At 33.4% G+C, this 144,179-nt stretch overlaps 3 non-coding genes and 2 pseudogenes across 3 annotated transcripts; all 5 read right to left on the bottom strand.

Moving 5' to 3' along the window:
• Positions 1 to 42,361: 42,361 nt before the first annotated feature.
• On the bottom strand, positions 42,362 to 42,491 carry LOC126021203 (small nucleolar RNA SNORA51). Its single transcript, XR_007499805.1, has one exon. It is a non-coding gene; the product is annotated as a small nucleolar RNA SNORA51 (small nucleolar RNA).
• A 1,031-nt stretch (positions 42,492 to 43,522) lies between these two features.
• Positions 43,523 to 43,645, bottom strand: LOC126021219 (uncharacterized; annotated as a pseudogene).
• Positions 43,646 to 51,596: 7,951 nt separating this feature from the next.
• Positions 51,597 to 127,500, bottom strand: LOC126020845 (small ubiquitin-related modifier 2-like; annotated as a pseudogene).
• On the bottom strand, positions 73,705 to 73,833 carry LOC126021213 (small nucleolar RNA SNORA51). Its single transcript, XR_007499813.1, has one exon. It is a non-coding gene; the product is annotated as a small nucleolar RNA SNORA51 (small nucleolar RNA).
• Positions 77,193 to 77,324, bottom strand: LOC126021099 (small nucleolar RNA SNORA51). Its single transcript, XR_007499711.1, has one exon. It is a non-coding gene; the product is annotated as a small nucleolar RNA SNORA51 (small nucleolar RNA).
• Positions 127,501 to 144,179: the final 16,679 nt, after the last annotated feature.

Here is a 144,179-nt window from a genome sequence, read left to right as displayed (position 1 = left end):
CCAATCCTTGCCAACTCTCTAGCGTCTGTTTCAGCAATTTGGATAAATGAATATTAGACAATATTTAAATATTATTTGTGATTTTGTTGTATTATTTTTTCAATTTTTATAGTGGCCAAAGTTAATTCCAAATCTTTTAAAGTGATATTTAAGGTACATAATGACAATATAGGAGAGGCAAACCCACAACCAGTGTTGTCCTTCCTCCACCCCTGTTCCCATCATATATCCCATCTCTCCCTTTTTTACCTCCCAGAATGCTAGTGTAATTGGTCCCCACTTGTATAGCTTGTTGTGGATTGGGTATCAATTCTGTTGTTGTTGACTTTGGGTTTAGTGTTCAAGTCTGATCATTTATTTCCATTAAGTGTATTCTTAAAAGAATTATATATTTTGTTCAATGAAAGAGTATGATCTATTATTGTTTATTTTCTCACATATAAACAAAATGTATATAGGATATATATGTATGTAGTATAATCATTAGCTCTTTCTTTTTGTCTATTTTATTTTCAAACACACATAGTCATATTCAGGGATTACTCCTAGATCTGTGCTCAGGGGTTATTTCTATTGGATTTCAAGTTTCTTTGGAGGCGCTGTGGATTGAACCCCCGTAAACTGTATGCAAGACAAGAATCCTACCTATTGTGCTATCTTTTTGATCCCTATTGGGAAATTCCTAATTTTATTGCAGATATACATACCACTCTTTCCTTATACTAAAAATAATTTTTATGATTTTCAAATTTTAAAATCATTTTCTATTTAAGTGATTTACAGTGCTATTGCAATTTAAGCAAACATTATTCCAATATTACACTCATCATCTATGTGCCTGCTTACTTCCTTCAATCAGGGGCTTAAGGACCTCTCCAAGTCATCACACCAACCAAGAAATCTCAGTTTTATAGATAAAATCTGCAATTGATGACTTTGGCTCATTTTTTGTCCTTTTATTCTAATTCCTTATATTCTTATCTGATATAAATAGATTTAAATATTTATTATAGTGATGTTTATATCTATACACATATAAATGAATAAATCTAAGGTCCTGAAAGTTCACAGAATTATAAATCAATGCTAAGCTGATAGCTATTTAAAAACTATATATCATTGTTATAGGCACATAAATTTTTCAAATTCTAATATGAAGAATCCTAAGCTAATTTATCTTAAAATTTACATAAATATGTAAATTCTACAGCTATACAATTTAGTAACATTATGAAGAGAAATAATGCACTTTTAGGTGAAAATCTAAATAGGCCTATGAAACTATAAAGGTGCATTTTATTCAAAACAATATGGTTTTATGTTAGAAAAAAACATAGGTGATGCTTAAATAGCTGCATTAAGAATAAAAAGAGCTAATAAAAATTGTTATAATGAAATAAAATCACCTGACTAGAGAAAGGACATTTAATATAACATAAATATTCATTGATAATTGAAATATAAAAGGCTTTATCAAGTTAGGAATAAACGGACCTTTGTTAATCGAGTAGAGGACAACTTTAAGGGTTATGAATGAATGACAAATTCAAGGTCAAAGTGTTGAAGAATTTATCTTGTTCTTTGAGAAGCTTCATAAGGCTTTCTGCAAAATTTGTTTCAAAGCTATGAATTCTCTGAGCTTTGCTGTTCCATGAAGTACTGCATATAATTCTTTTAAATCTGAATGATAATCTTACTTGAAAAAATATTCTCAGATTAGGTATACATTTCAGTGGTTTTTGTTTTTTTTTTTTTTTTTTTTTTTTTTTAATTTTTTTTTTATTTAAACACCTTGATTACATACATGATTGTGTTTGGGTTTCAGTCATAAAAGGAACACCACCCATCACCAGTGCAACATTCCCATCACCCAAGTCCCAAATCACCCTCCTCCCCACCCAACCCCCGCCTGTACCCTAAACAGGCTCTACATTTCCCTCATACATTCTCAATATTAGGACAGTTCAAAATGTAGTTATTTCTCTAACTAAACTCATCACTCTTTGTGGTGAGCTTCCTGAGGTGAGCTGGAACTTCCAGCTCTTTTCTCTTATGTGTCTGAAAATTATTATTACAAGGGTGTCTTTCATTTTTCTTAAAACCCATAGATGAGTGAGACCATTCTGCGTTTTTCTCTCTCTCTCTGACTTATTTCACTCAGCATAATAGATTCCATGTACATCCATGTATAGGAAAATTTCATGACTTCATCTCTCCTGACAGCTGCATAATATTCCATTGTGTATATGTACCACAGTTTCTTTAGCCATTCATCTGTTGAAGGGCATCTTGGTTGTTTCCAGAGTCTTGCTATGGTAAATAGAGCTGCAATGAATATAGGTGTAAGGAAGGGGTTTTTGTATTGTATTTTTGTGTTCCTAGGGTATATTCCTAGGAGTGGTATAGGTGGATCGTATGGGAGCTCGATTTCCAGTTTTTGGAGGAATCTCCATATCGCTTTCCATAAAGGTTGAACTACACGGCATTCCCACCAGCAGTGGATAAGAGTTCCTTTCTCTCCACATCCCCGCCAACACTGTTTATTCTCATTCTTTGTGATGTGTGCCATTCTCTGGGGTGTGAGGTGGTATCTCATCGTTGTTTTGATTTGCATCTCCCTGATGATTAGTGATGTGGAACATTTTTTCATGTGTCTTTTGGCCATGCGTATTTCTTCTTTGTCAAAGTGTCTGTTCATTTCTTCTCCCCATTTTTTGATGGGGTTAGATGTTTTTTTCTTGTAAAGTTCTGTCAGTGCCTTGTATATTTTGGAGATTAGCCCCTTATCTGATGGGTATTGGGTGAATAGTTTCTCCCACTCAGTGGGTGGCTCTTGTATCCTGGGCACTATTTCCTTTGAGGTGCAGAAGCTTCTCAGCTTAATATATTCCCATCTGTTAATCTCTGCTTTCACTTGCTTGGAGAGTGCAGTTTCCTCCTTGAAGATGCCTGTAATGTCCTGTAGTGTTTTGCCTATGTGCTGTTCTATATATCTTATGGTTTTGGGGCTGATATCGAGGTCTTTAATCCATTTGGATTTTACCTTTGTACATGATGTTAGCTGGGGGTCTAAGTTTAATTTTTTGCAAGTGGCTATCCAATTGTGCCAACACCACTTGTTGAAGAGGCTTTCCCTGCTCCATTTAGGATTTCCTGCTCCTTTATCAAAAATTAGATGGTTGTATCTCTGGGGAACATTTTCTGAGTATTCAAGCCTATTCCACTGATCTGAGGACCTATCCTTATTCCAATACCATGCTGTTTTGATAACTGTTGCTTTGTAGTACAGTTTAAAGTTGGGAAAAGTAATTCCTCCCATATTCTTTTTCCCAATGATTGCTTTAGCTATTCGAGGGTGTTTATTGTTCCAAATGAATTTCAAAAGTGTCTGATCCACTTCTTTGAAGAATGTCATGGGTATCTTTAGAGGGATGGCATTAAATCTGTATAATGCCTTGGGGAGTATTGACATTTTGATGATGTTAATCCTGCCAATCCATGAGCAGGGTATGTGTTTCCATTTCCGTGTGTCCTCTCTTATTTCTTGGAGCAGAGTTTTATAGTTTTCTTTGTATAGGTCCTTCACATATTTAGTCAAGTTGATTCCAAGATATTTGAGTTTGTGTGGTACTATTGTGAATGGGGTTGTTTTCTTAATGTCCATTTCTTCTTTATTACTGTTGGTGTATAGAAAGGCCATTGATTTTTGTGTGTTAATTTTGTAGCCTGCCACCTTGCTATATGAGTCTATTGTTTCTAGAAGCTTTTTGATAGAGTCTTTAGGGTTTTCTAAGTAGAGTATCATGTCATCTGCAAACAGTGAGAGCTTGACTTCTTCCTTTCCTATCTGGATTCCCTTGATATCCTTTTCTTGCCTAATCGCTATAGCAAGTACTTCCAGTGCTATGTTGAATAGGAGTGGTGAGAGAGGACAGCCTTGTCTTGTGCCAGAATTTAGAGGGAAGGCTTTCAGTTTTTCTCCATTGAGGATAATATTTGCCACTGGCTTGTGGTAGATGGCCTTCACTATATTGAAAAAGGTTCCCTCCATTCCCATCTTGCTGAGAGTTTTGATCAAGAATGGGTGTTGGACCTTATCAAATGCTTTCTCTGCATCTATTGATATGATCATGTGGTTTTTATTTTTCTTGTTATTGATGTTGTGTATTATGTTGATAGATTTACGGATGTTAAACCAGCCTTGCATTCCTGGGATGAAACCTACTTGATCGTAGTGGATGATCTTCTTAATGAGGCATTGAATCCTATTTGCCAGGATTTTGTTGAGGATCTTTGCATCTGCATTCATCAGTGATATTGGTCTGTAATTTTCTTTTTTGGTAGCGTCTCTGTCTGGTTTAGGTATCAAGGTGATGTTGGCTTCATAAAAGCTATTTGGAAGTGTTTCTGTTTGTTCAATTTCATGAAAGAGTCTTGCCAAGATTGGCAGTAGTTCCTCTTGGAAAGTTTGATAGAATTCATTAGTGAATCCATCTGGACCTGGGCTTTTGTTTTTCGGCAGACATTTGATTACTGTTTTAATTTCATCAATGGTGATGGGGGTGTTTAGATATGCTACATCCTCTTCCTTCAACCGTGGAAGATTATAAGAGTCCAAGAATTTATCCATTTCTTCCAGGTTCTCATTTTTAGTGGCGTAGAGTTTTTCAAAGTAGTTTCTGATTACCCTTTGAATCTCTGTCATATCAGTAGTGATCTCTCCTTTTTCATTCCTGATACGAGTTATCAAGTTTCTCTCTCTCTCTTTCTTTGTTAGGTTTGCCAGTGGTCTATCAATCTTGTTTATTTTTTCAAAGAACCAACTTCTGCTTTCGTTGATCTTTCGGATTGTTTTTTGAGTTTCCACTTCGTTGATTTCTGCTCTCAGCTTTGTTATTTCCTTCTGTCTTCCTGTTCTTGGGTCCTTTTGTTGAGCATTTTCTAGTTCTATTAGCTGTGTCATTAAGCTACTCAGGTAAGCTCCTTCTTCCTTCCTGATGTGTGCTTGCAAAGCTATAAATTTTCCTCTCAGTACTGCTTTTGCTGTGTCCCATAAGTTCTGAGAGTTTGTGTCTTTATTGTCATTTGTTTCCAGGAACCTTTTTATTTCCTCCTTGATTTCATCTCGGACCCACTGGTTATTGAGCATGAGGCTGTTTAACTTCCAGGTGTTAAAGTGTTTCTTCTGAGTCCCTTTGGAGTTCACAAATAATTTCAGAGCCTTGTGGTCAGCGAAGGTAGTCTGCAAAATTTCTATCCTCTTGATCTTATGGAGGTATGTTTTATGTGCCAGCATGTAGTCTATCCTGGAGAATGTCCCATGTACATTGGAGAAGAATGTGTATCCAGGTTTCTGGGGATGGAGTGTCCTATATATATCCACTAGGCCTCTTTCTTCCATTTCTCTCCTCAGGTCTAGTATATTCTTGTTGGGTTTCAGTCTGGTTGACCTGTCCAGTGTTGACAAAGCCGTGTTTAGGTCCCCCACAATTATTGTGTTGTTGTTGATATTATTTTTCAGATTTGTCAGCAGTTGTATTAAATATTTTGCTGGCCCCTCATTCGGTGCATATATGTTTAGGAGAGTGAATTCTTCCTGCTCTACGTACCCCTTGATTAATATAAAATGTCCGTCTTTGTCCCTTACAACCTTCCTGAGTATAAAGTTTGCATTATCTGATATTAGTATGGCCACTCCAGCTTTTTTATGGGTGTTGTTTGCTTGGATAACTTTTCTCCAGCCTTTTATTTTGAGTCTATGTTTGTTCTGACTATTCAGGTGCGTTTCTTGTAGGCAGCAGAAGGTTGGATTGAGTTTTTTGATCCATTTAGCCACTCTGTGTCTCTTAACTGGTGCATTTAGTCCATTGACGTTGAGAGAAAGAATTGTCCTGGGATTTAACGCCATCTTTATTTCAAAATTTGGTGTGTCTTTTGGGTAGTCTTGTCTTAGATTAGGTCTTTCAGTTTTTCTCTTAAGACTGGTTTTGTGTCTGTGAAGTTTCTGAGCTGTTTTTTGTCTGTGAAACCATGTATTCTTCCATCAAACCGGAAAGTGAGTTTTGCTGGGTATAGTATTCTGGGTGAAGCATTCATTTCATTCAGTCTTGTCACAATATCCCACCACTGCTTTCTGGCATTGAGCGTTTCTGGTGACAGGTCTGCTGTAAATCTCAGGGAAGCTTGCTTGAACATGATTTCCCCTTTTGATCTTGCTGTTTTCAGAATTCTGTCTCTATCTGTGGGATTTGTCATTGTGACTAGGATGTGTCTTGGGGTGGTTTTTCTGGGGTCTCTTTTGGTTGGTACTCTTCGGGCATGCAGGATTTGATCACATATATTCTTTAGCTCTGGAAGTTTCTCTTTAATGATGTTCTTGACCATTGATTCTTCCTGGAAATTTTCTTCCTGGGTCTCTGGGACTCCAATGATTCTTAAGTTGTTTCTGTTGATCTTATCATAGACTTCTATTTTCGTCTGTTCCCATTCTTTGACTAATTTTTCCATTGTCTGCTCATTTGCTTTAAGTTTTTTGTCCAATCTCTCCTGCTGTATGGAATTGTTATGTATCTCATCTTCCACAGCACCAAGTCTATTCTCAGCTTCTGATACCCTGTCCCAGAGCTTATCCATTTTGTCATTCACTTCGTTTACTGAGTTTTTCAGGCCTGTTAGTTGACATGTTATTTCAGTTTGGAGTTTTGTCATTTCTGCCTTCATATTTTCTTGGTTCTTATTAGTGTTCTGTTCAACTCGATCCATGGTTTCTTGGAGTCTGTTGAGCACCTTCCATATTGCTAGTCTAAAGTCCTTATCTGAGAGGTTGATTAGTTGTTCAGTCATTATCTGGTCCTCAGAATTGTCATCTTCATTCTCTATGTCTGATGCTGGCCTGCGCTGTTTCCCCATTGTCACATTTGTATTGTGGGTTTTTCTACGTGTTGTAGTGGTATTCATTGTCTATATGATGTAGGCAGCACACTCCTCTGGCTCCTCCCTTTCTGGATGGGCTGACTTGCCTCTAAGGGAGGGGAGTCCTCCGTGGATGAAGCCTCACACTGGGTCAAATCTTAGGCCCGAGCATGTAACAGAGAAGACAGTCCAGAGAGAAATGTTTGCTTCTGTGATATAGCGCCGTTCTTAGTGTGATTTTTCCTTCTTGTTGCAATGGAGTTCTTTCCTTAGAAAGAGTGCACGGCCGCGTAGCGAAGCGGAGCGGCCGTGCTCCTCTGAGCCTCTTTTTGCCCCACTCGCAAGAGTTTCACGCAAGAGGACAGTAGACAGACATAGACAGGTCACACTCACAGTCTTTCACAGCTGAGCCCCACTGGGCCGGTGTACTTTCGCGGATCTTGTTTTTTTTTTTTTTATCTCACCATTCTCCTCTGCCTCATATGTAGAAAACATCACTTGCCAGCTCTGCTGTGAGGTATGGAATTTCCTTTGTATATAAGCTTCTTTTATTGATCTTGCTGCTTTCAATACTTTTATTTTCTGTCTTAAGTTATTGTCATTCCAATTACAGTGTGTCTTGGAGTTTTTCTGTTCCTCTTATTTTCACTGGGATGTTTCTGGCTGTCTGATTTAAGAGATACAGGGGTGAGACTGCTGAAATGTCAAAAGACTGTGTAGAGGTAGCTGTAACTTAGTTGGAAGGGAGGAAAATTTGCTTTTGATTCAAAAAAGATCACAGGAATATTTCTATATTGTCTTTTTGTTATATTTTATTTTATTACATTTTTTCCCTATAACTTGATCTTGCATTTTTATAGCCTACTTGGCCAAAAACGATACTACATCTAATTAAGATTTTATTCCCATGGAAAAAAGGAAACCATGATAAAACAAAAATACAGCCTGACAAAGGGAGAAATTTTTTTTACATAATTCATCACATAAAATGTTAACATAAAAATATATAAAAACTGGGGCCGGGCGTTGGCGCTAAAGGTAAGGTGCCTGCCTTGCCTGCGCTAGCCTTGGACGGACCACGGTTCGATCCCCCGGTGTCACATATGGTCCACCAAGCCAGGAGCAACTTCTGAGCACATAGCCAGGAGTAACCCCTGAGCGTTACCGGGTGTGGCCCAAAAACCAAAAAAAAAAAAAAAAAATATATATATATATATATATATATATATATATATATATATATATATATATATAAACTTACAAAATGCAACAACAAAAACCTAATATAGTTATAAAAAATGTCATCTTAAATGTACATCTTTTAACATATATACAGAAACCAATGAATGAGTGTAAAGTGTTTTATTTTTCCACTTATAAGTAGGGAAATCCAAATAAAGATGACATGGAGATACTGTTGAGAATGGCATATACCAAAAAAACTTGAAAGCAACCAGTGTTGGGGGTGGGGGAGTTGTTTGGTTTAGCCTCTCTGGAAAACAAAATGAGGAGTAGAACATCCGAATAAACCAAGGATCCCAAGTCTTGGTACCTCAAAACACAAATACAAAAGTATTAAGTAGAAAAGATATGTGTATACCTATGTTCACTGAAGCACTTAATATAATTAAACCATGTATGAAAAAACTCAAATCTTCAGTGACCCATGAATAGAAAGAAAGTTGTTTATATACACCGTGAGATGCTATGTAGTCATTAGAAAAAAGATGGTACCCCAGAAGAAATGTAATTTATTGGATTAAGCAAAATAAATCTAAGTGGATAATCTCATTCAGCTGTGGTATATAGACAAACGAGTAATAGAAAAACATGAAATCATCCAAACCATTACAAAACTGAAAATACCAATTAAAACAGTAAGGAGGGGTTAGAAGGTAGGAAGATCAGGCAGATTGGAGATGGTATAGGAACATTTTTCAAGGGTCTTTGAAACTGGAAGTAGAGAATATAGGTCATTCAAAATTAACACTTTTATAAATATATGACCCAAGCCATAATCAAAAATTTCCCTCTTCCTCTATAAACAAAAAATTGAAATAAGTATATCAAAGTGGTACAGTATGAGGGTGTGAGAGAAAGATGAAATAATTTGTAGGGAATTGACATTGATGTTGTATTGGAGCATTTTAATTCTGAAAATATGATAAATATGATAAATAAGTGTCTAAAACAGAGGCAAATAATTTAAAAATATGCAACAATATATATTTTTATGCAACAATATATTAAAATACACATTGTAAGGAACATGATAGAATACTGAAACTAGAAATAAATAAAATGATTATGAATCTCAAATTAAATTCACTCCATAAATGTTTGGCATTCAATAATATATTAATAAATTTCATCAATTTTTGGAGTAAGTGTGAAACTTCATATATTTTGTGGCTTTCAATCATTTATGCAATGAAGCCAGATACAGGAATACTCGGTAACTATGATTAAAAAAAGGAAAACCTAAGGTTTCAGAGATCTATGTAAGAACTGTAATAAAAATATGTCATGTCTTCTGGGAATTCTTTAGGAAAACCTGCTAACAGCGGGATCCTTTGAATCGTCTCCTGCAGATCAATCTGACATTACTTTTTAGCTGTTCCTCCTGAGATTTCTCTAAAGCTACAAAGAAATGAAACAATATTTCTTTTATAGCTATCATAATTACTAAAATGGAATCACCTGGTGTGGTACATCTTTGCAAAAGTATGGCTTGATAAAATACTTGAAAAGGACTGAAAAGTTTTATGTATGTCAAAGTCAACTACAATTCATATATCTTTTAACTTTGAATTCTATCTATGTCAGATCCTTGAGGAGATAGGAAGCAATCCCATTTCAAAATACATATGGCTATTCAATGACTATTCAATTCCATGTAATAATTTTTGATATTTGAATTCAATTTAAAAGTTTATACTGTTCTAATTACATCACATTTTCCCTGTTTTTAACATTTAGCTTCACAAATTTAACTTTTAGCTCCCTAATTTTAAATTTCAATAGAACTTAGATTTATATTCTTCATAAAATATTGTCTGAAGTTATAATTTCTTCAATGCAAAATCATATTGATGGTCATCTGTGTAAAAGATAAATTACCAAAAAAAATTCACAACTATTTTACAAACTCATGTTCCTGTTCATCTAATGTTCATAATTTAGAGTGGGGAGACAGTGCTAACTTTGTCTCTATCTAGTGACAAAAATAAATAGCAAAACTTTTGACTTTCACTGAGAAACTTAACCATTTTCTATATTTCTTTGACATCAACTTGTCTAAATTCATGGTAAAGCCTCTTGCTTAGTTTCCTAAGGCACATATTGCTTATTTGTAAAGCTGTTGAAGGCTATCTATATTGTAGTAATTTTATGAGATTCTTTTAAAATCATATAAATCATCTAGAATAAAACCTAGCATAAAGTTGTTATAGCCTATAAAATCAATAAATTTCTCTTAGTTCTTTATTTCTTAGGTGAATTCAGATCTCACTCACACTACCAAAGGGTACTGCTTCAAACTTTCTCCTCTTTTTTTTTTTTTTCAAACTTTCTCTTCTAACTGGACAAGAAATATACCATTTAGTCAAATCACATAAATATATTTGTTTGGCGATACAAATGATATTTTTCCAATAAATAATTATCACAAGTTTTCAAATTAAGATAATTTTCTGAATTTTAAGTTTATGTAAGTGTGGTTTTGAATTTTTAACATTAGATGTTTTATAAGCAGAGACCATAATAGTGAACAAATGTAGCTATCGACTGGGTCATATAGCTTCCAATGTACAGAGCTAAGATCTTTGATTTTGAATATTTTTGATAGCAGATTTAATTTTAATTATGACATTAGAGTATAGTATATTATTTTGCATATATTCTTTAAGTAAATATCTAGATTAGTTGTCGTGAAAAGTGCTGTAGCCCTTAAATAGGTTTGAGTTCTATTTTGCTGTTAATACATAGATCATCTTTTGTTACTTTCCAACACATTAAATGATATTGTCATTAAATTACATTATTATTTCTAATTACTGACATATAAGCAAATTAAAATATTGATTTTACATATACAGATGAAATTTTGAAACGGTCTTTTTGTTTTGTGGCCATACGTGGTGGTACTCAGATCCTAGTCTTGAATCTGAGCTCAGAGATCATACCTGGAAGTGTTTGGGGGACCATATGGACTAGAATTGACTGGATTGGGTAGAATACAAGGTGAACACCTTAACCCCAGCACTATTATCTCTAGCATGAAAATTATATTTGGTCTTAAAGTGTCAGTGATCTAATCACATGTTAAATAAATAGAAAGTATATATAATTATCTTCATAAGAAAAATTAAAAACTTGTTCAATAAGTAATTGATTAAACGTAAGATAAAATGGTCCTGAATACTATTATGTATTTTTATTTATGTACATATCACTCATACTCTTTTGACAGATGTGAATGAAAGCTACTTTACAGGAGAAATTTTTATTATGTAAGAATAAGAAATTTATTCAATGGTGTCAGCAAAGATTCTGACTCCCATCTTTTCACACAGCTTTCCCCCACATGTTGGCTGTAGTTGCTGTATTTTAATGCATCTAAGATGTTCCTGAAGTTTTTATAATCCAACACAAACTTTATACAAAACATAAAGGGCAACTTTCCATCAGAATTGCTTTAATATACTAAAATTTTGTCTAGCCCTAGTCTCTAACAAATTTACTCTTACATCTCATTGAGAAAGTATTTAGTGTATTTAGTTATCCATCAGATATATTTATATTTTACTTTTAGTCTAAAATATTACTAGAAAATAATTATAATTATTAGGACTGGTTACATATATGTCTCCAAAGAGCTTGGACTCATCAAAGTAAATTTGTGGGGCCGGAAGGAGAGCATGGAGGTAAGGCGTTTACCTTGCATGCAGAATGGCAGTTCGAATCCTGGCAACCCATATGGCTCCTGAGTCTGCCAGGAGCAATTTCTGAGCATAGAGCCAGGAGTAACCCCTGAGCGCTGCCGGGTGTGACCCTAAAACCAAAAAAAAAAAAAAAAGAGTAAATTTTCTTTTTAAAATTTTATCATAAAAATTAATTTTTAAAGGGGTAAAGCTGTTGGTTGTATGTAGTCCATCTAAGTGTTTGCTACATGTTAAGTAAAAAATAATTTTTAGTTTCTAATTGCAAAATTATACAAGTTAGATTTCATAAATAATGTTAAAATTCTCAGTAATATAATTTCTGGTTGCTTTACAATTGTAAATTTTATAAGTATAAATTTATTACTGAGGGGAATCTAATTTTGTTTTGTATACAAAAGTTTTGATAAAATTTGAGTAGCAATTATATAAGTTTTGATAGTTTTTGTTTAATTTTACTACTTTAGGTACTATTCTAAATATTTCACTTGATGTTTCCTTTAGCATTAGATACATTTACCCAGCAATACATGCTCCAAAACACCAAACCAACTTCTGGACATCTGACAGATGTAAGTAAGATTTATATAATAACTGAAAAGCATATTAACTTCATTATTCATAGTAATTAAATACAAACATCTATTCTTTTTTAATTTTTAATGACATTTTTATTAAAGTGCTTAATATAGCCCGCTCTCCAGAGAATAATGGAGTACTATATTTAAAAATTCTTAGTAATATATCCACCTACTTACATAAGTTAATGTTATAGATGGCATTATTTTTGGTAACATGGAGATTTATAACTGACTGCAAAACTCTCATAGTCTGTGTCAACTAAAGTATAGCACATTAACATTATAAGCCTAACATCAAATAGTTACACCTAAGTTCTTCACCTTATTCCCAATCAGTTTCCATATTAACTCTGATAAAATTTACATGCCTCATGTCATACTTTAATTTTTTTTTTTTGCACTCTTGGTTTTTGAGCCTCACCTGGTAGTGCTCAGAACCTATTCTTGCCTCGACACTAAGGGATCACTCCTCTTTGTTTTTGAGGAACTATATAGAGTACTAGAAAATGAACTCTGCGAGGAAAGTACCAGACTCCTCTCTCCTGTCTCTTGGTACTTTAATATTTTTAATAATTTGCTATATTATGTAGAAGTTGTTATTATCGTCATGATACTTATATAAACTATTACTTGTTTAAAATTCTGTAAGATTTCAAGGTTACAACTTCATAGAAGTATATGTGTATAAGTGTGACCATATTCTTTATTAAACTTCCTTTGCCATTCTTCCCCCAAAAGATCCTTATACCCAATTCTCCCACTCCACCACCTTTTTCCAGTAATCACCATAGTTTTCACTGTTTGTGAGGTAGTGTTATTGGTTTTTTCCATTTTATTTGCTTTAATTATATTTTGCATATAAGTTAAACTACGCTCAATTATGCATTACTTTCTTAATTCAATTAACATAAACATCTCATCTTATATCTAGTTGAACCAACGTATAAAAATTGCAATTGTATAAGGAGGAGGAGCAGAGGGAGGGGCCAGGCAGATAGCTGGCTTCTGGTGTCTTGATCCTGGAGGCCAGCTCTTCCCAGGTATGGGGTTAGGGGACACCTCATGCCGGATGGCATTCTCCCTAGCTTGGGGGGTGCTGGGATGCTTGGCAGGCCTCCAGCCATTCCCCTATTTACCCCTCTACTCCAGGCCTTCCCTGAGTGCCGGCCCAGGTGGACTCTATTGTGGTCTTCAGGCTTTCTCTCTTTCTCTCCTGACACTAAGGGGGGGACACATGGGGTGAATGGCAGGCCGATGCAGCACTGGTGTATGTCAGGACATTACGTCGTGACATTCACTGGTGTTTTTGTTTTTTTTCCTCATTGGTCTCTATTTAAAAAACTGCGCGGGGGCACTGTTTTTTATTTTAATATATATTTAAAATATAAATGGGAGGATTGACTCTCAGTTTGGAAAGAGACCAGTTCGGGTGGGGTACCATATATTCTCAAAATAAAAATGAGAGGATGGACTCTCAGGCTGGGAAGGGGCCAGTACTCTTTACCTACTTGTTTACTTTCAGCGGCCACTTGGCCTCTTCCTTCTTTCATTGTGTAACTGTGGTTGCTACCATACTAGGTTTCTGATTAGTTTCCATGAACGGTGACAATTGAGTCCACTGTCTTAAGTTAGATTGTTTATTTTCCCCACTTTTTACCTTTTCTCCTCTTTGTGAACTGTTCAGTAAGGTATTTTGGTGAAAGAATCCTTCTCTATCTTTCCTTCCCTTTGTTATTTGTTAAATAAGGAAGTTTGTAGAAGTGTCCTTCCATTTAACATTTACATAAGAACCAAGTCAATTGGATTGTTGGACTTGTTCTAGCATCCCCATAGGCACTAATCTCACTGTGAACTGTTCAATAAGAAATTTTGGTGAAAGAGTCCCTCAGTTTAATGCTTATGTTTGAACCAGGTCACGGGGATTGTTGGACTTGTTCTTTCCGCCCCCTTATGTGCTGATAACGTCAGGTGGTATAATTCCTTGTTTGCATGGGCACATTAAAATGGAAAATACTATACATATAAATAAGTTCTTATCTAATAGAGATAGGAATACACAAATCTTGTGGTGCAATGGAACCTTACAAACCGTGAACATTGACATGATGACCTGGCACAGTTCTTTGGAGTTTTCTTAGACTTGACTGAATACTTATTGCTTATTCCTTTAAGACATATAGTTAGTAGTTAACGGCTCCCAAAGGAGTAACCTGCTTTGTAGTTTGATGACAAATTTAGGAATTGTGTATTAGGTTGCAATTTTCGGTTGTATTTGAGGTGAAACTTTACAATTAGTTATTTCATTTAATGGCAGTTATCATATATTTTCATAGAAGAGATTATACAAAACTACCAATTATAAAAAATATCAAAATAATCTACATATATATTCGATGTGTTTGATGAAAAAATAAAGTGTCTTGAAATTTTAGACTAAGATATTAAAATCAAATTATAACATTAAGCCAATGATCAACTTATTTAATATTTCAAGTAATATAAATTGTCCTTAACAGATATTTTCCCCTTTGGGGGAGCATAAAATATAGAAAGAACAGAGAAAAGTGTTCTTTTGGTAATCAATCAAATATTAGAGTGAATCCAAAGTTAAAAGCTACAAAATATAGAAAAATAGAGAAATGTCTTTTGAGTATAAAGCCAGTAATATAAATTTAACTATTGTGGTTAAAAGAATTTCCTAAACTATTAGAGGTACTGAGTATAACTTAAAGAAAAGAAAAAAGGTTCCATACATATAGGAGACCAGTAGTAGAGCTTTATGTAAAAATACTATGGGCAGATATGTTATTTGGAGGCAGTATATTGCATAGTGCAATTTATTTTAAGTTAAAATGATGAATTTATGATAAGTGAAAATATCTTACCCAAATATTCATTTTACATATATATATTGAAACGGAAGATATTTTGTAATAAGTCAAATAGATTGTATGAAGAAAGTCTGGAACTATTGAGAGCCAGTAACTTCAAGAGAAATTTATGGCCTCTCAAGAAGAATCTTAAATTCATTATAAAATAAAGTTTTATCTATAATATGCATGTTTTAATCAATCTTATTCAAGGTAGAGAAGAATAGAGACAAGTTTACCATCAGTAAATGTATAGTTGATCTAAAGTCTTAAATATGAATGAACTAGAACAACTCTAGGACAACTGAAGTGTGGTTTCAGATAACTCAAAGTTGTAAGATTTTGTGTATTTGTGTATTGAAGAAAAGAAGAAATTTACTTTCTTTTTCTTTTTTTTTCTTTTCTTTTTTGGTCTTTGGGCCATACGTGGTGATGTTCAGGGGTTACTCCTGGCTATGTGCTCAGAAATCACTCCTAGCTTGGGGGACCATATGGGATGCCCGGGAATCAAATGGCAGTCCATCCTAGGTTAGCACATGCAAGGCAGACGCCCTATCGCTTGTGCCACTGCTCAAGCCCAAGAAGAAATTTGCTTCTAGAACTTGCCTTAGACACTGGACCTGTCCAATAATTTAACAATTTATTTTTGATATTACATACGCTGATATTCTTGCCTTGAGATATGAAGAATTGAATTGTTGAATGTAAAAAGGAAAGAATGTCCCAGGATCTTAAGAATTAGAATTCCCTAGAGAAATTTGCATCTAAGGAAATAATCGGTATATGAATGGAAAGTCAATATGCTGCTGTTGGAGATTAATGTGAAAGGATGATGTGAAAGGATGCTAGGTAGACTATAATTATGATGATAAAAATGGCATGTGGCTTTGGACTGTTCTTCAAATTTTACCTTAAATGTTGATTTTGTTCCATTTTAAGCTACAATAATGGCATAGGCTCTAAGATTAAGCTATATATAATGACTTTTTTTTACATATAATATGATCTTTTGAGAAGGTTAAGCCTAGAGACTAGGTTTACACCTAGGTTTTTTTTTGACAGCTGAAGTCAATCATAAGTGGAATATGAAGTGCTATTTTCTTTTTGAAGTGTAGTGAAAGTGTATGTGCTCTGGAACAAGATAAGATTCCTGCCACATCACTTCTATGCAATGTAATGTTAGAAATCCTAAAAAAACAAATAACAAGAAAAATAAATGGAAATATGCAAATTGGGAAAGGAGTAGAATTTCCATTTTTTAAACCACAGAAGAGAAATTAGGGAAAATTATTTTTAAAAAATTCCCACCCACACACACACTTAACTGTCCAAATCATTTTAAATCTTATTTACCATTTCTAGCATAAATATCTCCTAGCATAAATATTTTAATCATCTAAGCATCTAGAAAATCTAATTATTCTTGTGGCTCTCTATTATATCACAAATGGTTATTACAATGCCTCTTTATATTTTGTATTCGAATGATACAGACTTCAGATGATATTATTCCTAACATGATTCATCACTTTAGTTCTCAACAGATCGAAGATTAAGCATTAATAAAATCAGGGAAGTAAGGATGTAACAAAATTTTGATAAGGCTAGCTCACCACTTCTCCATCCTCAGGGTTTTCAATGAATTTGAAAACATCACATGGGCTCCTTCTCTAATAAATCCTGAACTCTATTTTGTTTCTCATCAAGAATACTGCTAGAAATAGGTTCTTGTCCAGAAATGCTTCAGGGATGGAGAGAGAAAAGGATCATTCATTTTGTGTGTAAGCCCATAAAATCTCCAGATTTGTCACTATAGACACAGGAAACTAAACAGAGCTCAGATAATTTCCTATTACTTAGAGATAATAACCTCTTGTCTAGGCGGAATCTGCAAGCAGACAGATAAATGATCCCCAAATAGTAAAATTAAAATTAGTTTCACATTGAGAGTTTAACCCTAATGATTTGATCTTTTAATGTCTTCATGATTAGCAGCTATCTGAAGCCTTTTAAAGATTTAATCTCCTAGCTTTGTCCTGTTTAATGAGCACAGTAGTCAGCCACAATGGCCATAGTATAATCCACAGAAATAATTTGGTGATTAAAAATTTCCAAAACAATATTCTGGCTAGCCCTTTACACATATGTGGAGATTTTCACATATAAAAATGGATTGCATCTAAAATAGTTTTTAGTTAAAAGTGCCATTTGACAATATTCTTCTTTCAATCCATAAACGGGGAATCTAATTTTTATTTCCTTGTGTAGACATAACCTATCTCTGGCTGGGTACCTAGGAGAACAATGAATCCTTAAAGATAAAAATAAAATGTAATTTAACTTTTTATTTATGTATTTCATCCCTATACATAATTATTCATGATCATGTGTGTGCAAGGAAGTTGCTAGATAAGACAAAATAAAAATTTGAACACTAAGATTACCTGTTGTCGTATATCTAATTGTAGCATCCATTGAAATTAAACCACTTTGGCTTTTGCTCAATTGTGTTCTGTATCAGAACCAGCCTAATTTGAGTATGCTGTTATCATAAATGTCAGAGTCATAATATAGGCACAATTGTAATTTCAAATATTCTTTTTATTAAGACACATGGAAATGTTTTTCTGGTTATAGTGTCAGGAATTGGTCTTTGCCTGAATGAGTAATTTGTTTTCAATTCAAGAATACTCTGACCCATTAAATGAATCATTGATCCTTCTTTGTGTTGACTACTAGAAATCTTTGGACTAAATCTTTATCCCTCTCTAGCAGACTTACAGGGACATTTGGTGTGTTTACAGTGTATTCACATCTGACATTTGTTTTGAGTATCCTCATTTTCCCTTTGTTATAACTTTCTGAGACTTGTTGCATTTTCTTTTATAGCTCTTATTTTTCTTTATAATAGGGAAAACAACTCTTAGCGTGACAATAAGATAAAGTAAAGTAACTGAGTTCAGGTTAATCAGGACCAATTCCCAGATTTTTGTACCTTTAAATAAATAATATACCATGATTCAATAGTAGGAAGACAAGAAATATTAATGTTATACAACTTCTAAGTATCAGCAACTGCCAAATTTATTGAAATCAACAATTTTACAATGATGATTTAAATCGAATAGAAAATTAATCAATGTATCATTCTATCAGCATAACTGAACTGCATAATTTATGGTATGTTATATCGTTGGCCATAATGACAGATTTCTGTACCTGTTATTGTTGATTTTGGCTTCTCTTATAAAGACAGTGCATTTATTCTCAGGAACAAAAACTTATGTTCTAAGAAAATTGTTTATTACTTGATAATTGAATTTTTATTACTATGAGCTTTTCATTATACTTTTTAAATATTGATATTCATAATACTTAGAATATTTAGCAAAATTCTGAAGATTATATAAATGGGAGACAAAATAGGAAGATGATAGCGACAACCACACTGAGAAAGATTGTAAGATGGAGTAATACAGAGAAAATTTGTTAAATTGTCTTCCTGTAAGAGAGAAAGAAAAATCATACAAATTAAGCATTGTAATTATAGTAATCCTAGAAGTTTGTCATATAACAATTGGAGTATAAAGTAATATAATCATAGTTTGCTACATTCTATTTTAATGTTATAGACACAGTATAATATGCATGCAGTTGAAATGCGCCATTTACAAGTATACAGGTCAATGGATTTACATGATGATAAAAGTCATGTAACACTCTAAGCTTCACAATATAAAACATTCCCAGTATCCACTCATTTCATTACATAAAATATTACAAATACCTACTCATTTCTGCTTTATTAATTGAATCTTCCTAAAAATAGTACATTTAGTCTAATTTTTAAATTAGTAGGTTTCATATACTATTTAATTCCACAAAATGGTATTTATAATATGCTTAATTTTGTCATTGACTTCCACCATTCCTAATGTTATATCGTAAAATTTACCAAAGCTATTTCTCTAACACTGTTGGTTCATTTTGATGAGTGAAATATAATTGGTATAAATATGTGATTCGTGGCATAAATGTAAATAATGGAAACAGTTAAACAAATTTTTGGTTATTCAAAAAAATTCTTTTGGTCCCATTTTTAAGTGTGTTGCAATAAATAGAATTGCTGTCTTCTTTATTGAATAAAACTAGAAGGCTCTAATATGAATGAGAAGTTTTGATTTTTCTGAATAATTGTTCATAAAAATTAAATTTTTACAAATTGTAGGAAAGACAAAAATTCAATGTAACATGAACTAACAGAGAGTTACCCAAATATTCATTTTACATAGCTTTGTAGATAAGTCCAGTCTCAGAAGCAAAAGGCTGAATGCATTAGCTAATGTTTCATGTTTTGACAGATATGAGAAAAGGGAATCACAAGTTACTGCTAAGCAAAGCTAGAAAAATAGAGGTCAAGCAGCTTATAGATGTAAATTTATAAATTTTCTTTTAAAGGTTCTAAAAGTTTTGAACTTTTAAGTTGAAGTTTTAAGACTTCCAGGACCTACCTAGCAAGTCCAAGGCTCCGAGTCTGATTCAGGGTTCCCGTGTTTCACAGAACCTCCTTCAGGAGAGGCCTAGTTGCGTCTCAGTTACTGTTATTGTTGGGCCTGAGCACACACTATTAGAGATATGCTACTGGGAAAAGATCTAAAGAAAACATTTTCAAGTTTTTTGTTAATAACTCACAATAGAACCATAGCACACAAAATGAGTTGAAATTTGTACCGAATTTCACATAGTTATATTGCCACTTTAACTAAGGGGAAGGACATTATTTTCAATAGAATTAAAACAAGAAAAAATATATATATATGTTTAGTAAAAAAAAAAATATATATATATATATATATATATATATATATATATATACACGTTTAGTACAATGCTTACAATTTGTGATAAAAACTGAGCAAAACAAGAATTGCATTTTCAGGAACTATCTTAAACATGACAAGAGTATTTACATATACAAATATATATGTATACATATCTATGTATTTAATGCTTAAATATATGTTTATAAAATAATAGATCTATATATTCGTATATGTAAATGTGAAATATACATAGCAAAATTAAAATTTTTCTTCATAAATGCATTAGATGTTATCTAGATATTCTAGTGCATATAATCACATATAAAACACAACACATACTATATCAGGGGTAGCGAACAAGTTCGACACATAGAGCCAAAATTTTAAACTGTGAGAGTCAGAGAGCCACACCACACAGTGACCTGCCAAAACAGACCAACACTCACACAAAAGCATCTAATTTTAACAATAATATAGTAAACACATATTGCATTTTTCCATTTTGAGTGGGCAAAAATCCTGTTAGCCACCCCTGTACTATATTATGAAGAGAAAATGTAAGCAAAGAAGGGGGCCAGAGAGACTATACTATATTTTGAGTATCTACATTACTTTGGCTAACACAATATTACCGTCTATGGATAAAAATACATTTGTTTTGGGTCACACCTGGCAGCGCTCAGGGGTTCCTCCAGGCTCTACATTCAAAAATTGCCCCTAGCAGGCACAGGGGACCATATGGGATGCCAGAATTGGAACCACTGTCCTACATGCAAGGCAAATGCCTTACCTCCATGCTATCTCTCCAGCCCCAATTTATTTTAATATTTTATTATTTATTTGTTACTTTTATAATTTGTTTTTAAGACTTCTTTTGATTATATGCACTAGAATATCTAGATAACATCTAATGCATTTATGAAGAAAAAATTTTAATTTTGCTATGTGTATTGTCATGTTTAAGATAGTTCCTGAAAATGCAATTCTTCTTTTGCTCAGTTTTTATCACAAATTGTAAGCATTTTACTGAATGTATATTCTGCAGCCGAATGAATAAAGAAACTTATTTTCAATTACAATGATATACCTATGCAGTATACATATACAAATTTGTCCTACTGTAAAAATAACAGTAATTTTTTATAACACCAAATTTTGCATAATGATTTCTGTTTAAGATATTGACATTTATACATCCTTCCCATAAAAAGAAATTGTGTGATATTATGAATACATTGAATTATTAGTTAAAGTAATCATTATAATTTTACTGAATCTAATACAAAAACATTAAGCAAAATTATAAAGCTATTTTTATGATTATACATCAATTATGCTTCCAGAAGTCAGAGAAAATACAATACATTAAAATGCCATCAACCACATGAAATACTTGAATGTATAAAAATCAAAAATGTTTATAAAAATAAGTCAAAAAATGTAAATGTTTGCCATTTTCACATCTGAAACTTAATATTTTTGTTGATTTGTTTTAGATATAGAGGCCACAGTTAGCAGTGTTCAGTATTCAGGGCATATTCTGGCTATGCTCATGGCTATCATAACTCTGAGTTCTCAGGGGACTTTATGTAGTTCTGGGTATCAAACTTTGGCTGATCACATACATGTAAGGCAAACTCTTAACCTGCCCTACTACCTTTATGACCCAGAAACTCAATATCATTAAAATAGCAATTATTCCCAATATGATCAATTGTGTTAAACATAATTTTCATAAAAATCCAGGCTTATTTTCTTCTAGAATTTTACATTTTATTATAAAATTTATTCAGAAGTGAAAATAGCACAGGATAGATAAAAGTGATAGATATATAATATTCATAATGAGAACTAATTAGAAATAGATTAATTTTAAATTATAGAGTAGAGCAATTGGTATTTACTGAGAAAGTAAATCAAATCAACAGAAAAGAAATATCAAAATATGATTAAATCATATATACATTCTCAATAAAGTTGTCAAGATATTTAATGAAGAAAAGTTTGTCTTTTTAAGTAGTTCGCCTACTTTTGGTGTTGTTACTTCGGTCACACAGCAGTGCTCAGGCACTGAACTCAGGAATCACACTTGGTGGTGTTTGCGGGACCATATGGGATGCCTCAGATCAAACCTAAGTCAGTTGTCTACAAGGCAACCAACTTCTCTTCCCACTGTTCAGTCTCTCCAGCCTCAGATATTAAAGTTCTTGCCTTGAACATAGTAATGTAGCCAGTTCTCAGGCTAGATCCCCTGAGTTCTATCTGTTTATCCAGGAACTCAGATTAAAGAGTGTGCCCTAAACACTGACCGTGGCCCAACCTCCAATCAAAGGATAGTAGTTTTAAAATATTGTGCTTGGGGCTGGAGCGGTGGCAGAAATGGTAAGATGTCTGCCTTGCCACGCTAGCCTAAGATAGACCATAGTTGGATCCCCAGGCATCCCATATGGTTCCCCCATGCCAGGAGCGATTTCTGAACCTATCGCCAGGAGTAATCCTTGAGCGTCACCAGGTGTGACCCCAAAACAAAAACAAACCAAAAATATTATTCTGGGATATTATATATATATAATAACATATGGATCTTGTATTCTACCTTACCTCATGTATTCTAACTAAATAATGCCCGAACTTTACATTTTCTGTAAAAACACTACGAATAGTTTGAAGATTAAAATAAAAACTTATGAGACATTAGAAAAAATCAACCACATTAAATAAACTGAATTAAAAATCAAAACTCCATTTTTAAAATTGGCTAGTATTGTAGCTTTACAACTGAATATATTGAAAATAATTGAAATTTATAGTATTCAAGTGTAAATTTCATGCCATGCAAATCTACTTCATTCGAACTTTTTTAAAAATGATTCATAAAAATAAAGTAACACATATTAGAACATATTTGCATATATTTGGTAAAGAGCACGTATCTAGAATGTAAGCATATTTCTTACAAAGAAAAATAAAAGGTAACATAATGTTAAAACTTGGTGAAAGTTTTAAAAACATTTCACAAAATAACATGGAAAAAGCGATAAGCACATAAAAATGTTCAAACTATTTTATCATTTTAAAAGGTAATCATTAATGAAACTATAAAATATGACAGTGTAAGTTATTGATTTTAACTCAGTGATACTATACCAAGAACGTTGTAGGATGTGAACTTACTAGAATACTAATAAAAGTACTAATTATGACACTATCTCTTAAAAATGGTTGGTAAATTATAGAGATTTTGAAAATCTGCTTGACCTGCAGATAGAAGGAAAAATAAATAAATATAAATGGAGACAACAAGTTCAATAACCACACCTAAACAAAGAAATTGACAAAAAAAGTAGATAAATAAATTTAAAAAAATGTTTTGTGCTTTTTGCCTTTTTTTTTTCCCCCTCCTGCACAAGCACAGTAATTTCAAGTTTCCTTTTTATGGGTTTATATGCCTCTGGTATTCAACCTGAAAGTTTGAGTTTCTAGAAAACACATTTTCTTTTTAGAACTAAAATATAATCAGAAATTATTCTAAGCATGAACTATATTAAGTTATGTTACTTTTGTTTTTCCTTTAAATTAGAAGCTAGACTATAGTTAACAGTGATACCTGTAAAATTAAAATAAAACGATTAGTTTCAGAGAAGCTAAGGAATTATTTTGGCACCATTTATATAAGTAGGCTTTCAGTCTTGTCCAGATTCATGTAATTTAAAAATATTTATTTTCCCAAACACTATTGCAGCTGGGGTAACCATGGGGCTCTCTTTAGAGGCTTAACTTCTAAAAAGACAAATTATTTTGCTAAGGAACTTTTTTCACTTTTCTCACTCCGTTAGCCTGTGAGAAAGACAGGCTGTGTGAAAGAAAATGGATACATTATCATGACACACACAAAAGCCATATGGTAGCAGAAGATAGCTAACATTTGTCTCCTTGACTACATCTCTACATTTGGCAGCCTGATCAGAAATGTCATTAATCCTAAATCAAATAAACAATACTAAGCATTATACTTAGGCTGGAATGCATTATTTTTGACACTATGATGTGCAGTATTGTTAATGCAGGGGTTTGTGCATACAGGGTTCCTGAACCACACCACACACCAAAATATCCAGTTCCCATCACTATTGTTTTAGTGTCCAAAACCCTTTCTATCTACCTCCTCCACCCTCTGTGGTATGCTCAGATCTAAGGCCAATCATCAAAATCCGTTGCTTTTGCCTATAAGCTAGTCCTTACTATTTTTCTTTATATAACACAAAATAAATCATTTTGTATCTGCAGGCTAATTTCACTCCACATGATACTCTTCAGCTTCATCCATGTAGAAAAAGTGTACTGTTTTTTGGTTTGTTTGTATTTTGTAGATGAGTAGTTTTACATGGATTCTTCAAAAAAAAAAAAAAAAAACCAAAAAACAGACCAGAGAAGGGGCAGTAAATTTTGCATGTTGAAATGGTAAATATATAGATCATAGGGGATGGTGACATATAATCTATGGCAATAACTCCAACTGAAGGATTAGTTTAGTAAGAAAAACACAAATCTGAAAAGAAGAAAATGTGATTTACATGTATGGACTGAAGTGACTTGGCATCATATTTTGAAGGGTATTGATATTTCAGTAGCCTGATCTCTTACCATTGAGAAGATTCTGTTGAGAGTTTTGTAGTAATGCTTATATTGACCGTGTTTCATAAAATGTTATTGATACAAAGAAATCAAATGAGGATAAGTATATGGGAAACCTTTATGGTAGTGATTTATCCCAGTTCAGTGATTTTTATGCACATACATGAGGATAATTTAACAATTTCTTTGATAAACACATTCAAATGTCATATGTAAATCTTCATGATATGTTTACCTTTAATATCTTTAGAGGGATATTATATTTGTTTAAAGTCACAGAGAGTAAAATCAACAAGAATTCTCTTATTAAGAGCCCCAAAGCCTTTCCTCTGTCACACAATTTGTTTTTTCTCTTGACCCAATTGTGCTTCAGTTCACTGATCTTCTGGGCACAAAGAAAAGACCATCTGTTCAGTTGAACTTTTTGTAATTGATACGTTAATTAAAAGTGACTTTTAGATTTTAGCATTTTTGTGAATTGTTGATGAGAACAATGCCCCATGGCATTACACAATGGGTGTTGTCTTAAAACACTCAAAAATAAATAAAGCCAACTATCCCTTATTGCTCTGGACTTCAAGCTGTACATGATGCAACTCTGAGTGCTTCCTTTCACCTTTCTCTGGCCAGAATATTCTGGGATTTCCTCCAGGACAAAGATGATCTCAGTGGGATTCAGACATCTGTCACATCTGGACTATCTCAATGTAGCCAACCAGAGTGCACAGCGGCTGTGCTAAAACTTTATTTTTTTTTAATATAAATTTAGCAAAATGTAAGTTGCAGCCAAAAGCAAAAGAATACTAATAAATTCTTTACTTTTAATGTTACATTCTGGTATGCTGTTCTTATAATTTATACTACTATCCACCACAAGATAATAGAATGAATTAACACTGAATTAGAAAACATTTAGCAACTCCGTAATTCCCAGAAAGAAAGAAGATTCCCATAATTTTTTTTTTAGGGAACAGGGCTTTTAAACATATATGATGCATAGCTTCAGAGAAGATAATACTTCTATAGGTTATAACAGTACAACTGCAGTACAACAATAACAAATCCTAAATTGAATCCGTGTGAAGACCCAAGAAATGAAAAAGCTTAGAGGGTCTTGACCTGCACATGCAACTTAGGGTCCATCTCCAAAACCCATAGGGTTCCCTAAAATCAGCCAGCAAATAATAGAACCAGGAGTAGAATCCTGTGTGTGGCCCACAAACCAACCCAAAGCAAACAAAATGAAAAGAACCTATCTAGTTTTTGGAGGAATCTCCATATCGCTTTCCATAAAGGTTGAACTACACGGCATTCCCACCAGCAGTGGATAAGAGTTCCTTTCTCTCCACATCCCCGCCAACACTGTTTATTCTCATTCTTTGTGATGTGTGCCATTCTCTGGGGTGTGAGGTGGTATCTCATCGTTGTTTTGATTTGCATCTCCCTGATGATTAGTGATGTGGAACATTTTTTCATGTGTCTTTTGGCCATGTGTATTTCTTCTTTGTCAAAGTGTCTGTTCATTTCTTCTCCCCATTTTTTGATGGGGTTAGATGTTTTTTTCTTGTAAAGTTCTGTCAGTGCCTTGCATATTTTGGAGATTAGCCCCTTATCTGATGGGTATTGGGTGAATAGTTTCTCCCACTCAGTGGGTGGCTCTTGTATCCTGGGCACTATTTCCTTTGAGGTGCAGAAGCTTCTCAGCTTAATATATTCCCATCTGTTAATCTCTGCTTTCACTTGCTTGGAGAGTGCAGTTTCCTCCTTGAAGATGCCTGTAATGTCCTGGAGTGTTTTGCCTATGTGCTGTTCTATATATCTTATGGTTTTGGGGCTGATATCGAGGTCTTTAATCCATTTGGTTTTTACCTTCGTACATGATGTTAGCTGGGGGTCTAAGTTCAATTTTTTGCAAGTGGCTATCCAATTGTGCCAACACCACTTGTTGAAGAGGCTTTCCCTGCTCCATTTAGGATTTCCTGCTCCTTTATCAAAAATTAGGTGGTTGTATGTCTGGGGAACATTTTCTGAGTATTCAAGCCTATGATCTGAGGACCTATCCTTATTCCAATACCATGCTGTTTTGATAACTGTTGCTTTGTAGAAAAACTGGAATTCGAGCTCCCATACGATCCAGCTATACCACTCCTAGGAATATACCCTAGGAACACAAAAATACAATACAAAAACCCCTTCCTTACACCTATATTCATTGCAGCACTATTTACCATAGCAAGACTCTGGAAACAACCAAGATGCCCTTCAACAGACGAATGGCTAAAGAAACTGTGGTACATATACACAATGGAATATTATGCAGCTGTCAGGAGAGATGAAGTCATGAAATTTTCCTATACATGGATGTACACAGAATCTATTATGCTGAGTGAAATAAGTCAGAGAGAGAGAAAAACGCAGAATGGTCTCACTCTTCTATGGGTTTTAAGAAAAATGTAAGACACCCTTGTAATAATAATTTTCAGACACAAAAGAGAAAAGAGCTGGAAGTTCCAGCTCACCTCAGGAAGCTCACCACAAAGAGTGATGAGTTTAGTTAGGGAAATAACTACATTTTGAACTGTCCTAATAATGAGAATGTATGAGGAAAATGGAGAGCCTGTCTAGAGTACAGGCGGGGGTCAGGTGGGGAGGAAGGAGACTTGGGACATTGGTGGTGGGAATGTTGCACTGGTGATGGGTGGTGTTCTTTACATGACTGAAACCCAAACACAATCATGTATGTAATTAAGGTGTTTAAATAAATTTAAAAAAATTGCAAAAAAAAGAAAAGAACCTATCTAAATATGTACATGCATTATTGAGTTTTGTTTGATTTCTAGTCAAACCTCTAACAGAGAAGTTAGATATTTCCTAAAAATTCTAAAGTTTAATGAAGAATATAAGCTTTTAATATATTACACATTATTAAATATCATATACTATATATTAGTTATATTAATAACTACAAGGATTGATATATGTGTGATAGTGTACACTTGATATATATTTAATATTGATTATATTGTACACTTGAAACACAATGTTTAACATTTGAAACACACACACACACATATATATATCAAGGCCTGTTTGTTAAAATGTATATTTTTGGTACTAATGTAAAAGCTTAAGCCTTAAGGTAATGATATAAATATTTTTGAAATTAATTTTCATCATGTAATTAAATTATAATTCTCTACATAAAAGTAAAACAAATATAAATTTACTAATTACTTTCATTCTTATTAAAATAGCAAAATTCTTTTACTGATTTCCAAAATTAACTTCTTATGAAAATAAAAAAATGATGACACTTAGATAATTGAATTTATTTAAATAATTCAAAAGAATTATAAAACATAATAGAGGATTTTTTTGTTACATTAAAAATGTTAGAAGCAATAAACTATTTAAGAATTTGAGTCCACCAGGAAGCATCTATAAAAGAACTTACATTAGATAAAGAAAAACTTTGTCTCAGGTTACATAAACTAGAATATTCATGTGTCTTTAAGGGTTTTATATTCTATTTTATAATAAAGTTACATAATAATCTGATGGAGGTGCCAAAAAGTTCTGAATTTAAGGCATTTTTTTTGCATCAATCTCCCCATTTTGATCTTGGACATTACAAATAAACCATTGAATACCACTTGGGTTGACTCCTGAGTACAGATCCAATTATCATTAATATCTGAATAAGCTCAGTGGGGCCTTAAAACTTCCTTCTCCCAATATTAACACAATAATTTAATATAAAAACTGGTGCCAAAATAATGTATGATTTTCTAGCTTTCCTGCCCCTGGAAGTGATCTTCTTTTACTTTGTGTGTGGTGGATACTAGCTATGTTTTATGGCTGACTCCTAGCTCTTTACTCAGAGATTACTCCAAATGGACTGGGAAATCATATGTGTCATGGATTGAACCTAAGTCAATTACATATAAAGTGTTTACCTTGCCCATGATACTATCTCTGACCCAGTATATTCTTTATTATCACCAGAAGTCTGTTAAATGATATGCATACATGATTTCACAAAACCTTAGACTACCCTAAAATATATGTAGCACTATTATGTCTAAAGAAGACTAAACTAAGACCATGTTTGCCTTTGTGACTTCTGTGGCAATGTTTTAACCTCTTTAGATCCATTCTTTGTACTGTATCTAGAAGGTTCTCTCTAAATAAATTAATAATGATTCAAATGCCTTTTGCATATGAAATTAAATCTAAATGTTTTTAATTAATAATATCTTTATTTAAGCTCCATGGTTACAAACATGCTCATAATTGGGTTTTAGACATAAAATGCACCCAACCTTTACCAGTGCAACTTTCCCACCAATAATGTCCCCCATCTCTCTCATCCCTGTCTGTCTTAAAGACAGGCATTCTACTTTCCTCACTCACTACCATTGTCATGATAGTTGTTAGTGTAGTTATTTCTCTAACTTACCACTCTTTGTGATAAGCTTGTTATCATGGACTGGTCCTTTCAGCCTTCATCTCTATTGTCTCTGGGTTTTATTACAATTCTGTCTTATATTTTTCTTAAATCCCACAGATGAGTGAGATTATTCTGTGACTATATCTCTCCCTCTGACTTATTTCACTCAACATTATAGTCTCTAAATCTGTCCATAAATAAGCAAATATCATGACTTCATTTCTTCTAACAGCTGCATAGTATCCTATTGTATATATGTACCATAGTTTCTTTAGCAGTTCATCTGTTTTTGTGTCTGGGTTGTTTCCAGATTCTGGCTATTGTTAAATAGTGCTGCTATGAACATAAGATTGCAGAGGGTATTATTATATTGTTTTTGTGTGGTAGTAGGACATATCCCTAGGAGTGGTATTGATGGATCATATGGAAGCTAATGCCCAGTTTTTTAAGGAATATCCATGTTGCTTTCTGAAAAAGCTGGACTAGACATCATTTCCACCAGCAGTCAATGAGTTTCTTTCTCCCCATAGCCAACAGTGGTTGTGTTTTGTTTGTTTTTTGAAAATGACATGATTCTATACTTAGAAAATCCTCAACACTCTACCAAAAAACTCCTAGAAATAATATAATCATATAGCAAAGTGGCAAGCTGCAAAATTAGTGCACAAAAAATCAATGGCATTCTTATACACAAATATTGATAGAGAGGAAATGAACATTAAAATATCGCATTCATAACAACATGACAGAAATCCAAATACCTTGGACTCAACTAAAGAAGTGAAAGACCTATACAATGAAAACTATAAAATATTGCTTCAAAGAATGGAAGAGGGAGTCAGAGCGGTGGTGCAGTGGTAGGTCATTTGCCTTGCACACAGCTGTCCTAGGACAGACTGTGATTTGATCCCAAGCATCCCATATGGTCCCCCAAGCCAGGAGCGATTTCTGAACACATAGCCAGGAGTAACCCCTGACCGTCACTGGGTATGGCCCCCAAACAAAAAAAAAAAAACAAAAAAGAAATAAAAGAGGACACTTGGAAATGGAGACATATACCCTGCTCATAGATTGGAAGGATTAACATCAACTTTGTTGTATATTATTGGTAACTCTTTATATTAAATATCAGTATAATCTGTAAGAATGGTGATCCTTGAAGTCATTACTTAACTGTATGCACATACATGAATTCTTGCGCAAGTTACTTTAACTTGTCTATTTAATACTGTGTACAATTTTGTTATCTATATGTACCACACAAGAGAGACCATATAGTAAATGTTCATAAATATATAAATGTATTATCCATAATTTTAGATGAAAGAAAGAAAACAGGGAGGTTTATTTAATATAAAAGTATTAGTTGGTATAGCTGAGATACTGATATCTTGGTATTTAATTTAGTTCTAACGGTTTTAGTCAACTAAAATTTTTCTTAGAAATAGAATTCAAAAAGGCATAAAATCATAAAGTTATCAGAAAATATTTTTCTAAAGAATAATTTCATACTGAGAAAAATTGTTTAAACCTAAAGATTCAACCTAGTTCTCAGATGCTTTAGATAGACTCAAAGCCCTGGTATATCTTTGGGGAAAAAAAAAAAAAACAGAAGGAGCACCAAGACTCATACCTCCTTAATAACACCCAATCAATGAATAAAGCCCCAAATTTGGCCAAATTAGAGATTTATAAAATCCTCTTTGCAAAAGCAATACCAGTTTATTCCATTCTGGGGTCACCCATAGCTCAAGTCACATTGTGTTATTTATTTCACTTACTTGATAGTGCTCTCTTCTATTTTATTATTTTTGTTTTGTTTTGTTTTGTTTGGGCCACACTCGGTGACACTCAGGGGTTACTCCTGGCTATGTGCTCAGAAATTGCTCCTGGCTTGGGGGACCATATGGGACTCTGGGATTCGAACCACTGTCCATCCTAGATGGGCTGTTGCGTGCAAGGCAAACACCCTACCACTGCACTATTGCTCCGGCACCAGCTTTTGTATTTTCTTTTTAATTTCTTTTTCTGTTTTTGGTGGATATTCCATGGACTTAACTTGGTATTCATGAATCATTCTTGGCAGTGCTGGGGGATTATATGTAATTCTGAGATTTCAATGAAGCTTGGCCTCAAGCTCCTTAAATCCTGTACTCTCTTTCCAGCCCATCCTCTCATATTTCTTAAATGAAACTACTTAGCAGCATTGTCATATTTATATAAAAAAAAGTCCTCTATGGGGAAGAGATGAGAAAAAACTTAGGTTGATTTTTGTTTTGTTTTTATTTTGGTACCACACCTGCTGTTTCTCAAGGGCTTTGACTTTGTACAGAATATTTATTCCTGGCAGTGCTCAAGGACCATACGAGATGCTAGGGATCAAACTTGTGTTTATCACTTGCGATGCAAGTGATAATTTAACTCTTTATGTTCAATTTTAATGTTCAATTTTTATGTTCAATTTAACTCTTTATGTTATAGCTACTTCATCTTACTCTGGTGCTCTTGTCGCTATCAATAATTCTCTTTTGCGGTGGTAAATTGATATTTAAGCCCAATATGGATTTTGTCTTTCTACATTATCTTGGATTCTATAGTGTCTATTTTTGTGCCTGCTAATTAAAAATTGAAAGGTTATCTAAGTTGAAATAACAAAATTACGATGCAGAACACAAAGATTAGAAGGGAGGAAAATTGCACCTTTAAAACAGGAGTAAAGCTTTCTTATGTGCAGATCTATAGCTCTTCTTATCATTAATTATCTGGTATGTCCCACACTTCCAATATTCTTATTAATAATTAAAGTCTTCTTTAGATTTTTTTTGATATGTCAGATACCTGAATGTCAAAACCAGCATACATCATAATAAATTCAGAGATCATTCTAGCTTTATTAAATAATTCATGGAATAGGTAGACTTTCTTCTAGCAAGTAGATATGCCCTATAAGGGTTTTCACAAAAATATGTTTTAATAGGGTATAGAAACAATCATAAAAGGATTTCAGGCAAAGCCATATCCCTAGGATAAAGACAATGAAACTTTGTGATCTAACTAGTTCTGGCTAGGAGACTCAAGTTTGATTAATTTAAAACTTCACTTTTAGAAAATGTTGAAATTACATAGGAGCACAAAATGAAAGACTACAATTTTTTTTGTTTCTTTCTTAGCTTTCTTTAGTAATGCTTTTACACAAGCTCTTTGTCTTTCAATGATAATGAAGATAAAACACAACCTACTATTTTTAATAAAAATGAGGGCTGCCTAGATAGTACCGATATTGCCTTACATGCAGAAGACCAAATTTTGATACCCAACACCTGAATAATATCCTGAATCTGATCAGGAATGATTCCTAAATGAAGAGCCAAGAGCAAGCCCTCAGCACCACTGTGTATTGCCTAGAAAAACAGAGAAAAATAGTTGTATGCACTTTCTGTGTCCTAACTAAAGCACTCTGTAATACAGTCAACAAAGACAAACCAAAGGTTAACATTTCCTGCACAAATTTTGTTATCAATTATCTTCCTAATGTGGGTAAATCTATGAAAAAGGTAAAAAGTTTTCAAGTTTCTTACAGGTTTATTTTTACATTTTTTTTTATTTGTGGAAGAGGACAGGCACTTAGCTGTGCTCACGAAGTCCCTAATCCGACCAGTGATTCTCAGTGAATCAGGCCATTGGCTCTGTGCAGGACCTCAGAGATGCTGTGCGGTTTTGTTTCTGAAGTTCCAGAAACACCAGGCCAGTCTGCTTGTGCTGGAAGCCCCCAGAACTGTACCAGGAAATGTTCAGAGGATCCTGTGATCACAGGGAAAAAACCTTGGTCTGGAAAATGTCAGCATGTTTCCTTATCATGGTACAACTTCCAGCCCCTTGAATAATTATTTTATTAAATTTTAATATTTTATGAAGATACTATGCATGATTTACAGTTCTTTGTAATTGAGATCTAGGCATTCTATGTTTTAGAGCAGTCATGCCACCAATGTTACTTTTCCTCTACCAGTGTCCCCAGGTACCCCCAGTCACACTCGTATCCTCATCTCCCAGGTTTTCATCTTTACATTCTATAAGCTTTCAAGTTTGGTGGTTTTCATTTGTATCTCAGGTTTTCAATTTTGCTTACTCTCTGGTTTCGATGTATACCATTCTCCTACACTACCATTGTACCTAAAGCCCCTGACCGTGATCATTGTGACTTTCCATCTACTTCTTTTGTTACCCTTGATTTATTTTCCTCTGTACTTCTTTTTTATTTTATAAGGTGAAAGTAATTCAATCATTTTATCTTTAATACCCTGTATTTCCACGTCCAGTTATTCTATATATCACAGATAAGAACGACCATTCTGTGTTTGTCGTTCTTCTGGCTTTTGCCAGTTAACGTAACAGCTTCCAATTCATTCCAAGTTGCAGCACATTGCATGATTTTCTTTTTAATTCTTGTAGCCACACAGTATTCCACTGGTAAAATATTATATATTTAAAATCTACTCATCTGCCCTTGAACAGCTAGGTTAATTCTCTATATTAGCTATTGTACTCAGCCTATACTGAGTAATGCTTTTGATATGTAATTCTGAAGAGTGTTTTTGTGGCCTGAGGCATAGAAGGAGAAATGAAATTGCTGAGTCCTAAGAAAGCTCAATCCTTACTTTACTTAGAAATGTGCGTACAGTTTTTTTTAAACGGGACTGTTATCTGTGAAACATTTTTTTCCATGTGAGAATTACAAAATATATTAAACTATCTAGTTTAACCAATGCAGACATTTTTTTAAATTACATTTTGTTAATAATACATGAGGTAAGCTTTACAGGTAGAGAACCAAGGCATGCAAGATGGAATGAAAAGACCCACAAAGAACATAGTTTAAAGGGGATAAGATGTTGAAGGAAGGGGCATATATTGTTCAAAATAGTCTGCCATTCTAAAACCAGACCAGACATCAAGCTTGGACAAAAGCAACTGTCCTTTCTTCCAAGTCCAAAACTAAGGACAAGGAATTCAATTCTCAATTCCTTGCCCATAAAGTCTAAAACTTACTTTGATTAGATTTGTAGTTAAAACGTAATGTAATATAAATGTAATTATCTCAGTCTTTCACCATCTTGTCACACCATTCTTCATTCTTCTTTCCCTGTCGTAACTCCTGGCCATCATATTGACAAGATGGTTACTATGAGAATGAGTCTCTCATCTTTTCTAATCTACTAACTTCTTGTCAATAAAACTCTTTCTGAACCCATTGCCATCTTTCTTTTGTGATTGGCCCTGTATCAGCTGTGCAGTCAAACTTCTTGTGTTTACAAGGATTACCTAGATTGTTTCAGTCAACAGCATCCCCAAGCTATATATCCTACTTTGAAAAACTGATTTAGAAGATGTATTAAATGGAATGTTTGATTTGTAGATTTCTTGTAGAAGTTAGTGTAGAAGATGAATCTTGGATTTATGCATTGATTTGTGGGCTAGAATTAAAGTTCAGTCTTTGTTAAATCTCTGACATTTTATCAGTTCAATACACTGATTGTACCATAGTATATTGTTCTATCTGTATTAGCATATAACATTTTTCTTAGATTTTAATCATAAGCAAAAATTAAAATATAAGACATATAGTTGTATTATTACTCTGTCTCTACTCTTCCTGTATCTTTAATAGATTATTTTCACTTTACTGTCTTCTCTAAAAATTATTCTTTTCGAGGAAAAACAAAATACAGAATTCAAGTGAAAACTAGTACTTGCTTGCTTTCTCCCTACCAAGAGAATCTAAATTCATCTTGAGAATTACAGTTCTTCAAATATTTGGGTGGGAGGGATCAACTTTCAGGCTGCATATATCCAGTGGGTCTCAGGTGCAGTTTGATTGTTGTATTAATGAGTCTAGGAAGATTTGAATATTTCCATGAGCAGGAATTTATGTAGAATTTAATGATCCTAAGAATTTACTGGCACTACTAAGAACCCGAGACATAGCACAGTGATAGGGTATTTGCCTTGCATTGCAGCCAACCGGGACGAACCTGGATTTGATTCCCAGCATCTCATATTGTCTGCCAGGCGTGATTTCTGAGTGCAGAGCCAGGAGTAACCCCTGAGTGCTTTTAGTGTAACCCCAAAACAAACAACATCATAACAATAACAATAACAGCAAAAACCAAATAAATTTAGTGGCTCTAACCTGTCAGGTACTCACTTCACGAGCAATAATAATGGAAGGTCCCAATATTAGGAGACTAATATTTTCTATTGTGGCTGCTTCTTTCTACTCTGTGACTTTCTTGCAATTTCCTTTGGTTTTGCAATAGAATAAAATAAGTGTTTAGTTTTTTCAATTTTTAATACTTTCAAAGCGGTTTTTAAGGAATCTCAACTCCACATTCATTTTTTTAAATTTTTGCTGATGAGATACTATTCATTGAAATGCTATGGATGATTTAATTAAATCTGAAAATAAATTCCTCTATCATTTACAATGAAGTAAAAAAAGCCAATACTTTTATCAGTTATTATTAATTATTTTATAGTGCACATGTTAATGCCTTAACATTTTTCTGCTGAGTATTAACTGTCACAACTGTTTTATCAGACAGATTTCGCCTGAGACTTTGAAAGCTTCTGCTTGAATTTCTCACTCTTTGAGAACTTTAAGGGCTCAGTTCTTTATCTTACTCAAACTCCCATCGTTTCACTGCCTGAATAAAATCCTAGATCTCTGTCAAACTTTTGCTCATTGGTCAGTCAGAAAGTGGGGTCCATTTGATGAGCTAGGGATTTCTCACTGAGCATACTGTGAAGGATTTCAGCCACCAATCTTCACAGCTTTTCAAGATTGTCTCCAGTGTTTGGAATCATTAGATCAACTCAAATTTAGCACAACTAATGTTAGGATTAGATTATAACAACTATTATACCCAGTCTGGTGGAACTCTGGGCAGTTTCTATATGGAAAAATGTCTGGCTCATAAACTGAAGTCACAGATGATCATTCTTCTTTCTCTTGTCTGTAACAAAAGCTACAAACCAACATCTTATTCATCTAGTCACTCACCAAATGTCTATAGTCAATTAAAGAGGTTCAACTATTTCTCTAGAAAAATAGCACATTTATTGACCATCCAGTGCTACAAATCCCATTATTTCTTCTGCCTGTGTCTGACCCAACTAAGGGAGTATTCTTTACTTGGCTGAGAATGCTGGATTTAGCTCTTTCTACTGACCATACAGCTCTGTTTATTCACTCACATTTTATAAAATTTATATAAAATGCCTGCACATTTTATGACCTGAGAACTCTTTAAGCTGCAGAAAACAAAGCAATGAACAAATATAAAGTAAAAAAAAAAGAGATATATTTGAAATGTAGAGGTCCCAATCATGCTGTTGACCCAGGTTGGATTCCCAAAATCATAGATGTTAACCGTAGCTAAAAATGATCTCTGAGTTCAGAGGCAGGAGTAATCTCTGAACAAAAGCAGAAATAAATGAAAGAAATTTAGTATCACTTGGAAGACCTTTTATAACAAATAATATTTTTTAGTAAGATGCATTTAAGATATAAATTCTATCAATAGTTCAGTAGTTTCATACATTAATAAAACTTCAGTACAATAAAGAATTTTCATAATACTAAATAATATTTGGTAATAATTCACTGTGTTATTTAAAAAAATCTGATGTTTTGCCCAAAATTTGTTATGTTATTTTCAAATTCACAATATTCTTCAATTATTTGGACATATTCTAGACCTATGATTTTTGTTCTTTGCTCACCTTAAGAAGTTAAAGATAAACACATATGAGAAGAAACTTTTAATGCTCCTTATATATTCATTCCTTAGGAGATTATAGAAAATTTACAAACTTTTGCATACATTTGGATAATATAACCTCAAACCTTACTTCCAATATCAATCTCTTCATTTGTTTTCAAAGGCTCATTGGAAAGTCCCAGTAACTTACTGAAATAAGCCCATATTGGATTCCATCACTGCTGATTTTTTGTAGAGTTCTCTGGTGTCATTTATTTTCCTGCTCTTCATGCTCTACTAACACCAAATTGCTAAAAATTTCCAAGTGTGCTGTCTTATTTCATACCTCTATGCCTTTATCTATGTTGTATTCATGTGGTTAATAAGTTTATTTTTCAGCCCTGTCCCTGAGAAACTTCCTCTATTTTTTTCAATGCTTCACATTGATTGGGAGGTTTTAGTCTTCCATTCCTCTTCTATACTACCTTTTAAAATCTTGTACATCTATTCTTTTCATTTATAAGTTATTTAAAACAATTTTTCCCTTGCAGAAAATCATAAAGCTTAAGTGTAGAAGCAGTGCCTCTCTTTCTAGCATTATATTTTTGCTATTTCAAGGTTAGCAATAAGAAGAGCTTTAGTGTCCAACCAGGAAATCTGCTAGATTATATAAATGGAGACTTTTTTTAAATTTAGAATTGCTATAAACATTTTGATTAAAAATGCTATTTGATTCTTTATTTTTTTTTGTTTATTCGGGCCAAGCCCATTTGATGCTCAGGGGTTACTCCTGGCTAAGCGCTCAGAAATTGCCCCAGGCTTGGGGAACCATATGGGATGCCAGGGGATCGAACCATGGTCACGATCTTTCCTTGGCTAGTGCTTGCAAGACAGACACCTTACCTCTAGCACCACCTTGCTGGCCCCATTGATTCTTTTAAAATGTAACATTATTTCATATAAAGTTTTAATGTTCAAGTGATGTTTATATATTATGAATAGTGCAAAAAATAAACCATTAACAATTGTGTTTACCTCATAAAATAGCATTGAAGTGGTTGATTTTATGTCTCTAAATATAAACTCGCATTTCTTTTTTTCGAAAGCCCCTTGGTACTCTTACTGAGTAATTTTTGACAGCATATCTTTTGAACTATGTTCTTGTTGTCAAATATTCTGAGAAATTTTCATTCTCTCTTTTTAAGTTTATGGTCCTCTTTCTCCCTTCCTTTGCTTTTTGTTGTTTAATGGATCATTGCATACATCTTCTGACATATGACCTCTTGTCAAATTGATGATATATAAAGGTCTTCCAGTGGTAAAATTTTTGTTTTGGGGTTATTTTCTTAATATAGAAAAGCTTTTGTTTTCTAAATAACGATTACTCCTTATGATGTTTGTTTCAGTTCCATGAGTAAAGGCTTTGGCACTTTGATAGGGAGTCTAAAGAATATATAAATCTCTTCAGGTAGGTTAACCATTTCATTACACTTATAATTCTATCTATGAACACAAGCTGATGTTCTCCTTTTTTTGGTATATTTTATTTTTGAGTGTTAAAATGAAATTACATTTATTCAAAGTTGTTTTATGATAATATATTTTGGGCTGAATTTTGATACTTCAAATAAAATAAGACTATTGTCTTACTTTTATATGTACACATAGCATATATGTTAAACAGATGTCTTATATTATAAAATATATAACTATTAAAATGTTTGTACCATGATAATTTTTTTTGGCTTTTGGGTCACACCTGGCAGTGCTCAGGGGTTACTCCTGGCTCCACGCTCAGAAATCGCTCCTAGCAGGCTCTGGGGACCATATGGGACGAACCATATGACCTGCATGAAATGCAAACACCTTACCTCCATGCTATCTCTCTGGCTCCTCCATGATAATTTTTGAAAGAAAAATCTTGTTCTAAGACCAAAATGTTTTATATTTATTTTTCTAGGATAAGAATATTTCTAAAATATATAGTTGAAAATCACACACACTCACATTATAGAGATAATTTTAGACGTCATCTAAATTATTCTAGTGACTCAAACAGTCTGAGTAAAAGCTATTTTTCACATAAAACCATTCACGAAGCTCTAACATGGATGCATTGGAGGGTGTTATGCTCAATAAAAAGTTTCCTTCATGTCTTTTATTTTTTGTGACTCACTTACTTTGTTAGATTTATTATGAGATATGTATCTTGTATGATTGGGGGATTTGGGCCATATTTGGTGGCACTCAGGGGGTAATTTCTGGCCTTGCATTCAAAAATCACTCCTGGTAGGCTCGGGGATCATATGGGATGGAAGGAAACAAACCCGGGGCTTTCATGGTTGGCCACATGCAAATCAAATGCTCTACTGCTTGCTATTTCTCAGGCCCGACAGGTATTTATCTTTTTCCTAGAATATTACATGACATTTATTTTTACTTTGTCTTTTCTTTAACTTGTTAGTATATAGAAAAGTAGTTGTGACATTAGTTGGTATATTCCAAATACACAAAATATACAAAAGTCATAGTCCAAAAATTGAAAGAGACAGAAAATTAAGCATAGGATTCTCTTTGTGACTCTTTGTGTAGAAGTACCATTTATACACCCAGGTTAATGCCCGCCAAAGAAATCACTACTTGACTCACTCTGATGCTGAGCATTTCATCCAAGACCTCAGCTACAACACAACACATAATAAATAGCTTCGTCCCATTAAGATCGCAATAGGGAAGCAACACAAAACCTCACTGTGCTTAGTGAACAAAGATGTTAGCCCCGAAGAACTAACGTGGGTCAGCGAGCTAGATATTTTATTTCTCCAATAAGATTTTAGAAAGTACTTATTGAGGACATTCAAGGAAATAAAAGAAACCATGGGACTGAGAGCCAATGATACTCAAGAGTATATGAGAACAAAAATGAGAAAATACAAATATCAATGACTGAACTGAAAACATTTTAGGTGAAATAAAAAACTGACTGGAAGGTCTTACCAGCAGAGTAACAGCTGTTGAGGACATAATTATTGGCATAAGCGAGGTCCAGGAGTACAAGATATGTGAAGAAGCAATAGTAAATATATCATCTTTGAAAAGTTCCCAGAACAATAGAGTTCATGTACCTACATGCTGTATTCCAAAAGGGTACCTGTTAAAAAAATACAAATACAAATACAAATACTTCAAAATAAATCCTAATCAGAAAGATGAAAACCACAGAAGAAATGGAATGCTGAAAGTGGCAAGATAAAAGAAGAAAATGACATACAAAGCAGTGTCCTTAAAATTTACAGCAGGCCAGATTGATAGCACAGCAGTAAGGCATTTGCCTTGTACACAGCATGTTGTAGAGTAGCTAACTAGATAGATGGATAGATAGGTAGATGATATATATACATATATATATATGATAGATAGATAGATGATGATGATGATAGATAGATAGATAGATAGATAGATAGATAGATAGATAGATAGATAGATATATTCGTAGATCTAGATAGAAAGGTATATAGGCAGATAGACAGAGAGACTGATAAGGTAGTTAGGTAGGTAGGTAGATAGATAGATAGATAGATAGATAGACAGACAGATAAATAGATGATAGATGGATAGATAAATAAATAGATAAAAGAATAGGTGGATAGATAAATGGAAGGATAGATGGATATATAGATGAATTGATGAAAGGATGGATGAACAGACAGACTGATGGATGAAAGAGAAAGTTAAAGATATAGAGAGAAGTAAAATGTCTTCCAAGAGGCAGGCAGTGGGCAGGGGAGGATAAAGAAAGGACCATTATGACGATAATATTTGGGACTGATCTTTCTGAACAAAAATGACATTCTTGGGGCTGGAGAGATAACAATGGTAGGGCATTGCCTTGTATGCTGCCAACCCAGGATGAACCCCAGGTCCCCCGAGCCTGCCAGGAGCAATTTTTGAGGGCAGAGCCGGGAGTAACTACTGAGTGCCATAGGTTTGACCCAAAAACAACAACAACAAAGACATGCTAAAATGTTATAAAGTGATATTCATGCTACATAACCTATCACTAATAGTAGTGCAAATCACTGTGTCATAAAGTGAAAATCGAGGAAGAGTAGCAAAATTGGTAGGTAGATAGGCAGGTAGGTAAAGAGATAAATGATAGGTACATATATATATATAGGTATATATATAGGTATATATATAGGTATATATATGGATCTACAGATGATAGATAGATAGATAGATAGATAGATAGATAGATAGATAGATAGATAGATAGATAGATAGATAGATAGATGATAGATAGATAGATAGATAGATGGATGGATGAAAAATCTGCCAAGAGTCAGGCAGGTAGAAGGGTAGAAGAGAACAAAAGAAAAACTTGAAACACAGGTGTTGGGAAACTTGCACTGGTGAAGAAGAGGTCTTGTATATTGTGTGACTGAAATTAAAACATGAACGTTTTATAACAATGGTGTTTAAATAATTATGTTAAAGACTATTTCACTATAAAAATTAAAATAACAAACTTTATTTTACCAAATCAATTTAATGTGACTGAAATATTAATAATTATGGAATTAGATAAAATAAATCTTAACTCTATACTATTTGTAAAATTCAAATATCATGGTATTAATTTTGATCCATAACACAGAACTTACCTTTCTGTTCCAAATATAAAGGAATAATGGGTGATACAAGGATGAGGAAAAGCGAATTGGATATGTTACTGTTCTCCTTTATTTAGTTAGTAAGCAATTACTTACCTCAAACCATCTTCTTTAGTTTAGGCTCTGAAAATAGAATGAAAATTAAGTCATGACTCAGTGATTCACTGACCACAATAAATTTGAAGTTGGGAATTCAACCAAGGAAGAAAAATACTAAAAAAATAGCATCTGAATAACATAAAGATGAATTCTAGTAAAGTTAAACTTAATCCTAATACATATTGAGGTCATTTTGGCTATAATTAAAATTAATAATTTCCAAAGAATTTATTCAGACAGTGCAGAAAAATTGCCTTTGTATTTTATAACTATGAAAATGGAATACTAACTATGGTTTAAAAATCAAGATGGGAATGCTGGGAACAGGGTTGAAGGAAGGACAACACTGGTATTGGGAATAACCTCTGGTTCAAAGACACTATGTACCTTAACTATTACTGTGAAAGATTTTTAATTCATGTTGATCACGAGAAAAATCAATAAAAAAAATCCTGAATGTAGTTCTTTAATATAATAGAACTTTTATTATTTGCTTTAAATAAAAATAAAATAATGACAAAAAATCAAAATGTGGTGCACTAGTTAATTGTGTGGTGATGGAATTATGTACAACTGAAACCATTATTAACAATATTGTAAATCATAGTAGCACGATTATTTTTTGTCCCCAATTCACAATACAGACCAGGCAAAGGGCCTGTGTTGAGGTGTATCTGGGGTACATTTACTGTACCTCCTCTTTCTATACAGTGTAAAGAACACAGCCTGAGGTAAGAATTGGGAGGCCTTATCTTTTCTTTTCTTTTCTTTTCTTTTTTTTATTTTTTTAATATATATCTATATATAAAAAATCCTTCACCAGTGCAACATTCCCACGACCAATATCCCAAGTGTCCTTCCTCCCCACCCCACACTGGCCTGTACTCTAGATAGGCTTTCTAGACATTCTTTCAGAAAGAATGAGAACAAGCAGTGCTGGCAGGGATGTGGAGAAAAAGGAACTCTTATTCACTGCTGGTGGGAATGCAGTCTGGTCGAACCTTTGTAGAAAGTGATATGGAGATTTCTCCAAAAGCTGGAAGTTGAGCTCCCTTATGATCCAGCTATACCACTCCTGGGAATATATCCTAAGAACACAAAAATACAATACAAAAATCCCTTTCTCACACCTATATTCATAGCAGCATTATTTACAATAGCCAAACTCTAGAAACAGCCTAGATGCCCCTCAATAGATTAATGGTTAAAGAAACAATGGTACATATACACATGGAATATTATGCAGCCATCAGAAGAGATGAAGTCATGAAATTTTTCTATACATGGATGTATATGGAATCTATTATACTGAGTGAAATAAGTCAGAGAGAGAGAAATAAACACAGAATGGTCTCCCTCATATGTGGGTTTTGAGAAAAATGAAAAACATTTGTGTAATGATTCTCAGAGACAAAATAGAGGAGGACTGGAAGGTCCAGCTCCTGACATGAAGCTCACCAGAGGGATCATTTAGTGCAGTCACAGAAATAATTACACTGAGAACTATCATAACAAAATGGGACTGAATGAAGGAAGTAGAAAGTAGCTCAATTATTGAAAAATACTTTTCAAACCACATATTGCCTAAAATGTTTTTCTTTAGGCCACTCCCAATGGTCCTCATGGGTCGCTACTGGCTCTGCAGTCAGGTTTCATTTTAACAGTGCTCGGGTGCCCTTATGGAATGCCAGGGATCATATCCTGGTCAGCCGAATGTAAATCAAATAACCTACCCTCTGTGATTTCGCTACAGCCCCTACAATATTTTTATTTATTTATTTTTGTCCCCCAATTCACAATACAGACCAGGCAAAGGGTCCGGAATGAGGGTGCATTTACTGTACCTCCTCTTTCTATACAGTCAGTTTAAAGAATACAACCTGTGGTAAGAATTGGGAGGTCTTATCATTTCTTTTCTTTTCTTTTTTTGATTTTTTAAATATATATATATTATATATAATATTATATATATATATATATATATATATAAATTCTTTACCAGTGCAACATTCTCATTTCCCAAGTTTCCTTCCTCCCCACCCTACACTGGCCTGTACTCTAGACAGGCTTTCTACTTCCCTCATTCAGTCACATTTTGTCATGATAGTACTCATTATTTCTGTAACTGCACTAAGTACTATATTTATTTTTGAAAATAATAAATAAATAAAAGCTCAGAGAGCAGTATAGATGTTAGAATACTAAAGAACAAGAACAAGAATATAATTCTATTACAAAATCAAAGATGTTGCTAGAAAATCTTGGAATGTTTGGCTGGTCAGCATTTCTCACTCGTATGCAGAGTTGGAGTTTCAAATCCTTGCATATGTTTAAAGTGTGTAACCCTCAACATCTGTGTGTACTGAACATCTGTTTTCTGTTTTTATTGAGAAATGTCTTATTGAGGATGCCAAAAAAAATGGAGTTATTGGCGATTTTACAATGTGAAGTTAACCAGCAGGTTATCCTTGTATGGAATAATAATGTCAGGAAAACTGTAATCATTATAATTAATCCTAATTCACACTGAGGTCATCACAGGCATACTTTCAAAAGAGATTGCCAAGTGATCACAGATTTCCAAATGTAAACAAGAACAGTGTCTTGGAGAATTTATTGCTTAGTAATCATTACAAACTTACCCTATGAATGTGAAAATAAAAATATAAGTAACCAAGTAAGATATTATGTGCATGCTAAATTAACATTTGAAGCATGTTTTGCAAAGTTTCAGTTCATACACATTTGTTGAAAATGAGTAATTCATTTGACTCACTCTATACTAATTTATCATGTTATTTTATCAACGCTGACATATGGTTTATCATTTTGAGCAAATTGAAACAATTCTAATTTTGTTATTCATTAATTCACTCATTTGGTCATTTAATTATTTGGGGTCTTTTGGATAATACCAGGAACTGCATGGGGCTTATTTCTGGTTCTGTGCTCACAGGTCACTCCTGTGATGTTTTTGGGACCAAGTAGGATGCTAACGATTAAAGCCACTGAGTTAGCAACTTGCAAGGCAAATGCCCTACATACCACCTTATTTATTTTATCCTTGAAAATTATATTTCATGTGAAAGATCTATTTTTCATTAAAATGACAATTTATTTCTCCATTCAATATTATTTGTACAAACAAATAATATTTGATTCATTATCACATACTATGCTGCTCATGTATGAGACACAATATATTATTATAGTTACTGATCAATTGGAATACAAACACACATCTTTTATACATAAAATATCCTTACTTTAAAGTGTTCGTGTAGTAAAATATATAATCATGGTCTCCTAAAATATAAAATGATCCTACTTTTGCTAAGGACACTATTTGTAATATGAGTGCTGATCTATAAGTTTATGAGCACATAGTCTAAATTGCAACATATTGAGTTATATTTATTCATTATGCACATACAGTGAGTTTATAAGAAATAAAACAAAAATAACATATAAACAAAACAAAACAAAGGATACATAGATTATTACATAGAATCCTAGAGGTCATAATGATTACATCTTTATTATAAATATTTAAGAATATGTTCCTTTCAATTCCTGGTTTATTGTTCTATTTATATTTTATATAAAAATAAGCCTTATTCAATCAAAAGAAAATTTTGAAAGAAAGAAAAGGAGGAGGAACAAGAGAGAAAGGAAGAGAGAAAGATGTGTAGTGTATGTAAATTTACATAAATAGTTGATATGTTCATTTGATAATTATTTGTTATAAGACACTATTTTTTTCTTATCTTTGTATATATTTTTTATTTATAAATTTTTAAAATATACATGCCAAACAATTTATAACATTAGCAAAGATTGCTTTATATAAAGGTAGTGCAGTCCTAATATCATCAGTTTTTTATTGTGAATAATTTGATAACATTTCTTTGTTTTAATACGATTTTTATTTTGATCATAGTGGCTTACATATTGTTGACAATAATATTTTAGGTACATAATTACTTAAAATCAGCAGGATTCCCATCACCGATTTGTCTCCCTCCACCTCCGTTCTGTCCTACCTCCCACATCCTCCTTCCTCACCCCGGGGCTGCTAGAAAATGTGGTCCCCTCTGTACCTAGCTTACTACTTAGTAGTCTTGAACCTGTTTGGTCTTGGTTCCTCCCTTAATTCCCCCTCTTACTGGGAGGCAGGACTAGATAGTTCAAGATATGTGGTTTTGTTTGAAGAAGAGAAAAGTAATAAACTGCGGAAAAAATTAAATATGCCGAAAATGGGCGGAATCCTTCTAGACAGGCTCTCATCATCGGTTTGAGAGACGAAGGGGAAAAAGGTGAAACACCCCAACAGTACAAAAAGACGTGTCAAATAAAATATCCAGTGAGCACTCCAACAATAAATATAAGCAAGACACTCTATTTTATATTTCAAGTATCTTATTGTCTTTGAAAAGATCTATCTCTACACATTCTATTGTTCAAATAAGTTAACCTTATACTACCTTTCTTAAATGTATGCTTACTCAACTTTTCTGATATTTTTATGCATACGATATTTTATCACATACTTAGATATATATTGAATATAAAATTTAGTGATTAAGTCACAGTAAGTGTAAAACATTTTAAAACTTTTTTAAAAACTATAAAATATTAAAAAGGTATAAGTTCATAAAATAAATCTGTTTCTCTGTTTCTTATAGGAGGATGTAAAAAATGAATATGTGCAAAAAGAGCATAAAAAAGAATGGGAAAAATTTAAGGTATATTGCAACACATATGTAAGAAAGCTAATGATATTTTTATTGTAAGCTATCATAAATAAGTGATGGAATTTTAATGAATGATAAATGTAATGTAAATCTCCTCACAAAACTATGAACATTTTACTAGAAACTTATTGTAACTTTTGAGTTTCAAAGTAATATTAATTTATCACATGTAAATATTTAATGGTACATATTACCACACTAAGTGCAGTTCCAAAATCTCAATATATCTCCATCACTGTTTATAGAACCCTTTCTATCTACTCCCTCACTCTTCCAAGTAATTTCAATTCTATCATCATGGTCTTATGGTTTGTTTTCATTGGATATTTTCTATTTCCTATTTTTGTTTCTTTGTATGCACATTTGATGAAATAATTTAGTATATATATGTTGGTTTTTGGGCCACACCCGGTGATGCTCAGGGGTTACTCCTGGCTATGTGCTCAGAAAATGATCTTGGCTTTAGGGGCCATATGGGATGTCAGGGGATCAAACTTCAGTCTGTCCTTAGGCTAGCAGGGGCAAGGCAGATGCCTTACTGCTTGTGCCACCGCTCTGGCCCCTATATTTTATCTTACTTAATTTGCTTAGTATGACTATTTCCTTCCATATAATATCAAAAGGTAACAATTTACTGTTTTTTTTTAAACCTGAGTAATAGTTCCTTGTGCATTTGTGACACAACTTATCCACTCCTCTCTAATAGGACATTTTATTGCTTCTAGATTTGGGCTATTATTGACAATGCAGAAATGAATATAAGTGAACGTATATTTTTAAATTTTTTTATTTTGCTCCTCAGAAAGCTATTTAGGGGTTAAATTTACTGTATAAATAGTTATATTTTTAATGTTATGGAAATTAACTGTATTTTTCAAATATTTACATGATATAATTTCATGAACAGTGAATAGGTAACTGTAAATCAATGCAAACTTATATATAAATAATCACATAATAGTTGATTTTCTTCATAAATTAGATAAAAATGTATTAATAATTTACTATAACCTAATCAATTTATATATATTCTATGATTTAATCTCTAGCTACAATTAGTTTGCTTGCGATTTGTCTTTATTATCTTTAACTTATATAGAATGCAAATGTAAGATGATGATAAATCAAAGGAAAAATTAGAGGTATTCTGATTTTCACACATCTATGAGATAATTAAAAACTTTTGCACTTCAAAATCATAACTATTGTCACCATCATTATCATTATGTTTAGAGTATATGAGAGAAATTAATCTGTTAAACCTGAAAAACGTTGGAGCCAGAGCAGTGGCACAAATGGTAAGGCATCTACCTTGCACATGTAGCTTAGGATGAACCGTGGTCTGATCCCCCTGGCCTCCCATGTGTCCCCAAGCCAGGAGCGATTTATGAGTGCATAGCCAAGAGTAACCCCTGAGCATCACCAGATTTGGCCCCAAAACCATAAAAGAAAAAAGAAAAAAGTTTGGGAGACTCCCTCATTAAAGCTCTACTTTCTAGCAACATTGTAATGATGCAAGTTTCTTCTTGCCTTGATGACTTCCTAATTCTGTGTGCTTGATAAGCTAGTTCTTGCCATTCTCTTATCAATAAGACCCAGTTTATCTCTACAAGTAATCTTCATTTATCCATACATTATAATTCACTAAAATATAAAGGATATCTATTGCTTAATACATAAAATACTTTTTATTTTCATTTTCTGAAATTAATGTTATCCTTTGCCCAATACTAGACATGCTTAATGTTTATTTTTTATTGTTTTTATTTTGTTTTGTTTTTGAGTCATACCCTGAAATGATCAGTCTTACCCCTGACTCTGGCCTCAGAGACCACACCTGGTGGGACTCTAGGGTGGCATATGTGGTTCGGGGGATAGAATTTGGTGGGCAGCAAGCAAGAAAAGCACCTTAACCACTGTACTACCTCTAGAGTCCCCAATTTTTAATTACTTTAAAATTTCCTTATAAAAATTCAAAGTGCTTTAAAATTTTACATGCAATTCTCTTTTTTTTAGTTGGAAAGGCTAAAACAGTGAGTAAAGCACTTGCCTTTCATGCAGGCAACCATAGTTTGGTACCTGGCACCACATGTGTGTATATGTGTAGTGTGTGTGTGTGTGTTTACCAAACTCACTAAAAGTGATTTCTGAGCAGAGCCAGAAGAAAGGAGAGTACTACTATAATGTGGTCCCTAACACAACAAACAAACTAACAAAAATAGAACATTTTTTACTTACCAACATCCCCTTCACTAGAAAATTATACTTTCAGTCATTTATCTGAAATAGATTTTTCTGAACTAATTTGTGTGACCTTATTCTCAGTGTCTGAACTTATTTGTCTAAACTTATTGTCTGAACTATTTCCCCTGAATTTATTGTCAGTTTTACTAGTAGAGTGTGGCCTCAAAATGAGAAATATCGACATGTTTTGCATTATGGCGCTTCATAATTATGCATGAATCATCCTCTAAACACAACTCTGAAAGAGATCAGAACAAAAGTGCTATGACTTGCTGATGTAACTTCAGACTATGATAGAGATAGCTAAGGTCAATTTGGGAAACAAGTCTCTATTGAAATGATCATTTTTTAATGATTCCCTGGCAGGCACCTTATCAACGCATGATGACATGAGATGGACATCGTTCTTTGGGCTGGGTATTTCATACTATCAGATTTAGTTAGGCGATTGTATGAGCAATTTACAAAATCCACTCACTGAGTTAGAAAAAAATTTAGTCTAGTTCCATGTTTTAACCTCTAGAAGATTTGTGAATTTTACAAGGTCATCTGTCACAAGGACTCTATTAAATATGTCATTTTACTGACAGTTTATGATTGGTCTGGTTATAATGTCTGCTTTAGAGTTCAGGGGTTTGTTGTGAAACTAAAATTCTATTCCCTTCCTATCTATCTCAAGGAAAATTGGAACATTTTGTGAAAATGAGCACATCAAATTTTATAGTTATAAAAATATATATTCACGAACAAAAGCGAAGAGTGTGATTTACTAAGCTTCATAAATTTTCTGTTAGGAACCTTATGTATTGTGTTACATGTACTTGATAGAACATTTTTTCTAATTATGACATTATATTTTAACTACATCATTTGAGAATGTATCTAGAAATAGAGTTGTACATGAGGATGTGTTGATCAGTTTTAAACAAACTTTCCCCACCCCAAGCCAAACACAACCAACCACTTGATATATGTTTTCTTTCTTTGTTGTTTTTAAAAATTATTATAGCCCAGTTCAAGCTTCCATTGCTCTGATATTAAATGGACATATACAAAGAGATGAGCTCAGTCTGCTGTGATGAGAGATGAGAGATGAGTCGACCTCAGTTTACTATTGCTTATAGATATTCTTAAAAGTATACACTTAGAAACCTAGTTTCACAAGTAAACCCAGGAAGCTTAAATTTGAATGAAAACAGACCCTGAGATTCTGCCAATAAAATCGAGTTTGCAAAATAAGTTGGTGTGGGGTAATAGGGAAGGAAGAACCATTAAGTAATCTAGGCACAGGCACTCTGGTAGTAGGGGCAGCATACTTAACACTGCATGCCTATACATTAATATGCTACGACTGTCAGTTATAATACTTGAACTAGGAAAAGGCCTCTAGAGTATAAGGGATGCATTGAGCAGAGAGCAAATACGAATTCCACCGGGTCTCTCAGAATACTGCGTGTCTCTAGGATAACTGAAGCAATTCCAAGCACCACAGATCATACACAGCTGACAGCCTTTGAGTTCTCAAAATAAACTAGGTCTGTTCTGTAGAGGCCTAGAATTTCTGGAAGGGATTCCCAAGTTTTCTCACTATGACTTTTTTTTTCACCTTTTTGTGTTTAATCTTCCTCACAAGTTTGTTTTTTACTATCTGACTATCCATAAAACTTAACCTTCTTACTCTTTTATCATTTCTATTCTTTATGTTTTTTCTTACTTCTTTTAAACAACTTAAGACCCTAGTCTTCCAGTAGGTTATGGCATGTATCATATACATCTGGCATTCCTTGATTGCCCCTAACACCCACTCACTAGCTCATCTTAATGACACTTGAGGTCTACAATTTATAATTATGAAATTGGTTACATAATGAATTACTATTTATTTAGTATTCTATGTATCTTTTTTCTTGGAACATAATTTGCAGTTGGAAACTATACAAAAAGAATGATGTTGAACGCAGCAAGTTCAATATTAATATACGTGAATACAGAATAATATAAGCATCAATAATTACTATAGCATGAACATTCAATTTCTAGAATAGAGCTGTAATTAATGGATAAAATTTGGGGGTTCACACAGAGATGTGTTCAATTGATTACTCCCAACTCTGCATTCAGGGGTCACTCTGTCAGGGCTCAGGGGACCATGTCGGCTATGGGTCATCCAAATTCCATTAGGTGTATATACTAAAATTACATTATCCACTCATTGGAAATCTAAGTTGATTTCACGTGTTACTTACTGTGCTTCATTGAATATTAGGTTTCATTAAGGAATGGTGTGCATATGCCCTTCTATTTTACAATAAGTTCATTTACACAAGACACTTAACTTAAAGTGAAACTAAGATTTTTTTTTCTTTTAGAGTGGTTAATTCCTACTTAAAGGTATATTGCCCTACATGAACTACTACAATTAAAATAGTCATAAAATTGTCCTTGGTTTTATTATGATAAATAAATATCATTTATATTCCTCAATAAAACAAAGTATGCAGTAATTTTATGTTGTTCTTTTTGTTAAGTGTTGAGAGCAAAATAACTTGCTGGCACACAAAGATAAGAGCTGGCTGAGTGTACCACTACTGGAGAAAAGTATTTTCACAGAACTAATATTTCACCCTGTTCTATCTTCTTTTGATGTCAATAGAAACATACCATTGATCATTTATTTGAAATGAAATGCAATCCTTGTGTATATATACCAGTTACTTTATGTACAATAAAAAATAGGGAAGAGAAATTGAAAGAATAGAAAAAATTACACTAGAACAAACTTGCAGTTTTCTAATTACTAGTATCATTTTGTTCAGGAGAAACTAACTTTTGGGGTAAGGTAGCACATTTCTTTTTTAATAGACACCTTCTGTCTGCTCCTGGAACACATCTACTATATACTCATCCTCATTTCCAACTGTGCAGGTGTATCTTTTTTTTATTGGAATCAGAACTGCCTCATTGGCAAACTCTGTCATTCACATTAGTTTCATGTCATTAGTTGACTAAGTGGTGTATGCCTGTTAATCTTATACTGCACCACAGGACCATTCTGGGATGCCACCTTCAAATTAATATGATCATTGTTCTCGGCTTTGATACCTTCCTTGATTTATTTGTTCATTCCCAAAGAGGTACCAGATCCACACAGAAGGAGTGTACAAGTACTACCAAAAACATCAGAAGGAGGAAGTGATGAATGTAAATGTTCTTCTGAATGAATATTTTTATGTCCTATGAGTATGTACCCTGAAGTCAAATTGCTGGATTAAATGGCATCTCTATTTTTATTTTTTTGAGACATCTCCACACTGTTTTTCATTGGAGCTGAACCAGAAAACCTTCTTAGTAGCAGTGGAAAAGAGTTCCTTTTTCACCATGTCCCTACCATTAAGGACTGTCACCTGGTTTGGTTGTATTTGCAACTATGTGTGAATCTATCTGTGTGTATATGTGTGTGTTTGATATGTGCCATTTAATTATGTGGTATGACGTTTAATTGATACACTGATTTGAATTTTCTTGGTAATAGGTGATAATAAGCACTTTTTCATGTGCTTGACCATTTTCCTGTTTTCTTCAGAGAACTGTATGTTCAGGTTCTTTCCAATTTTTTTTACAGGGTTTTAGTTTTTTATTGTTGACTTGTGTGACAATGCAAGTTCTTTATATATATATATATATATATATATATATATATATATTTCTGAATGATTTCTGAATGAAAATATTCTCTCCAATTCATTTGGGTATCTTATGTCTTAGTTATAGTCTGTGTTTATTTGCTAGGCAGAAACTCCTTAATTTTATATAGTTCTATTTTAAATTTTTGCTTCTATTGTCTTTGTCAGTGGAATAATATTATTAACATTTTGGAGTCCATGTCTTGGTACAGCATGCAAATATATTTTTTCAATGTACATTATAGATCCAGTTATGTTCTCAAGGTTGTTGATCCACTTTGAATTGAATTTTGTGTAGGTATAATATGTAAAACCAGCTTCATTTTTTTACATGTGTTTATACACTTTACTCAGTTTCATCACTTTGATTCATGTACCCAGCTCTCTTCTTTTGTCAAAAATTAGTTGACCATAAATCCAGAAATTTGATTTTGTGTACGATTCTAACATGGTGAGTTATAACTTAAAAACTATAAATCAGATTAAAATAAAGGTATTATTAGGAAATGAAAAAGAAATCACATCCTCAGTTTTTGGAAAATAAATAATGTCAACATGACTATCTTATAGAAATTATTATGAATTAATGCAATATTCACCTCAATTCAAATAAAATTCTTCAAGAACTTCATTAATAATTAAGTTTATATAAAATAATAAAAGACCCTGAATATCCAAAGCTATACTCAGAAATATAGTGTGATATTTCTAATTACCTAACCTTCAATTATAATGTAAAAATGTAATAAACAAAACAGCATGATATGGGCTGAGTAGATTCTCTGACCAATTTTATTACATAAAATATTGTGTTTTTATAGTACAGACACTCAATTATTTAAGATAAGTCCAATAATTTAAATTCTACTTTTGCAAAAATATTTATGTTCTAAATTATATTAAATGAGTGGATACCTAGGACTAGAATGATTTTAATGTTATTTGTTATTGATAATTAATATATTGTTTATCTTTTTACATTAAAATTATACTTTTACATTTTTATAAAAATAGAACAATTCTGAAATGATATGGAATTATGATATACCCAAATAGTCATAGTGATATTTTTGGGGGACTATATACTCAGAAGTTTCTAAGACACAGCCTTAACTTTGAGCTCAGGGATCATGCCTGATGGGAGTAAAAAGTACTATATGTGGGGCAAGGGCTCAATCTCAGGTTTACAACATAAAATGAAAGCATCCTACCCATTATATTATCTCTCCAACCCCCCAATCAATTTTAAGAAAACACTTTTTGTTTTTTATATTTACATTGTAATAGTAATACAATAATAAATATTATGGGCATAATAAGAGATACATAAGTCAATGGAATAAATAGGACCAAATGAAAAATCATATATATTCAATAAACTTATGACAAAGAATAAAAGCAGACATAATGGAGAACAAATAATTTCTTCAGTAGATATTGTTTGGAAATAGATAATCATAGACAAAGTGAAAACAAACCAATATTTTTTTTAGTTTTTGGATTACACCCACTAAAGCTCAGGGCTTATTTCTGGCTCTGTTTTCAGGAATTACACCTGTTAGTACGCAGGGGTTACCACAGGTGATGCTGAGGTTTGGATCCTAAGGTCAGGCACATGCACGGCAAGAATTGTAATCTCTGTAGTATTTCTTAGCCCCCAAATTACATCTTATATAGTATACATAAATTACTGCAAATAGATGAAACATTTGTATGTTTCATATTCTACCCTTCTATTACTTGTAATCACAAGGTGTGTGGAATATAATATAAGAAATTATGATATTAGTCTGGAAAATTATTTTTAATTTGACAAATTTAATGAAGACAAAAAATACAAATACATGAATCTAAAAACTTCTGCATAGAAAATTAATGATCCATCAGCAAAATAATAGATTACCTGAAAGTAGGAGAGATATTTACAAATGCAGAAAACTTTATATTAAGTACATATAATTAAATTTATATGAGATAATCACAACTATCTACTTAAAAACATTTGTTTCTCTTGCCTACATAAGCTAAGACTTAGCTGGAGCAATAATACTAAGATTTCATCCTATATAATTATGTATCATGGATCTATTCATATAATCACCAAATACATTTTAAAGATTAAAAAGTTTATAAATAATAAATTTTGTAAAGGAATCATATGCTATTTAATCATTTAAAAAAATCTTTGATTTCTTGAACTGAATGTTCTTGAGACTTCAGATCCACCAGCTGAATTGCTTTTCTGTACTTTCCCATACTTTCCATGGGTAAAACTAGTTATCATAGCTAGCCTACTTTTCTGAATCTGAGCTTTTCATTTCATAACTGCTGCTTTTGATAAAAGACAAACTCATCTGGGAAATATAAATGCAGTTTCTGGAGAGAGTTGAATCCTTGGAGAATGATCGCCTGATGGGCCAAATTCTGTCATCAGAAACTCTCAGCCAATTCAAGCTGAAATATGTGCTTAAAAGTGTGGGAAGATGTGGACAGATTTTACTCTTTGTTTAAGTTGGCAATCTTTGTATTAATTGCTCATTGCATTGTTTTATAACAATGACATCTTATTACAGGATTAACATGACTCAATTTTAAAAGAAAAACCTGCTGCTATTAAGACTTGGGAAGAAGAGAATAAATAGACTATTATAATTTTCTTGTCCATTTTAAAGCCAAGAAATAAATGTAATATTCTCTTGTTCAGCATAATTAAAAAAAAATGAAGTGTGCAGAATTACATTCACTTGCCAGTGCAATGGAAGTACAAATGCTGTAATGTCAGCTGCATTTTCTCCTTGGTTTACCAAAATCTTTTGTCTCTGTTTATCTCTTTAATAGCAAACATATTCTTGAATTTACTTCCTGCTAAGCTCTTCATTCTAATTCCTTTCTTAACTCTGTTGCCAAACACAGTCATGTGTTCCCCATAGAGAAAGTAGTACTGTGAGAGAAAAAGATTCTAATCCATGTTGCAACAGTAATGAATCTTGAAGCCATTATACTCTATGAAGTAAGACAAAAAGAAAACATATTGCATATTCACACAAATATATGGTATCTGATAAAAGAAAAGTTTATCATCAATTCAAGGAAACAGAATAGCTGTTTCTATTCCATTCTATTGTGAAGAATAATTACCTTGGCTTGAGATGGGGTTGGTAAACTGAGCCAGAAATTATGAAGACTAAGCTTCAGTTTTATATGACAAAAATACTTTGGAAGAGGAGAGTGATGATGGATACAGAACCAAGTAAATGTACTGATTACCATTAAAAGGCTACTTACAAAAGATAAAATAGTAACACTTCTTATATTATACAGGTTATTTAGAGAAATACAATTACAGAAGAAAAATAAGGTATGAAAGAAGAAAACCCATCTGAAACATTTTATTTCTAAAATTTAGAGAAACTTTTCTCTTTCTTTACAATGAAATTTAATTCAGCTAAATGGAATTTTCTGTAGTGTACTATATGCCAAATTTAATACAAAAGCCTAAAATGGATTTTAGTCATTTAGTCATTTAGTCATTTTTGTCATTGTTTTGTTTGTTTATTTGGGGGCCTGTGGTGTCCAGGGCTTATGCCTGGCTCTGCACTCAGGGATCATCCCTAACATGTTTGGGGGACTATATGGGTTTCCTGCGAATGAACCTGTCTCAGCTATCTGTAAGAAACCACCCTACTGGCTGCTCCATCCCTACTGCCTCTGGAATATTTTGTGTATATCCAAGTCCTAGTCATTTCAAAAGTATATATTATTGAGTACAAGGGTGTATCAGTGGTGAAGCATCTACCAGGCAAGAATTGAACCATGAATTTGATCTTTAGAAACTCCCTACTAACCTTCTACCTTCTCTCCAAAGCACTTGCTTTGTGGGGTAACTGATACAGCTATAATGGGTCGTCACTAGTACTCAGATAGCATCTGTGTGGGCACAGAAACCAATGATAAAACTCCCTGTCATTGCAATCACAACAATAAAAAAGGAAATAGAAGAGTCAACATATTTTTAAAATTGAGTATCTGAAACATTTAATAGCATAGAAACAAAATAAATTTTGTGAGTATCCACATTTTCTAAGTTCTGGCTTTAATGAGAAGCTATTTATGATAAACTTGGAGAATCTAGTGTGAATATACATGACTTCCATTTGTGTGGTTGACACTGTAAGAACAGAAATATCTCTATAAAACTTCTTGAATAATTTCCAAGCAATTAAAATCTCTTGATTCCCTAAAAGGGCTGTAACAGCTCTCCTCAAAACCATTGAAATGTCACAGTTCAGAGTGAAAATGTATGTTGTGTCCTTAGAGAGGATGATAAGGTGTCTCTTTAGTGTTGGGATTATTTAGGTTACAGCATCCATTGAGTGCAACATGCCATTAGAGCTTGTTCATTAAGACTAGGTTTCCTCATCAATGATTTAGATTTCCAGACTGATGATATGTATACATTATGAATTGAATGCAAGTGGTGTCTAAGTGTATATCCAATTAGCCATAAGCCCAGGGAGTAATGTTTTGAAGACTAGCACAATTAAAGGATTGGTAATACCTATACATACTAAGGTGAGTAAACTTTAGGAATCTTAAAATAATTGACTATTTTGACAAAAGCAATTACATTTGTGTTCTATTTGGCCATCTATACTTTGATAATAATAAAAACATTGCTAATATTTTTGCACTTAAAGGTGGGTACACTTTAGGAATCTTAAATTATTTGATTACTATTAACAAAAGTCATTATATTTGCCCACTATTTTGCATCAATACTTTGAGAATTATGTTATCTATATTTTTATAAAAATTTACATTTTGGAGCTGAGTAATAACACAGAGGTAGAGAATTGGCTTTGCACACTGTTCACCCAGGACAGATCTAGGTTTGTTCCCTGGCATGTCATATGGTCCCCCTAGCCTGCCAGGAGAGATTTCTGAGCACAGAGCCAGGAGTAACCCCTGAGCACCGCCATGTGTGACACCAAAATAAACAAAAATAATAAATTAAATACATTTATATTTTATAAACCCAAGGCTATACTTTTTATAAATCCTTCAGAAAATAAAAACAAGATAAGTATCACTATTAATAAATTATATATATATATATATATATATATATATATATATATATATATATACACTACAGAGACTGGTACACATCACAAAGAATAAGAACAAACTGTGGTAGCAGGGATGTGGGAAGAAAGGAACTGTCTTTGATTGCTGGTGGGAATGTCTCTAATCCAGCCTTTATGCAAAACAATATGGAGATTCCTCAAAAAAACTGGAAATTGGGCTCCCATATGATCCAGCTATAGTACTCCTAGGAATATACCTTAGGAACACAATACAGAAAAGCCTTCTGCATATCTATATTCATTGAAGCACTATTTACAATAACCAGACTCTGGAAACAACCCATATGCCCAACAAAAGATGAGTGGCTTTAAACAGTGGTACATATACACAATGGGATACTATACAGTGTCAATAAAAATGAAGCCATGAAATTTTCCTATACATGGATATGGAAACTATTCTACTGAGTGAAATAATTCGGAGGGAGAGAGAGACACACAAAATAGTCTCACTCATCTATGAGATTTAAAAAAGAAAGACATTATTGTGATAATACACAGAGATAATAAAGATGAGGGCTAGAAGGACTGGTCTAGAGTATGAAGCTTACCACAAAAAGTTGTGAGTGTAGTTAGAGAAATAACTACACTAACAACTGTCATGACAATGTTAATGAATGAGAGAAATAGAATGCCTGTTGTGCATACAGGCAGGGGTGGGGAAAGAGAGGTGGGAATGTTGCACTGGTGAAGGAGGGTGTCCCTTTTTATAACTGAATCCCAACTACAAACATTTTGTAATCATGATGCTTAAATAAAGATATTAATTAAAAACAAAATAATGAAGTAAAAGTGAAACAATATCTGGATAAGAGAAGCTGAAATAAATTTATTTAATAGAAAATTTCATGTAAAGTATTTAGGAAATATAAAAATTTTACTGGAGCAAAATATTTATCATTAAAAATTTTATAGATTTGTATTTGATTTTTAAATTGCTTCAAACATAACTTATCCTATATTTTAATTTAATTTATTTTTAATTTAATTTTATTTGTATTAATGTGATCACTATGATATAAATATGACAACTAAATATCAGTAATTTGGTAAAGAAAATTTACACCGTCTTCAGTCTCATAAATGTGCCTAAGACATTTCACTAGTATCTTTGTTGTATTTTACTTTTCTGTTTTATCATAGTACCAATATCTACAGTTTTAAAGTATTTATTAAATAAACTAATGTGTTGTGTTATTTTAATATTTAAGTTTCAATCATTAGAGAATCAATTGTGTTTTGCAAAACTTTCTTTTCAGAGTGACACCATGAAAGACATAATTCATTTTAATGGAATAATCCCAGGCTTTGGAAAGTGGACACATGACTGGAAAAGCATCCCTAGGAACCTCAAGAATTCTTTAATTCAGTAATGTAGTGCAACATCTTGCTCTTGACAAGTTTTATCTCATGCGCTGTTTCATAAGTAAAATCAACACGAATAAATCCAGGTATAGAATAAATATATTTGTGTGTATATAACATTTATATTAAGAAATATTAAAGATATAAATTCATAGATTGAGAGATTTCATAGAAAAATACATTTTCAGGTTTTATCTAAAATTATAATGAATACTATTATCCTAAACTTCTATTTTTTGTCACTGCAGAAAGTTTCCTATAGTATTTTATGGATTTCTACAATGTTAAGCACACTCATTTTTCTTCAGTATTTTACAGTTTTTTTTCAAACTAGGATCATGTTTCAATAAAATATAAAATCTTTCAGAAAAAAATTTAGAGGGATAAATTTTAGAGGAATACATTTTTATAATAGTATTGTATACATCTAAATATTAACATTTAAAACTGCTCTGGGTTATATTAAGAATACAATTAAAACAAGACCACACCAAATATATAATATAATAGGTTTTATTATCATCTAGAATTGTTTGTAAATTGTAGTCTATCTTACATACTTTTGTAGTATTTATATACCATAATATGTTAGAACTTCCATTAAAAATGCTGAAGATTAAACAAAATTATTTCTCACAGTCCTAGACATTGTAAATTTCCATATCATACCTAATCACAGGTCAAATCCTTGTGAGATTCCTCTTCCTAGACACAGCCAGTTCCTTTTCCACTGTGATCTCATTTTCTGTGGCAGACACCGAGGAGCCCTTTGGGTTATACTTACAAAGAATCCCAATTCCATCCTTGAAGAATCTAGTTTCATGACTTAAGTTTTTACACAATGCTCTACCACTTACTACCATCATTTTGGACATTGATATTTCAACATATGAAAGGCATCCATTCAAAACATAACATACTTTTATAAAAACAAATTTATTTTTGTTAAAGAGATAATTTACAAAAAGAGTTATTCCAAGAATCAAACTTTCACATGTTTCTAAAATGGATTATTTTACCATGAAAAAAAATTTTTTAAAAGGATAAAATGCATAACTATGCCATTCATCAGTATTATCATTGCTGTTTATACATTTTTTAATACCATTAATCCTTTTAATTTGTACTTTTTTTTGGGGGGGGTTGGGTTTTGGGTTTTTGGGTCACACCCGGCAGCACAGGGATTACTCCCGGCTCTAGATTCAGAAATCGCTCCTAGTAGGCTCGGGGGACCATATGGGGTGCCTTCTGCATGCAAGGCAAAAGCTTTACCTCCATGCTATCTCTCCGGCCCCTATACATTTTCTTTTTAATTAAGAATAAGGGGCTTCCAAATCAGTGCTCAGGGGACCATAGGACATTTTAGTCAACTGGATTCAATAAGAGAAATCAGAGTTGGTACTGTTTGGGTCCTGTTTGTACTGAGGATTATGCACAATTCCTGACCACAGATTAGTTCTAGAAGTGGCCTTGTGTTAATTCATAGGTCATATCTAGCAGTACTCCAGGTCTGCACCTGATTATACTTGGTGGTGGGGCATAGTCTGTAGTTTTGAGGTTCAAATCTCTAATTGCTAGACATTCCTACATTCCTAAACCCTAAAACATTTGTGAGAAAATGTCTCCAAATGATGTAAATGTAATCCAGAAAAACTTGAGCTAACTGTGTAGTTCCAAAGGGCCTCATGCTTAGTAAACTAAAACCTAGATTTTATGCTTTAGTTACCATTTGAAATTGTTGAATAATTGAATAATTTATTAGCAAGATGTCCCCCAAATTTTTCAATGGATTCTCAAATTATACTAGCACAAAATAGAAACTACATTATAATGAATATATAGCTAAATAAAGACTTAGAATGACCTGAGTATTCCAGACTACAGAATGACTTTATATATCAAAATAATGCAATATTGTTTAGGCTTTAAGAAGATCACATTAACAGAGAAAATAAAAATCAATAATTCATCAGAGGAAATTATAATAGTTCAGAGATTATAATAAAGATTAGATCTATTCAATGCCTGTGCAGTTGAAATAATGAAAAGTGAGACATTGTATTTAAGAGAAAATTTAAAGCACTTGGGTCAATAGAAAGAAAGGAAGCAAAAGTAGATTCTTCTTGGGCACATTAAACTGGGTGTAAAAATGCTTCTTTTGAGTCACAAAAGAGGACCCCACCGCTTGTCAACCCATTTGCCTCAATTTCTTTCTATGGGTTTTCTGAAGCAGAGTATTTAGTAGGTAGAATCTGCATTTGAAAAAATTATGTAAAATAAAATAATGCTACTAGAATTGATATCACACAATTAGATTATAGTTTGATTCTTTTTCCTTGAAATTCATATAGTCCTTCTTTCATACATTTATGTTGCATTTTCTTTTATTTGTCCTTTTGAACCATTTTATATAGCTATTATTCAATATATTCAAAATTAAGTTCACAATTTTCTTCTGAAAATTATCTCTTCATGTAAAATCTTTTCAAAAACATTGTCTAAAGAAGTACTAACTTCTTCATTTTGTTTCCCAATACTGGAGTTGTGCCATAGAAACACAACAGAATGTTATACGCTCTACTATAAAACCTTAAATTTTCTGCAGGTTGAATGAAACTGGAGGACATCATGTTAAATGTAATTACTCCAAGGAATATGAACAAATACTGCATAATCTCACTCATTTGTGATTTATAGAGAAACTAAACAAAGAATGAGCAGTACTTAATTACAAAAACTAAAGTGATTTAATGGTTTTTACATTACATATTGAGACACAAAATTCATATTACTATGACAAAATAAAAATAAAATTATATTAGGCTGTGTGGACCAAAATTCATGGTTCCCAAGATTAGAACAGTTCAGGAGATGGGACTCTTGGTTATAAATTTTACTTGGGAAATTTGACAGTCTTTTTCTTTTTTCTTCCTTTGAATTTTAACATTTTTTGCTATTCTAGAAATGAAAATATACAAAATTCATATTTACAAAATTGTATGGTGAGAATGAAGATACTATGAATTTTTATCTTATGAAATATAAAAAATCTATGCCTTCCATTCTTTGTGACGTGATCATTTGCATAATATTGAATGCTTCAAAGTTATTAATTTGAAACACCAATTTCCCTTTCAGAATGTGTTGACAGCTATCAAGTCCCAACAGAATTTAATATGCTTAATTCAAATATATCATTCTTATCAAATGCATAAAAAGTAAAAAAAACATCAGATATTCATTACAATTGTAATTATAACATATTTTTAACTCTAGAGTTATTCTTTTTTTTTTTTCTTTTTGGTTTTTGGGCCACACCCGGCAGTGCTCAGGGGTTACTCCTGGCCGTCTGCTCAGAAATAGCTCCTGGTAGGCACGGGGGACCATATGGGACACCGGGATTTGAACCAACCACCTTTGGTCCTGGATCGGCTGCTTGCAAGGCAAACGCCGCTGTGCTATCTCTCTGGGCCCTAGAGTTATTCATTTTTAATAATCAAAATATTTTAACTTCCACATAAGTAATGCTTAATTCTTTAATTTTCTTACTCACTATTTTATAAGTTCTTAATATTTCTTTGAATCTTCATTTTTGTAAATGTTCTAATCTACCTTGAATACTTTGACTCCCTCTAAGCTGGCATTGAGAAGATGGTAATAGAAGAAAGATGACCCTACGTTACCTCAAAAAAATAAATGAAATATTAAAATATTTTTGAAAGTGAGAGTAGTAATTATATAATGACTATATCAGAAACCTCTTCCCTAAGATGTTGAACATATATAGTTCACCTTCTTACTATACTTAAAACTACTTTTTGCGATGACAATGGGCTATTGAGATCAATTTCTGGGGCCGGAGAGATAGCACAGCAGTAGCTTCTTTGCCTTGCAAGCGTTGACCCAGGACCAAAGGTGGTTGGTTCGAATCCCGGTGTCCCATATGGTCCTCCGTGCCTGCCAGGAGTGATTTTTGAGCAGAGAGCCAGGAGTAACCCCTGAGCATCGCCGATTGTGGCCCAAAAACCAAAAAAAAAAAAAAAATCAATTTCCTCTTATTTTAGACATTTTCTCAGATGTTTGTCTTTCATGAGACCTAAGACTTAGATATTCCTACAAATCAATTATCACCTACAAGAGTAACACAATCAAGAAAAACAGGCTTGTCATAATTTGATTACTTGATGCCAAAGCAAATATCACATTAGATTGTAGTTTTCAACTTTACATAATTAAAAGCTCAATGCCTATTCCATAGTTTCCAAATTAAGGGAAGTCATCACTCAAGATGCATCATTCCTCTGTACTATTTGCAAAAGTCACAAGAAGCATTTTAGGGTGCATTCTTAAAATGTTGTATAATAGAAAATTAATTACTATGATTTCAATTAAAGCATGTGAGGAAGCAAAGACAGAAAATTAGACTACAAAGAAATCTAACTTAAATATAACTACATGAATTTGGTATTTTTAATTAAAAAAGACAGTTTGTGTGTGTGTGTGTGTGTGTGTGTGTGTGTGTGTGTGTGTGTGTGTGTGTGTGCTTATTTGGGTCACACCCAGCAGGCTTATGGGTTACTCCTGGCTCCACGCTTAGAAATCGCTCCTGGCAGACTCAGGGGACCATATGGGATGCCGGGATTCAAACCAATGACCTTCTGCATGAAAAGCAAACGTCTTACCTCCAAGCTATCTCTCCGGCCCCAAAAGACAGTTTTATTTAAGGGTTGAGGGATTAAGTTATCTTTGTTTAAAATATAAATAATGCCTAAACAGTTTTCTTAGATTAAGTAATATGCAATAATAAAGGATATATGAAAATAATGGCAAAAGAGCTTTATTTTGAGAAGCTGGGATTCACCAATTCTGTTTAAATGACATTAATTTCCTTTTTAGGCCAATAGATCCAAGATAAGAGAAGAAAAAATAAAAATTTAATTGAATAAGTTACCAAATTTTAAAGCATATTTTGCAAAATTATACGACAAATGAATGATAAAAAACGGCTCACCTAAAGTGAACAATACAAAGAAAGCAGTAAGGTCTGGAATAAAACTAATAAATAGAAAAAGAAAATTCAAAAGAGCTAAAAGGAGAAGAGATGGACAACAGATTTCTAATACCCAAGTTTAAGATTTAGTAGTCAGAATATCTATGAGTAAAATGTTAATTTTCGTTTAAGTACACAATCTTAATCATGCTTATGTTGAGGTAACATGAGAGTGATATGATGAATTCATGTTATTAAGTAAAATTCAAAATTTGAAAATAGTGCTAGACATATTTTTAGTAAGACTTTTTTTTCAAAAAATCCAGAAAATTATATTCATCCTAAATTAATAAATGTTCTCTACAAATTGAAAAATAAAATAACAATAAGTAGATAGGAAAAATAACAGAGAGAATGGCTCAATGGTATTATCACTTTGAAGTAGTGGCCTTTATCCATGTTAATGGCATTTTGTGCTGCAACGAATAAAGTCTAGGTTTTAAGCAAATTATTTCCATGTGTATGAAGTGACATACATTTGTTGTTTTTATTTGTTTGTTTAGGCAACCTGCATGATAACACCTCTTTATCTGGAATCAGAGTGCTAGTAGAATGATTGGGGTGTTAGCCTTGCATGAGATGTAGTCAGGGCCTGCCAATCAAACATATAGTGTTCCAGCTCTGAGCATAGAGCCCTGAGCATAGAGCCAAGATAAATCCTTCTGGATGTGCCCACCCGCCAAAAAAAAGCAACAACTACCACCAAATATCTCTATTGTCTTAGAGTAGTTGGCTTGAACTGGAAAGAAGTTACTTTTCATGTTTCAGGAGCATATCCAACCCTCTTTTCAATTTTATGAACAATTTGTTTTATCCTGTTCTTTAGAATGCCTTTCTACTTTACAGATATATGTTGGTAGATTTATAAATTGATGAATTAATTGAATTTGTTTTCAAGAAGTAACTTAATGGATTTAACAGTCCTGTAAAGGCATTTTAATGGAATACAGTGATGCTTAGGGGCCTAGGGACGTCTCTGAATTTTATTCATATCAGCAGCACTGGTGTTATAAGAAAGAAAGCCAGGGGCTGGAGCAGTTGGGTAAGAGGTAGGGCATTTGCCTTGCACGCACAAACCAAGGACCGACAGTGGTTTGATCCCCTGGTGTCCCATATGGTCCCCCAAGCCAGGAGCAATTTCTGAATGCATAGCCAGGAGTAACCTCTGAGCATCACCAGGTGTGGCCCCCAAACCAAAACCAAACAAACAAACAAACAAAACAGAAAAGAAGGCCATAGGAATAAAAAAAATCTATTGATACTATCTTTAATATGGATAATAAATTTTTTGAATTGTGGCCACATTCAGTGGTGCTCAGGGGTCCTTCCTGGCTCTCTTCTCAGGAATCACTCCTGGAGGACTCAAGTGACCATATGGGATGCTGGGGACTGAACCTGGGTTGATCATAATACAAATACCCTATCTACTCTATTATTGCTCTGACCCTTGGATCATAATTTTAAGTGCATATTTTTCAATCTATTTGAAAAGTTAGCTCTTTGCTAATTCACAGTCACAAGTAAATAATCTACCTAATATGTTTTTAGCAATATTGTTTGTAACAGATTACCAATTAAATTGTGTCTGTCATAACACTGGAATATCAGAGATGACTAATATCTTCCATACTATAGTGGTAACGTTCTCAATTTTTAGTTACATAGATGAAATATTATAGGCTATATTTCTAGGTTATTCCCCCTCCAGATTGATTCTAGAATAACAATAATCTATGTTTTTCAGAGGTTTTAACATATATAAGAGTTTTATCATCAAAGGCCAAAATTCTAGGCCACTGTGAAACTTTTTTTTAGAACAACTCAACAAAATAAAATTCCTGTTCATTGTTGGACAACATGTTTCACATATACATCAAACAGGCCAAAATGATAAACAGCAACTTCTCATTTTGAAAACTAGACTATTTTAAGGAACCAGGAGGCAAAATATTTATCTTAATAAATAAAAGTAAACATAAAATAAAAACATAAGAAGTAAACAATTAGATTAATTATAACACATGGTTCAAAACAAAAGTTCTTAGAAATTGGGGAATTTTAATATAATTAAACTAAGCAGCCTATTGGGATAAGACTTAAGATTTTCTAATAGATTTAAGACAAATAAGCAAGCAAAATGATAGCTACAATAAAGACAGACTTTTTTTAAAGTTTAAATAAAGGTTTTTCAATGCCTGTTTTAATACTTTTGGAGGAGCATGGGCTAGGGATAAAACTCAGTGTTGAATAACAACCCTGGATGGGACTGATATAAGAGATATATGTGCTACCATTGAACCATATATCTAGCATGAAAATATTTCAAAGTGTACCATTGAGACAAATATCCTAAGAAGAGAAAGAAAACAAGCAAAGAAAGAGAAGATATAAAAAATAAAAAATAAATATTAGAAGAAAGAGAAATGAAAGAAAGAAATAAAGAAGAAATAAGAAAAGAAAGAAAGATAATGAAAGAGAAAGGAGAACTAAGGAAGGAAGAAGGAAGGAAGGAAGGTAGGAAGGAAGGAAGGAAAGAAGGAAGGAAGGAAGGAAGGAAGGAAGGAAGGAAGGAAGGAAGGAAGGAAAGAAGGAAGGAAGGAAGGAAGGAAGGAAGAAAGGAAGGAAGGATGGAAGGAAGGAAGGAAGAAGGAAGGAAAAAAAGGAAGGAAGGAAGGAAAAAGGAAGGAAAAAAGGAAGGAAGGAAGGAAGGGAGGGAGGGAGGGAGGAAGGGAGGAAGGAAGAAGGAAGGAGGGGAGGAAGGAAGGGAAGAAGGAAGAAGGAAGGAAGGGAGAAAGGGAGGAAGGAAAGAAGAAGGAAGGAAGAATTAAGGAGGATGAAGAAAGGAGAAAAAAGGAAGGAAGGAGAAAGTAAAATGGAAGGAAGGAAGGAAGGAAGGAAGGAAGGAAGGAAGGAAGGAAGGAAGGAAGGAAGGAAGGAAATAATAGGAATTTTGAAGCAGTAACTAAATCAGGTCATTAAAAGATGATGGGAGGCAACTATTTCTATAAACTATTCTTTTAGTACTAGTGTTTCTTGGACCAAATATTGGATAGTTTAATCCCATTAATAAAATGTATTTATTTAATCTTATTTATTAGGTCACTTATTTCTCATAAAATATTTTCCTAATTTACAATTTTTGCTTCCTATATAGATATACTTCAGCATTCGTGAGGGACTCAGTATTTTGTTTATCATGAATTTTTATCTTTTATCTCCAATCCAGGTGCTGGAGTAATCTGAGTGGACAAAGGCCTTCTCTCCCAGGGCTAGTATTCCTCTCCAAGTAGAATTTCTAATGGAGCTATGGCTAAGGTTTTTCAATAGTTTTAGATGTTTTTTATTGGGATAAATGTGTGTATTTGACCCTCAAAAGGTCCAGTCTAGGGGCTGGAGAGATAGCATGAAGGTAGAGTGTTTGCCTTGCTTGCAGAGGGACAGTGGTTTGAATTCTGGCATCCCATATGGTCCCCAGAGCCTGCCAGGAGCAATTTCTGAGCATAGAGCCAGGAGTAAGCCCTGAGCGCTGCCGGGTGTGACCCAAAAACAAAAACAAAAAATAAATAAAAATATAGAAAGGGTTCAGTCTTAGCACTGATATTCACTTTGCCATTGAGAGAAGGTTCCTCCTTCTGCTAGTGCTCCATATTATTTATATTTTCAGTTTATTACATTTGAATACACTCTAATACTAAACCTTTTGAGCCTTGTTTTGGATACTATAGTTGGCTATATTCATAACTTATTTCTGGCACTCAGGTGTCACTCCTTTTGGTGCTGAGGGTCCCTATCTGCTGTTAGGAATCAAACGTAAGTTCCCATGTGCAAGACAAGGATTCTATCACTGTACTGTTTGTCTCTAGCCCAAATTCAACATTTTTGCTCTTCTCCCTCCATCATTCTTATCATTTTTAAATTACCCTTAATTCTTTCAATGTTATCCATTCTTCATACTCAAGAACAACTGAGTTAATTTTTTTTTGTTTTTTAATCCTCACAGTATCTTTTTGCATAATTCTCTTTCACTGTTGCTATATGTAGATTTTTGTTAGCTACCTTTCCTCCTTTGCTGTTTTTCTTCCAAATGGGGTTTCTTTTTATTTTACAGGTCTCCATAATATTTATTATAAATGCAGTAGAGTAGTAGTGAATTCCTTTGATTTTTTTTGAAAGTTTTATAAGCCCTTTAGTTCTGATTAATTAATCATATGAGAGAGGGCTTTGGGTGGTGGTACTTGTAACTATACTATGATGGTGTAAAGATTCACTTGTTGAGATGGGACAGTTGTATCCCTGAAACTTTTCCATGATAGATAAATGTTACATGAAGTCACAAAGTGTTGCAAAATATATTGATGTTTCATCTCCCTGACTCTTGTGCCTTTCTTGCAGCTCTATTTTGTATGCATCTCAAAAAAAAAAAACTAACAAAAATAAAAATTTCCTACAAAATCTAATAAATCTAATTCTATAAAAATGGGGAGAAAATGAGTAAAAAACTCTCTGAGGAAGACCAACAGATAGACAACAGGTACATGAAAAATTGCTCATCATCAAATATCATTATGAAAATCCAAATCACTATATTAATATTATCCCACACTAGTAGGATGACACATATAAAAATCCTGGGACAATATTTGTGGTTAAGATGTGGTAAAAAGGTATATATACAAATACTTATTTGTAAAAAGGGTATATATGAATACATATTTATATATAACATATGGTATACCACTCCTAGGGATATAACCTAAGAACACAAAAACACAATATAAAAATGCCTTCTGCACACCTCTATTTATTGCAACACTATTTACAATAGCCAGAATCTGGAAACAACTCAGATGCCTGATCAGAGATGAGTGACTAAAGAAACTGTGGTACATATACACAATTGAATACTATGCAGACATCAGGAGAGATGAAGTCATAAAATTTTTCTATACATGGGTGGACATGGAAACTATTATGCTGAGTAAGTCAAAGGGAGAGAGATAGACATACAATAGTCTCATTTATGGGTTTTAAAAAAAATAAAAGACATTCTTGTAATAATACCCAGAGGCAATATAGATGAGAATTGAATTGATTGGCTCACAATATGAAGTTTACCATAAAGGGTGGTGAGAAAAATTAGAGAAATAACTACACTAACAACTATCATAAAAATGTTAATAAGTGAGAGTAGAATGCCTATTTTGAATATAGGAAGGATTAGAGGAGAAGCGAGATGGGGATATTGGTGGTGGGAATGTTTCACAGGTGAAGGTGGCTGTTCTTTTTATAACTACTGCCCAACTGCAAACATGTTTGTAATTTTAAAATTATTTTAAGTAAATTAATTTAAAAGACACTTCTAACAAAAGGATGTATGCTAACACTATTAACAAAACATTCAGTATAATAGCTAAGAGTTTAAATCAATCTAGATGTCTAGCAACAGGCAAATGGATTATGAAGATGCAGTACACACACACACACACACACACAATGAAGTACTACATAGTATAAAGAATGATGCACAAAGAATGAAAATAAACAGTGTTGGCGGGGATGTGGAGAGAAAGGAACTCTCATCCATTGCTGGTGGGAATGCCGTCTAGTTCAACCTTTCTGAAAAAAAGATATGGAGATTCCTCCAAAAACTGGGAATTGAGCTCCCATGATCCAGCTATACCACTCCTAGGAATATACACTAGGAACACAAAAAATACAATACAAAAATCTCTTCCTTATAGCTGTATTCATTGCAGCACTATTTACCATAGCAAGACTCTGGAAACAACCAAGATGCTCTTCAACAGATGAATGGCTATAGAAACTGTAGTACATATACACAATGGAATATTATGCAGCCATCAGAAAAGATGAAGTCATGAAATTTTCCTATACATGGATGTACATGGAATCTATTATTCTGACTCTCATCTATGGGTTCTAAGAAAAATGAAAGTCATTCTTGCAATAATATTCAGAGACAAAAGAGAGGAGGGTTGGAAGTTACATGCAACTTCATGAACCTCACAACAAAGAGTGACGAGTTTAGTTAGAGAAATAACTACATTGTGAACTATCCTAACAATGAGAATGTATGAGGGAAATAGAAAGCCTGTCTAGGGTACAGGTTGGGGCGGGGTGGGGAGGAGAGATATTTGGGACATTGGTGTGGGAATGTTGCATTGGTGATGGAGGGTGTCCTCTTATCTGAATAAAACCCAACCACAATCAAGTTTGTAACCAAGATGTTTAAATAAAAAAATATTATTACAATGTTTAATTAAATTAATTTTAATTAAAATATTATTAAAATGTTAAAATAAATATATTATTAAAAAATCTGTCAGTGAACACAGTCATAGGAATTTATACTAAAAGTATAATACCATCACGCAATTCTCTCCAAATGGATGTAACTAGAAGATATTATGTTAAATGAAATAATCAAGAAGAAGAAGAAGAAAGAAGAAGAAGAAAAGAAGGAGGAGGAGGAGGAAGAAGAGGAGGAGGAGGGAGGAGGAGGAAGAAGAAGAAGGATAAATACATGATAATTGCACTTGTATGTGGTATTTAGAATAACTTCATGAATAAATGCAATGGCTTAAATGGAGGTTGTCAAGAACACCCTACACCAGGGGTCTCAAACTCAATTTACCTGGGGCCACAGGAGGCAAAGTCGGGGTGAGGCACGGCCGCATATGGGATTCCACAAAAAAAGTCCTCAAACATCATTAACAGTTTTAATTATTTCTTCTGAACATGAATAGAACATTGAGTGAAGATCATGTACAGTTCTTCTGAACATGGCATCTTTTGCCTATTCTTTGACAGCGCTTTTCACAAATCTGAGCCACATTTGGGTTTAGAGAGGAAGCAGTTGAGACCCTCAGTATGGCTTAAAGATGATCATCATTAAGTCTAGACCTGTACTTTGACTTATTGAAGTTCAATTTGGAGAATAACTTTTCACACAAATATGCGCTCCCAAAAAGGCACATGGTGCACTTGAACATTCGGGAAAGTGCAGGGAAGCTGGGGGGCAATTCTCTCAAAAATTGCCCATGCAAGTCTGCTTTTCCACTAATCTCCCTGAACTTGGCTTTGAGATCAGAGTTGCATTGCAGGTCAATGAGCTCCATTTGAAGCACAGGAGGGGCATCTTGCACATCAAAGGAAAAGGGGTCCACAAAAATTTGGAAGTGGCTCTGTGTTTTTTAAAGTTTGCAAATCTGTGATCAAATTCCTTCTCTAGCTTAAAAATAGCATCAACGTATTTCTCACCACTGAATGGTATGCCTGCACCCACAAGTTCCTTGCATGCTGGGAAATGGAAATGGCAAAGATTTGTTTGAGAGAGCTGGGATTTCCATAACACAAGTTTTGTGGAGAATGCTCTCATGTTGTTATAGGCAGCACTGATAAGCTGCCCTGGGCCTTGTAACATCTTGTTTAGTACATTTAGCTTATGTGTGATGTCAACAAGAAAAGCTAAATTCATGAGCCACTCAACTCAGAAACAGCATTCCCATCCTTCTCCATGAAGGCTTTCACTTCTCTCAACTCAAAAAATCTTTTCAGGACATTTCCCCTGCTGAGCCTTGTACCTCGGTGAAATAGAGCACATCTCCATATTCTGACTCTATTTCCTCTAAAAAAGCACGGAACCTCCTGGATCTGATTTGGTTGATGCATTTCACGACAACAGACATCACATTGTCACACGGCAGGCATTTACTGCAAAGGGCCTGCTGATGGATAATGCAGTGAAGAGCAGTGGCCTACTCTACACCCTCCTCTTCAAGTTTTTTTTTTGAACAAGTGCCACCAGTCTATTTTTCCTCCCTGTCATCGGTGGCGCTCCATCGGTTATTATTCTAACAAACCTCTTCCATGGCAAACCTGCATTCTCAATGGCATCACACAGATGCCGAAATATCTCATTAGTGGTGGTCTGGCCATGCATTGGAATTATTATGAGCAGCTTCTCTGTCAATTCAAAATTGCAATCAACACCACAGACATAAATTGTGAGCTGCGCAGTGTCTGTTATATCTGTGCCCTCGTCAAGAGCAATTGAGTATGCATCAAAACATTTGGCTTTCTCACACAGTTGATGATAAATGTCACCTTACCTCTAGGACCACCTCACCGGCCCTATTTTATATGCTCATTTTACTGATAATAATTATTTTTATTCTTAGTAAGCAATTCTTTAACTATATGTGGAAAATGTAGTGTAATTAGTCAAAAATTTTACATTGGTTGTAATGAAAATTTATAAATATATGTTAATCTGCTTCAAAACTTTTCTAGACTGTAAAAGAGAACATTTTAGATTTTTGTTTATGTTCAAAGTAATAAAACAAAGGAAAAACATTTCTGATTTACCGTATTTATTAAAGTATTACGCGCACCCATGTATAACGCGCACCCCTAATTTTTTTATTAAAAATCGGTAAAATTTTGTTTCACACCAGGCATTGTAATGGACAAAAATAGTTGTTGAACACGTGCAGCCATGATAAAAAATTATTTATTGACCACGTAAACTGGTATAAACACAATACCGAAATAACATGACCGGTAACAATATTTATGTAACATGCTTCCAAGTCAGATTCATCATCAGATCCACTACTAAAGAGTTGTTCCCATTCTTCTCGAGTTAATTTCTCAATAGTGTCCCAGTTGGCAGAAACATCTGTTTCTCCAGGTTCTTGGCTTTCTCCTGAGTCTGAATCCCATAGCAGGTCCATTTGATTGCTGATGCCTGTCTTCCAAAAACTCTTGATGACCATTGCTTTTGGCATGTCTTCCCATGATGTTTTAACCCAGGATGTCACGAGAGATAGGCCAGGTTTCTTGAGCCCGGAGAAGGCTCAGTGCGGACTCCCAATTGGCCTGTGCCTTCCCTCATTGGACCTCATTGGCCGGCCACTGCCACCCCACCCCAGCCCTCGTTTAGAATGCTCACCCAAACTTGGATTTCTTTTTGGGGTAGAAAAATTTGCGCGTTATGCTCGAATAAATACGGTATGTGTGAATTCATTTTTACAACCACTCTGAAAATATAGTATTTAATTAGAAATATTAACATTCCCTAAAGTTTATGAAAATGTATTAATACAGTTCCACCACATGCCTAATGAATAAGAAATTATTACATTAGGGCTCAGAAAATACATTTTAGAAAGCTTCTCTGATTCTGATATACATTTTGGATTGGGAAACACTATTGAGATGAGTCCTTAAACTAAATTCGAGTCTTCTAAATATTTTCTGGAAGGATTTCTAGAAAATATGTTATGAGGGGATATAGTATCACAAAAATAACTTCATGGATAGTTTTATTATAGAAAATAATCTGTCACCATTATTGTAGCTCTAGATAAGATAGGGGAGTGTACTGAGAGAATATACATATAAAAGACTGTATTGACAGTTTCTGAACTGATATGTTTTTTGTTTGGGTATCATTCTGTCTTAAATTAAACATCCCTTAGCACAGAGGTAAGGCATTTGCCTTTCATGCAGGACAGTGGTTAAAATCCCCACATCCCGTATGGTCCTTTGAGCCTGCCAGGAGTGATTTCTGAGCATCTTAGAGCCAGGAGTACCCGCTGAGAACTGCTGGGTGTGACCCAAAACACAAACAAACAAAAAATTAAACATCCTTAGAAATGAATAAATAATAGTTTGTACATATTTCAAAATGTGGACAGCATAATTCACAATAGAGACCAGGCAAAGGGCCTGTGTTGAGGTATATATAGGGTGCATTTACTGTACCTCCTCTTTCTACACAGTCAGTGTAAAGAACACAGCCTGTGGTAAGAATTGGGAGGCCTTATCTTTTCTTTTTTTTGATTTATATATATATATAATCCTTCACCAGTGCAACATTCCCATGACCAATATCCCAAGTGAGGGAAGTAGAAAGCCTGTCTAGAGTACACGCTGGTTTGGGGTGGGGAGGAAGGACACTTGAGAAATCAATTCTTTAATTTCCACCAACTTTCAAAATATTTAATGCATATTAAATGTTTTAAACATACAATATTAAAATATTTAAAATATATCAAGCATTTTTATAAATTTTCATAGAAAATTCATTATTTATAAGATCATTTGGTCTAATTAAAAATTTTATGAGAAAAGTAATATAGAACCAAATCTCATTCTTAATATTTCTAAAGCTCATTTCTATTCTTCTATGTGTGAATTATATGCAGTTTTCTAGTGAACAAATCATTTTCTTGCTTTTAAATTAGTTGTACTTCTTTGGACAAAATAGTTCAAATACAGGTTTTAATTATGTTTATAAAGTTTCATATGAATGTTAATCATACTAAGAAATACACTGCACATTAAACTAAATTTACCTTTACCAAAATTATATAACTTCTTAGGAGTAGATATAAAATAATGTATATAAAACTATTAAAGTAGTCATATGGCATTTGTAATATATAAGAAGCTCCAAAACTTATTTAACTTATAATCTTCTTTTCCAAAAACATTTATTAAACACAGGAAGTTTATTTTCTTTAAGCAAAAGCACCTACAACCAAAACCATGGAAACTTACTGTCTTTTTAGATTATTCTAGCAGTCTTTAGGAACTGGCAATGACCACTTTTAATTTACAAGATTTTGTGGGATAGATCCATAATTAACATAATTATTTTAATGCATTTTGGAGCTAACAAATAAACCAAAGTTCAAATACTGATTGTTATCTTTCTTTGTACACAAGTCTCATAATTCCAAAGTCATCTCTCTAACTACTGTCAAGTTTTCTATTCTAATATTCCATTGTTATTAAAAAAAATATTGTCACGACAGTATAGATGCTTATTCCTTTGGTGTACAAAATCCCCTTATTTCCACTACAACTATTCTTATGTCACTTTTAGTGTGAAGTTTTCTTCACCAACCCCAAATCTTACTTAGCACTCTTAGTAACTTTATTTCTGCTCTTTGTGTCTATGGATTTGTTTTTGTAGAATACTTTCCATTCCCTTTCTTTTTTATTTATATACTGCAGAGGACTTGGATTATTTTGCTTAACTATACACCTTCTAATTCCTTCCAAGATATAGCAAAAGTCAAGATTTCAATTTTACTTTTAGCATAAATACTCAAAACCCCAACTCTAAAGTAGACATGTTACATACTGTTGTGATTATTTTTAAAAGTTGTTTGAGAGCTTAATAGTCATTGAATATGAGCTATTTCAGAGTACTAGAAATAACATAACAAAATCACATATTTCTATAAAAAGAGTCTCCAAATAGTGGTGAGTATGAAAATAAATAAAATGTACTCTATATAGTCAAATGCACTAGACACAGTACATCCTCATAATAAACAGTGAGTTTAGGCAAAGATAAAAACTTAGAATTAGAAATGGGGTTAAGGTAACGTGGAAAAAAATAAATATGGGAGATAGAAATAAAAACGCCAAAAATGTAGCTTTGAGTAACTAGTAAATAATCTATGTTGATTTATACTAGTAGATGATTTTAAAATATTTACAAAGGGTCTACATAACTACCACGACATAATATTTTATGTCTCAATGGGAAGGGAAACAGTCAAAATGCATACACTTGTGTTTATTATTTCAGGATCAAAGTTTCCCCCAATTTTAACCATCTTGAACTTCTGTTTTTAAGGCATTCTTTTTGGGTATTAAAAATCTCCACTTTGATGGAATTCCTTCTTTGGAGGGATCATTCTTTAAATAAATAAGATGATCACAGAAACAGACAGTCTTACAAACAAGTGACTTATTCGTGAGTTTGGAATAGGATTGCTACATAAACTATACAATATGTTTCTTATAATCAAAAACTTATATATATTTCTAATTTCTGTTGAACAATTATTAAGGTCAATATTTGTCTTATTTCCTGTGATTGGAATCAAGTGAAGGTTGAAGAATAGTTGGGTCTCATTTTCTAAATGATACAGAGCACATTCTGAAGAAACCCTTGATTTAGCATCATTTATTTGAGTACAAGAAATATGATTACTTATATACAAGGTGATTTGACCATTTTTATATGGCTGCTTATGGTTGCAATATCAAATAAAGATATCTAAAGTCATCTTTTGACTGAATGTTAGGCACAGAAAGAAAAACTATTTACTGATTGACATTGTTGACCTTGCTGCTCAGTAGCATATCTAGTGAGAATAGGAATTGTATGAAAATAACTGCTTTGCTAGCTCTATACATTAATATTTAATAAATAGGATGAGTGCAATTTTTGATCTAAGGTATCAAAAAATTTCTTATAAAATTGGAATATCTTGGGGAGACCTCATAGGGAGCATGAGTTGGTCAGTGGAGGTAGGTTAAAAAGGACGGTAAAAAAATATTCTTGGAGAAATTATTTCTGTTATACAATCGAATAATTGATCATGCAGGTAGCATAAAAGTGACTTTACTATCTAGTACATTTTTCTAGTTATTGACATATAGGTATGTATAATTGATTCTTTATGTAACACACTTAATATCTACCCTGCCAATTCCAAAAATGTTTTTATTTAAAATTTTGTTTGGTTGGGGGCAACACTCAGAAATGCTCAGGAATTACTCCTGGCTCTCTGCTCAAGGATTACTCCGAGTAGTCCTTGGGGATCCATATGGGCTCCCCAGATTGAACCAAGGTCAGCCATTGTAAAGCAAGTACCTCAACTGCTATACCCTCTCTCTGGCCCTCACAAAACCACTATAATTTTAGGATACATTTTCAGGTAACTTATTTAAAATAAGAGAAAATTATGATAAATTTTTGGACTATGAAGATAAATATTAGGGGCCTGGAGAGATAGCACAGCGGTGTTTGCCTTGCAAGCAGCCGATCCAGGACCAAAGGTGGTTGGTTCAAATCCCGGTGTCCCATATGGTCCCCTGTGCCTGCCAGGAGCTATTTCTGAGCAGACAGCCAGGAGTAATCCCTGATCACTGCAGATTGTGACCCAAAAACCAAAAAAAAAAAAAAAAGATAAATATTAGATTATATGTGTGAATTAGACTACCTGATAGTATTGAGGATCCTATCTATTATTTTAAAAGATTTTTTCCAGATAAAGAATTGTTAACTGTTTTAAAACTTTAAATATTTATTACCTTAAATACTTTCATTTGTTTTGTTAGTCTAATTTCTGCTAATTACAGATAGTATGCTTTTTATTTTGTCCCCCCATTCACAATGCAGACCAGGCAAAAGGCCTGGTTTGAGGTGTATATGGGGAGCATTTACTGTACCTCCTCTTTCTATACAGTCAATGTAAGAACACAACCTGTGGTAAGCATTGGGAGGCCTTATCTTTTCTTTTTCTTTTTTTTTTTTTTTTGATTTATATATATAAACCTTCACCAGTGCAACATTCCCATCACCAATATCCCAAGTGTCCTTCCTCCCCACCCCACACTGGCCTGTACTCTAGACAGGCTTTCTACTTTTTTTACTCATGCATTTGAGGTCATTTTGACTTTTGTTTTTAAAAGCTGTATTGCTAGATCTGACGTGAGTATTTTTATTTTGTGCTATGTTAAAATAATCCTTGAAATCTCAAAGTTTTTAAATAGGAAGAAATAATTCCCTTCGGTGTTTAAATTTTTTCAACTATTTTAATCATAACTGTTGTCTTTTCTTTCCTCCACAGAACTCCAGTTAAATAAAACTTGTTGGGTCAGAAAATATTGAATACATAGAGCACTTGTCATACATGCAGCTGACCAGGGTTTGATTCCTGACACTCTACTTGGTTCCTTGAGAACAACCAGGAGAGTTTCCAAAGTGTAAGGTTAGAAATAATTACTAAGCATTGTCAGGTGTGGTCTAAAAATACAAAGGAAAAAAATCACAAATTCCTGTTTCAATTCATGTGTATTTGTGTGTGTGTGTTTTGTTCTGCATTTCTTTGAAAATTGTTTTAGAGATTTTATCTGTATTCTCTTTCACCAATGATCTGTCCAGTCCATTTTGTTGAGATGTCTAAAGAATGAGATATTACTTTAGGCAATTTTAGTATTTATGCATGCAGCATCCTTTTTCTTAACAAGTCCATTCTCTGAATTCTTAATCTTCTACTTCCTAATATATATAACTTAATTATTTAAGTTCTTTGTGTGATAACTAACTTTAACTAGATGATCTGCAATTTCTTCCTTTTCTCTTTTTTAAAAACTTCCCATATCCTTCATTCTCCCTCTGTACCCCAGTCTTTCTTTCTTTCTTTCTTTCTCACTCTCTCTCACTCTACTTCTCTCATGCACAAACACATCTTCTATTCCTGAAGCTGACTATTTCGTAATGAGAATATTTAAATTTGGCTTTTGATCTATGTAATGGTCTCTAACAATTGTGGATCATCTGGGACTCATGTTAATCAGATAAGAATTTAAATGTATAAAACTAAACCTCAGTCACCAAGAAAGTAATTTTTTCATTTACACCTAAAGTTGTGACCTTTGAAGAAACAATTCCCTCAAATTGAGTGTAGTTTAGAGGGTCACCCAGGATTGCAAGGCCTAGACGCCAAGATTGTGCCTTTATATTTAGAGGCTATCAATTTCACTGCTAATCCCATAAAATCCTCCTTGAGATCTTCTAAAATCAGTATAGAAAATGTAGCTCTAGATACATTTCTTGAAACCATCCTTTTCTGATATATTTTAACTCTGAAAATCATATCCAGTATTATTTTTTTTCTGGAAGCCCTCTTTTTATTTACTTAGTTATCAGGAGAGCTTCTGCTTGTCATTCTTTTACTAGCAAACTGGAAATCAAATGGAAATTGATCAGTTAGGTCATAGAGGAATATTTTAGATTCATGTATGCATTTATGGAACAAGGTAGGAAGTTATTTTGCATACCTGTTATAGTAGGAATCTAAATGTTAGAAATATAAGTAGTGGGAAAAAACCCAAACCTAGAGGTCAGGAATTCCATGAAAATATACGGATAATAAACTGAAGGGATCTTAACACAAGTTATGGGAATGCCTATGCCATTAAGGTAATGCCCTGAGGTGGAATTCGTTGTATACACTCCCCTATCTATTATCTTTTCCCTAGCAAAACAATCCCCAGAATTTATTACCTAAAATTTCTTCATCCCTTACATTCCTTTATTGAAGTCATAAACCCTCCTTAAGTTTAATTAGAATCTGTTATCTACTCGTCTTACTTTGACCAATGGTTGCTGAACAATAAATATTCAATAGAAAGGACAGTTGGACTAATATTTAAATGGGTCACAGAGGTAGTACAGAAATTTAGGCACTTGGCTTAGATGCAGGAAACTATATCTTTATTTTTAATTTCCAGGATTTTCTTTTATCCTATTACTGCATATGGACCTCCCCACCTCCCCAGTACCACCAGAAGTGATCCCTAAATACCGAGCCAGAAGAAATCCTAAACATTGCCAGGGGTGGCCCCAAAGGCATAAATGAACAAATAATTAGTAAATCATTAAATACATAACACATCATGAGGAAATTTTTTATATTTTATATTATGTGGTCATAGTTAACATTATCCTTGTGTCATAAAATTTTATATAATAACTAGATAATTTTTATTTGAATTATAAATTAAATAAATTATAAAACTTAAATAAATTAATAATTATTTATTTTTCTATTTTTGAAATTATTTTTGCATTGTGAAAGTTGTGTATTTGGCTGTACAGAGGTGAGTAAAAGGGGGTATAGAGTGTTGAGTTTATAGTATTAGGGACTGAATCTGCTACCTGTTACATACAAGACAGAGACCTACCACCTGAATGAATTCTCAGTTCTGTTTGTACCATTCCTTAAATAGTTTTGAAAGTCATAGTAAATATTTTATTTCTGAATTGGTTCTGCCTCATTCCTTAAAATATGTTTACAAAGCATTATGACAGAAATAAAATACTTAAATTTGATTTAAATTTGATTTGTATTTCTCCCATTTAATTATCAAAGTGTTTACTAAATATGCAAATTAATTTTAAGTAGTTTACTTTTATTAATAAACCCCACATTTCTCTCTGTTTAGAAAACAGTTATAATTTTTCTTGTAGGTAATACTTTTTAGCAATCACCACACTTGCTTGCACTTATTGGCACTCCTTTTTCTATTTTATGCTCATGTTCAATATGACTTCCCCATATATTTACAATAAAATTGTTGTGTCATGCTCATTGTTTAACTTTAGGGTTCTGTAAACAAAACTAAAGGAAATGAATAAATTGAAAGATTATTTCTATTGTAGAATAAAACCCGCAAGTTATTTGCATTTTGCATATGGACAAGACAATGTTTTTATTTTATTTTTCCAATTGGAGCTATAACAGGTGGTTCTGAGGACTTATCCCTGCAGCTTAGAAGAACACATTCAATTTGAGGAGATCAAACTCTATCGTTCTGGCATCTGATCATTTTTATTTATAGATTTTGGGGCCACACCTGGTGATGATCAGGAGTTTCTCCAGGATTTGCACTCAAAATCCATCCTTGCAGGCTTGAAGTACCATATAGGATTTGGGGGATCAAATCCTGGTCAGTCACGTGCAAGGCAACCCTACCCACTAAGTCTAAGTAAGTACAAAGTCTCCAGTTTTCCGAGCATTTTTAATTAAAAATGTTTGATATTTTTTGTGTTTTTGTTTTGTTTTGTTTTTGTTTTTGTTTTTTTAGGGTCATAGGAACCACCGTCTTTCTGCATGCAAGGTGAATGCCTTACCTCCATGCTATTTTCTGTAAGCCAATATTTATACAAAAAAGTTTTAACTTTGAAAAAATATTTGAAACATTATTTTTACATATATGTATTTATATGCATTTCTTTTTCAGTGGGAAGTGATGTGACAAAGTTTTGAATAATACAAATGCTTATAGATTTTAGAGAGCTCACTTAAAAAAATTGGGCCACATCCAGAGATTTTCAGATGTTTCTCCTGCCTCTGTACCTAGGAATTTCTCCAGAAGGCTCTTAAAGACCATATAGGATATCCGCCAGGAATTGAACCTAGTTTGACTGTGAGAATGATGAGCTCCCTACGCAATGAACTAGCCCAACAGATCTAGGGATATAATTGTATCACTTATTAGGTAGTTAGTTGTTCCAAATCTTTGATACTGTAAGAAGTGTTGCAATGAATGTTGGTTTGCACGAATATCTTTTATTTGATGGGACTTTAGTTTGTTTATTTTTGTTTTGTTTTGTTTTCAATTTTTGGTAAAAAATTTAGTAGCTTCATTCTTAAATTTTTTGTTTTCTACAAAACATTTACACTCTCACCAGAAAACAATGTTGGCCACTTTTTCTCTACATCCCTATCAGAATTGGTCTTTCAGAACCAGAGAGACAATACAGTGGGTTAGGCTCTTACATGTGGTGATCTACCTGGGTTTAATTTCCAGGATTATGTTATGGTCTCCAGTGCCCACAAGGAGTGACCCTTGAGCACAGGACTAAGAGTAAAACCTGAGCACTGCCTGATGTGGTCAAAACAAAAACTTTTTTTTTCAGTGTTTGATCAAGGACTTTTCACTCGTACAAAATTATATTCAAAATTAAAAACTAAAACCTAAGTAAATACGATTATATTAAACTAAATAACTTTTGCCCCATGAAATCATCTATAGTTATTGCTTTTAATATGACAACCTTCTGAATGGGGAGAAAACTATCTGCATTTATGCAACTTACAAGGCTAATATCTACTAAAAAAAAACCTCAACAAGTCTAAAAATAAAAAAAAAAATAAAAGAATAAAAAACACCAAATAGGTAGAAGAGCTGAAAGATGTCTCCATAGATTATATACAAATAGCCCACAAGAAGTTTATAAAATAAAAGTTTAGTATTTCTGAGTATCAGTGAAGTATAAATTCAAACAACAATGAATATAATTTATTCATTACAATTTTATTTTACAAATAAATTTTAGTCATTAAAATCACCACTAAACATAAAACAGTAGGAGGTTTTTCTGTGTTTTATTTTTTTACATATTTTATAAATGTGGATCTAACATATGAACCCTAATCTATTTTGATAAGTTTTGTTACATGGTGTAAGATAGTGGTCCAGTTTCATTCGAAGCATTCATGCCTCTGATTATTCACTTGAAATCTTGGTCACAAACCAATTGTCCACATATATGAGAATTTACCCCTTGGTTCCCAATTCTTTTTTTTTTTTTTTTTTTGGCAAATGCACTTTCACTATGATATCTCTCCGGCCCACTATCTGAATATTTATTTAGTATTTTTTTATTTATTTAAACATCTTGATTACAAATATGATTGTTATTAGGTTTAGTCATGTAATGAACACCCCCCTTCACCAGTGCAACATTCCCACCGCCAACGTCCCAAATCTCCCTCCATCCCACCCCACCCGCAGCTGTACTCTAGACAGGCTTTCCAGTTCCCTGATTCATTCACATGATTATGGTAGTACTCAACGTAGTTATTTCTATAACTGCACTCACCACTCTTTGTGGTGAGCTTCATGAAGTGAGCTGGAAGTTCCAGCCCTCCTCTCATTGTCTCTGAGGATTGTTGCAAAGATGACTTTTATTTTTCTTAAAACCCATAGGATAAGTGAGACTATTCTGCATCTCTCTCTCTCTCCCTCTGCCTTATTTCACTCAGCATAATAGACTCCATGTACATCCATGTATAGGAAAATTTCATGACTTCATCTCTCCTGATGGCTGGTTCCCAATTCTATTTTTTGTCTATTTCTTTGTTTGCTTCTGTTCCCAAACTGTTCTAATTATTATAGCTTTATCATATAGCTAAAAGTAGGCAATGTGATATCTCTTATTTTTCTCTCTACTAAGAGTGAGAGGATGTTGAGAGACTAATTTTCTGGTGTCAGTTTCTCTAGATCCAACAATACAGGAGAATCCAGGCTACAGGCAACACCTATGTCACCTTTGTGACATTCCATACTCATAACTCTTTAGGCCCCTATTCCTAGCCTCATCCCATCTCGTCTTCTTTTCTCCATATCAATACAAATTTCTATTTTAAATTTTCTGCAAAGGTACACCTTTAGGGTGGTCAGGGATATGAACCAAAACTTATGCAGGCACTCAATTCAGTCACTAGTATAACATGCTCCCCAGCACCACCAGGTTATACTAGTCCTTAGGAAAAGCCAGAGTAATCCCATATAAGAATAGCAACATAATAACTGCATGATACTTCCTTGTCACTTTTTTTTTAGGAGAATTGCATCCCTTAATTCAAGAACTAGATATCCATGGCATTTTCACGGCATCTATAAAACAATGTAAAATTACATATTGAAATGAACCAATCTAATCTTAACCTCCAGTAATCATTAAACCTACTTATAGTGTGAAAATAATGCATGATTTCTACAACAGAAAAAGATCCTAGTATTTTTAAACCTTTAGGACATTTTTTAGAAGAAAATGTCTAGATCAAAATATTTTTTAGATCAAAATTTTAATTAGTTACTCAAAGTCAATTTTTGTCCATTGATTTATTACAAATTATTTCCTAATTTTCTATAATTATAAATATACTTTATAAAGTATATGTAAAATACTTTATAAAAATACACTTTTCAGGGAAAATGTTATTTAATGCTGCCTTGGGAATCTACCCTCTTTACATGGACAAAAAAAATCAGCAGCCCTTATTGCACCCAAGTAGCTACCATCTTCCTGGATCTTTCCAGCACAACTTTTTATCACAGCGAACAGTATCAACTATTCTGAGAAACACTATTTTATATCTTAGAAACTGAATATAGGGGAGAGAAGGAAAATTAAACCATAATAAATTTTATTTTTATATTAATAAACATATTGGAGATATGAGATTTTTTCCTTTTTATATACTTTTATTTATTTTTATTATCTTTATTCAAACACCGTGATTACAAATATGATTGTAGTTGTATGATTTCAGTCATGTAAAGAACACCCCCCTTCACCAGTGCAACATTCCCACCACCAATGTCCCAAATCTCCCTCCTCCTCACCCCACCCATACCTGTACTCAAGACAGACTTTCTATTTCCCTCTTTTATTCACATTGTTAGGATAGTTTTCAATGTAGTTATTTCTCTAACAGCACTCATCACTCTTTGTGATGAGCTTCATGTCGTGAGCTGCACCTTCCAGCCCTCATCTCTTTTGTCTCTGAGAATTATTGCAAAAATATCTTTCATTTTTCTTAAAACCTATAGATGAGTGAAACTATTCTGTGTATGAGAATTTTTATCATGTTTTAAATTAATTTGTCATCATAATTAATTTAAAGACATTCACTCTCTGGAGTTTAAAAGTTATATCAGGGCGGCAGAGGGAGAAAGAGGCATTGATGAAGGGAATGTTGCACTGCTGAAGGGGTATTCTTTATCTGACTGAAACCCAACTACAATCATGTCTATAAAGAAGGTACTTAAATAAAGATATTATTAAAAATAGTTATATCAGGGCTCTAGGATATGTGTTAGTGGAAAAGTACCTGCTTCATAAATTTGAGATTGATTTTGATGCCCAGTTGTGCCCCACATAATGAGTGAAATGTCACTGAGATTCACAGTGGCACACACACACACACACACACAGTCACACACACACACAACTATACAGTTTATTTAACCAAGAGTGCATGGCCACAACTAAAGTGTGTAATCCCTAGCAAATAATATAACTAAGTATTTAAGTTCTGCAATCATGTGTGAAACTTTCCATCAGCACAGTAGCAACAAATGTAAGAAATGAGGAAAAAGTAGATACATAAAACTAGGTAGTATAATGTATAAGGCAATATTTCCAAAATAGGTAGAGAAACGTAAGTTAATTTAGTTAAAATGTTTAAGACACTTTCCTACCACTTTTTTCCCTAATAATATTTATTCACCCGAGCGATAGCACAGTGGTAGGGTGTTTGCCTTCCACGCTGCTGCTCAGCACAGACTTGGGTTCGAAGGGTTCGAACCCTGGGTCCCCCGAGACAAAAGAGATTTCTGAATACATAGCCAGGAGTAACCCTTGAGTGTGACTGGGTGTGGCCCGTAAGCCAAAAATAAGTAAATAAATAAAGATATTATTTATTCAGCATTTTTTCTACCTTGGGACCATGAACCTGAATTACATACAAGAGAATGGTTTTAAATCTATTTCCTTGAAAAGAGCTGCTAAGAGTGGTCTTTTCTCTATAGTATAAATAGCAGGTTCAGTAAATTATTGTGTATTTGTAGTGTGTATTTTGCTATTATGCTAAACAGAGAAATTTATTTATACCATTACTGAAGTTTTATAATTATATAGACATTGAGATGTATTTATAAGACCATGTAGGGCGTGCTTTAATTATTAGATTTATATAAAGGCTAGTACAGAATGTTTACAAGGACTTAAAATCTAGGCAGATACAAGAAGAAAGATTTACTGTACAAATTTTTACTTAAAGATGCTGAACTAAAAACAATATTTATGGCAATAAAGGTTAGGATGGGGGGCCGAGCGGTGGCGCTAAAGGTAAGGTGCCTGCCTTGCCTGCGCTAGCCTAGGACGGACCATGGTTTGATCCCCTGGTGTCCCATATGGTCTCCCAAGCCAGGAGCGACTTCTGAGCGCATAGCCAGGAGTAACCCCTGAGCGGCACCGGGTGTGGCCCAAAAACCAAAAAAAAAAAAAAAAAAAAAAAAACGGTTAAGATGGAAGAGGGAAAAAGTACACTGAAAAAAAGACATTTCTAGAATTATAAAGTCTGACTATAAGGAGAGGTGAAAAGGAAATAACTAAATGATATTGTTTTGAACTCAAAATAACCACATATTTTAGTATTTTTATGTTTTTATACAGTTCTCTCAATGAATGTTTTTAGTCTCCTTTCTATCTGTTTAAATTTGTGAGCCCAAACTATAAAATATTCGAGAAAAAAAGGGAAAGTTCTGTTGTGTATATTCAAATATGTAGAATGGACTCTTAAAAATGATATATTCAAAGGAATATTGAATGCCAAGAAAAGAAAAAAAATCCATTGGTTTTGGACATCTGGTTATATTTATCAATTCTTGAAGTTCCTTTGTGTGCCTGATTTGCCTGAGTGTTTAGTTGGATAGCTAGATAATAATATAAAAGCAATAAATGAGAGAGAAAAAAATACTTAATCAACAAATGTATTTGTGCCAAAATATATGACTATATTTGTATAATCTATTATAAAAGCATGATGGCATGTAAAATAAATAGTGTGAAAAGGGGGAATTCTTAAAATTATTACTGATGAAAACTAAAGGAAATATTTTTATCTGAAGCCAGTTTATATTTTAAAATAGTCATTCATTATTACAATCACTGAAAATCACACGTTAAAAAAGAAAATTGTCTTTCTGTCTACATATGCACTTTTTTTTGTTGGGTTTTTTTTTTTGGTTTTTGGGTCACACCCAGCAACGCTCAGGGGTTAAGTTCAGAAATGACTCGCTCAGGGGACCATATGGAATGTTGGGAATCGAACCACCCACCTTCTGCATGCAAAGCAAATGCTTTACCTCCATGCTATCTCTCCAGCCCCTACACATGCACTTTTTATTATAATCATGGAACATAATACTTATACTTGCAGTTTGCTTTTATTAAATATCTATAAAACATCTTGAAATTATTTTAAAGTTCTTGATCAATGAAGAGAAATGAGGGAATTAAAACATTTGTTTACTTTTTTAGTTATCCATGTTAGATTTTACTAAATAAAATTTACTTAGAATCACATTGTGGTTTGGAAAGTGAGATAAATAGGTATTCAAGAGAATATGTGCTCTCCAGAGTAGAAAAAGGAAGAGATAATTTTTATCAAGGGAAGATCAGCATGTGAAAGAGCAAGTCTTATAATCACTTTTTAATAAGGGATATCCTTAAAATATAGATTTCTTTGAGTCTGGACATACATAATATATAGTTGTGATCAAGTCTAAAGTATGTTGGTTAACAACATTGTTCATAAGAAATAATCTAAAAAATACACATATCTTCCCAATTTGTGTTATGATCAGTCCTCCAGAATCAAACTTGCCTTGCAATTGCCAGTAATAGTAAAAGGGGGATATATTATTTCTTGGAAAACAATGTAGTTATTATACCTATGAAGCAGAGCTAGTGGAGAATGGCATCAACTGAGGAATAGATACTACAATTTATGAGTAATTCCCTGGTGCCTCAGTAGTGCTATGTGGAAATATCCCTTTTTCCTTTTATGCAGAGATCCAGTAAAATGAGATGTCTTACTGAAAGAAAGGAGTTTCCATCTATTAGACTCAGAAATTCAAAAATCGAAAAGTTCCAGCTGGGCCCTAAGCCTAAATATTTGTCATATTGGCTTGGTTTAAGCTTCAGGTGCTCTGAGATTGGCCAAATTATGAGTCCCACTGAGGGTTTTGGATGGAATTTGTGCCACCCTAGCAACAACATGAAACCAGGGCAGGCTTCGTGCTACCCTGGCAATGACATTGGGCTTGAGAGAGCCCAAAAGCTCAAGTCCTATGTTTTACAATGACAGACCCCAACTAGAAGAAAATGGGGGAAAGGAGCCTTTGCATTCCCAGGATTTACAAGAAAGACCTTCAGGGATTAAGCAAACTAAAGACCGGCCTGAAGCCTGTAGTTAAAAGGCAATGACCAAATGCTCCCTGATCAAAGTCTTATCTAGTTTAAAAGTTTTTATCCAGCTTTTATTGTATCTATGCAAAATGATATTTATTTTCACAATCTTGATAGAAGCTCTGCCTTGGTTATATTGGAGCTGCTAACCCATGCTGTGGGCAGCACTGGTACGACTGACACTGGGAGACTACATTTTGTAGGGGAAAATTAGTTCATATACAACACACTTATGTAGGCCATCTCAATTTTATGTGGCTAGCAAACAGAAAAGGGCGGGGGGAGTATTTCTACACATAGAGATCACACCAGACTCTGCCCTAGCTTCCTCTTCCCTTCAACCCCTTTTGGAAAAATAAGGATCAAACTAGGCTTGATTAGTATGAGATTTCTCTGTTAACAATGTCTGCCCCATCTCCCATGTGGATTGAGCCTAGTCAATATAAAGATGGTAGAGGAAGGTCGGTTTGGCTTACTCCCAGTCCATGAGGCTGGAAACCCCCTACTCCGGTGCCTTTTCTCTTCCATATGACTGTCTTGGGTTATTATTCTCTCAGCGACCCTCCTTCAAACCCATTCTCTTGGGATTGTATATAAAAAGTGGAGCTTTATTAGCTTGGGGATCAACTCTCCAGGGCACTGTTTGTGACACAAAGAAACACAGGATTTTATCCTGTCATGTACTGTCCTTTTCCAAATCATTGACCAAAAACCTGGGCTTTGAGTCTGCACTGTATATTCTTATAGCTTCTCAGAGTTCTCTGAAAAATATGAGAAAACAGTAAAAACAGTAAAAAATTAAATAAAATAAATATATAGATTTCTATATCATATTATGACATGAAAATATATAGTTATTAAAATATTTAAGATATTTTAAGTAATTCTTCTGATAATGAAAATAAAATTTGCCTGTGTACTATTGTTATATTTTTTAGAAATGGTATTTTCAAATTATAAATACACTTTCACATGTTTTCTTAAACTGATTTCAGAGGTATTTTATGTAAATATAAATGGGGACAACAACTTCAATAACCACACCAAAACAAAGAAATCGACAAAAAGTAGATAGGTAAATAAAAAAATAATAATAAAAAATGAAGAAAAATAATATATAAAAGATAAAAAATGTTTTGTGCTTTTTGCCTTTTTTTTTCTCCTCCTGCACTGGCACAGTAAATATTGGGGTCATTCAAGAAGGAATTCACTCTTGGCCTAAGCACTATGGGGTTTCTCCACTTTTGGAGTATATTGTCAGGGGATTAACTATAGACTCCATTCAGGTTCATTAACTCTACCGGTGGTGCTTTCGTGGTGTTTGGAAAACTTCTGCTCCGTCCTGGGTGATGAGATAAGACATCTGTATCTAGAGATCTCAGTATCTGCACAGGTTCAGGAGTGGGACTTACGATGAAATCTTTCTTTGTGGTTCTAGAAGTTATGTTCCCTTAGTGTCATTTTAATCCATCTTCTGTGGTTGGTGGTCTTGGTCTTTGCACTGATCCTGGGATGGCACCTAGGATATAGTGTCTTTCATTGTGTTTCCAGAAGCCCCGTTCCGTTGCGATTGTCTCTGCCGGACCTTTGAAACTGGGGATCATGGTTGTTGTGCGGGTTGTATTTCAAACCCTAAACTAGGGCTTTTTTTATTGGTCTCAAGATATATTCAGTCCAGTCATGGTTCTAGCAGCCAGTCTTCTGTAAATCACGGTCTTGTCTTTTGGACTGACCAAAGGGTGACAAGTCTTCTGATTTTGTCTTATCGTTAGCTGGTGGAGGTAGGATAACCTGTTCTTAGGTCAAGTTGTTTCCTCATCAAAATTCTGATGATGTTCTTTCAGTACAAATAACAAATATATTAAATTTAATTTAAATGCTTTACTCATTACAAGCAGGTAAATAATCTTGGTAAGCTGTTCTATAGTTATTTTATTAATGGTATATTAATTATCATCTTTTAATATTAGCAAACTATTTTCCAGGAAATCTGCATGCACTTATTTTTTTAAATTACAAGTCTTTCACAATTGTATTTCAAGTGTTTAGTGACAGTGAATTAGGTCCATTTCCACCACTAGTGTTGACCTCCCTCCACCTTAGTTCCCCTGCATGCATCCCAAAACTCCACCCCTCGCTCCAAGGACTACCAGTGTAACAGGTCAATTTTGTATTTAATTTGTCATAGTTTGGGTCTCTTGATTCTGTTGTCATTGACTTTGGCTTGGGTATTTACATCTAACCTTTTTTTTTCCACTCAGTGTTCCCGATATCACTTTTCCCCTGGGCCCCATCCACTTTTTTTTCTATCAATTTGTAAACATACATAGAAATATGAACCGAAATAAAGGGATTGAATTTCTATGATTCTTGAAAACAGGAAGCCCCTATCCAGAATAAAAGTAAAATTAAAAGAACAAAAGAAAAAAGAAGGGGGGGGGGGAAGAGCAGGTGTGGCTTTTTTTTTTTCATAGGCAGATCAAACGTTAGGGAAATTAGAAAGAAAAGAAAATTCCTTTGGCCTAAGAAATACAGGGTGTCTCAACCCATGAAGCATACTGGCAAAAGACCAACAACAAGGTCTAGGTATGTTGGTTGTCCCATCCAAATGTTTCTCTTTATGGTCCCAGAAAAAATTTTGCTCAATCACAATTGATGAAGTTAGTCTTCTGTAGTTAGAGATCTTAGTTTTTGTACAGGTCCTACAATGCAGCCTGTAAAAAAGTCTTTCTCCCCCAGGAGGAGTTTGAATCCTGGTGCTGGTATCATAATCTTTGCTGGTATCTATATTAGGATCTGAGATTTGGGGTAGGACGATGGATGCCCAATCCATGGAGGCCTAAATCATGCATTCACTTTTTAGCAACAGAAATTTATTCCTCCCAATGACAGTCACCAAAGGCAGTATAAAAATATATTAAAAATTAACCATCTAATAAGTTAAATTTTGAATCAGCTAAAGACCAAATTTAAAACCAATGACTAGAGTTACTCATGTAAATTTTCTTTCAATTAGTTAAATAATGACATAATTTTTGGATTTGGTTAAAAGAACTGATGAAATATTTCCAAACCTCTTATACATGTATTACAAGAAAAGAAATTCAGGGCCAGAATTTTTGTTATATTTAGATTGTTCAAAAGGTCTTGATTTCATGCAGCTACAGTCCTCATATGATAAGTGTAATTAATTTCAGGCAACATCATTTAAAACGTATACGGTCATTTTCTAATTTTCTTAATCTAGTGTAGATAAATTTTAGAGAAGACAGAAAATCTTTCTCAGCACAACTTACTCTGAGTCATTTGTCCCACACTAAGCACAAGATGTTCTTTTATCTAATCATTTTTTTTTGGTCAAGGATGAATGTTTAAGTAAAGTATAAATTGAAAAATAACCATCACTCCTGAACAAGTTTCCAGAGAAAAATCTTATCAGTGTTTATATTTTGGCAGAGAGGGTAGAGAACAAGTAGATATTTGGAACATTTTCTTTCTATTTTTTTTTCAACATCTGAAATTGATAGCAATTTAACTCTTTCATGTACATTTGTAATTTAAACTTTTAACACATTATCACTGCAATAAGAGAAAAATTAGCTATTTTTAAGTCATTAATGTTTTAGTACATGTATTTGTGTTCTATTTGAACGTTAATCAAACAATTAAGAAATCCAAATATATATTTAAAAAATTCACTTCTAGGGGCCATAGCCATAGCACAATGGTAGGGTGTTTACCTTGTACACAGCTGACCCGCACAGATTTTGGTTTGATCCCCCAGAGCCCCTTAAGGTTCCCCAAGCCAGGAGCAAATTCTGAGCACATAGCCAGGAGTAACCACTGATGTCCTGGGTGTGACCAAAAAATTTTTCATTTCTAATTACTTGAACTAGATAATTTTTCAACATATATATATGATACGGTAATCTTTTTATTCTCATTTTATAAAAATTTTAATGTTTTGACATATTACATTATTAGACAAAACCTATTTTATTATATTAACTACTACAACTTTCATTAACATACAATTAATTTAAATTGTCATTAAATTAATTTATGTGATTTATACAATATTTTAATAAATTATATTTGTCCATCATATAGTATTTATTATTAAATTATATTAACTATATTTTAAGAGAAATAATAAAATGATACCAAAATCAATATTGATTGATATTTTTGACTTGGAGTTACTTATAATTTTTGGTGTCAAGATAATGATAATATTAGAAAATATGGGGCCAGAGAGATAGCATAGCAGTAGGGTTTTGCCTTGTATGTTTTCGACCCTGGATGGACCCAAGTTTGAGTCCAGGCATTCCATATGGTCCTCTGCATGCCAGAAGTGATTTCTGAGCACATACCAGAAGTATCTATTGTTCACTAGTGGGTGTGGCCCAAACCAACCAATCAAACATGAATATTAAAACTTTTCATCTATGAGCATGAATGTGCCAATGAATTTCATATTAAACATAAAAAATCAAAATAAGAAAGCCATATTTGGAGACAGGACTAAAAGTACAGTTTGTATTGCATTTACCTTGCATGCAGTTAACCTGGGATTGATCTCTAGTACCATAGATGCACCCTCCCCTCCATCCCTGCAAGGAGTAATCCCTGAGCAGAGAGACCAAGGAATAAACATTAAGCATCAGTGTTTTGGCATAAAAATAAATAAAAAGGAAAACAAAAACAAATTATTATCTCTTTAATATAGAGGATTTAGACAAAAATAGAGTGAATAGACAAAACCAAATAAAACAAAACAGTGAATTCAGAAGTCAGCAATAAACAGAAGGAAGGAGAATAGGGGAATCAACACATAACAGAACCAATGTTCTGTGGTAGAGAGCTATATTATACTTTGCTGGTGTTTCTATTGCAGTACATACCTAGATAGCATGAATCTGCTAAAGATTCACAAAAATACATAAAATAAAATACACAAAAACATATAAATGGATATGATCTTTAAGGGATTTTAAATAACAACCAACCTTTATGCCTTTCCTAAATCTTATTTAAATATTTAGAAGCATCCTAAAAATAATTTGAGACACTTTAGATATGTTATAATATGATATGAATTGAGGCAACATATTTTCATTAACAATTAAGAATGTAAAATCAATAATTTATTAGTTCTTAGACATAACAACTAATCATAATCAGGCATAAAGAATTTGGAAGAGCTGTAGAAGATGTTTGTAAGCTAATGTTAATCTATTTTTTTCATGAGTGCTAAAAGAAGACACAGAATTCTTGAGTCAGAATTTTATCATTCATGGCATAAAAGCTAGCTATATAATTGCTTTGCCCATAAAGTATTTTATGACAATATGAGATATTCCATGTATATCTAGTGGAATATTCACAACTGAGGAACTTTAATCTAATAAAATGTTGCTAGCAAACCTCTTATTTGTCATAAGGGAGGCACTATTTTTTGTTTGTTTTTGTTTAAAAGCCATACCTGGTGGATCTGAGGAGTTACCTCTGGTTTGAAGCTGAGGAATCACTCCTGTGGGGTTTGGGGACCACATGGAATGCCAAGGATAAAACCACATTCAAGACAAATGCCCTACACACTGTACTATCACATTTTTGTTTGTTTTGTTTTTGGGTCACACCTGACAGTGCTCAGGGTTACTCCTTGCTCTGCACTCAGAAATCACCCCTGGCAAGCTTGGAGGACTATATGGGATGCCAGGATTCAAACCACCATCTCCTGGGTTGACAGCCTGCAAGGCAAAGCCCTACCACTGTGCTATCTCTTCAGAGGTATTAGTTTTTTTAATTAAAGTCCAATCCTGTAGTCAGAAGTATACAACACTCTTGATCTTAATAGTTCTGATATATAGAATTAGTATACTTTACACCACCAAACTGCCCAAATCTACCTCCTTCCTTACTCCTCACCCTTCAATACCTCCCCTCCCCTTATTATGTAGTCTCAGCTTCTTAATCAAAGGAGTTTGTTTTCATTTAATACTCTCTATTCCCTACTTTAGTTTCTCCATATGCCACAGATGTGTGAAATTATGTGAGATTTGCCTGGTCTTGTTTATTTATTTTTTCTTAACATTTTATCCATTTCCACCCAAATATCAGCAATCTGCATCATTCCATCTTTTCTATAGCAGCATAGTTAACCATTGTGTATATATAAACACCACAACCTCTTTATCCATTAACATATGAATTCTTTCCATATCATGGCTATTTAACAAGCACTGCAATAATATTATATGCATATCTTCAAGTTTGGCAAAACTTAAAGGAACATGATGATAGCATGTTAAGCAAAACAGATTAGAGGAGGACAAATATCAGATGAGCTCACTCATCTGTAATTATGGAGAAAAATAAAATTGGTATGGGAATTATTGAATAATAATACAATTTGGAATTATGGAATTTATATTATCAAGATGGGCACAGGGAGAACACGATGAAGTCTATTAGAAATAGGCAATCAAACCATCAGTGGTGGTTTGGGTCAGTTTGGTGTGGTAAGATATAGAAATTGTAGATCAAGAGAATTAATATCAATATTACTCTCAGTGTGTTACCCAGAATGTAATGTAATAGGAAAAATTTTTAAAAATGTGCAACTTTGCCCTTGTAGCACTTGCAAAGTGTTACATATCTACAATATCACATCCTCACAATTGTGGTTTTCCACAATATTTTAGGTTATTTTTATTAATTTTTTGTAGATTTTGCTATTTTTATTAAATTTTATTAATAACCTCAAGAAGCACTCTCTGAGCAGATAATCAGAAGTTGAGTACAGTCAAACGTTAGTCAGAATCAAACAAAAGAAAACAATAAAGTGGTTCTTTTGTTTGTTTGTTTTGACCACACCCAGTGATCGAACCGCTGTCCATCCTAGGCTAGCGAGAATGTGCCACCGCTCTGGCCCCAATAAAGTAAATTTTCTAAATAAGTAAATAGATTTTCTCAGTAAATAAAATAAATCATCTCAGTATTTGACAATATATATTAGTTTCTCAAATAATTTAAAATTATTTTCATATTTCCTCTCTCTACATATATATATATATATATATATTCAAGTTATAGCCATGCCAGTTTTAAATTGCACACATCTAATTAGTTCACAAGCTTTCACAAAATTTTCCTAAAAACAAGTTTTGACAGACTTCTATGAAATGTCTTTGAGACTGATTCACATGTAGAACAAATTATTTTATGTTTAAACATACTAAACTAAAATTATTTTTTTGAAATTGAGTTCATTACATATCCTTTTCTTGATTTATTGTGACTTTTCAACTTATTTAGGGTACTTGTGGGTAATATTTAACTTATAGCATTTACAAACTAAACAGAATTACAAAAAGTCATATAGTTAACATTATTTATATATTTTCTTTTCACTTTAGTATAATATAATGTAATACAAGCATAGAGTTTTAATATTATATTGGGGCCGGATAGCATGGAGGTAAGAGAGAGAGAAAAGAAAGGAAGACAAAAAGACAAAGGAAAAAGAAAGAAGGAAGGAAGGGAGGGAGGGAGAAAGGGAGGGAGGGAGGGAGGGAGGGAGGGAGGGAGGGAGGGAGGGAGGAAGGGAGGAAGGAAGGAAGGAAGGAAGGAAGGAAGGAAGGAAGGAAGGAAGGAAGGAAGGAAGGAAGGAAGGAAGGGAAGGAAGGAAGGAAGGAAAGGAAGTGAAGGAAGGAAGGGAAGGAAGGAAGGAAAGGAAGGAAGGGAAGGAAGAAGGGAAGGAAGAAGGGAAGGAACAAGTGAAGGAACAAGGGAAGGAACAAGGGAAGGAAGAAGGGAAGAAAAGAAAAGAAAGAAAAGAAAAAGAAAGAAATGAAAAAGAAAAGAAAGAAAGAGACAGAAACAAAGAAAGACAGAAAGGAAGGAAGGAAGGAAGGAAAAGGAAGGGAGAAAGGAAGAAAAAGAAGAAAGAAGAAAGAAAGAAAGAAAGAAAGAAGAAAGAAAGAAAGAAAGGAAAGAAAGAAAGAAGAAAGGAAAAGAAAGAAAGAAAGAAAGAAAGAAAAGAAAGAAAAGAAGAAAGAAAGAAGAAAGAAAGAAAAGAAAGAAAGAAAGAAAGAAAGAAAGAAAGAAAGAAAGAAAGAAAGAAGAAAGAAAAAAGATGAAATAAAGAAAGAAAGAAAGAAAGGAAAGAAAGAGAAAGAAAAAGGAAGAAAGAAAGAAAAGAAAAATGAAAGAAAAAAGAGCAAAGATTGAAAGATTGAAACAATCTAAATAACACTTGTTCTAATTTAAAAGAAGCTATTACCAAAAGCTATTAATGAAGCAATAATAAAAAACTGGGCAAAAAGTTATAAATCTACAAGCAAAAGTACAGGAATTCACTATCAAGTATAAAGGATTTCTTGCATGTAATCTACAAGATGGATAAAGGGTAGGTTATTTTTGGACAAAAATAAAGAAAATTTTGATTTTTTATATATGTGTGTGTGGCTGCAGACAATAGTTACAATAAATTTAACCTAGTAAGTGCTAATTCATATCAAAAGAAAATTATATGATATCACAACATTCTATTCATATGATTGAGGTAGAGTTGTATAACAACATATTTCTTCTAGGCTTATATAAAAACAATGTTTTGTGTCAATTTTTTATGGAAATATTTCATGTAGTATGATGTCACTCACTATCATTAGCAGTTAAAATCGTACAAATTCGAAGTGGAGTGATAGCACAGCAGTAGCGCATTTGAATTTCACATGGCTGCCCAGGCCAGTGGATCTAGGTTCGATCCCCAGCGTCCCATATAGTCCCCCCAAACCAGGAGTGAATTCTGATCACATAGCTAGGAGTAATCCCTGAGCATCACGTGGTGTGGCCCAAAAACAAACAAAAAATCATACCAAATTTTTAAAATGATAAGACCTTTAAAGAACACAAAATAAAATTTATATATAAACCAATAGACACTGTAAGGATTAGATAAATTAATTTAATTCCCTTTATGGGACATCTAGAAAAAAAGAATTTCTAAAAGAAATTTAAGATTCAAGTCAAGAAAGTCAAGATTCAAACAGGACAATGTTTTAGTAAGCTTTATGTAGTGGCTACCAGAACTTACTTTTTTTTTTTTTTAATTTCTCAGATGGAAGATTTACAATTTTCAAAAAGGAAAAGAGGAAATTTTGCATATTTGAATATTGCAAAGGTTTTTACTATAAGCCTACACGGCAATACTCCTTGATGAGGTACCTGTTGCACCTACGAAGTCAAGTACTCATACTTTTATGAGTTTATTACCTAGATTTCTACCAGTTTTGCCTAACTCAGTTCACTATATATAAATAACCTTGTAATTGGGTTTTTGAAACATGACCAAATTTTGATTTAAAACACATGGAGTGCTCTTATTTCTTCAAAATAAATTCCTCTTCACAGACATGCTGAACTTGGAGTGGGCTATCAATAAATTAAGATACTAACTTGTTTTGCTTACAGAAAATTAATCTAGATGTGAATTTACATTTTTTCAGGCAAATAATTCTTTGCATCATCTTCAATATTGTTATTTAAACAGATGTACCACAGATGTAGAAACATCTGGCAGATCAACACAAATCTTTTATATCCATTCAGGTTAAGATTGTTAAAATTAAGATTTTTATGCACAAGGTGTTTACAAAAATTTAGAATACTAAATGATGTATTTATTTTGGGGGGGAGTTGGGGTCACACCTGGCAGTTCCTTGGGGTTACCCATGGCTCTGTGCTCTGAAATCTCTCCTGACAGGATGTGGGGTTCATATGGGATGTCAGGGATTGAACCCAGGTCTGTCCCAGGTCAGCCGTGTGCAAGGCAAACATCCTGCCACTGTGCTATCACTCTTTCTTAAATGATATATTTTAATAAATATTTACTAGAAATGCTTTTGATCTATGTATACCTATATATTTTGGAAAGTCTACTTTTGGACCACCTACTCAAGTGTTAGGAATAGGCTGAATTAAAAGATTTATTTCATCCATTTACATCTTTTTCTTCTCCAAAGATTTTGAGTCTATTCAAGTTAAAAGAAATTTGTTTTAATTGTCTACATTAAGTATAATAACATATCAATTTCTTGGGAGTGTTCGGGCTACACCTGGTGATGCTCAGGGGTTACTCTGGGCTCTGTGCTCAGAAACTGCTCCTGGCTTGGGGGACCATATAGGACTTTTGTCCAGGGCATCCGCATCAATTTCTTGAATTTTCTTTCTTTGCATAATTTGCATTTATCAAAGAGATGATTGAAAATCTTCCAAAATTACATAAAAACAGAAAGTCTTCATTTGACTTCTCTCTTTACCAGCATCAAAATATAGGACTTGATATACTATAATGTCTATAGTAAAAAAAAGTTTATATATATACATATACATATATTTTAGGAAAAGTATTCTTAAAATGTGTAATAGAAAATAGAAAAATAAAAATGTTTAATTTTATTTTGTGATACATGCTCATAAATTAAAAAATCTGCAACTTTAATTTTAAAACATCTTTTTGCTTTTATGAACAAGAACATATTTATGAGACCCAAGAAAATATTTACAAGGCTCAGATGTGAATAGCTGCAGCATTTGCTTAAATCACAGCAAAGTGATAAGATTTGCAACACTTTGCAGAAATAATTAGTAAATCCTAAGGGGCGAAAAACTCATTGTATCACTCATTTAGTGCTGAGAATTTTGGTGATATGCAATGACAATAAGAGGCTTTTAACTTCTAAATAGATGCAGACTGTGGGACCATAGGGATTAGTAAGCACTCCAGGATCCCACAAAATCCATCTAATATTTATCAAGATGTGGCGTATAATGAAAACAGTCTGAAATCAGGCACCTCAAAAACAACTTCAAACTGTGAATGGGATAATACAATAAGAAAATATAATGAGAAGATAGCTCATATACTATCTTTCTTAGTCCTATTTCCAGAGATTCATTGGCTGCTTTTCTTAATCTACTTTACATTTGCTCTTACAGTAGATTTCTTTTCTAAATTGCATGAAATACCAAATCAAATGGTTTTCTTTGCCTGCTAGCTTTCTGCCCTTCAAAATACAATTTTCCCTGAAAAAAATATATCTTAATTAGTCTCCAAAATTAATCACCCATGCATATTTTAGTCAGGTTCTAGTAATGGTAAATATTAATTCAGACAGCAAAATATGACCATCTTTAACAGCTTTGAAGGATCCATGGCATAAACCATGGGTTAATAGTGGATCATTACAGGAAAAAAAATACACCACGAAGAACTATTTGAAGCTTCAGAATCTTAAAAATATTATATTAATATACACTGTAAAAATATTTTTCCATGAAACCAAAAAACTATTACAGCATTGCACTAAGGAGGTCTAGAAATTCACAAACTGTCTATAACAATCAGTCTACCATGGACTTCTCATTCCTTGTTGAGTCTTCCGAATTGGAGCCAGGATGTTTGCAATGTGCTTTCTCCTTTGACAGCTGTTAAATGCCAGAGTGGTTACAATAGCAGATGCTGGGAGTCCTCCAGATGTCTTCACACAGTGGTAGGTCCATTTCTAATAACAGACAATGAGAGAGAAAGGCTGACATAATATTTATAGGAACTTCTTAATCTCTAGTGCATTGTAAATGTTTATGGTTCAAGGTGGGATATCTATCTGGCTGCTTGCTAAGTATCTATTTTTTAACCCAAGTTTAAGTTTCAGTTGATCTGATCATATAATTTCTTTCTCATGAGCCATCCTTATTTATATTTCTTTTAAATTTTGGATCTTTCGTTTTTTTCATAAATCACTAAACACTCACTTGAGTTGTATATAATTTTCAGAGAGAGAGGAAGAAAGAAAGAAGAAAAGAAAGAAATAAATAAATAAACAAACAAAGAAATAAAGAAAGAAATAAATAAAGAAAGAAAGAAAGAAAGAAAGAAAGAAAGAAAGAAAGAAAGAAAGAAAGAAAGAAAGAAAGAAAGAAAGAAAGAAAGAAAGAAAGAAAGAAAGAAAGAAAGAAGAAAGAAAGAAAGAAAGAAAGAAAGAAAGAAAGAAAGAAAGAAAGAAAGAAAGAAAGAAAGAAAGAAAGAAAGAAAGAAAGAAAGAAAGAAAGAAAGAAAGAAAGAAAGAAAGAAAGAAAGAAAGAAAGAAAGAAAGAAAGAAAGAAAGAAAGAAAGAAAGAAAGAAAGAAAGAAAGAAAGAAAGAAAGAAAGAAAGAAAGAAAGAAAGAAAGAAAGAAAGAAAGAAAGAAAGAAAGAAAGAAAGAAAGAAAGAAAGAAAGAAAGAAAGAAAGAAAGAAAGAAAGAAAGAAAGAAAGAAAGGAAAGAAAAAAGAAAAAGGAAAGGGGCTTAGGAGGGGGAGAGAGAGAAAGGAGATGGGGTAAAATAGAGAGAGAGAGAACAGGAGAGAGAGAGCACAAGAGAGAGCTTAGCTCTTTTGGACCTGTCTATACATTCAACAAAAGTGTTCTTTCTGAATTGATTCAATACAATATTAAAATAATTTTAAACCTACTAAACCATATGGCAGGATGTCTTACTGGGATACTGAATTAAGTTACTTCCAAGAGAATAGTTTTCTATTGAACTTATTTGATTTAGATGGTAAATGTTGTCTCCAAAAATGATCAGTTGGCTTTTATTCTTAATAGTGAGAGTTGAATGAGTACTATTTTAACCCAATTGTTGAATATAAAAGTCACATAGGATAGACATTTACTAAAAGAAATGGAAGAAAACATTGCCAATTGTGGTTCTGAAGTAGTCATAAAATATTTTTGATGACTGAAGAGTGGTTTCTGGGTCTTTTGTAATATGATATTAAATAATGTACTTCCCCCTACTTCTAATAGTTACTAACTCTTGATCCAGCTATTCTTTATAGCTTACATGAGAATCTCCACCTTAATACCCACCATTATTTGCAAGGTTGCTCATTGTGTTTTACACGTACTCTATTCTAACACCAATCCCATTGCCAATGTTATCTTTCTTCCACTAGAGTTTCAAGGTTTTCCACCTCACCCATCCCAGGCTGCCACACAGACAGATATGATTTTTGGTTCTGATGTTGAAGTTTGATCTTTAACTTTTAGTGTTGTTGATTCTGTGTCAGCATAGTTAGTTGCAACACCCCTTTACACCACTGATGTTTCCAATCTCCTGCATCTCTGCTTCCCATTGCTTCTGTTGTATCTCTTTGCTGCCCTCTACTCCTTCATCTCTTTCCTTGTTTAATATTCATTTGTTATTACCAGCTTTCTTCTCTCAAAAAAAAAAACAGAAAGAAATTAAAGGTTTATAATACAAATAATAATTTTTGGACCATCATCTTGTTTTCTAGACTGAATATACTGAAGAGAATATTTTTGTTGATGAATTTTTGAGGATAAAACTTTTCCTGACAAGGACAGAATAAGTGTCTTTTTAATATAAACAAAATTTCATGCTTAGATATTTGCAGCCATGTTTAAAATAACTTCTAAATAAGAGTTTTCAGTAGTCTAAGTATAAAATGTACAATAGTTGGTTCCTACGTATTAGAGTTCATATTAATTTTTAAAAATTATTAAAAATTAGCATCAATCAATGAATTTATTTTTTGATTTTAGATATAGGATCTACACATTGTTTCCTTTGTGTACTCACTTGTATACTATAATGTAGGATTTTCTGTTTCAAAACCACTCTATAATGATGACTTCTTAGCCACTATTTAATCTTTCAAAATTCATTTATCTTCTAAGCAACTCATTGGGATGTTTATTTTTTGAAAATTCTTATTTTGGTATTTGCTTTGGTTAATGATCCTTTTGACCAATATGTATTGCAAGGAATTAAATTAAATGTCCATGTTAAGACAATCAAGATAAAGAAACAATTTAAAGAAAAACAAACATAATTTTGGAGGAAAAAATAAAAAAATGGTATCTCCACAGATTTTAATGTATACTGCAGTATTGTATGTTGAGTATTATTGCTATAATGTCCATCAGTTCTCTAGGATGGATTTTCATCAGTTCTAAATGTGTGCTCTTAAATAATATATCCCACCATAAATTATTTGAAGAAATTTAAGACAGCAGTTGTTTTAAGTAGACCAAATGTTGATCAAGGGTTACAATGGACTTTGTTCTAATCATCACTTCCAGAGGCTGAGAGGTCATTTCTGAGAAACTGGGGGGGGGGTGGCTATGCTATATGATGGTATGCAAGGCAAATACTTAACCCTAGTATTATTTTATTCAACCACTATGTTACCTTTCCAGATACTGGACAAACATTTCTTATCACTGTCAGAAAGACCTTTTGATTCTAGTTTCCCTAGAATTCAACAAGGGCATTAATTAAAACAAGCTTTTAAAATTGTATTTGGGTATGCAAATTTATACATTTCCAGTAATTCTTAAAGTTACTATAATACATTTGGCATCCAGGCCTCTCTAATTGAGTTAGCTTTAGCTTGCCAGATTGAATTTAGTAGACCAATCTTCCACGAAAGGCTTCTGCCTTTGGCACCATAGTCAGTGAACTTTGCCTTTCTGCCTCTTTCCAATAAGAATCAAAAAGTACTTCAGAGTTTGTGAACAATTCCCTATCTTGTCCGTGTATTTTTCTCAATTATAAGACTAATTGAGCTGTACTTCGGGTAAGATCATGCTTTGGGGGTAAAAGAATTCACAAAGTTATACAAATACTTGGGGGTTTTTTAAAGTAGAAAATATTTTGTCTTTTTGGTTTGATTCTTTTTGGTTTAAACTAAAGGGAAAAGAAAAAAATAGTCGACAACTATATGTATGGACAACTGTGTAGATCTAATGTCACTAGTGACCTTATGGTGCTGGTTTTATTTTCTTATATTGATTCTAAGATGGATTATGAATTATGGATGGCCATTTTCTGAAAATATTACCCCTCTTTCTTTAAAAGAATTTCCCTAAATTTACATTCTTTTATAACCAAGAAATAGCATGGTGGCTTTTAAGGTGGTGTAGACTATGAAAAATCCTGGAAAGAAGACCTCAGGCAATATGATTCATTGTGGATATGGACATTGGAGCTATTTGTTTCATAGAAAACAGAATTTTGTCTTCTTTTTTTCTTGTGATCCTATAAGTTGTCATTTTTGTTAGAGTTAGGAGAGGTTCTACCTAAATAAATATTTCTCTGTTTTAGGTGAAAAATATTTCTATGCCCAGAAGCTTTCTTTCTTTCCTTTCTTTTATTTTTTTTTATTTTTGTTTTTTGGGGGCCACACCCAGCAGTGCTCAGGGTTTACTCCTGACTGTGTGCTCAGAAATCGTTCCTGGTTTGGGAGGCCATTTGGGACACCGGAGATTGAACCCAGGTCTGTCCTTGGTCCACCACATGCAAGGCAAATGCCCTACCACTGTACTACTTCTCAGGCCCCAGAAGCTTATTTTCTGTATCTATTACATTTATAAAACAATACTAAAATATCTTAAAAAATTTAAATTCTATTGAGAAGAGAAAATCATCATATCTCACAGAAATAAAAAGTTAGAATTCAGATTATTCATTGTTTTAGTTTAATTTGAAGTTCATATTGTCAAGTAGCAAGATTTTTTCCTTTTTTGGAGTCTGTCACCCTTCAACTATTAAATATTTTCCTCCATAATTAAATACATCTAAGAATTAAAACCTTACTATAGCATTTCTTTCTATCATTTCTTGGAACACAGAATATCTAAATTTTGGTATTCTTTAGCTTTTGTTTTGTAATTGTTTCCTGAGTGATGTTAAGGCTCACTAGGATCAAATCTCATTGATAAAATCTCATTGATCAAATCTCATTGAGGAAGACCTGAAAAACCAAGGATTAAGCTCAGGGTTTCACTCATGCTAAAGCCTGCTCTGTACCCATTTGAACTATCATCCTGACTTTTCTAGTTTTATTTCAAGAAATGGTTTAAACTGTATCTTCAAAGATCCCAAAGAAAATTCTTTTCCAAACTCATGGTTGACAATTGGACAGCAATGTATTCAATCCTACAACTGTCCCATAATAAAAACAGTGCATTGGCATTGTTGTCCATGATTGGTCAGGACCTCTATTGGTAGCATATTTCTGCTACCAAATCCTATGAAACAACAGCTTTATCATAAGCTGATCATATTTTAAAAAACTAAAATGAGAAATGAGGGCTGGAGCAATAGCATATCAGGTATGGAATTTGCCTTGTCCAAGGCCAAAATGGGTTTAATTCCCAGTATTCCATATGATCCTCTGAAACTCCCAGGAGTGACTTCTGAGCACAGAGACAGGAGGAGCCCCTGAATTCTGCCGGATGTGGCCTAAAAGTACAAATGAATGTTAGACAATTTGTGATTAATATAAAAAGGAAAATTGATAACTTTAAGAATGTATTTGTTTTTAACCCACTCATATACTTTTTGATAAATATATATGTAATAATAATTACTAAAACTAATAGCATTTGATATTGTAAAGTTGTTACCTTATAAATATTTGATAATATACACGGTGTTAAGACTGCTTTGATCCCATCTAAATATTAAAATTATATCTTGTTTCAGCTGCATTCATTATTCAACTCATATTTTTCAGAACCATTTAGTGACTTGATCCATGTTTATATAGATCATAATTTATCGGCTAAATAAACATGGTTTATTAGTACAACTATACATATTATTTTAAAGCAATGGCAGTGGGTATATTATTAATTTTAAGAATTTTTATTATGTGAGTTTTAGCAATCATTGAATGGTATCAATGAATGATTTATGGTTTGTTTTTTCATCATCAAGTATTTTTATGCTCAGAATTTCTTATAATATTTTGTTGTTTTGAGCCACACCTAGCTATGTTCAGCTTCTACACTTAGGAATTACTCAGGCTCTATATTTAGAAATTATTTCTGGTTACACTTAGAAATTACAGTTAGAATTTACTTCTGATAGTGCTCAAGGGACTATATAGGATACCAGGTCGGCCCTGTGCAAGGCAAGATCCCAACATGCTGTACTATCAGTCCAGCTCCCAATTTCATGTAAAACATACAAATATATACATATATGTACGTACATACATATATCAAGTTTGAGTGATAGTTTCTACTGTTATTTCTACCAAGACAAATTTAAATATTTCCAAAAGACAATGTCTAGTTTGCTGAGGAATTAACATTTGTTTCCTATATATAGCTTCTATTGTCACTCTTAAAACAAAGCATAAAAACAAATTAAAGCATTTCTGATGAATCACAACAATGAACAAAGCTTTTCTTATATGATCCGGGTAAAAAGTAAAAAGAATAAGGGCTGGAGAAGTAGCACAGCTACTGGTAGGGCATTTGCCTTGCAAGCAGCTAACCCAGGACCAATGGTGGTTCGAATCCCAACATCACAGATGGTCCCCTGAGCCTGCCAGGAGCGATTTCTGAGTGCAGAGCCAAGAGTAACTTCTGAGCTCCGACAGGTGTGGCCTCAAAACCAAACAAAAGTAAAAAGAATAAATGTCATTAATATTAAGAATAGGATTTGATTAGATATCTACATTTTTGAAATGTGGCTGTTCCTAGAGAGCTATCTTGCTCATTATAATGATAGTTCATGCAAATGTTTGAATAGTTAATAGGTTGAGGCAAATCTGATGTCGTATCATCCTATATGGCAATACCTTATTAACTGTCCTCGGGATGCTACTCCCTAGTGTTTCGTTGAACTAAAGTAACCCTGACATCCCTAGCAATAAAGCAACCAAAAGTGAGATGCATAGGTGATTTAAAACAGCAGATTTTCAGGTATTATTTCTACATGTCATGCACTCAGAGGAAAAGGCATTTTGAAGCAAAACATTTTTAGTATTGCCTCCTGCTGTCACTATTACTATTTAGCTTCTGTAGAGAAAAACTGGTGTCAGGCTTAGAGCTGAAGTGAAAGTAATTACTTCCCTAAAAAATTGTGTGCTTTGGCACTCTAAGGATATCTATCTTCCCCAAACTATTTTTTCTTTCTGATGGAAGGCTCTTTTCAAATACATCTCCCTTTTATTCATTGGGTAATGATGCATACTTGAATTGAAATTTTCAATATGACAATAAAACAAATATCCCCCTTCTTTCAGATTTTTCATGTTGCTCACTGGTAAATATTCATTTTTGATTGAAATCTTATTTCTTTTAGATTTTAGTGTTTTTCTCCTTTTCTGAATGCTTCTCTATGGTTTTTATCTTTGCTTTTTCCTTGCTGCTTTATACTGATAGATATGAAATGCCTTCAAAAACGAAAACTCACAAAAATAATACAGAAAATTTGAGATATATAAAGTATTAATAAAGATATAATATTAAAAAATTGGATGTTCTTTACAACAAATAGATTTAATATTTAAAAGCTTATTTTGAATTTTAGAGCATAGAAGGTAAAAATTTATAAATGACTTTGACATTAATTATAAAGAATAAAACTGTATTCAGAGCAATAGTAAAATGAGTATGGCATTTGAAGTAAATCTGGGTTTAAAACTAAGCATCCTGTATGGTTCCATGAGCTCCTCAGTGCAGTTATTTTTTAATAAGTGCTGTCTGGTATAACACACCTCCCCCCAAAAAAAAAACAAGCAAAAAAATAGAAATGAAACTTCAAACAAATTAAAATAAATTCCAGGAGAGTAAGAAATAGAATGTGCTCAATGCAAAGTTATACAGAAACATGAAATGAGAAATAAAAGTAGTTTTTGAGATATAAAATTTTGTGTTAGAATAATCTTAGCACTGAATATACAAATATTTTCTAGATTATTTTAAATATTGTATTTCTTCAATATTATCTAAATCTTTGATTAGGGATAATAGTGATGCATACATAATTTATTATACTATTTATTAGAATAAATGTATCACTACAGGTGCATAAAGTAAATATATTATCCAAATAAAAATGAAAGAGGAAAAATGAAGACAAATTTCTACATCTGACATAAAATAGTCATGCTTACAGTGATATTTTCCTTCCATTTTTACCTTTTGTTTTTGTTTTTGTTTGTTTGTTTTGGGGTCCCATCCAGTGATGCTCAGGGTTTACTCCTGGCTCTAAGCTCAGAAATTGCTCCTGGCTTGGGGGACCATATGGGATGCCAGGGGATCGAACCATGATCTGTCCTGGATCAGCCATGTGCAAGGCAAACACCCTACTGCCTACCCATTGCTCTGCACCCTCCATTTGTGCTCTTTAATCTTTTACTTATTTCTCTCTTCTCTGCCACAACGCAATGGATGGAAGTTAAAAAAAGAGTGGATGAGAATAAAAGCCAAAATAACTACTTAGAAAAAATATTGGGTGAAAATAAAATACAAAAAGGGTACTACTCATTCAAAAAGAGTTTTAAAATATCTCAATGATTTATAAAATTATGTGTTTGTGTTTTGGTCTTCAAACAGAGAGTGTAAAGACTTTGAATTAAGAAAACATTTCTTTATGAGCCAGAGAGAAAATACAGGAAGGAAATGCCCTTGCCTTATTATTTGAGCTTCATCCAGTCCAGTGAGAATGATTACTGAGTACAGAGCCAGGAATAATCCCCAAACACAATCAGGTTGCACCCCCCCATCACCTCAAAAATATACTGATTTATTTTCAATGTAATACATGAACTAAATAATTTGCATGTGGGCATTTGTTGAATGGATATAAATATGAACTGAATATTATTATCTACAGTCTTATGTAAAACTGAGTGTGAGGGGTCTGAGCGATAGCACAGCAGTAGAGTGCCTCCTTTGCAAGCTGCTGACTCAGGAAAGACCTGGGCTCGATTCCTGGCGTCCCATATGGTTCCCCCAAGCCTGCACAGGAGCGATTTCTGAGCTCAGAGCCAGGAGTACCCCCTGAGTGTTATCGGGTGTGGCCCTAAAACCAAAATGAAAACAAAAACAAAAAAATTATTATGAATTTACTTCAAAGTTTAGTATTTAAAAATATCCAATGAATAAATTTCTTTTTCATATGTGTATCAAATGAGACTATAGCAGAGCTATTGTTCAAAACTGAAAAATACCATCTTCGCCTCTTCGTAAAGGTTAAGTAGTAGGAGACAGCTAAGAGTAATATATAAAACATGTTTACTAAATCTGTGTGCTCTTTCGTTGAAAACACACACCCTATAAAGGAATTGTAGGCACGCTGCCTTGTCATAACTTTCCATGAGTAGGAATAGAGAAAATATTGATCTGCTAAAGGCTCACTTATGACATTATTTTATAGTTTGAGTTAATACAAGAAAAATGAATCAGTTGTGTTTATTATTTCTAAAGGATGATACAGAAATATACTGGGAACATCCTTATTTATGAAAACCAATTCTGCAAGAGGTAAAACCAAATTAATTATAATGAAAAATTTCCCTTTGAAACTGGCATTTAAAAAGTAGAGAAATGTCAACAAAACAACTTCATAAGTATTTTTGTTACAAATTGGGAATAGAATTTTTTTTTTTTTTTGGTTTTTGGGCCACACCCATTTGGCGCTCAGGGGTTACTCCTGGCTATGAGCTCAGAAATCGCCCCTGGCTTGGGGGAACCATATGGGACACCGGGGGATTGAACCGCGGTCCATCCTATGCTAGCGCTTGCAAGGCAGACACCTTACCTCTAGCGCCACCTTCCCGGCCCCGGGAATAGAATTTTTTAAATGACTTTTACTTAATAGTTCTGTTATTTGATTAGTGTTAAAGTAACGGTGTACAAAATTACTGCAATATCATACCAATCACCTCAAAAGTACCCCAAATCTTTCATCACTATCCCTTCATCTCTCTAGTTTAGTCTTCTTTCTTCACTTTCCCTCCCCATTTGTCAAGTAATTGGTTTTTTATTCCAACATCAATAGTTTGACATGTTTATAATAGTATATCTTTTATTTTGAGTTTCTCTATTCCATAGATGAGTGAGATCATTTCTTATTTTTACTCTTCACTCTGATGTATTTTGTGTAGCATAGTATTTTACAAATTCATTCACAGCGCAGAAACCACATGATTATTTCTTTTCTTATGGTTCCCTAATGTGCCATTGTGTACATATATGGTAAAAATATTGAGTGGTTTATCTATAGATGAACATTAACCTCATCCAAAATTGAGGGAAAACCTAGCAAACGCATCTCAAAAAAGAGGTATCAATGTCCAGTAGACATACAAAAATTGCTTATCTATTATTGTTATATACATTCAAATCAAAATAAAAATGACATATCTTCTCATGTGAGTGAGAATAGCATATATTGAAAATAATCAGTAGTGTCAGGTATGTGCTCAGAAAAGTTCACTTAATCACTATTCGTAAGAATGTCTTGCAATACCACATTTTGTGGCCTTGTAATATTTTTAAAATATGACTGTTAAGAACAGCATGCCTGATTTAGTTTCAGAAGAAAAATAGGTATTTAAATATATACTAACAGTCAGAAGTATACAGAAAATGGCAAAATCATCAAAAGCAAAAATAAAAGCAGAATAAAATAGAAAGAATTAAAATGGGAAATCCAACATCTTTGGAATAAATAAGGAGGAGAAGACTATAGTAGAAGCATATTTTTGTGAAGACCTTATAACATTAAATTTTCTATAATGTTGCTTTCTATTCTTACTGCTAGAAACATTTATTAAAAAAGAGTTGGAATTATATAAAATTTTGATTATCCAAACAATTCAGGGACAGCATCTCAGTTAAAAGCAAAATACTCCCACAAAATTAAATCAAAAAACAGACTTTAAACTTTAAAAATGTTATATCATCAAAATAAATAATGAGAATTCGAGTGGATGTATACATGAATGATGATACAAATTATACAAGGAACACTTAATTTTATGAAAATTAGGTAAATGATTTGTTTAAAATGATAAAAAATATATTATGGATTCTATTGATTGTTTTGACTTTTATAAATAATATATGATATAACAAACAACTATTAATAACTTTGTTAATAAATTGTATTTATTTATACAGAGATGTATTTATTATAATACTTAATTATATAAAAATTGTTCGATTTTAATGTTGAAGCACTCATGCAATCAGGAAGCAATTCTATTAGCATAGTCACTTGAGAAATTCTTTATTATTTTTAAGTGAAATTGTTTATTACACACATAGACAAAAGGCATAGACTATTAGGAAGACAGTCCTATATATATGTATTTATATATATATATATATATATATATATAGTTCTTTGTTGGCCAAAAGATTAAGTGATACATGAATGCATTACAATGAACAACAAATCAAGATAAATGTTTGTTTCAAAATATATAAGGTGTCTCAATGTTGAAACAAAATCAATGAAGTTTACTATGACAGTGAACAAAATAACACAGCACACAAACATATAAACACTTAAATAAAGAAAAAATCAACATATTCAATAAACTTTAAGATAAAACTCTAAAAGAGTCAGACTAAAAAAGAACTTTCTCAGTGCAATAAAGAACAGCTTTGAAAAATAATATAGAATTTGCCTCACATTTAATTAAGAACAAATGAATAATTTTGCCTAAGATTAGGAATAGATTATTCATTCCCACCACTACTATTTAACACCTCACTGAATGTCACATGCAGAGCTCCAGGAAAAAAAAATCCTTACAACTCTCTGGAGAAACACTGGGAAAAGACAATTATGATCAGGGAACACATAGATCTTGAAGCATTTTATGATAGGAGAGCCACACATTACCTCACTGCCTATGCATTCAGTTAACAAGCAGTTTTCCGAGAGATAACCGAGCTGTAGAACTTGACATGTAATCAGCAAACTATGCAAATGCTTTAAGTTTGTGGTAATAAATTAAAAGTTTTAAGGCCTATCTAAATGTATTTTGTAATTCCTATGTTGTACTTTTACTATGCTTATATTCATAATTAGGCTTACCAGTTGCATTATTAATGAAAAACATAATCTGGTTTAAGATTGAATACCTAAACAATAACAGAATAATCCTGGACTCATTTCAGGAAGTTAGAACCATCAAAACACTATCCCTCCGGCATTCGAGCGTTGGAATGAGTTTAAGTTGTTTCTCTGGGGAAATGATACAAAATGCATTATTTTGGGTAAGAAATCTTTAGAAATATTATTGAGGAGATTGTACAAGTACATGTATGTGTGTATGTGTGTGTGTATGTCTGAATGCCTGCAGGCAGCACTTTCAATCAAGCAATGGATTGGAGAAAACCCTTATTTATTTTTATTTTCCATTAACCTCTTATGAAATAGCATCTCTCTTCATGCCTGGGCATTGCATTTGGGCAAACCCAAACCAAAATAAGTAAAATTATATAAGCAGCTAACTCTATAATGATTATATTTTCCTTTGAAATAAATGGTATGAAATCAATTTACCTATACAACACTTTCCCATTGGTTCCTGTCAATGTAAGCTTTCAAATTTTTTAGCCAAATCATGACAATCATTTTAAAGCCTTACATTATTTATTATTTGATGCTAATATACAAATTGAAGTTAAATTAAATTAAAATTTATTTTAGGTTCAATAATTAGAATATACATTCAGATAAAGTTGAATGATACATACTTTGTGGAATGATATATTTTTTAAAGTTTCCATGTCTTAAACACCCTAAAATCTGTCATAATCCCAATTTTATATAGATATTTATTTAGTGTTACAAATAAAATAATAATAAATAAGTAAAATAAATAAAATTATAGAAGGCACTATTTTTTAGGTTTTAGGAGAAATAATCTATAATTTCAGATAACACTATGTATCAAGAATTTGAGCCAGAGAATTTCTAAAATTCTTTTTTGCTTCTTTATTTCATCTTAAATGTCTGACCCTTCAGTCAGAGCTGCTATTTTGTGATAAATCCCTATTACTTCTCCTACTGCCTCCTACAAAAATATTCACTTCCAGTAAACATTTTTTTCTGTTTTGTGGCAGAGGAGATAAAAATTTGATGCAGTATGACCATAAAATTTTTAAAAATGTAATTACTGGATAAACTAAAACACATTCCAAATAGGCTTATGTAAAACATCTCTCTCTATACACACACACACACACACACACACACACACATATATATATATATATATATATATATATATATATATATATATATATATATAAACCTATCCTTTTAAAATTGAAGCTCTGAGCTTATCCTATACTAAGTTCTTTCCTTTTTCTTCTAATTTCCTGTGATCCTTTCTTTAATTTTTTAAATGAATAGTCATTCTAGAGTTATTTATCACATATATTATATATATATCACATATACATATATCATATATAAATATATTTTATCACATTATTTTATATAAAATTTTAGGTATATAAATGGAGAGAGTTATAGAAACACACTGACATACACACATATATGATAAGAATAAATTGGACACAAAGGTGAAACCAAAGAATTCATTTGAAAGAGGGCTTTTACTAGTAATAGTTTAGTGGATAGGGTATTACCTTGCATGCAACTGGGTTTGAGATTTGGCATTCCAAATGTACCTTGCCAGGAGTAGTTCTTGAGTGCAAAGTCAGTAGTAAAACTTGAGAATCTCTGCGTATGTCTCCAACCCTCTCCCAACCCTCAAAATAAAGGATCTTCACAATGATCCAGTGAAGAGATTTTTGTGGAAAATGACTCTTGGAACTGGAGAGATAGTACAGATGATAGATAAGGAACTTGCCTTGCATTAAGCTGATCCAGGTTCATTCCTAGGCTTTCCATAGAGTACCCCAAGCCTGCCAACAGAGATCTCTGACTGCAGAGACAGAAATAACCGCTGAGCACCACCAGGCATGACCAAAGACAATACAAAACAAAACAAATGTGCGTCTTCACCTCTCTTTTCTTCTTTATAGGAATTCTGTGCCTTTCTAAAGAGTTATTTGGCTCTAGACCCCAGTGTTTTATTCTATATTTAACTTACATCAGAATTGCTGCTCTGATAAAGTAGAGGAAAGCATAGGCAGAAAACTGGCAAAAAAATAAACATCTCTAATTATGTTAGAAAATGTAGTCAAGGACAGAGAACTACTATGCAAGATACAATGGCCGTGACCCCTATTTTGATTGTCTGACACCATATTTGGGCCACTAATCACTGTCAGAGGTCACTCTTGAGCTCAGTGTCAGAATCGCTACTGAGTACCAAATGAGATAGGTATGTCCCCAAAACAAGAACAAAAACAACCAAGTAGACAAAATAAAAATATATAATGAAAAACAAGCTACAAGATAAGCAATGATGGAAAAAGCAAAGAACAAAAAGGTCCACACACAAAGAACAAAAGGTCTCATTGTCTTTATAACTGTTATACTTTGTTGATCATTTTTAAAAATATGAAAAGCAACTAAAATATTAAAACAAGTAAATCAGAAAGCATAATCTAAAATTCAAAAGTTTTGCGATATGCAAAACTGAAGCAAATAGTTTTTTGTTATTTTTGGGTTTTTTTTGGGGGGATGGTGGGTCACACCCGGCACAGCTCAGGGGTTGCTCCTGGCTCTACACTCAAAAATTGCTCCTGGCAGGCTCTGAGGACCATATGGGATGCCGGAATCCGAACCACCGTTCTTCTGCATGCAAGGCAAAGGCCTTACCGCCAGGCTATCTCTCCGGCCCCAAACACCTATAAATTTAATTTACAGTTATAACTGATAAAAAAAGAGTCAGTGAATTATAAAAATGGATGATAAAAGATATAAAACTACTATTTGTTTTATTATAGTTTGTTATAATTAAATTATTTCATTGACTCACCATGAGATACATTTATAAAGCTGTTCATGAGTTTCAGTCATAAAATATACAAGAACCTACACCACTGCGTATTTCCCACCATGATTGTCACCAGTTTTCATCCTGTCTCTGTGGCAGACATTGTCCTCTTTCATTCTTTTTCCCTTTCTCTCTTTCTCTCTCTTTACCTATCTATTTCTGTCTCTCTCTCTCTCTCTTGCTTTCTATTCCTCTCTCTCCATTTCTTCTTTCTGTCTCTTCCTTTTAGACACTGGGTTTTGCACTCTTGTTAATGGACTAACATGCATATGACTTTATCTCCTTTCAGCAACTTCTTGTCTGCAATGTTCCATTTCCAACTATCATTGTAATAGTGGTTCCTTCTCTATCCTAAATTCACTCCCCAGTTCTTGTAGTATGCTTTCCTCCTGGCCCTTGTCTCTATTGTCTTTAGATATTATTTCTATAGTATCTTTTATGTATATCCCACAAATGACATTCATCATGGTATATCTATCCCTCTCCCTCTGACTCATTTTGCTCAGCCTAATACTCTCCTATGTATAAGAAATGAACCTGTGTATAAGAAAAAATTTCAAGATTTAATTTTTCCTAACAGCTGGGAAGAAGTACCAGTTTACTAATCCACTCATCTGTTCTCTTGAATTGATTATGCCCCCACTTTTTCACAGAAGGGAGTAAGAATTAGAACCTTTGGGCTCGACCACTCAAGGCACTCTTGTTTCTCAACTGCCTGCACTTGTTACAATCTCTTCCTCCCACTTCTTTTTTAAAGAAAATTCACTTGGTATTTGGAGATGACTGGAAAAACTATAAATCCTTTTTATTTTTTCTCAAAATCTTTTCTTGCCCCAGAAATATTAAATGTTTCAGAGTAATTTACACCACTATGTTTATATACCATTCTCCACTAAGAATAATTCCACCAGTGGAGTTATTATTCTTTGTCTCTATAGTCAAAAGTTCCATAAAATATAGAATTTATTATACACATCATCAAATCCTTCCTAGTACTACATAAAAGCAAATTGAAATGCTAAAGTAAAAGAATTCACTGAGAAAAAAGGGAATAAGGCACCAGAGAGAGTAGCACATAGGGCTTTTGTTTTACATGCAGTCAACTCAGGTTTGATCTTACAGCACCAGATGCAGTATTCTTGGCCTGCATAGAATTATCCATGAGTGCAAACCTAGCAGTAAGCCCTGGTCACAACTGGGTTTAGCTCCCAGAAGAGAAAAGAGGGACATAAGAATTCAATATTCAGTTATGATTAGTTAGCTATGCCACAGTAAAGCAATGTGTACACCTCCCATCACCTTGAATACAAACAAAAACCCTAGTGTCATACTCTTTCCCTAATTAATCTATTAACGTTATTGAACCTAGCTACTTTCATGATAATTGCATAACATTTAAGTCAATAAATTGCTATGACATAGGCAGTCAATGAATTGGACACTTTTTAGAAATTTTAATCAAGTATATTTGTATACTTTATAAAACCTGTTGAGAAGATGGCTCGATGACTCAAAAATGAATGCTTTTTATGTTGGAGCATCAGGTTTTCTCCTATCCTTCATAGTTGTCTACTGAATGCTAGGAATATCCCCTGAGCATCAATAGGTATGTCAATTCTACCTCCTAAAGAAAAAATAACATGGGGTCTGGGGATAAAAGTAATCCATATAACACATGCCATAAATGATCCTGGCTTTGATTTCTCACACTGACATAAAATTAAAAAAAAAAGTAAAATTACATTAGTTGTTGATGTTGGGCAAAAGAATTTCTGTTCTCATTAAATTAGTGTTCTGATTATATAAAGTGTGTGTGTGTGTATATGTGTGTGTGTGTGTGTGTGTGTGTGTGTGTGTGTGTGTGTGTGTGTGTAGGGGCAGGGATTTCCCTGACACATACAACTCTCTAGAAACCAGGTCAGTAACCTATAACTCAATTCAACAAAATTGTGACACTACCTAAAAATAGCATCAAAAGGTGAAAGATTCAATCTAACAAAACTTCCACTTCTCCCCTACTTTTGATGCCAGCAGTAGCAAGTTCAAATTCTTTCTGATATTTCTGGAAAACTTGTTATACATCAACAGCTCCCCAACAGTTGCCACAACTCCTTGCTCGTTGGCTTTCATTTGCTAGAGTAAATTATTCAATTCAGTTACCATCTCCATTACTAGATCCCATTTTATTGTAAAAGGTTCTACTTTGGAGCAACTGAAAGAAAGCCAGGCAAAGAGGAAAGTGTAAGGAAACCTTTTTCAGGTGTGCCTCCGTTATCTAATGGCATGGAAACTGTCCATATCCTTCCTTTTTTAGTAATATCTTTATTACAGAGCCATAACATATATATTCATTGGTCATTGCTTATTATTTCTGCATCTAGACCTGCTACAATTCCAGAGTTCAGGTCTTTAAGCAAAAGCAAGTTTGGTTCTAACAGTCTCCACCCCTAGGGAGGGTGTGTAAATTGTCATTAAGAAAAATTAAGTCAACTTTATCATTCTCAACACTGAGAGAATCCCAAGGTTTTGGGAACTGAGACTAAAACATTTCTATTAATTGTTTCTCAGAACTGTTTTGTAAACCCGAGTAATTATATATATATATATATATATATATATATATATATATATATATATATATATATATATATATATATATATATATATATATATAGGATGAGAGGCATATCTTGTAATTTTCAGAGCTATTTCCAGGCTCTGGTCTCAGGTATCACTCCTGGTGGTATTAGGTATCCTGCAAGTGGTGCCAAGGATTGAACTCTTGTCAGTCACATGCAGGCCAGATGTGTAACTCACAGTGCTGTCTCTCCAGTTAACCACACACATGTGTATGTATTTATATATAAATATATTATAAATCACGTTCTATCCATGTACTGATACATGGGTAATCTTAATTTAAAAAATAAGCTAGACAAACAAACAAAAAGAAAACCTCAAAATAAACACCACATGTCTGAAAGAAAGAAAACTATTGTTTAATAATAAAATTTATTGCTGTAGATGCCAAAAAGGGAGCTTCTGATTATTCGCATCATCCATCTATTTTCAGTTCTGGTTTCTATATTATAATGACAAATGGAAACTTGACATTAAACTAGTAATTAAAAGCGGTAAAACATTGGTATTTAACTTGCACGTGACAATTATTAACATCCTACCTAAATAAGAAAAAAGTGTAAATTTCTTTCTTTTTAGGGGAGAAGGGAACCAGAATGGAAGCACAGTGGAGAAGGGCACTTGCCTTGGAAGCTGTAGACCTGTATTTAATCCCCTGCATCTACATAGAGCCTGCCAGGAGTGATTTCTGAGCACAAATCCAGGAGTAACTCCAGAGCGCCACCAGGTGTATCCCAATTACAAAAGCAAAAACAAACCAACAAACAAAAAGAAAATTATTTTTAAACTTCTGATCTCTTTACTTGAGGCAGGTTCCATACCTAGTGTAAGAAACCGTCCTGGCTCTGCACTCAGAAATAACTCCTGGCTTGGGGACTATATGGAATGCCGGGGATCGAACCAGGTCTGTCCTGGGTCAGCGGCGTGCAAGGCAAACACCCTATCGCTGCGCCATCACTTCGGCCCATATAATCTGTGTTTTAAGAACATATGAGTTGAAGAATTTAGACTACATTTATAAAGCAACTTTGAGGAGAATAAAGTGTGTCTAGAAATCAGTCTGATGTGCTATTATAGACAATATGTTTCACAGATTGTTGTTTGATTTAGTTTCCTTTCTTTTTTTTTTCTTTTATTTAGAAGGGGAGGGGAAGGCAGGGAAGAGGAGAGACAGAGGGAGGAGAGAGGGAGGGAGGAAGTGAGGGAGGCTGTGCAGGGAGGGGAGGGCTGGGAGACAGAGGGAGGATGCCAGGGGAGAGGGGAGGAGAAGGGGAAGGAGGAAGGTGGAGGGAAGAGATGCTAGAGCAGGGAGAAAAGCAGGAGGGGAGAAGGAGAGAAAGAAGGAGGAGGAAGGGGAGAAGGGAGAGGAATTGTTCTTTTCTTTTTTTAAATTAATATATTTAAGCACCAGGGTTACAAAGTTGTTCCTAGTTGGGTTTTAGTCAATGATTGTACGCCGCCCTTCACCAGTGTAACTATTCCTCTACCAATGTTCCCATTTTCCTCCTCTCCAACCCTGCCTGTCTTCTAAACAAGCATTTTCCTTCTCTATCTCACTATCATTGTCATGGTAGTTGTAGTCTAACTGAGTTCCCCACTCTTTGTGATAAGCTTTATTGTTTTATGTAACAAAAAAAAAAGCAGGATATCAGAAAAAGCCTCTATCTTAATGTTATATAACTTGAGCCTCCATTTTATTTTGCCATCTTTTAATAGTAGTACATGCCAAATTGTTTTGATTTTTTTGGTCAAACCCAGATATTTTCAGAGACCACTTCTGGTAGTACTCGGGGCACCTTATTGTAGTGTTGTGGGACCCATATACAGAGAGAGAAATTGAACCCAGGTTAGATATATACAAGCAAAGTACTTCTGTAGTCTTTCCCTTAACTGCATTTGTAAAGTGTGTTTCTATAGTGATGTCTGTATTCTGAAGTCTGAAAAATGACGTTAATTGGTAAGTGGAGAATGGTGGGGGTGTAAGCTGAGAGGGAGATGCCACTATCCTGTTTTGACTCATTTTGGGCTCCGCACGGCAGGACTTGGGGATTTTGAAGTGGTAAATTTTGCCATGAGGGCCTATTCAGCATAAATATTAGTGTTCTATAGTCCTGATAGGTCTTCTAGCTACACTTGAAGTACAGTGATATTACCTTGTGGGAATTGGTACCTACCATTTTAGTTCTTGGGGAGCAAGGTTCTCAAATGAGAAAATAATTTTCTTTGAGGTAAAAAAAAGAAATCAATCCTGACCTATACCCAGATTCAAAAATCACCTATCATTGTAGAAAATAATTTTAGGAAGAATAAAACAAAACTACAAGTATTTATTTAGATAATTATAAAGGAGAATGAGAAGAATGAGAGAGTGAGTGAGAGCAAAAGAGACAGAAATTTATAGACAGAGATAGAAAACAGGCTTCAATAGAAGGAGGAGATACTAGAATTGAGATCAGGGTAACCATAGAATTAATGTGCTTGAAGCTTATTTTTGCAAAGTTGGTTTATAAGGTTTTATCCATTTTTTTTAAATTGAAGATTAATGATTCATTACAAATACTAGAATTCAGTATTGCTAAAGGCATCTCAGTTTAATGCAGCTAAAAAGATATCCAACTTAAAAAATAAAACAATGAAGATAATGTCACGATGATTAAAAAGATAAAACTGAAATAAATATGGCAAAACCTAGGTGCAGAATACTCATAATTTTGGGACATTGGGTCAGTTATTATATCAGTCATGTTGAGCCACATTAATTCTCTTTATTAAACATTTTTAAAATATATTAACATACTGAATTTGAAATAGTATTTAACCACATTAAAATTTCCGATTATTATGTCTCTGTCATATATATGTGTCTTTGCATATTACAAATTAAAAAAAAATTATGTTACTAACTCCTCAGACAAGAATTTCAGTCCTAAAACCAGTCGTTTTATTGTCTTGATTTCCAAGTTTTACAAGAGTCTATTAAAATCTAGCACACTGTACAGCTTCTCACAGTTAATAGAATTTGTCAATTGTTGAAGGGAATGCTAAAATGCTGTATTATGTCAGGATCATTACTTTTTTACTGTTCTAATTATTTATACTCATACATGTTCACTGTAAATCGAATATGGGGCTCAAAATATAGCAAGATAATTTCTAATCTTATTATCCCAAAGATAATAGTATCTATAATTTCCTTCTATGTGAGGTAGTGGTAAATGTATCATTGTTATGTTGTCTATAATACAATTTTACTTTATTATTTTATTTTAATTTTTTTTATTATTATCTTTATTTAACCCAACTACAAGCATGTTTATAATTATGATGCTTAAAATCATGGTGCTTAAAAGTTTTCTCCTAAACCATCCCACAAGTCCCTTAGGGCTTTCTATGCAGATAAAAGTCTATAATAATGCATTTCAAGAGGATTTTATAATTTTTCATGATTTTTTGTGGGGTACTTGTTTTATTGCCTCTTGATTTTGCAGAAACTCTCCTGTCCTCAGGCAATCCAGCCTTTTCTAGGCCAGGGAGAGCTGCTTTCATTTTTGCATCTCAAAGGATTTCTGGCATTCATATTTTAAAGCTGACACTAGAGTAATTCTCAAATCCACATCTTGGTTTAGTTACTTTCCAAAAAAATCATTGCCTGTGCTAGGCCTATCTACCTGCCAGAGCCAGATTCAATCTGGCAGGTATGAAGGATTTAGAAATGTTGGGCTATTTATTGTTGTGAGGAAATCAAATTTGAAAGGGATGACTGATAAAGATATAATTAAAATGTTGCCTGTTAAGGAATTTTATGAATTATTAAAATTCAGATTCTTTTATTTCTTCTTACATTATTCTTTTCATCATCTTGTTGTCACATGTGCCATCCTCCGTCAAAGATTTAAGTAATTATCTTTTTCAGGGTCAAAAAACACCTACAGCATCTAAAAAGTCCATCTGGAGAGCTGAGATAAGGCCTAATGCTCAGCTTAAATAGCTGTTGAACGAGTTATTAAGATCCCTTGAGGTGGAAGCCATTACCTTGGGGTTCTCCAAACAGCTCAAAGAGATTAATTCTAGTGCACTTTATGCCTTTTGCTATTTTTATACAGCTTCATTATCTAACTCCCAAGTATTGACTTTGTCTTGCTATATATAAAACACTAAAATAAACATTAAATGCATCTTTACAGATAAAAAGCAGGCACTTTATAAAAGTAAAATCTTGTTTGTTTCATTAAAAATGGTGAGGCAAGCAGGTAGAGAGGGAAAGGTCCCACATGGCAGTGAAATCTTGAGAATTAAAAAAAAAACAGCTAGCTTAAAAATCAACTTGTGAACAAACCTGATAATAATCTTTAACTGGAGCTAGAAGAGATCCAGAGAAGACTGAAGCCCTGCTGGAGAAGATCCAGTTGAAATAAAAGCCAGGGAATGATTGGCAATAAAAAACAACAACTGATCCCAATCTTTCCTTCCCCTTAGCAACCACCTTAGCAATGAACTCTAACCTAAGTAGAATGCACCATGTGGTCAGGTTTTGAGAAACCCTATATGAACCAATATGGAGCAAAGGAGATGAGTACATTGCTCCCTGGGACCATACATATAATGTACAAGCAGCCTGCATCTCCCATCTTGAGATGTATAATTTTCTACTTCCATGTTGGGTTGTGTACTGAGGATTTTTTTCATCTTTGGAGAAGCCTTTCTCTTGAGCACCTTATTTCCCTTTCTTATCCTCTCTTCCCCTTCCTCAGACCTTTGAATATAATCTGTTTTTAGTTCACTGCTTATATTCTCATGAAATTCTTTTCTGTATGGGAAGGTGACGAACTTGAAAGACCTGGGCAAGATCTAGGACTTATTTTCCTTTTCCTGCAAAGAGCAATTCCTTTCTCCAACTTTAGTTCAAGGCTCTTTGGAAAATCTAGTGACAAGGATCAATTTCCACATGAGACAGACTAATGGGATATCAGGGGAGGCTTGATGAGTGCCTAGTGGGATTGGTATTCCTAGGTCTCCTACCTGTTCCTGATTTGTAGAGGAAAGAGAGAATGAAAGAGAGAAAGAGTCAAGAGAGAGAGAGAGAGAGAGAGGCAGACTCAGAGACAGAGACAGACACAGAGAGAACAAAAATCTATCTTATTTACATAAACATTTATAACATAAATCTGACTTATCTCTATATTCATAACACAATGTTTTCATGAATAATGCAAAGTTGTCCTATAACTCCCTTACACTCAAAAAATTATACCAGCAACTACTATGATGCTGTCTTCTCAGATACTAACCAGAGATCCTTATGTGATCAGTGATGGGTGGTGTTGGCCAACTCAATGGATGAAGAAAATAACTCAGAAAAAGGAATCAACTTACTCTAAAAAATCTTCTATCAGAGTAAGTATTATTAAATCAGAAACCAGCCATTTTGATTTTTTTCATAGATTAATATTGGAAAAAATGTTTCTAAATTTTACAGAATTGACACCTAATTGAGCAGTGTAATTAGATGTTATCAGATCCTTATGTTGGCAGAAATGACAATGACAAAATCCAAAATTAAATTTAAAATAAATAATTTTTTAAAAAATGATCAGACCTAAACACCAAACCAAAAGTCAAGGACAATATAAACAAGATACCCAATCTACAACAAATTATATTCCAAAGGGACCAGGGACCTGTTACACTAGCAGTCTAGGGTACAAAAGGAGAGGTATGGGATGGAAGCTGGAAATAGGGGTGGAGGGAGGACAATACTGGTGGTGGGAATTGCCCTAATTCACTACTACTATGTACCCTAAATTTAACTGTGAAAGCCTTGTAATTCACATTGGTCACAAAAAATTAAATTTAAATTAAAAAAGTAGTCCAGAGAATAGCATGAAGATTATTTAAAAGATAAAGACATTTTCATAGTGATCAGTAACTAAAGCATCATTATTTTTATTTCATTCATTAGTCAAATATGAAAAGATAAGAATGCTTATAAATATATTACAACTCTTAAGTCTATGAGCTTGATAAACAGGTAATATCAACCCAACTATAGATAAGTAGAACAAAGGGGAAAGGATTATTGCTATGAAGATAGGGTCCAGAATAAAAAAAAAAGTAAAGTATGTTTTCCCTCTTTGAAGTAGTGGGAGGTAAAATAATGCAGTATGTTCCCTTTAGAAAAGAAAATTTAAAGTGTTTTCATAGGAGCCCAAGGAATTTTAAGAAATTCCTGGACACTGCCTCTCCATTTCAGACTCTTATCCAACTATATCATATATTTTTAGAAGAATGTAAAGAAATAAAAACAGGCTGTGTTTATAGAGGAGCACCAGGAATCATGTCCTACAGGTATGAGTAAGGAAAATCATAACATGCTGGTTTTAGGGGTTTATTGATACATGTGGAACTAAGTAAAATCAAATCAACATAAGTTCTCCTTATATAAATAAAGCCTGACTGGTTACATATGTAAGAGACAAGTGGTATTGCTATGAAATATCTCTTCAAACCAACCTGAATAAATGGTTCATGAGCTATAAATCCCATGATGGTGCATGTTTTGAATTTAGAAATTAAATTATAAAAATATTTTAGAAATTAAAATGTATTTGTACTATAACATTTTAAAAACTCTATTACAAAATGTGGTTGTTTTTTATTTGGTTTGTTGGTTTTATTTTCACTTTTTGCATCAACACCCACCACTCAAACTAATTCCACCATTAAATTATTTCAGAAAATTCTGGAAGCTGTTTTATGAGTATAGAATTAAATTTTTTTCTTTCAATTCTTGATTAAGATATAAAGAGTTAATCCCATGACAGTATACTTCAGGGATGGAGAAAACCTGTATCTCCTAGGTCAAAGGAATTCCCCTCTACAATATCCCCAATAGTTACTGTGCCTATGCAGGGGGATACAGAAAAGGAGAGGAAAAAAAAAAGCACAAAACAATCATTTTTCCACATGTTTATTTATCGATTGATCGATTTTTTGACGTCTTTATTTTGGTGTGGAGATTACGGTTGATGTCTCCAATATTATTTTATTTTATTTTGTCTTGTTTTTTTCTTTTTGCACTCGAGCATGATTTGATTTCAGAACTGAGACTGTTGTGTGGTGCCTGTCTTTATTGCTGTAGTGCTCACCGGTTAACTTGATATTTTTTCTGTATTGTTGTGGTATTTCAATTACCTTTTTCACATCCTCTCTCAAACTGAGGTTGGAAGCCTCTAGAGGGACTCAGCCCATTTTCAGCGTATTTGACTTTTGACTTCTTTTTTCCCCCTCTTATTATGTACCCCATTCTATTGCTTTTCTTGCCTTCAAACAAAACCACATACCGCGATTTTTCTAGCTCTGCCTCTTAAATAGAAAGGGAAACAAGGGAGGGTTTTAGGACCAAACAGATATGTGATCACTAATAGTAAGCCAGGCAAAGAGGGGTCCACCTACTCTTGCAGCCCAGGGGGTGATGGTGGGGCCTATGGGTTGTAGAAAGGGAACTGGAATGGGGGGAGGACATAGTTGATGATGGGTATTTCCCTGATTCAATTGTTAATATGTACCTAAAATACTACTGTGAAAGATATGTAAGCCATTATGGGAAAAAAATGTGTTTTTAACCAGAAACTTTCTTTGTCTTACATGTATTATTATTATATCAATTATATTATATGTTATGTCACTATATTATGTTATGTTAGTTTACCTCATTATGCTAATCAATTTTGTCTCTTGAATAAATTCTTACAATAAAAAAAGAAAGGGTGCTGTGTTTTAATTATTAGTATGTTAAAAAAAAAAGAAATTCTAATACAAAGCTAGGATTGAAATGTTTACTTCATGAACAAAACAATTAACTCTACCAGTAGGAAAAAAACATTTCCTCACAAGAAAGTTCTCTGTGAACTTGTAGCAACTGTGCCATAAACAGCTTCAGGAATAGTAATTATTCAACAGTAGTGAAATAAACTACTCTCTCATTAGAAGTGATTTTAGATTGCCTTGCAGAAGCCTGAGACTCAGGAAGAAAACTCTATCTCTCTATCTCTCTATCTATCTATCTATCTAATCTATCTATCTATCTATCATCTATCTATCTATCTATCTATCTATCTATCTTTCTATCTTTCTATCTATCTTTCTACCTATCTATCATCTATCATCTATCTATCCATCTATCTATCTATCTATCTATCTATCTATCTATCTATCTATCTATCTATCTATCTATCTATCTATCTATCTATCTATCTATCCTATTCAGTGATCATTAGATTCAAGGACCTCACCAGCAATACTTGCAACATACCAGCAACACCTAGCAACATACCAGCAACACCTAGATTCATCACAAAGACCATAAAGGTGCAATTTTGCTTGTATCTTTAATTCCATTGTCCCTACAATTGTCCATGTTGCCTAGGGACCAGATTCTGCTATGAGTCCAATCATTTAGATCAGAAATGAGCACTAACTGCTATATTAAATCCTCCCAGAAAATAAAATTACAATTAAATAGTATTAAATATTAATATATGATTAACATATGATATATTATATATTATTTAACACATAATTAAATATTAGATAGTATTAGATATAAGGCACGTGCCTGGCATTCTGCTTAACCCTGCTTAAAGCACCATACTACATATCAATCCACACCTCATATAAATCTCTAATCACTGTCATGAGTCCTTCCTGAGCTCAGAGCCAGAAATTAACCTTGTGACTACATTCGGGAGTGGAATAATATCTATTCTCCCAAACAAAAAATATTACCATTAAATTTTCCAAAGGAGTCCAGAATGGTTTTCTTTCACGAATTGTTTTATCTTAAATAAGATAGCATAAACGTGCCTCTACTGCTTTAAGTAATCTCAGGCATCACAACATTTTGAACACCTGGGAAATTTTTCTGGAAAATCTCATTACAGAAAAATTTTCAATATTAATAAAAGTATTATATTGCAAATTAGAATTCAACCATTTTAACTAACACAAAATGCTAAAAAGACCTAATTCATAAACAAAATAAAACATGAACATTTTAGCTTGGCAAAAGAACCACACACACACACACACACACACACACACACACACACACACACACACACACACACACACACACACATGCTCTGTTCCCAATGTGGTGATATGATTATTATGGTGTTGGACTTAAGTATAGCAATTTTAGTAAAACTAAATTTTTTTCTGAAACAAGTTGCTATGGTTTTTAAATATTAGCTATACATTTTCTAAGTCACGTAACGGTGGGTCCAGCTGAGAGAGTAAACATATAATTGTACATTATTACACTATTAGAATAATCATATATGAACATGAATTGCCTTTTGAATTGTGATAGCCCCTGCTGAGTATTAATATTGAGAGAGAGTATTTTTCCTCCATCCAAACAATGGTTCTCATAACATTTTCTTTTAATAAGGTAAGAAAATTTATCCACAGTAAAAGAAAAGCCTGCGTAGGATTTTTGTTTAAAAATGTAATCATTTTTAAATGTTTTAGAAAACAAAGCTCTTTAATACATTATGGATTTCACACAATTATAGGTAGAAATCATTAGAGAGCATGATAACTTGTAATTTAAGATTTTGGAGCACCAATAAATAACAAACTGGAGGCTGCCAGCTGGCTGAAACAGATGAGCTTATTTCCTTATAGGGATTTCAAAATAAGAATAATGTATGTTCTAAAAAGACTAAATGTGTGTAGTTTAGTGCATCAATTATACAATGGAATAGAAAATGTTTTCACTTTTGCATATGAAGTTTTAAAGCTTAAAATGAGAAATTAAATTATTTTGAATGTTATATTAACCTTAAAATATGGTAAATCATATGAAATCGTAAAATAAGATATCTTAGTAAAGTATTGGCAAATAAATGGCTCCTATAAATACTGTTGGATTATGTATCCAACTTGATAAATAAATTTTAAGCAGTTTTTATTGATACTAGAATTTACAATACCATTATTTATATTTTTTGTAAATACTTAATTCCTATACCATAGCCATCACCAGAATACCAATTTACCTCCACTAGTGTTCCTAGGGTCCTTACTACTACCCTCTCAATGTAGGCTCAGTTATGCAGACAAAACCTTCAGTTCTGGGGCCTGAGCTATAATGCAGTGGTAGGGCCTTTGCCTTGCACTTGGCTGATCCAGGACAGACCTGAATTCAATTCCCAACATCCCATATGGTCCCTCGAGCCAGTAGCGATTTCTGAGTGCATAGCTAGAAAAAAAGAAAAAAGAAAAGAAACTCAATGGTCCTCAAACTACGGCCCACGGGCCACATATTGTATTTATTCCCATTTTGTTTCTTCACTTCTAAATAAGATATATGCAGTGTGCATAGAAATTTGTTCATAATTTTTGTTTTTACTATAATCTGGCCCTCCAACATTCTGAAGGACAGTGAACTGGCCCCTGTTTAAAACGTTTGAGGACCCCTGCAAGGAATCATCATTTGATCCCTTATTATGCTTCTTTTCATATCATATATTTTTATAAATCTTTTTTTTATTATTGTCAAGTTGGTGATTCATATCTAAATAGATGAACAGAACTAATCTACTGGAATTCCACAAAATTTTTAACCATTGATAAATTGAAGAAATAAGATTTTAAGAATGTATTTTAGTTATTCAAATTTTCAAAGTAATATTATAATTATTTTCCAATACGTTTTCAGAATTGCATTCAATAAATTTTACACATGTAAGATTTGGTAAAAGAGGAGAGTTAAATATATAAGATTGAATCTCAATGGTCCTATGGAAGTAAATAGTGTGCTTTATCTTTACAAAGATAGACTAGTTTAAGGTCAGTTATATTAATTAGGTTTAATTATAGATACTGCTTAATTGTCAGTATTAATAAATAAAGGATTATTTGAAAAAACTCTGAATGTAGTAAACCTGATCAGATATATTCCATTCAATATTAATTAAATATAAATTTATTATTGCAAGTGCATAATGAGCAAAATAAACAGACCTTTCTTAATCTAGAGGAGAGCAAGATTGTTCCATGAATGCCAACTGTTGATGGTTTTTTATGGTTTTCTTTTTTTTTTTTTTGTCTTTTAAAGAACTTTTAATCCTTGCAAGACTACTGGTTTCAAGGATATCAAATCCCTAAAATGTTTTCCATTCTTTAAATTCTGTATCATTCCTTCAAATCTCAATGATAATTTAGCTGTATAGAGTATTCTTGGTGATATATTATTTTATTGAATTGTCTACTGTGTCCCTCTATTTTCTTCTGCTGGTAGTCTGATTTAATGAATATGCACTAAGTTTTATGGATGTTCCTTTCTATATATATATTCTTTATTTACCTTGCTGTTTTTAATGTTGGTCTCCATCTTCGATTTTGTCATTTGAAGTAGAATATATCTTGAAATGTTTCTATAAGAGTGTATTTTCTCCAGGATTCTTTTATCTCAGTGCCCATATTATTTAACTTTAGGAAATTCATCTCTATACTTTTTTTATTGTAAGAATTTATTCAAGAGACATAATTGATTAACATAATGAGGTAAGCTAACATAACATAATATAGTAACATAACATATATTATAATTGATATAATAATAATAAATGTAAGTCAAAGAAAGTTTCTGTTTAAAAACATATTTTTTCCATAATGGCTTACATATCTTTCACAGTAGTGTTTTAGGTACATATTAACATTGAATCAAGGGAATATCCATCATCAACTATGTCCTCCCCCCATTCCAGTTCCCTTTCTATATCCCATATACCCCACCATCACCCCCGGGCTGCTAGAGTAGGTGGACCCCTCTTTGTCTGGCTTACTATTAGTGATCTCATATCTGTTTGGTCCCGGAACCCTCGTTTCCCCTTCTATTTTAGAGGCAGAGCTAGAAAAATTGAGGTATGTGGTTTTGTTTGAAGGCAAGAAAAGCAATAGAATGGGGTACAAAATAAGAGGAAAAAAGAAAAAAAAGTCAAAAGTCAAATACGCTGAAAATGGGCTGAGTCTCTCTAGAGGCTTCCAACCTCAGTTTGAGAGAGTATCTCTATAATTTTTTTAACACTTGATTCTTCAAAGTTGCCTTTCCTCTCGTGAAGGATTCCAAAGATTCTTATAGTGTTTTTCTTACATTCTTCTCATTTATGTTATGCTGTTCTATTTTTTTTTAGATATTTTTTAATTTCTGTTGTTTTTAATGGTTTCCTTCATACTATTTTGGAGTAACTCAATTGTGTCTTCAGTTGCTATTATTCTGCTTCTCACAACTTTTTTATTTTTCATTTTGCCCGGCGCTCTTTCTTTATGCTTGGACTTTCTTCATGTCAGCTCTCACACTTTTCTTTTTTTGTGCTTTGCTCTTTGTGTCATCATTTCTTTGAGTTCATTAAAGAACCTGATGTCACTGAGATCACTGTCTGGAAATTTACAAAACAGATGTTGTTTGTGCTTTCCTATTATTATTTTGCTTCATTGAACTTGGTGGACTTCTCTGTCTTCCCATTGGTTTCTTTAGTATTCCTTCTGGGTTGAGGGTGAGTCTTTTTAATTATGCCCCTTGAGACTCTGAGGAATTAAGTTTGGAATTGCTCTTTTACTGTCTTGCTTTATTTACCCAGTAATAGGAAGTATAACTGTGGGCAGTGTAAAATGTGTTGAGGAATTGGTGCGGACAAATATAACAGAGGGAGCCTCAGGAGATGTGGAGATGGGCTTTTGAAATGTCCAAAAAATACACTTTATGTCTTCTGTAGCTTAGTACTGTACTTAGAGCACTACCTCCACTTTCATATTTTAAAAAAGTAACAGCATGTCATACTGCATTACACAACTTCCAGCTAATGTTTACAAACACTGTGTATTCTAGGAAAGTACAAGTAAAATGAAGTTAAGGAAGATGTGAACCACTAAGGGAAATAGTTCAAGTCAATTTTAAATATAAAATTTATTGTGGATTATTAATCTCTGATAACAAAAAGCACTGACAGTCAAGTAATGAACAAGAAAATGACCATTTACAGAGAATTTAAAAACTTGGGTTGAAGATACAGCATAGTGAGTAAGAGTCTTCACTTTCAAGCATGCAACTTGACTTAAATCTATGACTTCTCACATGGTTCCCGAGTACTGTCAGGAGTCATTCCTGAGCACAGAGTTAAGAGTCATATTGGATTTTGAAGCAACATGGATGGACCTAGAAATTATTATGTTAAAGGAAGTAAGTCAGAAGAAGAAAGATAAATACAGAATAAAAGCACTTAGCTGAGGTATTTAGAATATATACCATATAAACATATAATAATTCATAAAAAAAAATCACAATGGTCTAATAGGTAGAAACTCCAAACATCAGCATATAGTGAGGAGAATTTTCAAATCAAATGGAAGATGGGCAACACAAAGCCTTGACTATCCATTGTACCATAAAGACCAGAAACAATGGAAACAGCAGTTTAGATTTAACAGTTTAGATTTAACCTCTAACTACAAAGGCCTATAATAATATCCCAAAATTCTTTGCTCTCAAAGACAGAAAAATGATTGTTTTAGCTCTTTTTCTGTCAAAATTTTGATTGATTTGTTTTATATAAACTAGAGCACTTTATCTTGTCTTGATGTATTTTTATATTCGTAAATCACATAATTTTCATATTTCATAATTAATTTGAAAGTTAGGGGATCACACTGGAGCTCAGGATTTACTCTCAACTCTGCTTGGGGTCACTCCTGGTGTAGCTCAAATAAAACTGAACATAGGTCACCCATGAATAAGACATCTATCTAACTATCTAACCTATCTAACTATCCATTGTACATACTTTAATTTATTAATGTTATTTTGTCTGTGCTTAACCTACTGAAGTGCAAAGTCTGGCTAGAACATATACCTTTCATTTGTGTACTTACCCTAACTGCTGATATATCTTTGTCCTCTGTATTATTTGTGATAATGCCTATCAGTAGTTTTGAATGTAGCTAAAAAGAATGGAGAGAAATTGTTCTAGTAATACTTTAGCATCATGTTTCTGTACAAATGGGGCAGGGGTAATGCTTGAGTTTTGTATTGGCTTCAGAAATTTTCATAGAAGAATTATACATGAATCATCAACAAAATAAATTTGATCGAAAATGAACTCTTGCTTGTTCTGACTTTTCTTTCTTCCTCTCTGTGCATTCTACACTTCAAGTGATGTTTTTGAAATCACATCCAAAATAAATTCCTTGTACTCAAATATATATCTCAAGGTTTTGTTTTGCTGGATAAAATGTTTTATGTGAAGGAGAAAAGAAATCACAATTATTTCTCTATGAGTAATCTGGACTCATGGGTCCAAATAAAAGTAATTTTATTGCTTTCTCCATAACTCACTACAATCATATTTAACGTACTATAACAATTCTTCCCTACCTTTAGATAAAGATTATAGGTTGTCATCATTTTTCTTTTTAATAAGTAGTTAATATTCAAGTATTATAAGTTATGATCTTGGCAAATGTTTATAGGTTTGGAGTCAGACCCAGATGTGCTCAGGGTTTACTCCTGGCTCTTCTCAGAGACCATTCTTGGTGGTTTTCAGACTAACATAGTTAATTCCAGGAATACACTGCAAGTAAACCAAATATGTCCATGGAATTTATTATGCTGAGTAAAATAAGTCAGAAGGAAAGAGAGAGACAGAATAATTTTGTTCATTTATGGCTTTTAAGAAAAATTAAAGACATTATTGTAATAAGGTCCAGAGACACAGAATTAAGGGCTGAAAGGGCTGGAAGGACCGATTCACTATTTGAAGCTCATCACAAAGAGTGGTGAATGTTGTTAGTGAAATAACTACACTAACAACTAGCATGACAATTTTAATAAATGAGAAAAGTAGAATTCCTGTCTCTAATGCAGGCATGGGTGGAGGAGGAGAGAGTGGACATTAGTGGTGGGAAGGTTGCACTGGCTAAGGGGGGTTTTCTGTTTATGACTGAAACCCAACTATAATCTTGCTTGTAATTATGTTGCTTAAGTAAAGATTTGATATTAAAAAAAGGAAAGAGAAAAAATGTCACTGTTGCACACACCTATTCTTTATACTTACAAATTGGATTGCTTATAATTTTCTTAGAATTCTTATTTTTATAAAATTGTTTTGCAAACAATAAACATTTCATTAAAATTGAATTACTCCAATTAGACACAAAATTCAGCATTCTTTCCTCTATCCCAGTTACAAAATATATACTAATATGAATTTGGTAGAGCAAACCTCTTAAATATCTTTTAAAAATATGGGGCTGGAGTGGTGGCGCTAGAGGTAAGGTGTCTGCCTTGCAAGCGCTAGCCAAGGAAGGACTGCGGTTCGATCTCCGGCATCCCATATGGTCCCCCCAAGCCAGGCGCAATTTCGGAGCGCTTAGCTGGGAGAAATTCCTGAGCATAAAAGGGGTGTGGCCCCAAAAACAAAAAACAAAACAAAAAAAAAGAAAATTTACAAACATAGGATGAAAATATTTGTCAACTCAATATTTTCTTTCAAGAATTCATAAATGAGAATGCATAGTTTATGAGGAGTTCACAGGCAATGTCATAATAAAATATATCTGTAAAGAATATTTTCCTGAAAGCAGAGTTTAGGTCTTTCATTAGATTGTCACTTTGATAAAATAAAGGTTAAAATATGTTAATGTTTCACATGTTTGCATTTGCCACTAAAATATCACAGTACAAATTGTGACTGGTCATGTTAATGGTAGGTAGTATCCTGAAATATTTCCTGACATTTGAAATATATAGATATAATTTTACAAAAATGGTTTGTGAAAAAATGAATGTTAAAATTAATGTAATGTGTGGTTCTTTCTATATGCATAAAAAGTTAATTTTATGCTATTAAAAAAAGAAAGAAAATCACTGGGGCTCTAGTGATAGCACAGTGGTAGGGCAGTTGCCTTGCACACAGCTGATCTGGGACAAACCCCAGTTCAATTCCTGGCAATCACGTGGTCCCCTGAGCCTTCCAGGAGTAATTTCCTAGCACAGAGCCAGGAATAAAGCCTGAGCACCTCTAGGTGTGGCCCCAAAACCAAAAAACCAGAAGAGAGAGAGTGAGTGAGAGAGAGAGAAGAAAAAATTAAAAGTACCTACCAGCTGTTCCATCTCCATCCTTTAAAAATGTTCATATTTATACAAACTAAAGGATAGATCTGAGACAATTTTACAAAGATATTGCACTCAGGGGTACAATGTTTTATATGTAAATATTAAGATTAATGACTCAGTATAAACTCATAATAACAAATAGAACCTCAGAAACTTCACACATAGTTTCTCTTTCTCAAGAAACAGACCTTTCTCAAAAAGACATTCATCTCACTGAATTTCAAAAATATTATTTGTATATAGAGGACACCACCTCTTTATAATTATGGGCTTTGGAGATTTACAGAATCTGAATTGCTATAAAGTACTACTTATACAGTACTATATAGTAATATATATTTTACCACTTTATGTGAATTCAGTGGTTAGCATATAAAGGTATATTAATTTATGGACTAGAGAGATAGAACCTTTGCCTTGCATTAAGGTAAACTAAGCTCCATCATGGTGCTGCATATGTTATTCTGAGTCCAGGAGAGATCTCAAAATACAGAGCAAGGTCTAAGTCCTGAGCATAGCCTAGGACTATGAATGCCCACCCCCCCCCAAGAAAAGTATATAACTTTTAACTATTGATCACAATTTATGAATTTGTGTCATCTTATTGTTAACAGTATAATCATCTTCTCCGTTGTAAAATTGAAATGGCCTTTAAAATAACTGTTTACAAGTAATGATTGTATTATTCCATGTACATGACTAAAATGTGGGGCCAGAGAGATAGTACAACTGGTAGATCACTAACTTTTCCTGTGGCAAGCAAGATTCAATTTCCCATACCTCACATGGTCCCATAAGATACCAGGAGTGATCCTGAACACAGATCTAGAGTAAGCCCTTGAGTACTTCCAAATGTAAAGTATTTTTCATATCACAAGACGCACCTTTTCCCCTCAAAAAAAGGGGGGGAAATGTCTATGCTTCTTCTGGAGCGAATGCCCCTGAATGCAGATACTAACCACTTGATATCCACATGTTAAGCTCCCTATATCAGAGGTGGCGAACATGTTTGACACAAAGAGCCACAATTTTAAGCTGTGCGAGTCAGAGAGCCAAACCACGCAGTGACCTGCCAAAACAAACACTCACACAAAGGCATCTAATTTGAACAATAATCTATGAAATACATATTGCATTTTGCCATTTTGAGTGAGGGTCAAAATCCTGCAGTGCTGATGAGGGTGTGCTGCATCCTCCACACTCAGAACTAAAGGCCAGATGGGACCCAACATGTGACATACAGGTCCCCCCCCCCCTCACTGGCCCGTGCAGGTGTTTCCAAAGGATGGGAGACGGGATGACGCAGCCTGTGGTATGGTGGGACTACACGCTCGGAGATCTCTCCTCAGAGGTCCCTCCCTCCTCAGAAGCAGCATAGCAAAATCCAAACTTGGCAAAGAGCCACAGTATACAAAATCATATAAAAGGCAAAGAGCCACATTCATTTTGGCTGGGAGCCGCATGTGGCTCAAGAGCCATGTGTTGGCCACCACTGCCCTATATTGAGAAGACATACCACGTAGTAGAAGCAATCAGGTTAACTCTCTTTTACCATCACATATAGAGCTTCGTTTAAGACTATTTGATTGTTGCTGTGATTTTTTATATTAAAGAAAAAGTACTTTAAAAATGTATTTTTTTATTTTCTGATGTAAAAATAAAGTTGGGTAAATGTGTTTAACCAACTATGGGCCAGCAAATTGTAAATATACTTTGGCCTTGCAGGCTGGCTGTTCCTAGCCACCTTTTCTCGTTGCTTCAGAATATATATTTTTTGGTATTCCTTGTCTATAAACTATGTTTGTCTTATGGTCAGGTGCATCTTATAGAGCAAAAAATACAGTAGTTCATAAGAAAAAATTATGGCCTAACTATGTTGGTTGGAAAGTAAAATAATATGTATTTAATTTCAATAATATATATCTATCTGAAAATAAAAGGTGCATTTTTCTCAATGTTAAGTCATACCACTGAGAATCACGGTGTTATTTTTTCATTAATATCATATAAAGTAAGATTTTGTTATTAAAACTCAGCAGACAATTTGTCTGATGAATGAAGTACAAAAAGACTTCTGAACATTTTTAAATAGCTATATTGCTAACTGCAAAGTATCAGTAGCATTGTTTTTCTTTTTTTTTTCTCAGCAAATAAACTACAAAAATAGAAAAAGCAGCTTGGATCATTATTATCTCACATTTCAGGCAATTTCAGGCATGTGCTAATATCTTTTACTCTATACAGAATAAGAAGGAAATCAAGACAAGAATTGCAAATAGTAGGAGGCAAAAACTTCCTTCAGGGGCTCTATAGATAGGGATGCTTATCAGCTTGTGGTCAGAGTCTGAATAATTTATCAAGGAGGAAGAGGAAGGGAACAGAGAGCACCACTGTGCTATGTTAGGTACTTATGCACCATTTTCTTAAAAACAACAAGTAAGAATTTTACATTTTTGCAGTACAGCATGCATTACTTTTAAAGTTTCTGTCCTTTTAATTCAGGTTTTATTTAGTCGTGTCAGATATTACTCATAGGCTATGAGGTGATCTAAAATGTGCATGTTATATACAGCATATATACTATATATAATACTATATATGTATATATATTTATATATAAATATATATAGTACTAGCAGAGACCTTAGAGAAACACTAAAACAGTCAAGGCCATTTATTATCACAACAAATTAATATTAACTAACGTTGAAAAGTGATGCTCAAATAACTGTCCTGCTCACTAGTGTGCTTTATACTTAAGTCACATGGATGTAAAATTGTTTCTGATAAAATAACTCACAGAAAAAAGTTTATAATGCACTGTTTTGTAATTTTGTTTTAAGTGAAAAATAATCATTGTCCTTAGTACTGGGACAAATTTCCACAAACTGATTAAGGAAAAAGAAGCCTCACACTTTTGTTCTTTTCAAAAATTCTAGAGATGAGAACTTTAAAGCATTTGTAAAACAATACATTTTGGAAGATTCAGTAATTGTTGCCTGGCTTTTTGAATGCCAGTGTCTGGAGGCAACTAACTATTCTGTTCTTGACTTTAGTGCTTTCCAGAGTCTTGACATTCCCGTTGTTTCTCTCTACATTACTGAGCTGCCATCTTCCTTTTTCAAGGACTGTGGCAGATTTGGCCCACCTGGATGACGTAGACTAGTTTATTTTACTCTACTAGTCTACTAGGCTACACTACTAGTCAATGACTGGTTAGAAACATTAATTGTGCATGTAAAGTTATTTGCATTTGCAAAATAGATATGCTATAGGTTCTCTGGATTGAGCTGTGAACATCACTGTCATCCATCATCCTGCCTATTAATTTATGCATGAATTTCAACTTGGATTTATTAATGGGTGATGAGGACTCAAAATTATCCTAATTAAAGGAAAATATTTATGTGAATATTTTAGCAGAGTCACTAGAATTCTTATGCTTTGGGTGTTAGGAATAATAACTTCAACTAATCACATCATCTGTAGATATTAAGAGGCAATTGTTTTCCATTCAAAATCATCACACATTTGCAAAAAAAAGGCTAATTTTATGTAAATATTTAGTCATGGTTCTAATATATTTATTAAATAGCAAAACAAAACTTTGTTCTGAAGATGGACAAGGGAGAAAGAAATAAACACTCAAGCATTTTTATTAATATCACATAGCAAGCTGCATAGGTGATATCAACATAAAATAATATTGATTATAAAAATTTATTTGGGGGAATGTAAGCAGAATTTTTTGTTCATATGGTTATAAAATTTGTTTGTAAAAAGCTTAACTTTAAATATATCTCAATTTGCAGAAATTATTGCAATGATTTTAGATTATTTAAATTAATAATGATATAAAAGTTCCAACATAGGCATAAGACCTGTAATATACCACCTCTTTACCTGTTCTCCCCCAATTGTAAAGTAGTCTTTTGCACCACTTTGGTCCTTTAAAAACTTCACTAACTCATTATATTTCCTTTTTTTTTTTTTTAATGTTTGCCCTACATATACATTTGTGGGCACTTTTTTTTTTTAATCGTTTTTGGGTATGAGACCTATTTCTGTTATCCACTCTGTCCACCCCAAATACACCAACAATATAATGGAGCACCACTTCCCCCTGCAAAGGCACACTAAATAAAGGGGAAATCTTACATAAAAAAAAAAAAAAACAAGAGCTCTTACCTACTAGAGATAGGAACTCATAGTTGTTTACAATACAGGGATATCTCCTACCTTGAAAATATGTCATGTGGAATCAACTTAGACCTCAGGTGATCAGATTCCATTCATCCAGCCTTGAACCCTGGTGCCCAGGCATAGAAACGGCACAGCTCTTCACAACAGCTGCAAGAAACAAACTCCATCTGGGATGGCCTCAATACTGCAGGATCAACAACAAGGGCCAGCGCTAACATGATATCCCGACAATGAAGAAAACGTGAACAACTTGACCTTAGAGCAGTTTAGCCTACCTTACCAGCTAACGACAAGACAAAACCAGAAGACGAGGCACCCTTTGGTAGGTCCAAAAGCCAAGATCGTGATTTACAGAGGACTGGCTGCTAGAACCACGACCAGACTGTAAACATCTTGGGACCAATTAAAAAGCCCTAGTCTAGGCTTTGAACTAAGACCGGCACAATAAGCATGATCCCCAGTTCCAAAGGTCCGGTAGAGACAACTGTAACGGAAAGGGGCTTCTGGAAGCACAAAGAAAGACACTATCCTAGATGCCATCCTAGGTTCAGTACAAAGACCAAGATCACCAACCACAGAAGATGGATTCAAATGGCACTGAGGCAACAGAACCTCTAGATTCACAAAGACTGACTTCACCATAAGGCCCACCTCAGGATCTGTACAGATACTGAGACCACTAAACACAGAGCTCAGAATGTATCACCCTGGACAAAGCAGAAGTCTTCCACACACAAAAAAACAAAACAAAACAAAACAAAAAAAAAAAACACCACCGGGAGAGTAATGATCCTGAGCAAAGACTAGAACTGATCCCATGACAGTATACTCCAAGGACGGAGAATCCCCATATCTCATAGGGCAAGTGAATTCCGTTTCGAATGACCCCAATATTTACTGTGCCAGGGCAGAGGGAAAAAACAAAAATGCAAAAAGCACAAAACCTTGGATATTTTTTATATACATATATATATTACCTTCATTTATTATTGTTATTATTATTTTTATTTACCTACCTATTTTGGTCGATTTCTCGGTTTAGATGTGATTATTGAAATTGTTGTCCCCAATTATTCTTTTTTTGTTTGTTTTTTTTTGTTTGTTTGTTTTGTTTTTTTTTCTTCCTTTCTTTTCTTTCGTTATGTGCTACACCATGTTTCTTATTTCAAGACCACGGCGAGTTTTTTTGGTTTATATGTTTGTTTGTTTTTGTTTGTATTTTTTTTTATCAGTTTTTTTGTGGTGCTTATCGACGTAACTGGAGTCCTCACTGGATATTTGACACTTCTTTTGGTACTGATGGGGTGTTTCACCTTCTTTTTCTCCTTCATTTCCCAAATCGATGAGGAGAACCTCTAGAAGGATTCTGCCCATTTTTGGGGTATTAGACTCTTAACCCAGCTTACTCATTTTCTCTTTTTCAGGCAAAACCACCCAACTTGAACTGCTAGCCCTGCCCCCACTTAGAGGGGGAAATAAGGGAGGCACCAAGACCAAACTGATGCAAGACTACTAAGTAGTAGGTCAAATACAGAGGGGATCACATATTCTAGCCACCCTGGGGGGGAGGGAAGAGGAAATGGGAGGTAGGACAAAAACGGAGGTGTAGGGAGGACAATTTAGGGATGGGAATCCCCCCTGATTTTATGTAAATATGTACCTAGAATATTATTGTCAACAATATGTAAGCCACTATGATCAAAATAAAAATTATATTAAAAAAGTACTAAGAAATAATAAGTACATTATTTTATAGACATATTAATTTTCTCTTACTGGTAGTATACATAGGATGTTTTAACAGTGTGATCACAAGTTACCAATTACATTTTAAGATGGATAAATAATATTATGAAGTGAATGCATTTCCTATGTGTGGAAAGTAGTGACATAAATACTTCAGCTTACATCTGAATATAAAATACAGGTCTTGACAGAATGGTAATATGGGTTTCAAGCTAGAGTCCTTACAAAGTAGAATAAATCACAGAAAGAAAAGCCTGACAAGATGCTAGTTAGGAAAGTAAAATTCTATGTCTTGTGAAAATAAGTATATAGGTTTATTATTTTATACAGCATAAAATCTATCCAAGCAGTCAATACTCAAACTTGGGATGTTTTGGTTTAATAAAAATTCTGTACATTTGGGACTGGGTGGTTGCGCTAGAGGTAAGGTGCCTGCCTTGCCTGCGCTAGCCTAGGACGGACCGTGGTTCGATCCACCGGCGTCCCATATGGTCCCCCAAGTCAGGAGCAACTTCTGAGCGCATAGCCAGGAGTAACCCCTGAGCGTCACCGGGTGTGGCCCAAAAACCAAAAAAAAAAATTCTGTACATTTATAATAATTATGCCTTTCGAAGTAGAATAAAGCCCTTTTAAGGTGTATAAAAACCACTACAAGACCCCTGTATGATTTAAGAATTTATTTTCAAGAAAAATTTCTAGACAACATTTGGGCCTAATGCATATGTATCCACTAAGCCACTTTGACCAATCCCTTCTATATTATTATTGATAAATATATAAATGGTATGCATATTTGACCATGTTATTCTCTGACTATTGATATTTTATTTTTCATACTTTCTTAAAACTATATTCTTTAGAAGGCATGCTAGGAGTAGAATCCTATATATTGATTAAAACCAAATTTCAATTATATTTAAAATATTACTAATGATATTATCATATTTACTCAAATAATTATCAAGGACTCTTCTTTGTCTTTCTTTTTTCTCTCTTTCTTTTTCTTTCTTCCTTTCTCTTTCTTTCTTCTTTCTTTCATCTTTCTTTTCTTTCTTTCTTTTTCTTTTCTTATTTTGTTCAGGGATCACTCCCACTTCTGTGTCTAAAATTTGCTCCTGACAGGCTCAGTAGACCATATAGGATGCTCAAGATCAAACTCAGGTTGGCCACCCACAAGGCAAATGCCCTACCCTCCTACCCACTGTGCAATTGCTCTGAGTCCTGGGTCACAATTTTAGGTGTTCAGAGGGTTCTTGTGGGTCTGTAATTGAGGACCACACTTGGTGATTATCAGTGGAACATGTGATACCAAGGATCGAACCTGGGTCTCTTACATGGGAACCATGTTCTCTTATGAGCTGAACAACTTTTCTCACATAGAACTTCTATAAAATGAAAAAGACTAAGATTGCTCATTTTAATAAATACTAAATTATTATAGTAGAGTATCAATTTCTCAAAATGAGTATCTGAAAATGAGCATTTCTTAATAGATGTCATGGAGGTCTGACACTTTTTCTTTTGTATAGCTCTAGTTATGAAGATTGTATTATTTAAAATGAATATTTTCATCAAGGAAGCTCACAATGAAAGCAACAGCAGCAACAACTTCAGAGATTATTGAAGGTCTGAAATAAAACAAAGAAATCAGAGCTAAGGAACAAAATCTCAAGAAAAAATGTAAATGCTTTAGTAATTTATATATTGTTGACCACTTTTCAACCAAGGAAAAAACTGAAACTTGATGTTTTGTGCAATTCTTATAATGTGTATGTAAAGGTTGAAATTTAAAATTTTTAAGACAGTTTAAAAATTTTAATTTGAAAGGCAAGATCCAAAGAAGTTAATCAACAGAAAATTAACTGAGTTTCAGGAGTATTTTTCTCTTCAGTAATTCAACCAATTAGTAACCTATGAAACAGGTGTGAAAACCTTAAGCAACTGTTGATATTTCAAATGTTAAAAATTAATGAGGAACTTATGTCTTAATTATTAATACACATGCTAAAAATAAAAATAGACTCCAGAAAAATGGTGGAACACATGACTACAAGCAAGAACTCTAGACTATGCTGTGGACAGAAATCAACAACATATAGATAAACCTCACCAGCTCATATTTTGGTTTGTCTCAGAAATTTATGACTCCATGTATATATATATATATATATTATTGTAAGAATTTATTCAAGAGACAAAATTGATTAACATAATGAGGTAAACTAACAACATAATATAGTAGCATAATATAACATATAATATAATAGATATAATAATAATACATGTAAATCAAAGAAAGTTTCTGATTAAAAACACATTTTTTCCCATAATGGCTTACATATCTTTCACAGTAGTATTTTAGGTACATATTAACATTGAGTCAGGGGAATACCCATCACCAACTATGTCCTTCCCCCATTCCAGTTCCCTTTCTACAACCCATATACCCCACCATCACCCCCCAGGCTGTAAGAGTAGGTGGACCCCTGTTTGTCTGGCTTACTATTAGTGATCACATATCTGTTTGGTCCTGGAACCCTCCCTTGTTTCCCCCTCTATTTAAGAGGCAGAGCTAGAAAAATCAAGGTATGTGGTTTTGTTTGAAGGAAAGAAAAGCAAAAAAAAAAAAAAAAGTCAAAAGTCAAATACGCTGAAAATGGGCAGAGTCCCTCTAGAGGCTTCCAACCTCAGTTTGAGAGAGGATGTGAAAAAGGTAATTGAAACACCACAACAATACAGAAAGAAATCTCGAATTAAATAACCAGTGAGCACTACAGCAATAAAGACAGGCACCACACAATAGTCTCAGTTCTGAAATCAAATCATGCTCAAGTGCAAAAAGAAAGAGAAAGACAAGACAAAATAAAATAAAATAACATTGGAGACATCAACCTTAATCTCCACACCAAAATAAAGACATCAAAAAAACTCTATCAATCGATAAATAAACATGTGTAAAAATGATTGTTTTGTGCTTTTTTTTCCTTTTCTTTTTCTCCTGCATAAGCACAGTAACTATTGGGGATATTGTAGAGGGAATTCCCTTGACTTAGGAGATACAGGGTTTCTTCACCCCTGAAGTATACTGTCATGGGATTAACTCTAGACTCCTTGCATGATCATTTACTCTCCTCTTGTTGCTTTCGTGGTGTGTGGAAAACTTCTGCTTTGTCTTGGATGGTAAAATCAGACCTCTGTATCTAGAGATCTTGGTGGCTGTGCAGCTCAGGGAATGGAGCTTATGAAATCTTTCTTTGTGGTTCTAGCAGTTATGCTTCTTCAGTGTCGTTTTAATCCATCTTCTGTAGTTGGTGTTCTTGGTCGTTATGCTGCTCCTAGAATGGAGCCTGTGATAAAGTCTTTCTTTATGTTTCCGGAAGACCCGTTCTCAGACTTCTGGAATTGGAGCTCTTGTTTGTTGAACAGATCGTAGACCAAAAGCTAGGCTAGAGCTTTTTGTTGCTGTTGTTGTTGTTGTTGTTGCATACTGTCCAGTCTTGGTTGCAACAACCAGTCGTCTGTATATAGCGATCTTGGCTTTTGCACAGATCAAAGGGTGACATGTCTTCTGATTTTGTCTTATTGTTGGCTGATGAGGAAGGACAACTTGCTCTTCGATCAAGTTGTTCCCATTTCCTCATTGTCAGGTTATCAATTTAGAATGGCACATGTTGGTGTCAGAGCAATGAACCCATGTATCTAAAGATTGTTCATACTCTTTTTGATTGAGCCAGTGTCACCCCACCCGCATCTTCTACATAGCCTTACCTATGGTAAGACACTACCTGCCCTTTTCTGGGAGGTTTCTTGGGGAGATATCAAGAGGATTACCTCAGGGGCAGGAAGAAGATTTGGAGGAAAGATTGAGAGAGATTCAACTAGGAGAGCTGGCAGGATGGAGGGAGAAGAAACATGTTGAATGCAGGGCTGATTATGAATCCGGTGTAAAAGGTTATGATAGGAGCCATACCTTTTGGCTAGGGCCTTGAATAAAACTGATGTCCCTTGAAACCTGACTGCTTGTGAGTCATTTCCCTGCTGCTATCCTGAACCTGTTAACCTGAACCCACTGGCTGAAGGGAGTTGAAGGAGTATGGCCCAGGCTGGAGGATAAAGACCTCACCCTCCATCCATCTCACCATCATCCACTTCCATCCAGCACTCCACAATTAATGTTATACTACAAGCCAGTATCTATGGTATAAGATATCTCTTTGTTGTTGAAATTTGCATATCCATTAATGATATGCATTTTATCTTGTGCCTTTTGTATCTCTTTTTAATGGAAGTTTCTGTTCATCACTTCTCATATTTGATGGGATTATATGATTATTCGTTAAATTCTACCTGTGCCTTATATATCACAGATTTTAACCCATTATTAGATGGGTAATAGGGAACTCATTTTCCTATCCTTTGAGGTGCAGACGCATTTCATTTAACTGGATAAATGAGTTAAAGCAATAACTCTGCAGTAACAGTATTGCAAATCACACAGTCTAAAGGAAGGGGAAAAGGAAGACTTAGAGAAAAAGAGAGAGGGGTGAGAAAGAAAAGGGAGAGAAAGGAGGAGAGAAAGAACTAAAATAAACATGATCTGCCATAGAGGCAGGCAAAGTGGAGGGCGGGAGAGAAAATAAGACATTGGCAGTGAGAGATGTATACTGGTGAAGAGATATGTGTTGGACATTGTATAGTGAAACAATGATGAGCAGCTGCATAACTATATCTTATGATGATTGAATTTAAAAATTTATTTTGAAAAAAGAAAAGTTTAATATCAAGCATATCTTTGAGTCTCTGGTCAAGAAGAAAATATGAGTAACATATTTTTTTGTTTTTGGGCTACACCTGAAAACACTCAGGATAACTTCTTTTAAATGATTCATCAACTTTCTTAAATAAGATAATCAATTAAAGACTAAAGTTAGAGGAGCAGAGGTACATCAGTTTTGGGCGGTTGCCAGGAATATTACTTTAAAAAGAAGAATAGATGTTTGCATACTAACTTATTGCCTTCTAAGGGCATAAAAGCTTCTAAAGATTTAACCATCATTTTTTTTTCTGGTTCAGCCAATGATAAACCCTTATCGGTAGAGATTTTCTTTTATAAAAATATTTTATAGCGTTGAGTTTCACATTTCCTATAACTACTGTTTTCCAACTATATCAAAATAATCCTTTATTTTTACACCAAAACGGTATGTTCAGGGACATCAATTTACTTTTCTTAAGTGCATGTATATACATACAAGTGAAGATTAGAATACTTTTAGGACCAAATCTCTCCCTTTGGGGACAAAATGACCACCGGGTGGCAGTCAGGTTTCAAATGCATTACAAATTAGATAATTTAATTTTCCAAAATACTTACTGTCCACTGAACATGCCATATATATCTATATATGTAGATATATATGCCATGTTCAGTGGACAGTAAGTATTTTGGAAAATTAAATTATTAAATATATGTATATATAGATATATATCTATATATAAGATATAGATATATATTAATTTCAAAGAGACTTTCAATTATTTCATTCTAGTAGCAAAAACAAGAATCAAAATAGATGAGTGGACTACCTCAAACTTAAAAGGCTTTTCATGGTAAATAAATTTGGACTAAAAAAGATTTTCTACAGCATGGGAGAAAATGTGGTGTGCCATTTATCAGCTAGGCTATTACTCACAATATCTAAATAACTTATAAATCTAACGACAGAGCCAAATAGATAGTATAGTGGGTATGGTGATTTCTTTGCCTGTGATGGATCCAGGTTGATCCCCAATATTCCATATGCCCCCAATGAGCACACAAGGAGTAATTTCTGAATGTGAAGCCAGAAATAACTGCTGTGCACACTTGGTGTGGCCAAAAATCAAAAATCCAATATTAAAGTTCAAAAATGAACAATAAAAAACAATAACAAGAAACCAGTCAGAAATGG

This window comes from Suncus etruscus, chromosome 10 (assembly GCF_024139225.1).
Source record: "Suncus etruscus isolate mSunEtr1 chromosome 10, mSunEtr1.pri.cur, whole genome shotgun sequence".
NCBI classification, from domain to species: domain Eukaryota; kingdom Metazoa; phylum Chordata; class Mammalia; order Eulipotyphla; family Soricidae; genus Suncus; species Suncus etruscus.
Note: the sequence above shows the minus strand (reverse complement) of the source record. Positions and strands in the feature narration are given on the sequence as shown.